This window comes from Lepisosteus platostomus, chromosome 23, assembly GCF_059453375.1.
Source record: "Lepisosteus platostomus isolate fLepPlt1 chromosome 23, fLepPlt1.hap1, whole genome shotgun sequence".
In the NCBI taxonomy this organism is placed as follows: Eukaryota; Metazoa; Chordata; class Actinopteri; order Semionotiformes; family Lepisosteidae; genus Lepisosteus; species Lepisosteus platostomus.
The window spans coordinates 6,043,459-6,187,020 of NC_142633.1; the positions used below are offsets into that span (position 1 = coordinate 6,043,459).

Here is a 143,562-nt window from a genome sequence, read left to right on the forward strand (position 1 = left end):
ATCCCCTACATCTCAGCAAACACCCTTCTGCTTTGAAGCTGGAAATTGTTACACTGCCAGTTGTTACACACTTTATCTAGAGTCTTAGACACTTTCATTATCACCTAGCTCAGCCTGTAACAATGTTTTTTTTAATCAGAGCATAAGTGTTTCATTCCTTCAGTCACCACAAGAGGGCAAACAAGAGTAGTTGAAATAATTATAGCAAATGTTACAGAACATTGAGTTTTGTAATACTCTGCTTGCTGGAGGTATCTAAATCCACACTGAACAAACGTCAGTATGTCCTGAATTCGGGCAGTCAGAACCCTGACCAGGTCTTGGCTAAGAGACCACATTACTCCTATCCTGGAGTCCTTGCACTGGCTTCCTATCAGGTCTCAAGTTGACTCCAAAATCCTCATGCTCACCTACAAGGCTCTGCATGGCTCGGCACCTCAGTACCTGTCTGAGCTACTATCATCCTACTCCCCACTTCGCAAACTTCATTCATCTAATTCTGGTCTCCTGTTTGTCCTCCAAGCCCATCTACATAGTTTGGGTGACAGCGCCTTCACTTGCTGTGTCCCAGAGCTCTGGAATGACATCTCTAAGGATATCAGTGACTCAAAACCTTCTTTAGAAGGGCTTTTGTTTAATTTGTTCTGTGTCTGTCCCTTGGCTTTCCTACTGTAATTCAAACTACTTATTGCAATTGCGCAATTCTGGTGTCTCCTCTCACTGTGTGCTTTTTTCTCTTTTATGCTTCTGCAGCTTTTAGAGTCACTTTTAGAGGCATTATATAAATAAAGTTGATAATTAAAATCACAGGCAGGAACACAAAAAGTAGAAGGAACAATACAGGAAACTTGTATGGAAACATGTGTCTACAATCTTACACATCGGTAAGGAAGTCTTGCTGTATGGCTACAGAATGAAAGGAGCTGGGAATGTGTTGCTCACTGGAATAGCACTTTATTTTAGGAGCATCCTGTAGACCACATGTTAGTTCTGTATGGGTGACACACTAATGAAAAGAATATAAAACTCCTGCATAAAGTCTGGCTAGGTACGTTGCCTATTGTCATTAATAATAACATCACTTTATTAACCCTTTACAATTTCTTGCATTAAGAATTTGTCTTTTCACATACCCCAGCTTGCTCTCCATGAGACACACAGACAGGGAGAGAGCATGGGGTCAGAGCACAGGGTCTGCCATTGTAGAGCACCCCTGGAGCAGTAGGGGTTAAGGGTCTTGCTCAGGGGCCCAACAGAGTAGGATTCCTCTGCCAGCTGCAAGATTTGAACCAGCAACCTTTCAGCCACAGGCACATATCCTTAGCCACAGAGCCACCACTTACTCTTCATATTTCACAAATAAGACCTGTATAATGCATTCATTAGTATTTTGCCGATCCACAATTTTCTCCTAATGTGTCCAGAGCTTTAACCACAAGTCCATACCTCTGACTGTAGTACTAATACAAAACTTACAGGAGACTCCCAGAGTGTTTCTCTCAGTTTTTGTCTGGAACATACCAAAGGCTTTAAATAGTCATTTCACCTGTGTATTGACAGAACCAGTGTCATGCCTTTGCTGCAAATTAGTGTGGGACTCTGTCTTGCTTGTCACCCAGATTAAAGTGAAGGAAAATTCAGCTCATGGTAGGATGACCTCTTTACCGACAGCAAAATGATATCATTCATTAGAAATGAAAATAAATGCCACCTTCTTTTTGAACAATACAGGTCTTTATTGAAGGACCCAGAACGTACAGTGCCATTAACAAAGATAGGGAGATGCTGTGTAGCTTATCGGAATAAGTACACATCATGCTGCCCTCCCACCCAACACACAGAACAGATAGACAGGCCTTTCTCATCATGAAGCACTACTCATTTTCAGCAACACAATCTGTATAACCAGGAAAAATTCACTTACAGCAAAGGTTAGCCCTTTTCTCTGAATGTGGTATGCTTGACACACAAACCTCAAATTGTCACAAACAGTAGGAGAGGAATCTTTATACTCCTTCTCAGATTTTGAGGTCAAAGCACTTTAATACACCTGATTCTGATATTAACCTTTAGGAAATGCAGGTGTTTACTTTCTGTTCATAAAGATTCCCCTGAAAACCTGTGGTTCTCAATGGTATGGAAACCTGTAAAATAGCTCAATGGCACATAATATAAATATAAAACAAAAATATTTGGTGATTTTTTTTAAAAAGGTCTATTAGCCCTTATTTAACCTCCCGTTTAATTTGGCTTTTAGACGAGTACAGCTCTAATTAAAAAACAAAATTCTTGACACAATGTTTCTTGATGGAGCTAAAACAATAAGTGTCAAGACTAGATCACAGAACCCAGGTGCAGGCAGGTTTAAGATATTTGCCATGCAAGAGAACAGGTATAAAACACTTGAAGAGCTTGTTTTCTTGACTTGTGGCGTAAAACTCAAAGTAAAAAAAAAAAGATTTTTAATGCCAATTGCTTTGGAAGTTCTCAAAAGCCTCAGGATGTGATATATTCAGACATGTGTCCCGATGCTGTTGAATAATACACAGGAAAATGTTTCAAAGATCCCCTTTCTTATTTTTTCCATTAGAGCAAGAAGACTTTAATTTGTAGATTTTGTATTCTTCAGCTGGCATTGTAGGGAATGAAACCAATGTAGTGTCTCTGTTTCTGGTTGTTCTAGTGGTAAATTTTCCTTTTAAAAGCCTGAGACCTTTAAGCTCATTTGAAAATTCTCCATGGCTGTTTTTTGCACCAAGGACATTTTGAGATTTATTTTTCGTATTTCTCCCAGAAGCAGCTCGAGAAGAAACATCACCCTTATCAGCCTTTAGCGCTCCCCTGTTCAGAGCTATAACTTCCTTTATGAGTAAAAGATTTGCATCAATGCTACTCAGAAATCTTCTAGTATACATTTCAGTATCTTTGCTCTCAGCATTGCAGAAGAAGTATTTAACTTCTACTCTTTTATTCACAACTTTAATCGACTTGCTTAAAAGTAAACGTCCTATTATACAGGCCAGTTTGTCTGGATCTTTTCCAGCAACCTGCCAGTGTGTGCATTTATTCTCTTTGTAATTGCCATGGGGAGAGATAACAATGGACAGCTCCTCTGCCTCTGAAATCCTACTTCTTAATTTTTCATCGTTTGCTTCATTTAATCCGCAGGCGTCAACACTGGGACAGTTATACTCAAAGAACCGCCCGTGATTCCTTCGATAATGCACGACAAAAATGCCTTCTGTGGGAAAGTAGATGAAATGAAACCGGAACAATAAGTTATAAAATGCGTTGTCCATGTCCAGAATGAGATACAGAGTCACGCTGGGCTCTTTTCCGTAGGCGTCCGTTCCGCGGTTGTGCATGTGTCCGATAGCGTGATTAATAAATTGCCGCCCGGCATTAAGGCTCAAAACCGGTTTTGGAAACCTGACTTTTACCCGCTGGTGGGGGTGCTCTTTTGTGCCGAGAATATTAATCAGCGTGTCCGCCAGGTCAGTCGCGCTGTGTTCTCCTACTTTAAAGACGCGCCGGCTATCTATCCGAGAGGAAGAATCAATGAAAATAGTCACGCGTTCAGCTTCCCGGATTTTCTGCTGGAACTCGTTCTCTAAGCTTGTGTCCTTGACCCAAAAATTGTTGTCGAAAGAAAAAAATTCCACATTTCCGGCCTCATACTGAACAACAACTTCGTCGGAATTTTTGCTGTTTTGGAACCGGTTTTCTAACATTGTCCTGTCATTCTGGTCTAAACCAACATAAAGCTTGACGTCTTTCACCCCCAAATGAACACCGATTGCCTGGCAAAGAGGCTCTCGTTCCCACTGTTGTTTAAAAATATTCCCAAGAGTTGCCTGTGTGCCTGGTTCAGGGAAAACAACCCTAATGGAGACACTAGCAGAATTATTCTGAAATAATCCACATGCGGCTTTTGGTAACTCTAAAAAGCTGTCACAGCAGGCAAAACCCAGTGTAGTACTTCGAGTCTCAAAGTCTCCAATTACATACAGAATTTTTCTTCCTGGTTTCAGAAGCTTACCCCAGATGTCCTGTACTTGGCTGCTGCTGAGATTGCTCTGTATTCTGTTGCTTGCGTACTCAAGTCCCGTCCATGTGCTGTTCTGAAACAGCATCAAGACAGTAGTTGAATTCTTGCTGAGCTCCTCGAAGACGTGGGTGTAGCTCTGCTGGAATTCCGTTGTGTCCTCCAGAACAACAAACACCCGGACAGGAGCAGGGGGCGCCTCTGCAGGGCTGTGGAGGACTTTCAACAGCAGCACCCCGATTAAGAGGGACCCAGGTGGCAAGACTGTCATGGCAAAGGGAATCCAGATTCACGCAGGGCACCTGAAATGTAATCAGATGACTGAGATGTGAAAGAACAGTTTGCTCTGGCTATGGTCCAGCGCCAGCAGTCCGCCAACTATTCTGAACTCTCACATCAGGGCGTATACAATAGGTGTATTACAAAATGTTTAGATGACTGGACAGGCTGATGCCTGCTTTGATCAATCTATCACAGTGTAACTACTGTACATGGTCTTTCTCAGTGAGAAACAATCCCCCACAGCTTTTAACATCATTGTCCAGCTGAAGCATCTTATGAAATGAGAATCTGGAGAGAGGGTGATCTGCCTGTTCCCCAGCTATGTGTCATGCAGATCTCAAAAGGAAGAGAACAATCCCACCCACCACCCCCCCTCCACTCACCTACACTTTGAGGTATCTATCACACTTTCCCAGCATTCCTTGCTCAACAGCCCTCCCTCCTCCCCATGAGCTGTCTTCCTCACTCATTCCACCTGCTGGGGTTTCCAGTGGCCTCATCTCCACAGCTGGGCTGTTACTCCCTCAGGTAGAGCCAGGTAGAGCCCAAACAAAGATACACTTAAGTCTTTCGGTGTGTAAATGGAGTCTCCCGAAATTTGTTTTTTCTCAAGCACACCAGAAAAGTCAACAAGTATGCACCTTAGTATGAGGCAGTTTTCTTCACATGCATTTCAGCTCTACCTGAGGGATGAAGGAGAATCACACTTAAGACAAGCGCGCGTCTGCGTTTCTCCAAGTGTGTAACTTACCTCCTGTCCTGGAGAGGAGTCTGAAGGCAATTTCTGTCACAGCAGTGTTTATGGATTATCTGACACAGATACAGAGAATGCAAATCTGCTCAGCTGTGATGTGTGAATGGAAACGTTCCACCAGCTATTCACATACGATAGAGGCTGCGTCATGTGCAAAGCAGTTGGCAAAAAATATACAGTAGGATAAACCTCAATTCACCCAACAACAGAAAGCTGGTAATTACTGGTAGGTGCTGATGGGACAACAGTCCATTGCAGGACGTCCACACAAAAGCACAATTTGGAGACACCAACTGACCTAGTCATCATGCAATTTAGTGTCAAGGGGGAGCCAGAGCCTCTCACAGCAAGTAACAGGTGCAAGGCAGGATACACCCTGGACAAGTGCCATCACCAGCCCATCACAGGGCAGACACAGACACAAACATGCACACTCTCACACCAGGGCCTGTTTTCCCAGTAGCCAATTAACATACACGCTTGTCTTTGGACTGTGGGAATAAAACAAACTCAATGCAGATACCAGGTCCAGAAGTGAACCCAGGTTCCCTGTGATGCAAGGCAGCAAGGCTAAATACTGCACCACTGTTTTTCAATTCAAATTCTTCAAAAATCCACATGTAGTTTAATTATTGGTTTTAGTGTCATCTATAAAGAATTACAGCTCTCATGGATCTTTCTGATCCTGTGCTTTGAGGTACTTTAGAACTACTGTGTTACATTGTACAGGCAATCACATTTTCTCAACATGACATGACTCGATTACCAGGGTCTAATTTGAGTCACTGTGCATCAGATTCTAGTTTTGGCAACTCCTGAAATAATACAGTATGAGGATTAGTATTAGGCCTGAAAGTAACAAGTAACACATGAAGTTCTAACACTCTTTAGCTATGAACTTACAGATTGGACCTTACGAGCTGTAACTCAGCCATGGACAAAGAATAGCATGAAATGTTTAGACACAGCAAACAGGGGTCAGAGCTGTTCAAACCACAGGGAGATTGTGCTCCAAATTAGTTCACTACAAAAGACAAAGAGCCTAAGAAAAGGGCAGTAAAACATAAATACTGTATGAAAATTTCTGATCTCCCCCTAAGGCTCTAAAGAGTGGGCTACTGAAACCTATAACCAACAAAAATGATAAGGAGGTTCCCCACACATGCAAATGTCCTGCTGAAACCACTCAGAAGTCAGCTTTACTTTAGTCGTTCTTTATCCCTGTTATCAGTGAGAGAAAATGCAAAGAGCCCCATTAAAATACCATGTTGCAGTACAATGACTCTTTCAGGAGTGCAGCACTGTTGCACTACACACAAATTGCTGCAGTATAACCCCGTTCCAATGTTTGAGTATCCATGAAAGTGAAAAATAATTCCAGATGGCCAGCAGTTATTTTTCTGAAGGTCGCCTCCCCTTGCATTGAAACACAACCCACTTGTTCTTTACCAACACGGCCACCATTGAAAGAGCTACAGTAGCTGGATGTCAGTGCACGCTGATTCTTCTTCATTAAATCTGACAGATGTGGATTTAATATCAAAAGTGTGGTGCTGATTTTCTGATCTGAGTGCAGTAGTCCAGTTCAATTTGTAAACGGGACTGCAGCGCTCAGATCCTGAAATGGATGTTTTCTCTGTCTCTTTTTGATGGGAAGTGTGACTTTAACAAGCAGAATGTTTTTTTTTTGTTGTTTCCAGATGGCTCTTAACATACGCTAAGTGGGAAGTTTGTCATATTCAACCACATTTGCTTGAGGAGACTCTGTATAGATGGATCATGGATTGCAAATATCGCCCTGTAGGACTGAACAGGATGTGGGAGAGGCCTTGGAGGATTAACATGGTGACAACATTTTTCATCGTAATGTATTGGGGGTTGTTCCATCTCTGTGCCAGACAGCAACACACCTATTAACACAGCAGATTAAAAAAAAAAGATTTTATCAATGGGTTGCACCGCTAAAATGTTTTATGCCATTATTCCTCAGTTTGGGTGTGCATGTGTCATTCATATCACAATGAATGATGGATTCAGAGAATGCAATAAGGTTTTCTACCACAATCTACTATGATACACATGACAACCCCTCACAATCCAGTGAAACATCAATAGAGTGTGTAGCAAGAGGCTGTGGCACAATAAAGAGAGACCCCTACAGTATGTTACTCTCATGTACACAAGGAAATCCTACTGTAAGAGTTGAAATTCTTGAATCCTAAAGCACAGAGCATATGGGAAATGGAGACCTTCCAGCATCTCAGTTCAAAAAAGGGTTAGACACCTCTTTCTCAGGGATGTCCTCATTATTGACATTGCATATCTACAGTACATTGGTTGGTGGTGGGCAAGTTATAAATGCAGTACTTCTCTTGTGATAAACCTTCTGATTAAGGTTTAGAAAAATCATCAAGTATTACTCGTTTTTACTATGATCATCACAGCAGGAACGCTTGCTTGTTTGTGATAATTCCCCTATTAACCCTGCATATTGTTAAAATGTTCAGAATGCATTCATTAACTGTTGGGGGGAGGTCAGGATAGCACTTTCTGTTTTGCTACCTTTATTTTAGCAAAAATCTGCAAGCAAAAGCAAAAAATAGGTATGAAAATGCATGTGCAGTTACTATATAATAACATAGTTACTATAACTTAGTTACTGTATAATATTATATCTAAAACTAGTAAACAAGGTGTTTGTAAAACGAGGAATGTGTGTACTCAGAAAGCATGCACAATTCCTATAAGCTCCTTCAACAAAATAATCCTCAGACGTGACTCCAAATCCTAACCGATTAACCTCGCGGTGCACACAGCCGCCCTCTCTTTGAAACCCTGATCTCCGCCCCTTGTGTGAAACACAGACCGATGATGTCAGACAGACGATCAGTGACCCTGAATAAAGGAGACTCCATCACATGGATTCGGTGTTGAATCAGAGACTGTCGCATGCGCACGATCGAATCAGAGATGACAGACTGTACAGCGAGCACTGGGCACTGACAGACAACATCGTACTGCCCAATTAGACACATCCAGCCATTCCACAAGGTTTTAAAGATTCTATTTGCTAAAGCGAACTGTTACACTCCCCCTGCCTGCTGTGGCTATGCCTGCCCTTGCTGTTCTCCAGAGGCACGTGTCTCTGTTTAGTTACCACACCTTCGCTCTGCCTTGATCGCCGTGGAAACAGTGACACAGGGCACCTGGCTTTAGTGAGAGCTTTGATTGTAGCAGGTGCTCTGAGGGTATTTAAATCCTCAGCAATCCAGCATTGATCAGACATTGATTGTGTTCAGCTCAATTCTGAGTCACTGGTCCACCTTCCCAGTGGAGCCCTTCCTGTTCCTGGTTTCCAGTTTGAAGATTTGTTAAAAGGCCCAAAAAGGAAAATTAACTCACAAGTTTCTAAAACTCTTGATCTATCAGCTTCAAGTTTGGATCTTACAGGCTGTGACACAACTATGGACAAAGAATGGCATGAAATCATAAGGCACAGCACTGTGATGACATCACGAGAGACCACACAGAGTTCAGAACTGTTCACTCCACAAGCTGTGCTCTACATTTTCAAGTTCAACAAGAGCAGGTTCAGGCTTCTGACTCCTAAAACAAATAAACAATGTTTAGGAGGTTCCATATACAGTACATGCAAATGTACTCAGAAGTCATGGTTACTTTAGCACTAAATCATCCTTTATCCCTGTTATCAGCGAGAGTAAATGCAAAGAGCTCCATTAAGATGACTGCTCTGCCGCACAAAAAGAGAATTGTTGTACTGCAAATTAATCGTTGCAACAGTTTCTTGATTATGACTCTGTTTCTAAATATTCCAATATTCAGAATACAGAAAACTGCATTTGAATTTCAGATAAATCCAGAAAAGTACCAGCACTTATTTTTCTGAAAATGTATTCTACTTGACTTAAAATACAAACCACTTGTTCTTCATCAACAGCACCACCAGGGAGTTACTGCAGTAGGATGACATTGTACTTTATTCCTTATTCTCAGTCTTCACTCATGCTGGGATGTAACTGAGATGTTTCGGGGATGTAGTCTGAGACTTCAAGTACGGACTCTTGCATATAAATCATTAGAAGGTGCTGTTACCTACAGTAATTCAGGTGGGTGGGTCACACCTGAAGAAGGCTCCACGGCCAAAACGTTGTGTTTTCTTTCTTCTCTTTTCAGCATGGTATAAACCTATTACTTGTTCCTTTGCTGTTACCTAATACTGAGCTGATCTACCAACCGATGTGGATCTGTTATCTGAAATATTATGATTATCAGAAGTGAGCTGGGGAAATATTGTCTTGGAGAGATGTTTGATCTTCACATCTCTGACACTTTCCCTGAAAAGGTCTGCTGGTCTTCTCCAATATAATATATGGTCTTCTGCATTAGATGCAGTAAATGTTCCTGGACATACAGTACATGATGTCCTATGGGTGAGAAGAAAGTTGTGCAGATCAGGTGGTCAGTGAAATGAAATGTTGGGGCTGTCAGAAAAGAGGATTGCAGTGGAAGGGTCATCTTATAAGATGGGGAAGCTGTCATTGATGGTCAAAGGAATGACACTTTGAGGCTCTGATGAGGGCGGTGTCAAAAATATCAGGTGGAACTGCTTTCTCAAGTCAAAGACTTGGGGGAGGTCAACGGAGCCCTTTGTTATACTATAGCAGACACCTGTTCATTTGTGGCAGGTGAACATGTGTTATTGTCAGGTCCTTTCTCTTTTCTTCTTTCCCACTGACTTTTCAAAAGCCACTGACTGAAAGCACAGGCTCTGGACCAAAGAGGGAGACAGCGTGTGTTTGATACAGTCATATAGTCTTCATATAGTCAGCAGATAAAATCACTTGTGAAGATGTAAAGAGCTTCCAGCTGAATGAATGCTATTATCAGTGATAGGTAATATGCTGGTGGATTAAGGGACATGAGACGTAGGGAAGGAAAGAGTGAAGGAATAACTACACTACTGTTCCAGCTGAAAAGTAAAGGCAGAAAGGTAGAAGTAAAAAAAACCAGAACAAACCTAATCACTTTTTCTAAAAGGACTAACAGAGTACAGGTCTTGACAATACAAAACTGAGACCGAACTGTAATCTGAAGGTTGTGAAGCACATGAACAACACGGTGCAGATCTGCCATCTACCTGTTGGGGTCGGCTGGGCTGTCTTTCAGCGCCATCTGCAGGTACCTGAAAGAGGCGCAGGTAATACTCGACTTCAATACTCTTCCTGCCTTTAGCTGTTTTTTGGTTTCCTGCTCTTCTTCCTGTCACGATCGTAAGCCCCTCCTCCTAAGGACACTCCAGCCCTTCCATGTTTACCTGATTTTCTGCACCTGCCTCCTGTTCCAGCCCCCTTCCTACAAATGCCAGATGCTTCTACCAATCTGGGCTCAGCTTTGAAAGATGGACGCCCGGCAGCCCACCTAACAGAGAGTTCAGGAGTGGCCCGACGGCATAGGCTTCGCAACGGCATCCTGACCATCTATGTCCAGGGCTGGGAGCGCCTGGCCCCGTTACCCCCTTTTTATTCCCCTGACCCTTCGCCGGATCCCGCTCCGGCTTTTAACTTGGTCTTGTCTCCATCATAGATGGACCACCCGGCTCTGGACAATTGCATTCCTATGGATTTCCTAATGGACCCCCTTTGGACTTGTTTGCCTTGGACCGCGCCCCCCCGAGCACCAGCACACCGTGGACACCCCCCCCGTGGACAGCCCCTATCCTATTCTTTTTTCCCCCCTGTGTTTGTCTTACTCCCCTCCAAATTCTGCTGTCTGCATAGGGTCCTGAAAAACGCTTCGTGACACTTCCTTCCCCTTAATCTACTCTTGAGTTCTTACCTCTGTGAATGAACCAGACAGGTTGTACATAAAGGCAGAGAGCTGGTTATCTTATTACATACAGAGGCAGGGTCTTTCTTTAACTTTTAAACTTTTAACAGAACTTTCTTTAACATCCCGTAAGGTCCCTCTGTTTGTGCTCGTCCCAGTTTCAAATTTGCCTCATCATCTTGGATTACGGTAACAATTTTTGTATTAGTAAATGTGTCCAAAAACTGTGCTACACGGCTCTAGTGACAAAGCCAAGGAGCTTATTGTACAGAGCACCGATGACAGCACAGCACGCTCTTTTTCAAAGACACGCACACCCTGGTTGACTTTTACAGGAAGTCGCAACCATCCATCCATCCATTTTCATATCTCTTCTTCCAGTTCAGGGCCACGGAGGATTCAGAATGTATCCCAGCAAGGAATGTGCCTCTGCCAGTCCATTGCAGTCCAGGGAAAACACAACCTATACAGGGATAGTACCCAATGTACAGAACTGAACCCAAGTCCCCAGAGCTGCAAAGCTGTAATACTAACCACTGTGCCACCATGCCTCCCAAAGTGCCATCATGAATTTATTAGACTCACATTTTTATCTTAATTGACTTACAGTAACTGTGGACCATTGGACATTTTCCTGAATCAAGAAGTGATTCCTGTGAAAGAAGTGGAAAGGATACCCGTCTGTGAACAATAATGTTCCTCTTCCCCCTCCCAGGTGCTCACCTGCAATTTATTTCCATGTTTCAGGATGATCCCCACTTCCGCAGGCTGAAGCTGGAACTGAAGTATGGAAAAGGAATATTACAAACACAGCAAAAATTGACCTTTTAATATGGGACAGAGTTAAGCTGAGAGCAAGAAATTGTCATTAACAGGACCCAGCTGGGAAAGCAGCAACAGCCAGATAATGAACACAGGTGTGACCTTGGTAATGCTGGGAACAGGACAAGGTGGGAACAGGTGAACTAATTCAGCGCACAGACCAGGGTGAAGAAAAGGGCACAGTTACAGAATATCCACTGTCTGCTTCACCACTCCCGTACAGCTGACGATGAATGAATTGAGTCTATTCTAACATTACCAACACATTAATAATGACAGAAAATCATCAACTATGCAGAGGAGTATATAGAATGCATGTGCACTATTCTCTATGAAGTATCCCAGAGAGCTTTACAGTACCTACAGGAGGGGACCCACTTCATCCATCACTGGAGTCCTGCTGTCACCTGGGTGACACCTGGCAGATTTTCTGCACCAGAATCCTCACTGCACAGCAGACGGTGAAAAATAAAAGGAGGTACAGTATCACATCGCCAGTTGAATGAAGCGAGGGGGCTATAGAGGCAAGACTGTCAAAGTCAGCCAGGTAAGCCAGAAAACAAACACCCTTTCTGTTATGAACAGTGCCACCAGATGTTTATGACCAAGTAACCAGGATCTCAGTTTCACATCTCATCCAAAGGATGATCCTGTCTGCAGCACCCCAGTCAGTAATCTGGGAATGGATATCTCGTAATTCAGTTCTGAGGTAAAAACGCCCCCCACTTGTCCAACAGCATGACTTACGGCAGCAACCTGAATTTCACTAGAAGCATTTATTTCATTTCTGGAACATTTGGATAACTTGTTTTTTTAAGAATATGTGGAAGCATATTTCATGACTTCTAAATTAACAGAAGCAGCCTAAGTGTCTAATTGGAAACACGAATCGAAAACAGAGCAACGATCTATGATTTTTATACCTTTAGAGGGATTCACGTGAAAAAAAAACACTTGTTCAGACATTGCCCGTCTGGGACAACGGGTGATTCTCAGAGAAGTGTTTTATTAAAATGCTAAATGCTAAGAGTAGGGGTGTTACCTCGGCGTCCTGGCCAAATTTCCCATTGGCCCTTACCAATCATGGCCTCCTAATAATCCCCACCTCTGAACTGGCTTCATTACTCTGTTCTGCTCCCCACTGAGAGCTGGTGTGTGGGGAGCGTTCTGGCGCACTATGGCTGCTATCACAACATCACTTTGAGTGGAGTGTCCAGAAACACTCTATACTGTATAAGTGTTAGCAATTATTATTATTATCATCTTGCATTCACGGTCCTTCCTTCTTTCATTCATTTCCACTGGAAGTTACACTGTATTGAGAGCTTGAACATTTCTTGGATACCTTATTACTGATATTGTACAAGCACGCATCACACTATTTCCCAGGATCTTTCCTTGAGATGTTAGATGTCACGGGAGCCGGTTTTGACTCCCGTGGAGTGCGTTATTAAAGACCCTATGCGGACTGTGTAATCCGTAAAAGACCATGGAGGAAGGTACAACGGGGTTAGGATGGGTGGACAAGACAGGGGCGGTGACTGTAGTGAGCAGGTGCTCGGGGGAAATGTGGTAGCAACCAAGTCCAAGGAAATCCAAAAGGGAAATCGGGGCGCAGTACATAATCCAAGAGCCGGGAGAGCCATCCAAGACAAACAGTTAAAAAGGGGAACCGGGTCGGAACCGGCACAGGAACAGGAGCTAAAAACATAACGAGACCAGATACTTTGACCCAGGCGATCAGGACGCCAGGGAAAAGGCCTGCCTTCGGAGAACCCAGAAAATACTCAAGTCAAGCTTTTTAACGTCCATCTTCCAATACTGAGCCTGGAACTGCAGAGACGCTAGGCTTTTAACCAAAAAGCAAACGAGACGCACCAGAAAATAATAGAAATTAATCATAACCGAAAAGGGGTAGGAGCGCTCTCTAGGGGAGGGATGTGGAACGTAAAACACTAGAGATTCTCCAGCGCACTTTACAAATAACTTCACTGTACAGTACCTGTCACCTCTATGCAGATATGTGATGTTTGGAATCCAAACTCTGCCCTCACTCTCGTAGCACACATGATGTATAAGACGTTGGCATAGCAGGCATGGAGGCAAACTGGATTACTGCCAGACTGTGACCCTCCAGCTGGTTTAAAAAAAGCATTTGTTCGACAAACAAATGATAGCAAGGCTGTGAACAGGCAGACTGCAGATAAACCTTTGACTTTAATAAGTCACTATAAATAAACATTCCTTTAAAACTGAAAAATATATATCACAAAGCTTATATCACAATAAGATTGTAATAAATTAGAGACGTTCTTTCACTAAGTCTATGCTTAATGGCCCCTGCAATGCCATGGCCTCACACACACCCCCCCAGCTCCTGTCAGAAGTTCACGCCCTCAGTAGCTGTAACGGCAACACACATACACACAGTTCTTGGAGGAGGAAAACCAGGAGAAAATCTTTCACATGGAGAGTGTGGAAGTCCGGGTTCAACTCTTTCCCCATGTTTCAGATGAGAAAAACACATGCCAAAACCTCTACCTTTGTGTTATGGTTTTAATAGCATATTATGATATATTGTATATAACACTCTTTCTTCAGAAGGATGCCCATGTGCTTTGCATATGGAAGGGGATAAAGTCACTCCCAGACCAGTCCATCAGGTGCAGGAGCAAGGCATCGTTTCGCCAGGTGAATAGAAAGAAAATTTTGGGTTATGGGCTTCAAAAATTCAGAGTGGGATTTAGCCAGGACACTAGGATTACACCTTATAAATCTTCTCATAGTACTTGTATTTTAGGTGTATAATACCTACAAAAGACAATAATGTATTATACAGATGTTTTCCATTCTGTAGGCAAGGGCTACAAAGTTAAAAAAAACTTGCAGTGTTTCAAGGACAGCCTAGAATTTACATACGGATCGCAGGGCAGATTTCTCCTTCAATTAGCATATAGAACAGCATCTAATCTCGTGATAACCAATGGGAGCTTTTACAAAAACAAGTTAAACAAAACGGACATGGTTATCGGCTTTTTCGCGATAAGAGTTGTGTATAAAAAGCAGAGAGTTGGGCTTTTTCATCTTTTTCTTCTGGGCTTCAGGTAAGTGAATCACTTCACCTTTCTGAAACCTTTTGCAGGAACTTTACGTGAAGAGTTACTGATGTTGTGGGCTTTTTAAAAAATTTAATCACTAGCATATTTGTGGAACATGCATGTAGTGTATACATGTATAGCGACACCCCCCATCCCCCATAACATTTACTGTAGTAATACAGAAATACAGTATGTCTATATATGGATATATATTACATAAACTTTATGCAAAGTTTAGTGAAGCAAAGTTGTTTAGCGCACCGCCATAGTTGTGTCTCAGTGAACTTGCCTGGTGATATGTGACAAACTGTACAAATGTGCAGATATAAGCAGAACTTCCCTGTACAAGTTTCTGAGTGAAAGGTTATGGTATGTATGCTGAACAAGCATCTTATAACTTAAGTCATGTCTCTTGTCTTATTGCCAACTATGTAAAAGATAGATGCAGCAATACTAAGCTATAGCAAAAAGTATGTTCGTTTAAAAAGAAGAACAACCTTTAATTTCTTCATATGTTATAGGGGATATCATTCCTTGTGAAAAATTAAAAAAAAAGTGTTTTGCTGATAAACTGAAGATAATAAGTGTTTCTTTGGGAGTACTGTATGTAATACTTAACCTGTGTGTTTATCTGTTTGAAAATGTCAATCAACGTTAGAGCCAGTTTCAATTTTTGTGAAAGCTGTTTGTCTGGATAGAAAAATAAACATTGTGATGTCTGTGACCACTTTCTGATGGAAAACATAAATTAACTTTGGGTCATACAGGCCAAATGACCTTCTCTCATCTGTAACCTTGTTTATGTTTTCATGAAAGTACATTATAATGTGGAAAATGAATTCACTGTCTTTCATTTGCTCTTCCAGTAACATTTTTATCCTTGTACCAGTCCCTCAGACAGGCTAAGTGCACCCCAGGTAATTTATCTTTTATTTTTTCACAGCACACACGGATGAATTTGAATAATACAGGATCTGCCATTCCTTTCCTACAGTACATAGGAAAGTACATAGTACTTACGTATTTGTTCAAGATTGACTCAGTCTAGACAACAGTAACTTGTTAAACAATTAATCTCAGTGGAATTTAGGAACATTGTGGTATTGATTGTGTAGCGGTTAAAATGATCTGCTCCCCATGCATGCAAGCAAGCTGTTGCAACAGAATATTGTCAATTTGCACTATAAAAACATCTTGTCATTTTTCCATAAATAGCCAAACAGCCCAAATAAAAACACAGCAGTAAAAACACTTCCCATGTTGTAAACAAATGTTGATCAGTGCTGACTATACAGACCACTGGTACCTGCCAGCATATAGACATGTAATAAAGATGACTTTCCTCCTGTGCAACATCTGTTTCTGTTTTTCAAACTCCAAGAGAAGCCCTGTTTAAAAGAAAAAAAAATCTTCAATTTCATACCTGTGTTGCCTCATGGTAGATTTGTAGATAGATAGATAAGACTATATTAATCCCGTAGGGACATTGATGTGTTACAGCAGTCCAGCCCAAGACAAGCAAAAACAGACATCAGAATAGTTATAAAAATAAAAGACAACAAAATAAATATAAAATACATAAATAATAAATACATAGGTGTGTGCAAAATGTGATGACCATAGTCACTGTAATGTAGTTTGGTTGAAAAAGATTTCTTCTATATCAAACAAACTAAAAGTTCAAATAAAGCACACTAATTTTAGACTTAGATTAGATTTAGTAATGACTTGTACATTCGTGTACAATATAGATGTATTCTCAAAAGTACTTCATTTGGATTTTGCATAGTATATTACAGATAATGAAACAACCATCTCTATATTGTTTCCACAATTATTAATGTGATATATTGTACTCTCCCAGCAGTCATATCACCCTGCAACTCACAGCTGGCAGCCCACTGAAGCTAAGCAGGTGTGAGCCTGGGCAGTACCTGAATGGGAAACCTCCTGGGAAAAACTAAGGTTGCTGCTGGAAGAGGTGTCAGTGGGGCCAGCAGGGGGCGTTAACCCTGCTGGCCCCATGTGAGTCCTAATGCCCCAGTATAGTGACGCGGACACTGTACTGTAAAGAGGCGCCGTCCTTCGGATGAGACATAAAACCGAGGTCCTGACTCTCTGTGGTCATTAAAAATCCCAGTGCGTTTCTCGAAAAGAGTAGGGGCATAACCCCGGCGTCCTGGCCAAATTTCCCCCTGGCCTTTACCAATCATGGCCTCCTAATAATCCCCATCTATGAATTGGCTTAATCGCTCTGCTCTCCTCACCACTGAGAGCTGATGTGTGGTGAGCGTTCTGGCACACTATGGCTGACGTCGCATCATCCAGGTGGGGCTGCACATTGGTGGTGGTGGAGGGGAGTCCCCATTACCTGTAAAGCGCTTTGAGTGGAGTGTCCAGAAAAGCGCTATATAAGTGTAAGCAATTATTATTATTATTGTTATAGTCTCCAGTTGTGATGACTACTTGTACCGCTGGACCCAGGCTTCTGAGGTCGAGAGAGTGGTACTGCCCCAGTGCAATGGCTTTCCAACATCTTCCAAACAGATGAGCTGCACAAAGTACAATCGTCATCATTGGACATGATGGACAACCATCATATTGTACTCAATCAGACTTCATTGTCAAGTCCTTCTCTTCAGGCTCTCCCTCATTACTGTAACTATTTTCTCTCTGTCTTGTACAGGAGTCTTTGTTCAGAGACAAGATGATGAAGTTAGTGGTGATCTGCCTTCTCTCCTTCCTGACACCTCTTCACAGCCAGGGTCACAACTCCAGTCCCTGTAAATCCACAACCAACAACCACGGTTACAACGACTTCAGAAACAAACATTTCCCCCAAGGCTTCCCGAGACAAACTGACAAAGAAGCATGGAAAGCTTTTTTGGAAAAAAGAGGTCTCTGTGGTAGAACGAAAATCCAGTCTTTCATTGATGCAAGCAGCGAATATGAGCTTAAAGAAATATGCAGGAGAGGAGGCAAGAGATACAGAGACAATCTGTGTATAAGCACTAGTGATTTCCGTCTTTTTGAAGTAGAAAGTATGAAAGACAACAATGGGAAATGTCTGGTTAAGGCTGTAAAGATTGACAACAAGCACATCATTCTTGCTTGTGACAAAATTGGGAATGAGTGTGTGCCTGTACATTATCAGGCTAATCCTAATGATGAGACTTCAGATAAATTCAATAATGTCTGTAGTTAAAGTTCAGCAAAATAGTATGTTTAAGTGTCTTTTAGTTGTTAACTGCAGGTAATGTTTTTAAGTGGAAAAGGTCTGAATTATGATGGGATAATTGTTGCTTTCTTCCATTACTAAAAAAAAATGATAGCTCATGTCCTAAAATATGTCAGTTTTATTCTCTTCTGTCTCACGTCATGTTCAGTAGATGGAAATGTTACCTTTTTCATTAGCTGCTTTAAGAACAATTAAAAAACTCTTTGCACAAGCTTTGACAAAGATGCAAAATAACCCATCCATCCATTTTTTACCTGCTTCTACCAGTTCTGGGTCTGGTTGAGATTGAGAGTGAGAGAGAGTTAGTGGCACCCTGAACTGTAGAGGGTTCAGCTACTGTGCTTCAACATCACCAGCCAGCCGACAGGCCTAATACCAGTTTAAGGTTGAAAGTTAGAAAGATAACAAAGATGTGCAAGAATTTCATTATGGACTGGATTTAGAAAACACAGGTGGATCCAGAGAGAATTTAACAGTTTTTAATATGCATTCCTAGATTAATTTAAATTTCCCAGAGTCTCTGTAGAATAGTAGATTTGTGGTGTTCATAGCTGGAAACTGGGCACTAGTGGTTAAGCCAGGTAAGGCACACCCAGAGACATGGAACGTGTATCTTCTGGTGAAGACTGGCTGGGGATGGGGATGGGAAATGAAGAGCTTAGACTTTATAAGGAAGAGAAAGGAGAACTAACAGCAGTGTACCTGTTCCTGCCCTCCTGACAATTTTATTGAAGATCAAAGAGCTGTTCTGCAGGAGATGTCAAGGAATTATTTGGACAGTGATACAAATACAGTACCTCTGAGTGATTAACTAGTTTTTGGACTGAGCAGACCTCTCTGAAAGGAGACCACTGGTACTGTACAGTACATCACAGAAGCCAGGGGTCCTGCAAAACAATAACAGTGCCAGACCACCTACACATGCACTTGTAATCTGGTCACATCCTGCCTCAGAGCTACAGTTACTGGCCTGGGAGTCTGCATTCACAACAACTGCAAAAGCAGCTAGATAACAGGAGAGTTTTACAAGTTCTACTATGAAAGTGTATAAACTAAGAAAAGGAATTAAAAGGCCTTTAAAGTACTACACCTAAACTACATAATGGTACATAAATATAAAAATCATCTTTTGTAGGAGACATCTGGAACCCTGAAGAAATAAAGTACAAAAGGATACTGGCAATTAGTTCACGGGGTCTCACAGGCTGATCAGATATTAAATAATTCAATACAATGCTGTCAGACAAATATAATTTGTCTATAATATAATAATAATTATAATAATAATAATAATAATAATAATAATAATAATAATAATTATTATTATTATTATTATTATTATTTACACCTTTAAAGGTGTCTTCTCAAAGAGTTTTACAGAATGTAAATAAATATTGTGAAGTAGTTCAGGTGGGTACCTACGCCAGCATGCAAAGACTGCAAAGGAACAAGTAAAGGTTTATTCCTTGCTGAAAATAGAAGAAAGAAAACACAACTGTGTTACACCTCACACCTGAAGAAGGCTCCACAGCTGAGACATTGTGTTTTCTTTCTTCTCTTTTCAGCTTGGAATACATCTTTACTTGTTCCTAAATAGTAAATACACCTTGAGAGGAGATAGTAGATGGGGGTACGGTAGTATAGCAGGAGCAAAGAGGTATACTGAATCACAAAACCAGTTAAGCAAAGGCCCTTCTAAAAAAGAAGGTTTTGAATCTAGATTTTAAAGAGCTTATGGAAGCTGACTCTCTGATATCCTTAGGGATAGAATTCCAGACCTTTGAGGCACAGCTGGAGAAGCCCTGTCACCCTTAGAGTAAAGAAGGGCTTGGGGGACAGATAGCAGACCAGAATTAGAAAAACGAAGTTTGCGAGGTGGGGAGTAGGATGATAGTAGCTCAGACAGGTACTGAGGTGCCGAGCCATGCAGAGCCTTGTAGGTGAGCATGAGGCTTTTAAAGTCGACATGAAACCGAAGAGGAAGCCAGTGCAAGGACTTCAGGACAGGAGTAATGCGATCACTTGCACTAGACCTGGTCAGGATTCTGGATGCTGAATTCTGGACATACTGGAGTTCAATGTTGATTTAGAAACCCAGTGAATAGAGTATTACAGTAGTCAATTTGGGAGAAGAAAACTGTGTTGACCAGCTTTTCAACAATGTTAGTGACAATATGGTACGTAGTCTGGTGACATTTATGTATTCCTGAATGATGTTTTGACAATATGTTGCACATTAAAGACCGATATCTTAAAATAAATTCACCACTGCAGCAGCAGTGCAGTCACCATCTAAAAACAGACAGTGCATACAGTCATACAGTAGTGCAAGAAGGCAGAGATGTCTGTGAATTTCTCGCAAACTCTGAGGTACAAGGAGAAATGGAGAATTGGATGTAATTATAGTACATTTTTGGTTCACAATAAATAAACAGGGTTTACCCAGGGTAAACAGGGTGTGTATGGTAATAGGGATGTTGTTATAGGTTTATTTGTTACCTGAAAAGCCTCAGGGACTTTAGGTTTGTGGATGTCAATGTGAGTTTTGAGTGTGCAGACTCTAGGCACCAGCATGGTAGTCACAAAGAGACTGGGAGAGAACCAGTGTAGCAGTGCATAACTGTAATTCTTTTTTAAAAAAAAGCTTTTTGACATTATATTTGCAGTATAGAGGAAGCTCTCCAGAAACATCAAAACAGTAATGAGTGAAGAGTATTTAAATATTCCGTTTTATCCCATTAAGATCCCAATTATAATGCACTTTACCTATTAGAAGGAACTATTTTAACTGCCTGTAAAGTGCTGTACAGCCCTCTCCATAGAACACTAGAATTTAGGGAGGCCAAACAGTGCCCAGAGTAAAGAGTAACTAGGATGCTGGGTTAACACCCCTCCTCTGACCAACAGCATACAGTATCTATCATGGCTGAACAGCCATCATAGGAATTTCACATCCCATCCAAAGGAAGGCACATCCTACATCATCTCCCCTGGTTACTACACTGGGACACTGATTTAGAAACAGTGCAGATAGAAGTGTATATCAGACCAAGCCATCCTCAGCTCCTGACATCTACTGAGTTCACGATAGAGGGCTGCAAGGCTAACATTTGACATACAACTAATGTATCTAGTAGAAAGCACATCTTTCTTCAATAAAGTACTGTTGTTTTAATCAAGGTCATGCACTGCCAAAGATGTTTTCATTCCATAAAAAGGAATGTGGTGGGACACTTAGATCATACTGTATCAGAAATCCCAGTGCACAACAGATACTGTGCCTTGTGAAACATTCACCCTTGCAATAATGTCCTGTTTGTGCAGACACATCACTTAATTTTGCAAACTGAACTTTTAGAGGTAAAAGAAGATAAGTGTAATCACAAAATGTGAATAAAGATCACAACCAAAATATGCTGTTTGCACATATATTCACTTTACTTGGTGTTAAAACCTTTGGAAGCAATTACAGCCGTAAGTGTTTTGGGGATAAGGCTCTACCTGCTTTGCACTCTACAGCCTGGGCCACATGTCTTGAATTCACTTTTCTTCTGGCGACAGTCAAGATGAATAATTGCCCAGGGTATGCAGTGTGGGATTTTAATTGAAGGCATCGCATCTGTAATTGTCACAATTTACCAATGTCCCTTTAATTAGTTTACGGTGTAATTCTGATACTTACATTAATCAGTTTGTACTATTTGTATATTAAAGCAGAGTGAATGTTTTTGTATTTATAAGAAATTCGTAAGAAACATACAGCCAAACATCCGTTTGACAGTAAAGTCTCATTATATACACATACAGAACACACACTGTGCATACACAAGTTCGATTCCTGTACTGTATTTCTGCAATCGTTCCTCAAAACTACTGGCATAGAGGATACGAGGTGTAGAATGAGGCCGCAAAACTGTACAGCTCATATTCGTAAAAACGGAGAATTTGTGTCGTGGCTCGTCGTGTTAAGCTAGCCAGCGCATTGAGGTCTATCGGTGTCCAGCCCTCGCTCCTGTGCATTTAATACTGCGCTCCTTTTAAAAGTCTCCTACTCCGACATCATTGGTCTGTGTTGAACACGACGCGCGGAGCTCAGGGTTTAAAAGAGCCGACAGGAGGAGGTGGATTGAGGTTGATTGGTTGGGCTTTAGAGGTGGAAGAGGAAAGGATTTCGGTTTCTTGTGAGTCTATATTTATTTGCTTATTTAAGGAGCACTTGGGTTACTACTTAACAAAAGGTGTGTGTGTGTGGGCGTGTGGGCGTGTGGTTTCTCCGGATTTTTCATAGTTGCGAAGAGTTTTGCTGATGAAAGTGGGACTTCTGCTGCCGAGCGGTAAAGTGCTATTCTGACCTCTCCAAACTCTTCAGAGCGCCTGCTTTCTTATATACAACAGCTTTAAAATGTAGTTAATTCTTCACAAATGAGTAACGGTATCCTTATGACGATTCGGAGCTCTGAGTGAGGGAAAATAAATAGTGCTAGGTGGCTTTTGCTACCCCGAAACCCAGTGAACGAATCTGAAGACTTAATAGGCAATGAATTTTAATCTTGACGGTTTCTGAGTGACGAAGTGTACTTGTTTTCCTTTTTCTATATTACCTATTTTCACTACGTGGTCGTCTTTAACTTGTTTCGTATGTGTTCCCCTTGTCATGTATAATGCAAAGTGAATAAACTTCTCGTTTTTCCTTTTAAAAAAAACTTGTATTGTACCTCTTCCTGGTTTGCTATCGCTAACATTCTACCTGGTGCGTGTGTAAATGGACATTAACCTGGAATACTGCATGTACTTTTGCCTACTGTATATTACGGAAAGAATAACGCGTTCTTGTAAAACGGGGGAGGTTTTTGGTTTTAGATATTCGTGCAAGGGGAAGGTAAACCTAAGTAACAATTTTGGGACTTCTGTTTTGCAGAAACGCCGGATTTCTCTTCAATAAGAAGCCTTTTAGAACACTAGCCATGTCGGATGAGGTTCCTAGCGCGTCAGCAGCAAAGAATACGTGTGAGTATGTTGATCTGTTTTGCACAGATACTGTATGTGTAAGACTATGGGTAGCTGTTGGGGGGGCTAAAATGTAATTTGGTGCACCAAGTATCCATATAGATGAGCTTGCAGATTCCTACATGGATGTCAACTATCTGGTAATTGATCCTAAAACGGGATTTGGTTTGTGGTAATGCTTTTTAAAGAGGGTGTGTCCAGTCCTGGTCCTGGAGGGCCAGCCTGCAGGGTTTCCTGGTTCTTTTCTTTTTTTAAAGAAGTAGCAGCATCCGAAAAGGTGGGACAAGTTAATGTTGACCAGCTGAGTTAGTGTGTGTAAATGCCAGCCCTCCAGAATCAGGATTTATAACCCTTAAAAGATAAATAATGCACAATATATTGGGTATGACCTAGACTTATTTACCATTTCATGTAGCCTTAAACACTATATGATTTGGTTCAACTCCAGAAATTCAGCTTTTATCTGATGACTGCATCATCTCTCTGAATAACTGAATAAAAAAAACTTCTAATGCATAAGGCAACTGTTCATATGCTTTCTTTTGCTGATACCGCTTATTTATACATGTTATTCTCTTGCAAGGTGATGAATGAGTTTTCTATGTGACATGTAAGACTGTGATGCATTCCAGCCCCAACTCAAACTTGATGGTTTTAATTTACTGCTATAATATGATAGTCATGCCTGAATGCTGAATTTCAGGAAGTGTGGACATGTGTGCTCTGGGAGAATCCTTAACTGCACTTCACAAATGAGCATTATTTCTATACATGCAGAAATTGTATTTCAGAAAATGGGTCCTGAATCTTGAATGAATGCTTGCAGTAAAAGGGATGACTTGTACTACTCTTCTGGGAGTAACCAAGAACCTTACTCTTGCTCCTCAAGCCCTCCAATGTTTCTCCAATAGAACCTGGAATTGGTCTCCACCAGTAGAGGCATGCAATCTCGATCAGATCCTGTGAGAGGTGTCCAGTCACCTTTGGTGTCCCAAGTTTCTCATTCCTCTAGACCGCACCACTGAACATAGTTGGTTTGATTCAAGGATATTTGTGTATTTTGTAGGATTTCCTTATCAACATATGGGCAAAATTGGACCTAGATATCCTTGATTATTGTCACATTCCCTTGCTGAGAACTTCTGTGATGTTAGTCATTGTAGTTTCCACTTTGTCATAGTGGATCACAACAGGAAATCTTACTTTCTACAATGCTTTACATATTGTGAAAAGCATGCACACTTTTTAGGCTTTGTGAGCGTGTCAATAGCAATGTTTTTTTTTTTTTACTTGAACCTATTGATGTATTTGTAGGCCCAGTGTTGTTTGGAATGGAGAGTTCAGGGTCCGCCCATATGGGACTGCCCCCAGTTGATTGCAATGAAGTGTTCCATCAACACGCTAAGCACATTGGGAACCTGCAAGGCTTCTCCCACATCCTGTTTAGTCCGACTGGGATAATGTATGCGGTCCGTGATGCAGACATCTATACAGGGTCTCCTCCAGTGAATCCTGACGAGGACTGGCTGACTAAGGCGAAGTGTGTTGGTAGAGGAAAATGGGATCAGTTTCACTCCCTCTTCTTCCATCCAGAAGGCAGCCTCTATGCTGTTTCAGATGATGGTGAACTGTACAAGGGCCCCCCTCCTGATAATGAGGAAGTGTCCTGGTTGTACAAGGTTGCCAAGATGATTGGAACTGTTGGATGGCTCTTCCCTTCCCTGTTCTTTGACCCTGAGGGTATCCTGTATGCTGTGACGTCGGAAGGGAAGCTGGTTAAAGGAAAACCTCCCACTGAAATGAATTATGACTGGCTCAATAATGCTGAAACTCTTGGAAGTGGAGGCTGGCCAAAACTTACCCATTTCATTGCCTTCTCTCATGATGGGAATCTGTGGTGCGTCTCCAAGGATGAAGGGAAGATGTACTCTGCCCCACCGCCAGTCCAGTCTTCTGCTGATGGCTGGCTTGAAAAAGCCCAGTATCTTGGCAGTGGTTATGATCGCTACGAGATGCTTGCCTTCACGCAAGATAAAACCATTAACAAAATCTTAAGCTTGGATTTTAACGTCGCCAGTGCAAAAATTATTTCGCAAGAGCCTCTGACCGTTGGGCAACATGACTGCGACAACACAGCAGGCACTGTTCCTTCAACTGCCACTTTCCAGTAAGTTGATCACTTTTATAGTCTTGCATTTAAAAACCTCAGTTTTGTTTCTGGTGCAAACTCCTCTCACCTCTTGGGGAAATGAGATTCTTGGTTTTGTATCCTCACCTGACCAATTGACTTGTAGGAACTGGTCAGGTGACTGGGGGTGGGGGGGGCAGATGAACTCCCAAAGATCTCTGGGAAATGTAGTCCAGGTCACAGCTATTGGTCTGATGCTGCCATTCTTGCTTGGCATCCCAACATTTAGAGATCTTAAGCAACTAAAGGTAATCTCTTAGGTTGAAATGCCATTGCAAGAAGATTAGCCTCCATGTTTTTTCACTACTATAGCAACCAGGAGACAGTTCTGGACTGAGCTGTTAGTGTGTTCTCAGTCCTTTCCTGTGCATCCACATGCTTTAAACTCAATGACGGAGACTTAATTTGATGTTGAAGGTGTTTTAATGTACAAATCTCCAAGACCTCTGATGGGGGTTCCAGTCACTTTCAAAAGTAACATTTCCACAGTTTGTTCACTTCAGCCCAAATGCTTCATATAACCAATAGATGTGGATGGGTTTTTAGTTCAGTTTAATATGCATTTGTTTAAAAAAATGTATTGTATGTCTTGATTTGATAGAACAGCAAAATAAATGATTTTATTTTCGATTGGTTAGGTTTTCAGAGCCCCTTATTCTGGAAAGCTCCTTTTCCCATGTGTACGAATTTACTGTGGCAGCTGAGGCATCAACAACCTTTAAGGCTGGAATCCCAGTGGTCGCAGAGAATGTAACTGCAGTCACTCTTGATGTTGGTACAACTTATACCTGGAACTTTAAAGAGACCGAAAGGAAACAGGTAATCGGAACTAGATATACCTAAGCAACAGAAATGCTTATTAAATCTCCAGTCAGTAAATTTGTGTGTGGCTACTTCTATACTCTTTCCAGGGTAGTTTCAGCTCATCTCTTCACATCCACAGCTAGACCATACAGAAGTCACTCTTACTGATAAGACTTCCCCCACGTCTTTCTAATTTTGTATCCAAAGGCAAATCAATACTACACTTGCATTGTTCTCTCTGAAGGTTGTAGACCCCTCTACCTTGAGCATCCTGGTGCCCCCTGGGAAGGCTGTGAGGTTCAAGGCTTTTGTTCAGAAGAGAACTCTGGATGTTCCTTATACAGCGAAGGTGACCACTGTCTTTGGATATGAAACCACTATTACTGGAAGATGGCTTGGAGCTTCAGTCTCCAGAGTGGGAATAAAGGAAGAAATCCTTGACCCCAAAAAGGAGCCATAGATCTGACGAAGACCTGTATGAAGTGCTTATTTCTCAATAAAGGATCAAATGACTGCAATATTGAAATTGATGGATTGCATTATTTTCATAACCTGATTCCCTGTTACTTCTAATGTACAAAAGTTTTCTGAATTTAGTGTGATCATACTGTATTCTCCAGATTCGTCTGTTTTTGTTTTCTTTTCCACCTCCCAAAAAATATGCTTGTTGGATTAATTGGGGTCTCTGAACTTCCTGACTCTGGGTTGCAGTAATATGTACCTGGAATACAATAAGCAGCAGTATTCTTTAAAGATGAACTGCAACAAGTCTGCAAAATACAACATGAGTAATCCCTCATCCAGAATAAACATGAGGGAAATGTTAAACTTAACTGTATCTCTCCTCTTTTGGAGAAATATGCTCAACCTCCTGTAGGTAAAGAATACTGGAATCTGGACGGAACAAAATCAAAGTTCATTTTTTTTATTTAAGTGGTATGCCAAGACTGTAGAAATTTGCACACACTTAACTCCTATTTTGTATTGCTGTACTTAATTTTTAGTCTGTTCCGATGTCAGTTTTTGCTTGTCTTGGGCTGGCCTGCTGAAATGCCTAAAAGTCTTATCTCTAATGTAAATCACCCTTTTTATATACAAGGGTGGAAGCTGGTGAGTAATTGCTTACTTATATAGCACTTTTCTGGACACTCCACTCAAAGCGCTTTACAGGTAATGGGGTCTCCCCTCCACCACCACCAATGTGCAGCATCCACCTGAATGATGCGACGGCAGCCATAGTGCGCCAGAACGCTCACCACACATCCGCTATCAGTGTGAAGGAGAGCAGAGTAATGAAGCCAATTTATAGTGACTTATTAAAGTCAAAGGTTTATCTGCAGTCTGCCTGTTCACAGCCTTACTATCATTTGTTTGTTGAACAAATGCTTTTTTTTAAAACCAGCTGGAGGGTCACAGTCTGGCAGTAATCCAGTTTGCCTCCATGCCTGCTATGCCAACGTCTTATACATCATGTGTGCTACGAGAGTGAGGGCAGAGTTTGGATTCCAAACATCACATATCTGCATAGAGGTGACAGGTACTGTACACTGAAATTATTTGTAAAGTGCGCTGGAGAATCTCTAGTGTTACGTTCCACATCCCTCCCCTAGAGAGCGCTCCTACCCCTTTCGATTATGATTAATTTCTATTATTTCCTGGTGCGTCTTGTTTGCTTTTTGGTTAAAAGCCTAGCGTCTCTGCAGTTCCGGGCTCAGTATTGGAAGATGGACGTTAAAAAGCTTGACTAGAGTATTTTCTGGGTTCTCTCGAAGGCAGGCCTTTTCCCCGGCGTCCTGATCGCCTGGGTCAAAGTATCTGGTCTCGTTATGTTTTTAGCTCCTGTTCCTGTGCCGGTTCCGACCCGGTTCCCCTTTTTAACCGTTTGTCTTGGATGGATCTCCTGGCTCTTGGATTATGTACTGCGCCCCGATTTCCCTTTTGGATTTCCTTGGACTTGGTTGGTACCGCATTTCCCCCGAGCACCTGCTCACTACAGTCACCGCCCCTGTCTTGTCCACCCATCCTAACCCCGTTGTACCTTCCTCCGTCGTCTTTTACGGATTATACCGTCCGCATAGGGTCTTTAATAACGCACTCCACGGGAATCAAAACCGGCTCCCGTGACATCTAGCATCTCAAGTAAAGATCCTGGGAAATAGTGTGATGCGTGCTTGTACAATATCAGTAATAAGGTATCCAAGAAATGTTCAAGCTCTCAATACAGTGTAACTTCCAGTGGAAATGAATGAAAGAAGGAAGGACTGTGAATGCAAGATAATAATAATTGCTAACACTTATACAGTATAGAGTGTTTCTGGACACTCCACTCAAAGTGATGTTGTGATGGCAGCCATAGTGTGCCAGAACACTCCCCACACACCAGCTCTCAGTGGGGAGCAGAACAGAGTAATAAAGTCAGTTCAGAGGTGGGGATTATTAGGAGGCCATGATTGGTAAGGGCCAATGGGAAATTTGGCCAGGATGCCAGGGTTACACCCCTACTCTTTTCAAGAAACACCCTGGGATTTTTAATGACCACAGAGAGTCAGGGCCTCGGTTTTACATCTCATCCGAAGGACAGCCCCTTTTTACAGTATAGTGTCCCTGTCACTATACTGGGCCATTAGGACCCACATGGACCACAGGGTGAGCGCCCCACTGCTGGCCCCACTAACACCTCTTCTAGCAGCAACCTTAGTTGTTCCCAGGAGGTCTCCCATCCTGGTACGGACCAGGCTCACACCTGCTTAGCTTCAGTGGGCTGCCAGTTGTGAGTTGCAGGGTGATATGGCTGCTGGATACTATCTAACCTTGCACATGATCCTCTAATGAGCCCCAGGAATCAGCTGGGACTGCTTTCTCAAGTCAAACACTTTTGCAGGTAAGTGTAGGGGGTTGAAGTAAGCTCTGTGCATTACTGTACCACACACCTGTTCATTTGCAGAGTTCACAAAAGCTACTGACTGAAAATGCAGGCTTTGCACACATGAGGGAGACAACATAGAAGGGTTTGATTTGGAAAGTTTGTATTCAAAAACTCTTCATACTGTATAGTCAAAAGATACACTCACTTGTGAAAATGTAAAGAGCTTCCAGCTGAATGAATGCTATTTTCAGTGGTAGGTAATATGTTGGTGGATTAAGGAACATGAGTTTTTGTTTCAGAAACCTGAGCAACATGTACTTGGAGAATTGCAAGATCTTGGAAGGGGGCCCCTCTAGATCATAGCTGATGCACACTATTACTATCAGCTCCCACCCCAATGTATTTTACTATTTAGAATTGGTTAGGTTTTCAGAGCCCCTTATTCTGGAAAGCTCCTTTTCCCATGAGCACAAATGTACTGTGGCAGCTGAGGCATCAACAACCTTTAAGGCTGGAATCCCAGTGATCGTGGAGAATGAAACTACAGTCACCCTTGATGTCAGTACAACTTATACCTGGAGCTTTACACAGACTGAAAGGAAACAGGTAGGTTATCAGTACTAGATATACCTCAGCACCAGAAATGCTTATTAAATCTCCAGTCAGTAAATTTGTGTGTGGGGGACAACTTCTATTCTTTTTCCACTCTATACTCTTTCCAGGAAAGTTCATCATCTCTTCACATCCGCAATAGACCATACAGAAGTCACTATCACTGATAAGACTTCCTCCACGTCTTTCTCATGTCGTTTCTAAAAACAAATTAAAGCCTCACTGCTGTGTTTTAAGATCTTATCTAAGTACATTATGACTGATTCTGATCATTTCGTTCTGCAATTAAAGCCTCAACATTTTTTTACCCCAATGATCGCCCTGTGTTGGTTGCTTCCTGAACCCGCGCTAGTTTAGCAGCTGCTTCTGACAAAATCCGTCTGTGTGATGTATCAGAATAACGGTGTCAAGGGGAAGACTAATCTGTACTTCAAACTTAGAAAAATGATCTATCTGTGGGTTATATATTAGGTTATATTACAAAAATTATCATTACATCACCACACGTAGTACACAGCGTCCCTTTGTCAGCAATTTAATTCGGGAGCTTTATTACACATTTTGTATTTTGTATATTTGGAACACAGAGTAAAGCTCTGTTTGACAATATATATCCTGTGCGCCATCTCCTGTTTCTTATTCAATATTGAAACCAAGTGACAGTCTGCTTGATTCAGGGTAGAGTGATCGTCTGTCTGACGTCATTGGTCTGTTTCCACGCAAGGGGCGGAGCTCAGGGTTTAAAAGAGCAGGCAGCTGTACAAGCTGCGTGGTTGGTTGTTTTGGGGTTGGAGAGGTGAGGTTGAGGTTTTAGTATTTTTAAGCTTTTTTTTTTTTGAACGAAAGAGCAGTTAAATGCTTTGTGTGCACCCGTCCCTGGCTTTATAAGCACAAGCTTTCTGCGGTTTAGCTATAGCTATGCATGTGTTTTCAAATGTTTTTCGCATTTCCGAAAATTTCACAAAAAGGATGGTGCGTCTTTCGTAGTCTAACGAAAAGCGCTATCCTGACCACTCAAGCAGTTCATCAATGCGTCTGCGTTTTTTAAAGCTTTTCCAGACTGTGGGGCAAATACAATGGCTACTGTATCCTAAGCAAGTGCACTTCCAATGATGAAAGTTTTTTACTCGGAGTTCTGAAGAGGGCTTTCGATTAACCTCGGCCAAATTGTTACCATCAGAACAGCGTGAGGGACTGGTCTAGTCGTCTTCCCTGCTTTTAACTCTTAAGATCTGTTCCTTTTTTCAGTTTTGCCATGTTGTGCCCTCCTACTGTTTTTCATGGTGTTCTGGTGAACTGTTAATGTGAAAGGAAAAGTTCCTGCTGATTTGTGTATTTAAAGTGATGTTTGATGTTGCTAATTGGCTTGGTGCTTCACCACTAATGTAAAAAATACATCTTCCAAGTTTTAGTATGGGGATCCATATGAGAAAAGGGATCACTCTTAAAATAACTATTTTGGCTATGGAACTGTTTTGCAGGTGCATAGAACCCTTACCTCCTCTTTGGCAAGAAACGACAACCTCAACCATGTCTGACCAAGTTAAGACTTCGGCAGCAGACAATATGAGTGAGTATGTCGAGCTATGGTGCTGTTTAGGTACCAGAAGCATCTTGATCTTCCAAATTGGGTTGCCACTTGGACAGCTGCTCAGTGGTCATCTTGAACCTGGGCTTGCTGTTGCAGTAATGCTTGAAAGCACACAGGTTTTGCCTTCTCTTCCTGTCCTGAAAGGTGCCTCATTTGTAAATAGAGGATAGTGTATCTACATTGCTCCTGACAAACAATGCCATATCATTAATGAGAGAGGGGGTCCATTACTCTTGTGGCTGGAGATGCTTTGGTGGTTTAAATGGGTGGCTTTCATGGCTCAAGGGTGTGAGTGTTTCCTGGATGTGTGTTTGGGTAACCTAGTGGTCTCCTTCAATTGTGCAGTAATCTATTGGTGCTGAACTGGATTGTGAGAGGGTGGGTTTTCCCCTCCATAGCAGGCTGCACTAGAAACCTTGATTGTATTATAATGCATGCAAAGCAGTAGAGGTTGTGAGAATCATCAGAGATCTAAATAGAAAATGTTGTGATGCATCCCATGGATCTCTTTCAATTATTGTATTCATAGGTGTGTTGCTGTTTGCTGTGGAGAGCTCAGGATTTGCCCAGATAGGATTACCCCCAGTTGACTACAATGAAAGCTTTTATCATCATGCGAAACCTGTTGGAAATCTGAAAGGCTTCTCTCACATCCTGTTTAGTCAGACTGGGATAATGTTTGCAGTCTGTAATGCAGACATCTATGCAGGGTCTCCTCCAGTGAATCCGAATGAAGACTGGCTGACTACAGCCAAAAAAGTTGGCAAAGGAGAATGGGATCAGTTTCACTCCCTCTTCTTCCATCCAGAAGGCAGCCTCTATGCTGTGACAAAAAGTGGGGAATTCTACAAGGGTCCCCCTCCTGAGAATGAGTACGTGTCCTGGAGGTACAGGGTTGCTACGAAGATAGGAACTGGAGGATGGCTTGTCCCTTCTCTGTTCTTTGACCCTGAGGGTATCCTGTATGCTGTGACATCAGAAGGGAAGCTGGTTAAAGGAAAACCTCCCACTCAAAAGGATTCCGACTGGCTCACTCATGCTGAAACTGTTGGAACTGGAGGCTGGGCAGAACTTGCCTATTTCATGGCCTTCTCTCCTGATGGCAATCTGTGGTGCGTCTCCAAGGATAAAGGGAAGATCTACTCTGCTCCACCGCCAAAGCTTGCCACCGACAACTGGCTTGAAAGAGCCCAGAATCTTGGCATTGACTACAATCGCTACCAGATACTCGCCTTCACGCAAGATAAAACCATTAGGAAAATCATAAGCTTGGATTTTGAAGTCAACGTTGCAAAGATCCTTTCCAATGTCCCTCTGACCGTTGGGCAGCATGACTGTGACAACACTGCAGGCACTGTTCCCTACACTGCCACTTTCCAGTAAGTTGATCATTCTTGATGCTTTTTATGGTGCAAGCTGGCCTTCCCACACAGGGAGACCCTAAAAGCCAGCATTTAGAGGTGTCTGAAACTGTATTCCAAGGTCTTGTAGAACAACCAAAGCTCTTCCCTCAAATTTGTGGAACTATGTTGGTCCCTGTAAAATGTGAAGATGTGAGGCAATTCCACTCGGCTCCAGCATCCAGGATTCAGTTCTGCCTCAGTCCAGTTCTGAGCTCTTGGCTTCTCAAAACCTTCCTGTACATCCACATACTTGACTAGATCGGATGTCTTTCAAATGAAGACCCCTCAGCTTCCTGCCTCTTCTTAAACTGTGCAGTTAACCAAAAAAAGGGAAAGTTTTTGAAAAGATCCTTTCAAAGGATTTCTTGGTCATGGTTTAATCCCTGCTCAAGAGCTGATGGCAGCAGTTACTTTAGGTTTTTGATTTAGAAACCAATTCTAAACCAATAGCCAGCACCCATATCGCCCTGCAACTCACAACTGGCAGCCCACTGAAGCTAAGCAGGTGTGAGCCTGGTCCGTACCAGGATGGGAGACCTCCTGGGAAAAACTAAGGTTGCTGCTGGAAGAGGTGTTAGTGGGGCCAGCAGTGGGGCGCTCACCCTGTGGTCCATGTGGGTCCCAATGGCCCAGTATAGTGACGGGGACACTATACTGTAAAAAGGGGCTGTCCTTCGGATGAGACGTAAAACCGAGGTCCTGACTCTCTGTGGTCATTAAAAATCCCAGGGCGTTTCTTGAAAAGAGTAGGGGTGTAACCCTGGTGTTCTGGCCAAATCTCCCATTGGCCCTTACCAATCATGGCCTCCTAATAATCCCCCTCTATGAACTGGCTTCATCACTCTGCTCTCCTCCCCACTAATAGCTGATGTGTGGTGAGCGTTCTGGCGCACTATGGCTGCCGTCGCATCATCTAGGTGGATGCTGCACATTGGTGCTGGTGTAGGGGAGTCCCCATTACCTGTAAAGCGCTTTGAGTGGATTGTCCAGAAAAGGGCTATATAAGTGTAAGCAATTATTATAATTCCAAGAACATGCCTTCACAGATGTACTGGTTCTGGGCAATGTTATCCGCTGATTTCCTTTGTGACTTCTGAAATATTGGCCATCAGGTGTGGAAAGGGCACCACAACCTACTATACAATATTTTTTGTTAACTTGACAGAATGGTAAATAATGCATTTCATGTTCAACTGGTTAGGTTTTCAGAGTCTCTTACTCTGGAAAGCTCCTTTTCCCATGAGCATGGATTTACTGTGGCAGTTGGGGCATCGACAACCTTCAAGGCTGGCATCCCAGTGATTGCGGAGAATGAAACTACAGTCACCCTGGATGTCGGTACAAGTCACACCTGGAGCTTTACAGAGACTGAAAGGAAAGAGGTGGGTTTTTAGTGCTGGATTAACCCAAATGGAAATGCCCATTAGCTCAACACACTCAATTAAGGCGAGATGGTTGCAGTGAGGTGTACAGAACATGTAGTTCTATATTCAGAATATAGACTTGCATTTTGCATCCCCTTCAAGCTATTCATCTAGCAGCATCCAAATAGATTGGGGGACTCTCGGGCAACTTCACTGAATACTTTAAACTCTTCTTAGTTTACACCTTCCTTTTCTTCACATGACATCTGAAATAGAAGAGATTGGAAACTAAGCAAAGTCATAAATTAGCTTGAATGCCCACTGTCCAACTTCAAAATGAACATCCAAGAGGCTTAAACAAGCCTATCTAAATGCAGCTTCTACCTTTTCTAGATCCCTATTGCCTTTCTGCTAGAATGCTAGTGACAAATAGATCCTCTGGTTTAAATCCAGTTCGTGCTTTTAACCTTACCCACAACACTTTCCTTTGTATGAAGGAGTGCTACATTGGCAACTTTACAGGCAATGGGGTTTGTCCCATTTTGACTCTGCTTGGAGATGGCCACTTACACATGGCTAGCATCTGCTGAGTAGTTGCGAAAGGCTGGTAGAATACAATCGACCCCTGGTCATTTCTCTTCTCTTTAAGCATTTAGGAACTGCAACCATTTGTTAAGGCTTTGCCTCTGTCAATATTAGTCTTCCTGAAGCACGTTCTGTGGTTTCTAAATATTCCCTCTTCTCTCTAAGGTATCTCCTCTGCTTTTTGTAGTACTGGAAAATGCCTTTTCCCTTGTGATTATCCTTTTCTGTGTGTTGATCGCTAACCTGGACAGGAAAACTACAGTATATCTATTGTACCACAGGTTTTGCAATTCCTACATGGGTCGGGGAAGGTGTCTGAAATAAAAAAAATGTTGACTCTGTAGTTTTGAGTCAAATCCTTTAAGAAAATCCATTTATAAACCGGGACTAGTTCCTGCTCATTTTCATAACTTGGTGGGAATCAGGAAATGTTTGGATTATTCTTCACAATACCCCGTTTTGTATCCAGGTAGTATTGTGAGCAGTTCTAATTGATCTTCATGCCTGAGTAACTTGCTCCAGACACTGCCTGGGAGTTTCCCAAACTCCCATGTACATGGATAATGGGGTCAGAGGGGAAGAGTAGCCCCATAGTCTCATCACATAAATCAAATTTTCCTTCCTTCACAATGAAAATGCTTTTTTTTTTTTTTCCCCCTCCCTGGCTTCTTTCTAATTGTACTTCCATAAGTGAACATGCCAAGTGTTGATTTGCTGTTTTCTCTGAAGGTTGTCGACACCTCTACCTTGAGCAGCACTGTGCCCCCTGGGAAGGCAGTGAGGTTCAAGGCTGTTGTCCAGAAGGGAACCCTGGATGTTCCTTACAAAGCGAAGGTGACCACTATCTTTGGATACGAGACGGTTGTTACTGGAAGATGGCTTGGAGCTTCAGTGTCCAGGGTGGAGATGAAGGAAGAAATCCTTGACCTCAAAAAGTAGCCATAGATCTGGCAAAGACCTGTATGAAGCATATTATTCAATAAATGGGCAAATACTAGCAGTTGTGAAGTTGTATTTGTTCTTCATAATTAGCTTTTGTGCTATCTAAGAATACAAATTTTGACAGTGACACAATTTGTGCTGATGTACAGAGCCAAAAGACATTGGATTTGAAATGACTATGAGGTTAAAATGCAGAATGTAAGCTTTCATTTGAAGGTATTTACATCCCTCTTGGGCGGGCCATATAGGAATTGCGGCCCTTTTATATATATATATATAGAAAGTAATTGGACAATTGGCTGCCCAGTTGTTTCTTGGCCATCTGTGTTGCATTATGAGTTCATGCCCAAGAGAGCTAACAAAGGGTCTAGAGTTGATTCTAGATATGGCATTGGCATCTGGAGTCTATTGCTATCCTCTCTAAACTCTCTGCACATGCACATGAGTTGGCTCACTGTAGAACTCATGATGCAACACGCAGATGGGCAAGATACAACTGGGCAGCCAATTGTCCAATTACTTTTGGTCCCATGAAATGGGCGGACTATGTATAAAAAGGAGCTGTGATTTCTATATGGTTCACCCAATATATATGTAAATACCCTCAAATTTAAAGCTGACATTGTGCACTTTAATCTCATTGTTTTATTTCAAATCCAATGTGCTAGAGTATGGAGCCAAAACAACAAAAATTGTCACTGTCCAAATACTTACTGTAGAAACCAAGAAATTCGAGCCTGAAGTGTTCGTTCATCCAGCCAAGTGTTTTTGTATGCATACAAGGAACTACAATAAGCACATAACAGTTATAGTACCTATCGTAGCTCAAAGTGGATATGGTCCTACAGAACTTACAGGATATATACACGTTTTCCCCCCCTCCTGTCTTTGATGTAACCGAAGGAAATAGAAACCTTTCTTTGTCATCAGGAGTTTAGTGTAAACATTTACAACTTGGGTAAACATTCACCATTTGGGGGTAAGTACAGGGGGAGGAAAAGCCTTTGTGATCAAGCAGGCGTGATGATTACAGTTCAGCATGTAAAAGCCATTAGCAGGCTCCATCAATCCCCCCTTGGAAAATAGGAACATAGCTTCCATTTTTCAACAAAAATGCGTAGTCTGCTAACTTTACTTCATACTTGTGTACTGTCCTAACATTTGTATTGATGGTGATGCAGTGATTGTACTCTTAATACATGTGATTATAACAATTATACACACAAACAACACTACTCCTAAAAACAAAAAATAAAAATAGTCTTTATGTTGTGGATTCCACCAGAGGTTGGACACATCGACAGAAGGAGGCATGAATCCAATGGTCCTTCCTCTGGACTTTCACAGTCTGTCATCAGCAGCATTTGGTACGGCCCCTCCCACTCAGTCTGAAGCGTCTGGGATGGTATCTTTTTAATCCACACCCAGCTCTCCCGTCTATAGGTCGTGGCCTCCAGGAATGGTCTTTCCCCAGGCCGCCTTCACTTGGTGGGTGGTGAGGCCATTGGCCTGTGTAAGCAAATGACAATACTGCAACACAGAATTAGTTAATTGTCTCAGATCGTTATGGTGGGCAACAAAAGTGTCAGTGAGATGCATTGGCCTCCCTGTGACTTCAAAAGGATTTAGTCTGTGGTCCGGTTGGTCCTAGCTCTCAAACTACACAGCTCCATCCAGGAGACCCCTCCCACATAATACTTGGTGAGTCTCTTCTTGAGGGTTCGATTAACCCTCTCCACTTTCCCTGAAGACTGAGGATGATGGGGGCACTGTAGTTCCCACCTCACTCCCGGTGAGGCGATCACAGCCTGACACCTTTCTAGTGAAGTGTGTCCCTTGATTAGAATCCAAGCGGCAGGGCAGTCCCCACCCATTGGGAAAACCAGCACACCATTTGACTCACACCCAGGTCTCCAATTTCAGGCAACAAAAGACATTAGGCAGTGAGGGCATGCAGGGGATTTGGTCTGCTGGCAGCGCCACACCTCATCATGCAGCTCCACATTTTTTTCCACCAACAGTGGTCTTAGACCTGCATTCCCAGGGCTGCTTGCCCGGTAGCCTTATCTGCATAGTCGTTCCCTTGAGTTACTGGAGATATTTCTTATTCTATAATTTACACTTTATCACAGCTACTTCATTCGGCAGCTGCAAAGTTTCTAACAGTTCAAAGATCAATCCAGTATTCTTAACTGGAGTCCCTGCTTTGGTGAGGAAATCTCTATTCCTCCACAGCCATCCAAAATCGTGGCACACCCCAAATACATATGCAGTATACAGTAGGTTTAAATTGTTACTGTTTTTCCTTTAGCATATTTACAATACAAGTTTCAATCATTGCTCTCAACTCGGCTTCCTTTGCTGAGGCAGTGGGGGGCGTCTTTCCAGCTGTTAACACATCAAATTATGTCGTAACAGCTCAGCCTGCTCTCCATTCTCCCCTCATGCACCAGAGAGGACCCATCAGTAAACAGTATTAAATCTTCACGGTCCCCCACCCTTTGGCTACAGCATCTAATGGTCCCAAATAGTATCTCACGGATGGTGCCTACCTCCATGTTCCTGTGTCAGCACAGCTGCCCAGAACCCACTTTCCACAGTTACATACAAAAGAGTGGTAAATCCATCTGAGGAAACCCCAGTCTCAGCACCTGTAAAATAACTTTTTTCAACTCATTAAAGGTGGCTTCTGCTCCGGAACCAAGGCAGTCTTGTCCTTGGGCTACACTCGGCCCTTAAGCAGATCTGTTTGTGCTCACTCTGAAAAAGAGTCCACCCAGGCTCTGTTAAAATGACACAATTCTAGACACACTTGGGCCTTATCATATCTAGCTTTATGTACTTTTTTAACTAGAAACACTAGAACCTGAAGCAGCTCAGACTTGTGGGTTTCCTCATCAGGGGAAGCAATCAGATCTTGTACTCAGTAAGTACAACTCACTGCCCCCTACTCCTGTGGCCTCCTGCCGTCTACCCACATACTCAATACCACACCGTTGAGCAGTACAATAAGACAGTTGTGCTCCTGTATCCCATAACAGAGAAACAGACATCCCATTAGTAGTACATTTTAGTTTTAACTCATTTTGCTCAATGGACTAGGACAGACTTAGGGAGGCTACAAGGGAACACTCTAGGTAAACAGATCTCTCAAAGGCCTGTTTATCTTCCCCAGACAAACTTCTTAGCGGGGAGATACATTTTTTTCCCTGTTCCTCCCTGTCAGATGAACCCCAGGACAAGTCCCTGCTTTTCTTCATCCTGCATGTGCTTTCTGCAGTTTCTCTTAAAATGACCTGTATTCTTTTACAATAATTGTGAACCAGAGATCTCCCCCGGTCTTATTTAGTTTCTGAGATTCATCCAATTTCTGTGGAATACACCCCATGTGAACTGCTCCCACCTTAGTGTAACATTTCTCTCCATCTGTCGGCAGAGTTTAACCAGTTCTGCAAATTTCACAGTGGTGTTATCCACCAGACATGTTTCTGAATCTACAGCATGTTAACAATGTCTGGTTTCAAGCCATTAAATAAATTTGCTTAATTACCAATGAGGAATTACCCCTTAAACTTAAATCTAAGCAATATAAAGCACAAATGCTCACTATTGCAGGTCTGTACTCTCCCCATATATTTCAACTTTGTTTCAATTAATTTTATACAAATAACATGTTTAGATAACTCATTTAGGTCCACCTGTACTGTGCTGGTATTTGTACTTATATGTTTTAGATGCTCTTATATTTTCTAGTCACTTAAGTTGCTTTTTCATTTCCTTTAGTCAAGTCTCTAGCCAGTCCGGCTGGCTAGACACACTCGCACCGTCAGTTACTATACCAAACTTCACAGTTACACACTGAGGTCTTTCACACACACACACACACACACACACACACACACACACACACACACACACACACACACACACACACACACACACACACACACACACTGTATATGAATATGCCGGCATACAAGTTAATAAGACACACATACACATTAAGAATATTTTTTTCGTATGACATCCTTAAGGTCTTAGATTAGGTTTTATACTTTGTGAACATTTTAGTTATAATTTAATTATAACGAGTTATAGTTTGTTTTGTCTTTACATGTATCTCTTTTAACAGCGTAACTTTTCATAAACACATCATCACTTATTCCAATATAAGTCTGTTTATCCTGACACCTCTGGTCAGGCACTTTCTGACAGTCCTGCTCAGACCAAACCATTTGATCATCCATATTTCTTTTTCAGCTTCTCCTCACACTGAGTACTTTTCACCCAGTATTCAAACACCTTTCCACAAGCTGCAACATCCCACACACCCTCTGGCAGACCTAACCTTTTCCTCAATTTGTCTTCAGTTTCCTTCAACCTTTTTTTCTTACTCACATAATCTGATAGCTGTACTATCATCTCATCACACCACTTTTTATCAATTCTGAAAACAACAATGAAACAATAAAACACGGAAGTGCACCTGGGCTTCCCAACAAATAACACGGACACTCGCCGGGAGAGAACCGGAACATACAGCACCAAACTGAAAATGCCTGCCAGGGACAGCATCGGGCCTTACAGCACCTAGATAGAGAGTGCCTGGCCGGGACAGAATCGGGCCTTACAGCACCTAGATAGAGAATGCCTGGCCGGGACAGAATCGGGCCTTACAGCACCTAGATAGAAAGTGCCTGCCCGGGACAGAATCGGGCCTTACAGCACCTAGATAGAAAGTGCCTGCCCGAGACAGAATCGGGTCTTACAGCACCTAGATAGAGAGTGCCTGCCTGGGACAGAATCGGGCCTTACAGCACCTAGATAGCCATTAGCAGGCTCCATCATTACGTCCTGCACTGTAAGTGTTTGGAGAGTAATCCAGTTGAATATGGTATGCTACAATGTTTTCTCCAGAGGTTTAAGGAAGATCTCTGAGAAACCAGACATGAGAAACAGTTCTTTAGAAGACTGCTGGATCTTCTCATCTGGTCAATCCAGGGTCTGGTCAGTTCCACTAGATCAGTTTTGTCCAGATCTTGAGTTATACAATGATTGCTCTTGCAGAGAAAGGTTATATGCCCTTCACTTTGCTGACACAAGGAGAGGACTGGAGCATGAGGAGGTCCTGAGCCAAACAACCTCATTTTAGCTGTAATGGCTGTAATTTCACTTTCTCAGCCCGTTCACACGATGCAGCTTCCAATCATTTTACAGTATTAATATTGTCCTCCAATGGGACCTGATAAATTCCTGTTTATTCCTGATAAATGTACCTTGCAAGTTGCAGGATCTAGTATCTGAATTAATAAGTTACTGCTGGAGATGGTAAAGCAATGCTAGACAAGGCAGGAGTCAGACATGTGCTGTACTGTGACAGGACAGTGTGAGCAAGTAGCAGAGTGTGTGTTCAACAGGGGAAAGCCGTGAAAACACTTTCCAGGATGTAATCCAAAAAACAGTTGTACAACTGTTTAATTCATTAACTTTAATTTTTTGTTTTTAATTTAGGATGTGTAAAAAGTGTTCCTTATTTCACCCCTCTACTATACAGTTGTCCTCTAGCTGGTTAGCAATGCTTTAAGTTGAATCATACCGTATATAAACAGTTTTCTTCAATTTTTTTTAAATTAAGACACTCTGAAGAAACCTACAGGCAAAGATGACACTGCAGTGAGAAGTTAAATCACAGTGGATCTTGCTTGGAATTTGTGCTTTTATACCATCTAGCCTTACCCCACCCTTTCAGTGCTGCTGCTTGGGGAATCCTGGCATCCACCCTGAAATATAACCATGCAACTGTTTATCAGAAGGGACACCATGTAAAGTGGATTCTAGATTCAGTTGGTGGTGCTTTTGGAAAAGATGCATCTATTTAACATCCTCCATTTATTGCTTTTAACACAAACCTATAGTAATTTACATGTAACAGGTTTATTCCATGCTGAATAAAAGAAAGAAAACGCTTTGGTCATGGAGCCTTCAAGTGAGCCACACCCGTGTTGCTCACACCTGAAGAAGGTTCCCAGCATGGAATAAACTTATTACTTGTTCCTTTGCAGCCTACACATGCTGACGCAGCTACCCACCTGAACTATAGTTTACTGCTGGAGATGGTGAAGCAGTGCTAGATAAGGCAGGAGACAAACGTGCTGTACTGTGAAAAGGGACAGTGTGATCAGGGAGCACAGTGGGTGTGTGAAAAAGGGAAAAGCAGCCAAAATGCTGTTCAGGCTGCAATTCAACCATGGACAAAACCGGTCATGAGAAAACAGAGGAGAGAGCTGCTCCCTCCACAGCAAGCAGAACACTGGATTGTTTAAGCTTTTACTCTTTAGACACAGGACAATAATTGTCGATAAACCCAGACAGTTCCAATTCTGAAGATCAAATCCTCTTTACTTCAGTGTTGCTACATAGCACTGCACAACTCCATGACTAAAGAAGCCTTGTAACAGCAACTCATTGGGTCTCATTTGAGGCCAGTATAAATATTGTAGAGGTTCAAACGGCAAGCTGCAACATGCACATTGGCTGAGAGTGAAATCACAGCCAGGACAGCTAAGATGAGGATGTTTGGCTCAGGACATCCTCATGCTCCTCTCTTCATGTCAGAAGAATGAAAGGTTTGTATGCCATTCTCTGCAAGAGCAGTTGTACAGTTGAAGATCTAGGTTAAGTGGAATGGAAGCAGACTCTGGAGAAGTAGGGACTTTATGCAGTAGATGTACACATAAAATGGCTCAAGGAACAGCAAGGTAAAGTGAAACTGCAGACATACCTTGCATAATGCAGGACTACACCCACAACACAAAATAACCAGTCAGAACACCCTGAAATATTGGCTTGCACAGAAGCCCATTAGAAGTGTTTCCCCACCAAGTTATGAAAATGATAGGAACATATTCATTCCAAGTCCCTGAAAAACAAAAATACTGAATTCCACAACTGCCAGTATTTGCCCATTGTAGCATACCATATTCAACTGGATTACTCTCCAAGCACTTACGGCATTTGTATTGTTAAACGCACAACCCCAGATAATGAAACGCATACAACCTCACAACTGCTAGTATTTGCCCATTTATTGAATAATATGCTTCATACAAATCTATGGCTACTTTTTGAGGTCAAGGATTTCTTCCTTTATCCCCACTCTGGACACTGAAGCTCCAATCCATTTTGTCACAGTCATGTTGCCCGACAGTCAGAGGGACATTGGAAAGAATCTTGGCAATGTTGACTTCAAAATCCAAGCTGAAGATTTAGCTAACGCTTTTCTTGCATGAAGGCAAGTATCTGGTACATATTGTACCCAATGCCAAGGTTCTGGGCTCTATCAAGCCAGTTGTCAGCGGCAAACTTTGGTGGAGGAGCAGAGTAGATCTTCCCTTTATCCTTGGAGACACACCACAGATTGCCATTGGGAGAGAAGGCCATGAAATGGGTAAGTTCTGCCCAGCCTCCATCTCCAACAGTTTCAGCACTACTGAGCCAGTCTTGATTCATGTGACTTGGAGGTTTTCCTTTAACCAGCTTCCCTTCTGATGTCACAGCATACAGGATACCCTCAGGGTCAAAGAACAGAGAAGGGAAAAGCCATCCTCCAGTTCCTATCTTCGTAGCAACCCCGTACCTCCAGGACACACACTCATTCTCAGGAGGGGGACCCTTGTAGAATTCCCCACTTTTTGCCACAGCATAGAGGCTGCCTTCTGGATGGAAGAAGAGGGAGTGAAACTGATCCCATTCTCCTTTGCCAACTTTCTTGGCTCTAGTCGTCAGCCAGTCTTCATTCGGATTCACTGGAGGAGACCCTGCATAGATGTCTGCATTATGGATGGCAAACATTGTCCCAGTTGGACTGAACAGGATGTGAGAGAAGCCTTTCAGATTTCCAACACGTTTCGCATTGTCATAATAACTTTCATTGTAGTCAACTGGGGGTCGTCCCATCTGGGCAGATCCTGAGCTCTCCACACCAAACAGCAACACACCTATGAACACAAATATTAAAAGAGATCCATGGGATGCATCACAACATTTTCTATTTAGGTCTCTGATGATTATTCTCACAACCTCTACGGCTTTGCATGCATTATAATACAAATCAAGGTTTCTAGTGCAGCCTGCTATGGAGGGGAAAGCCATCCTCTCACAATCCAGTCCAACACCAATAGGTTACTGCACAATAAAAGGAGACCACTAGGTTACTCATACACACACCCAGGAAACACTCACACTCTTGAGCCATGAAAACCACCCATTCACACCACCAAAGCACCTCAGGTCACAAAAGCTCTCTTATTAATGAGATGCATTGCTTAGTCATGAGCAATGTAGATTAAACTGCTTCTAGTTACAAATGAAGCACCTTTCAGGACAGGAAGAGAAGGCAAACCCTGTGTGCTTTCTTGGGAAGCATCACTGCATCACTTGAACGTCATCCATGGTTGGTACCCTCCCCATGCCCCTGATCCAGTGCACCAAAGAAGGAAACCCCAGAGGCATTGCATTTATTCAAGAATCCAATTCATCTTCCAGCTCTTCTCCCTCCAACTATACAGAGGCTGTTGTGACAGGAGTGGCCTTGCAGCTGAACTCTGAACAGTTCATTTGTGACTGCGTATTTAGAACTATTAACTATAATGAAGTTCAACTGTAGACCTTCACTTCTCATTTCTTAAGCCTTAATAGACAAGGGATAGTTATTTCTGGACCAATTACAAACAGGGCCAGTCCTTCCCACTATCACTCTGAAGGTAGCTAGATTTCCACCCCATTGAGGAAGGGCAAGTTAACCCAAACACTGAGCAGCACAGACAGGCATCATGAGCTCTCAGGATCAGGAGTACAGTGGTACCAATGATACAAGTAACCACCGACTTCCTTCTTCAAGTGCTACAAGATTGAGCAACAGTGGTGTGCCAGCGTGAACCAACTAGTGAAACATCTGGGGGAAAGAGAGGAGAAAGTGAACAAGTGGTGCTCATGGTCCTTTTCTAGGGGCAGCACATGAAATGGTTAATAAGCATGTCAAGTCTAGTGACAGCTAAGATAGTAATTAACCCTCAATGGCTAAAGCTTACTTCAAACAAGGGTTACAGGATTCAGATCATAAGTGCTGCCATTACCATATGTTCTCTAACCCAGCTCTTAAGGGGTTAAATCAGGAACCAGCTGGCTTACAAGCTTCTCCCACTTGTTCAGGTGCTGCTCCTTTCAAGAGACCTTGATGGGACACCCCTGCTTTCAAGCATTACTGCAACAGCAAGTCCAGGTTCAAGATCACCACTGAGCAGCTGTCAAGGTGGCAACCCAATCTGGAAGATCAAGAGGGTTCTGGTACCCAAACAGCACCACAGCTCCATATACTCACTCATATTGTCTGCTGCTGAAGTCTTAACCTGGTCAGACAGTTGAGGTTAAGATGTTTCTTGCTGAAGAGGAGGTACTGTAAGTGTTCTATGCACCTGCAAAACAGTTCCACAGCCAAAGTAGTTATTTTAAGAGTAACCCCTTTTCTCATAGGGATGGCCATATTAAAACCTGGTACTTAACCACAATATTAAAAAAAAAAACATACATCTTCCAAGCCAATTATCTTTGAATCAAACAATTTAAAAAACAGCAGCAACTCTTCCTACAGCAAGTATAGCTCACAGAACATTATGAGAAACATCAGGAGGCATAATGTCACAAAACTAAAAAAAGGAACAGATCTTGAAACAGTGAAGACAAGTACACCAGTCCCTCACGCTGTTGACCTTCACTTTTCGATTGCCCGAGGTTAAGAAAGCCCTCTTCAGAACTCCGAGTAAAAACCATCATTGAAAGTGCACTTGCTTAGGATATATTAGCTATTCTATTTGACCCTACAGTATGAGAAAGTTTTTAAAACACAGACGCACTGATGAACTGCTTGAGAGGTCAGGATAGCACTTTCCGTTAGACTACGAAAGAGGCACCATCCTTTTTTCGAATTCTTTTGAAACGTTAAAAAACAGGTGAAAACACATGCATAGCCATAGCTAAACCCCAGAAAGCTTGTGCTTATAAAGCCAGGGACGGGTGCACACAAAAACATGAAACAGCTCTTTCGTTCCAAAAAAAAAAACTTAAAAATACTTTTAAAAAAACCTCACCTCTCCAACCCGAAAACAACCAACCACGCAGCTTGTACAGCTGCCCCCTCTTTTAAACCCTGAGCTCCGCCCCTTGCGTGAAAACAGACCAATGACGTCAGAAAGACGATCACTCTACCCTGAATCAAGAAGACTGTCACGGGGTTTCAATATTGAATCAGAAACAGCAGATTTCGCACAGTAGTGCAGTACAACAACGAGAAAATACCCGCCGTTTGAAATGCTCCGTTTACGAATGTGAGCTGTATATAAATATATACGTGTGGATAAGTCTTGCGTGGACTGTGTACTGAGAGTCTCATTCCACATCACAGGTCTCGACTAAGCCGGTGAGCCAGCGACTGACACAGGATTGCAGAATCAGGTCAATAGCGCCCTTGAGTTTGTGATTCTGTACTGCATATATTCTCAAAGAGAGCTTTCCTACAGGTATGTGTTCCAAATTTACAAAATACTAAATGTTTAATAGAAGTCCCGAATTATATTGCTAACAAATTAAAGGAACGCTGTGTAATACGTGTGTTGATGTAATGATCATTTTTTTAATATTTCCCAATAAATATATAACCCAAAGATAGATCATTTTTCTAAGTTTGAAGTACAGATTAGTCTTCCTCTTGACACCGTTATTCTGATACATCACACAGACGGATTTTGTCAGAAGCAGCTGTTAAACTAGCGCGGGTTCAGGAAGAAACCAACACAGGGCGATCACTGGGGTAAAAAAAGTGTTTTAGGCTTTTTTTTTGCTTTTCGAAACGACATTAGAAAGACGATGGGGGAAGTATTTTCAGTAAGAGTGACTTCTGTATGGTCTATTGTGGATGTGAAGAGATGATTAACTTTCCTGGAAAGAGTATAGAGTGGAAAAAGAATAGAAGTTGTCCCCCACACACAAATTTACTGACTGGAGATTTAATAAGCATTTCTGGTGCTGAGGTATATCTAGTACTGATAACCTACCTGCTTCCTTTCAGTCTGTGTAAAGCTCCAGGTATAAGTTGTACTGTCATCAAGGGTGACTGTAGTTTCATTCTCCACGATCACTGGGATTCCAGCCTTAAAGGTTGTTGATGCCTCAGCTGCCACAGTAAATTCATGCTCATAGGAAAAGGAGCTTTCCAGAATAAGGGGCTCCAGAATAAATGTGGTTTATTACACATTTTGTATTTTGTATATTTGGAACAAACACAGATTAAAGCTCTGTTTGACAATATATGCAGTACAAAATCACAAGCTCAAGGGCACTATTGACCTGATTCTGCAATCCTGTGTCATAGTCGCTGGCTCACCGGCTTTGTGGAGACCTGTGATGTGGAATGAGACTCTCAGTACACAGTCCGCGCACTGACTTGTCTACACGTATATATTTATATACAGCTCACATTCATAAATGGAGCATTTCAAACGGCGGGTATTTTCTCGTTGTTGTACTGCACTACAGTGCGATGTTGGTTGTCCTTATCCTGTGCGAAATCTCCTGTTTCTGATTCAATATTGAAACCCCGTGACAGTCTTCTTGATTCAGGGTAGAGTGATCGTCTTTCTGACGTCATTGGCCTGCGTTACTCACACGGGGCGGAGCTCAGGGTTTAAAAGAGGGGGCAGCTGTACAAGCTGTGTGGTTGGTTGTTTTGGGGTTGGAGGTTGAAGGGCGGCAGATACAGGTCCACCGTGAGTACTGTATGTTTAAGGAGCGGTTTAGTATTTTTTTTTAGGTTTGTTGAACGAAAGAGCTGTGTATTGTTTTTGTGTGCACCCGTCCCTGGATTTATAAGCATAAGCTTTCCGAGTTTTAGCTATAGCCATGCCTGTGTTTTCACTGCTGCAGATTTTTTTTTTTAAAGTGATGTTTGACTCAAAGATATTTGACTTGGTGCTTCACCACTAATGTAAAAAAATACATCTTCCAAGTTTTAATATGGGCATCCCTATGAGAAAAGCGATCACTCTTAAAATAACTACTTTGGCTGTGGAACTGTTTTGCAGGTGCATAGAACACTTACCTCCTCTTCAGCAAGAAACATCTTAACCTCAGCCATGTCTGACCAGGTTAAGACTTCAGCAGCAGACAATATGAGTAAGTATATGGAGCTGTGGTGCTGTTTAGGTACCAGAAGCATCTTGGTCTTCCAGATTGGGTTGCCACTTTGACCAGTGGTCATCTTGAACCTGGACTTGGTGTTGCAGTAATGCTTGAAAGCAGGGGTGTCCCATCAAGGTCTCTTGAAAGGAGCAACACCTGAACAAGTGGGAGAAACTTGTAAGGCAGCTGGTTCCTGATTTAACCCCTTAAGAGCTGGGTTAGAGAACATGTGGTAGTGCCAGCCCTTGTGATCTGAATCCTGTAGCCCTTGTTTGAAGTAAGCTTTATCCATTGAGGGTTAATTACTATCTTAGCTGTCACTAGACTTGACATGCTTAACCAATTCATGTACTGCCCCTAGAAAATGGAGCATGAGCACCACTTGTTCACTTTCTACTCTTTCCCCCTAATGTTGCACTAGTTGGTTCACACTGGCACACCACTATTGCTCAATCTTGTAGCACTTGAAGAAGGAAGTCAGTGGTCACTTGTACCATCAGCACCACTGTACTCCTGATCCTGAGAGCTCATGACACCTGTCTGTGCTGCTCCAAGTTTGGGTTAACTTGCCCTTCCTCAATGGGGTGGAAATCTCACTACCTTCAGAGTGAATGTGGGGGACTGGCCCTGTTTGTAATTGATGGTCCAGAAATAACTATTCCTTGTCTAACAAATTATGGTTAATAGTTTAAAATACACAGGTCAATGCAGTGGAGTTCAGCTGCAAGACCACTCCTGTCGCAACAGCCTCTGTATAGTTGGAGGGAACCTCCCACTCACAAGGATTCCGACTGGCTCACTCATGCTGAAACTGTTGGAACTGGAGGCTGGGCAGAACTTGCCTATTTCATGGCCTTCTCTCCCGATGGCAATCTGTGGTGTCTCCAAGGATAAAGGGAAGATCTACTCTGCTCCACTGCAAAAGCTTGCCCCCGACAACTGGCTTGAAAGAGCCCAGAACCTTGGCATTGACTACAATCGCTACCTGATAGTTGCCTTCACGCAAGAAAACCATTAGCAAAATCTTAAGCTTGGATTTTGAAGTCAACATTGCCAAGATCCTTTCCAATGTCCCTCTGACTGTCGGGCAACATGACTGTGACAACACTGCAGGCACTGTTCCCTACACTGCCACTTTCCAGTAAGTTGATCATTCTTGATGCTTTTTATAGTGCAAGCTGGCCTTCCCACACAGGGAGACCCTAAAAGCCGGCATTTAGAGGTGTCTGAAACTGTATTCCAAGGTCTTATAGAACAACTGAACTTTCCTCAAATTTGTGGAACTATGCTGGTCCCTGTAAATGTGTGGAGATGTGAGGCAATTTCACTTTGCTCCAGCATCCAGGATTCAGTTCTGCCTCAGTCTTATTCTGAGCTCTTGATGTTCTCAAGACCTTCCTGTACATCCGCATACTTCCTGCCTTTTTTTTTTAAAGGGTCCTTTTCTTGGTCGCAGTTAGAATCCTGCTCAAGAGCTGACTGCGACAGCTTATCTTCAGGTTCTCGATTTAGAAACCAATTCCAAGAACATGCCTGCACAGACCTGCTGTTTCTGGGCAATGTTCTCTTCATTCCCTTTCAGAAGTCCAAAATATTGGGCAACAGGTGTGGAAAGAGCTCTTGAGGCCAAATTTGGATCACTCTGTAGTCCATAAGCTAATGTGCAATATTTCTTCTTTACAACATGACAGAATGGTAAATAATGCATTTCATGTTCAACTGGTTAGGTTTTCTGAGACTCTTACCTTGGAAAGCTCCTTTTCCCATGAGCATGGATTTACTGTGGCAGTTGGGGCATCGACAACCTTCAAGGCTGGAATCCCAGTGATTGCGGAGAATGAAACTACAGTCACCCTGGATGTCAGTACAAGTCACACCTGGAGCTTTACAGAGACGGAAAGGAAACGGGTAGGTTTTCAGTCCTGGATATTCCTAAATGGAAATGGCCATTAGCTCAACACACTCAATTAAGGTGAGATAGTTGCAGTGAGTTGTACACAACATGCAAGTCTATATTCTCTGAATGAGCTACATATTGCATTCCCCTCAAGCTATTCATCTAGCAGCATCCAAATAACTGTATGTGCTACTCTTGACATGTTAACTGGGAATTAACCAATTACATGTAAACAGTGGAGTGAAATCGGTCAGTTACTTTTGTTTCTGTGGTTTTTAAATATTCCCTCTTCTCTCTAAAGCATCTCTGTAGCTTGTTGTAGTATTTGGGGGGGGGGGGGATTCTTTTCCCTTGTGATCTCTTATCTTGGGATATTGTACCACAGATTTTGGAATTCCTGCATGGTGGAGGGGAAGGTGTCTGAAATACTTTAAAACTGACTCTGTAATTTGAGTTTTTATATCACTTTATAGACCAGGACTAGTTCCTGCTCATTTACATAACATGGTGGGATTCAAGAATGGTTGGATTGTTCTTCACAATACCCTGTTTTGTATTCAGGTAGTATTGTGTGCAGTACTTCTAATTGGAACTAGAACTTCATGCCTGGGTAGCTTGCTCCAGACACTGCTTGGTAACTTTTTAAAGCTCCCATGTACACAGATAATGGGGTCTGAGGGGAAGAATAGCCCCATAGTCTCATATTCTTCTCTCGCAATTAAAATGCTTCTTGCTAATTTCACTTCCAAAAGTGAACATGCCAAGTGTTGACTTGCTGTTTTCTCTGAAGGTTGTCGACACCTCTACCTTGAGCAGCACGGTGCCCCCTGGGAAGGCAGTGAGGTTCAAGGCTGTTGTCCAGAAGGGAACCCTGGATGTTCCTTACAAAGCGAAGGTGACCACTATCTTTGGATACGAGACGGTTATTACTGGAAGATGGCTTGGAGCTTCGGTGTCCAGAGTGGGGATAAAGGAAGAAATCCTTGACCTCAAAAAGTAGCCATAGATCTGGCAAAGACCTGTATGAAGCATATTATTCAATAAATGGGCAAATACTAGCAGTTGTGAAGTTGTACAGTGCCTTGCGAAAGTATTCGGCCCCCTTGAACTTTTCAACCTTTTGCCACATTTCAGGCTTCAAACATAAAGATATAAATTTTTTATTTTATGTGAAGAATCACCAACAAGTGGGACACAATTGTGAAGTGGAACGAAATCTATTGGATTTTTGAAACTTTTTTAACTAATAAAAAAATGAAAAGTGGGGCGTGCAAAATTATTTGGCCCCTTTACTTTCAGTGCAGCAAACTCACTCCAGAAGTTCAGCGAGGATCTCTGAATGATCCAATGTTGTCCTAAATGACTGATGGTGATAAATAGAATCCACCTGTGTGTAATCAAGTCTCTGTATAAATGCACCTGCTCTGTGATAGTCTCAAGGTTCTGTTGAAAGCGCAGAGAGCATCATGAAGACCAAGGAACACACCAGGCAGGTCCGTAATACTGTTGTGGAGAAGTTTAAAGCCGGATTTGGATACAAAAAGATTTTCCAAGCTTCAAACATCCCAAGGAGCACTGTGCAAGCGATCATCTTGAAATGGAAGGAGTATCAGACCACTGCAAATCTACCAAGACCTGGCTGTCCCTCTAAACTTTCAGCTCAGACAAGGAGAAGACTGATCAGAGATGCAGCCAAGAGGCCCATGATCACTCTGGATGAACTGCAGAGAACTACAGCTGAGGTGGGAGAGTCTGTCCATAGGACAACAATCAGTCTTACACTGCACAAATCTGGCCTTTATGGAAGAGTGGCAAGAAGAAAGCCATTTCTCAAAGATATCCATAAAAAGTCTCGTCTAAAGTTTGCCACAAGCCACCTGGGAGACACCCCAAACATGTGGAAGAAGGTGCTCTGGTCAGATGAAACCAAAATCGAACTTTTTGGCCACAATGCAAAACGATATGTTTGGCGTAAAAGCAACACAGCTCATCACCCTCAACACACCATCCCCACTGTCAAACATGGTGGTGGCAGCATCATGGTTTGGGCCTGCTTTTCTTCAGCAGGGACAGGGAAGATGGTTAAAATTGAGGGGAAGATGGATGCAGCCAAATACAGGACCATTCTGGATGGAAACCTGTTGGAGTCTGCAAAAGATCTGAAACTGGGACGGAGATTTATCTTCCAACAAGACAATGATCCCAAACATACAGCAAAATCTACAAAGGAATGGTTCACAAATAAACGTATCCAGGTGTTTGAATGGCCAAGTCAAAGTCCAGACCTGAATCCAATCGAGAATCTGTGGAAAGAGCTGAAAACTGCTGTTCACAAACGCTCTCCATCCAACCTCACTGAGCTCGAGCTGTTTTGCAAGGAAGAATGGGCAAGAATTTCAGTCTCTCGATGTGCAAAACTGATAGAGGCATACCCCAAGCGACTTGCAGCTGTAATCGCAGCAAAAGGTGGCTCTACAAAGTATTAACGCAAGGGGGCCGAATAATTTTGCACGCCCCACTTTTCATTTTTTTATCAGTTAAAAAAGTTTCAAAAATCCAATAGATTTCGTTCCACTTCACAATTGTGTCCCACTTGTTGGTGATTCTTCACATAAAATAAAAAATTTATATCTTTGTTTGAAGCCTGAAATGTGGCAAAAGGTTGAAAAGTTCAAGGGGGCCGAATACTTTCGCAAGGCACTGTATGTGTTTCATTATCTGGGGTTGTGTGTTCTAACCAATACAAATGCCATAAGTGCTTGGAGAGTAATCCAGTTGAATATGGTATGCTATGATTTTCTGGGACAATGAGGAAAATACTGGCAGTTGTGGAATTCATTAGTTTTGTTTTCATTCAGGGACTCGAACTAATCCATTCCTATCATTTTTGTAACTTGGTGGGAAACACTTCTAATAGGCTTACAGTATGTACAAGCTAATATTTCAGGATGTTCTGATGGGTTATTTTGTGTTGTGTACATTATGCCAAGTGTTTGCAGTTTCACTATACCTTGCTGTTCCTTGAGCCATTTTATGTGTACATTTACTGCATAAAGTCCCTACTTCTCCAGAGTCTGCTTCCATTCCACTTAACCTAGATCTTCAACTGTACAATTGCTCTTGCAGAGAATGGCATACAAACCTTTCATTCTTCTGACACGAAGAGAGGACTGGAGCATGAGGATGTCCTGAGCCAAACATCCTCATCTTAGCTGTCCTGGCTGTGATTTCACTCTCGGCCAAAGTGCATGTTGCAGCTTGCCGTTTGAACCTCTACAATATTTATACTGGCCTCAAATGAGACCCAATGAGTTGTGCAGTGCTATGCAACACTGAAGTCAATAGGAGTTGATCATCAGAATTGGAACTGTCTGGGTTTGTCTAGAATTATCCCCTTAAGTCTAAAGAGTCAAAATGGACAATCCAGTGTTCGGTTTGCTGTGAAGGGAGCAGCTCTCTCATATGTTTTGTCCATGGTTGAGTTACAGCTTGAACAGTGTTATGGTTGCTTTCCCCTTTTATTACACATTGTGCTCCCTGAGCGCACGGCCCTGTGTCACAGTACAGCACATGTCTGACTCCTGCCTTATCTAGCACTGCTTTACCATCTCCAGCAGTAAAATATTATAGGCCCATGTTAAAAGCAATGAATGGAGGATGTTAAAGATGCATCTTTTACAAAAGCACCACCAAATGAATCTAGAATCAGCTTTGCATGAAGTGTCCCTTGTAATAAACAGTTGAATAGTAATTTTTCAGGTCAGATACCAGGATTCCCCAAGTAGCAGCACTGAAAGGGTGTGGTGAGGCTAGATGGTATAAAGATAAATTCCCAGAAAGAACCATTTAAATTTAACTTCTCACTGCAGTCACCTACAGATGATTAAAACTCATTTACAGTGGAAGGAATCCCCCCCGTTCACCACTATAGGGCCAAGACAGCCCTCTTATTGTTCTCTCTCCCTAATTATCATATGAGACTATCGGCACCACTGGAGTTTCTAATTAAGAACCTTATATTGCATATTACAGAATATTATTCTGTTATATTACATAATGAGTAATTACAAATGTTATTACAAAATATTACATTCTCACAATTTAATAAAAGGAATTTATCAGGTCACATTGGAGGAAAACATTAATACTGTAAAATGATGGGAAGCTGCATCGTGTGAACTGGCTGAGAAAGTGAAATCACAGCCAGAACAGCTAAAATGAGGTTGTTTGGCTCAGGACCTCCTCATGCTCCAGTCCTCTCCTTGTGTCAGCAAAGTGAAGGGCATACATGTATAACCTTTCTCTGCAAGAGCAATCATTGTATAACTCAAGATCTGGACAAAACTGATCTAGTGGAATGGAACCAGACCCTGGATTGACCAGATGAGAAGATCCAGCAATCTTCTAAAGAAGTTTCTCATGTCTGGTTTCTCAGAGATCTTCCTTAAACCTCTGGAGAAAACATTGTAGCATACCATATTCAACTGGATTACTCTCCAAGCATTTACAGTGCAGTCCATAAGTATTTGGACAGTGACAATTTTTGTTGTCTTGGCTCTGTACACCGGCACATTGGATTTGAAATGAAACGATGATGATGAGGTTAAAGTGCACAATGTCAGCTTTAATTTGAGGGTATTTACATACATATTGGGTGAACCATATAGGAATCACAGCTCTTTTTATACACAGCCCCCCCTTCCATTTCATGGGACCAAAAATAATTGGCCATATTCACATAATCTTACAATTTGGCATGGTTGCAAATCCTGTGTCACTGTCAAAATTTGTATTCTTAGATAGCACAAAAGCTAATTATGAAGAACAAATACAACTTCACAACTGCTAGTATTTGCCCATTTATTGAATAATATGCTTCATACAGGTCTTTGCCAGATCTATGGCTACTTTTTGAGGTCAAGGATTTCTTCCTTTATCTCCACCCTGGACACTGAAGCTCCAAGCCATCTTCCAGTAACAACCGTCTCGTATCCAAAAATAGTGGTCACCTTCGCTTTGTAAGGAACATCCAGGGTTCCCTTCTGGACAACAGCCTTGAACCTCACTGCCTTCCCAGGGGGTACTGTGCTGCTCAAAGTAGAGGTGTCAACAACCTTCAGAGAAAACAGCAAATCAACACCTGGCATGTTCACTTATGGAAGTACAATTAGAAAGAAGCCAGGGAGGGGAAAAAAAAAAGCATTTTCATTGTGAAGGAAGAAAATTTGATTTATACGAGACCATGGGGCTACTCTTCCCCTCTGCCCCTATTACCGGTGTATATGGGAGTTTGGGAAATTACCAAGCAGTGTCTGGAGTAAGCTACCCAGGCATGAAGTTTTAGCTCCAATTAGAACTGCTCACAATACTACCCGAATACAAAACCGGGTATTTTGAAGAATAATCCAAATATTCTTGATTCCCACCAAGTTATTGAAAATGAACAGGAACTAATCCCTGCCTATAAAGGGATTTTCTTTAAGGATTTGACTCAAATTACAGTCAACATTTTAAAAGTATTTCAGACACCTTCCCCGACCCATGTAGGAATTGCAAAACCTGTGGTACAATAGATATACTGTAGTTTTCCTGGCCAGGTTAGCGATCAACACACAGAAAAGGATATCACAAGGGAAAAGGCATTTTCCAGTACTACAAAAAGCAGAGGAGATACCTTAGAGAGAAGAGGGAATATTTAGAAACCACAGAACGTGCTTCAGGAAGACTAATATTGACAGAGGCAAAGCCTTAACAAATGGTTGCAGTTCCTAAATGCTTAAAGAGAAGAGAAATGACCAGGGGTCGATTGTATTCTACCAGCCTTTTGTAACTCCTCAGCAGATGCTAGCCATGGCTGCTTACACTTCTCCAAGCAGAGTCAAAATGGGACAAAACCCATTGCCTGGAAAGTTGCCAATGTAGTGCTCGTTCATACAAAGGAAACTGAAGTGGTGATGGACCAATACATTCAGTTGTGGGTAAGGTTAAAAGCACAAATTGGATTTAAACCAGAGGATCTATTTGTCACTAGCATTCTAGCAGAAAGGCAATAGGGATTTAGAAAAGGTAGAAGCTGCATTTAGATAGGCTTGTTTAAGCCTCTTGGATGTTCATTTTGAAGTTGGACAGTGGGCATTCAAGCTAATTTATGACTTTGCTTAGTTTCCAATCTCTTCTATTTCAGTTGTCATGTCAAGAAAAGGAAGGTGTAGCTTGAAGGGGATGCAAAATGCAAGTCTATATCCTCTGAATATAGAACTACATGTTCTGTACACCTCACTGCAACCATCTCGCCTTAATTGAGCACGTTGAGCTAATGGGCATTTCCATTTAGGTTAATCCAGCACTAAAAACCCACCTCTTTCCTTTCAGTCTCTGTAAAGCTCCAGGTGTGACTTGTACTGACATCCAGGGTGACTGTAGTTTCATTCTCCGCAATCACTGGGATTCCAGCCTTGAAGGTTGTCGATGCCCCAACTGCCACAGTAAATCCATGCTCATGGGAAAAGGAGCTTTCCAAGGTAAGGGACTCTGAAAACCTAACCAGTTGAACATGAAATGCATTATTTACCATTCTGTCAAGTTGTCAACAAGAACTATTATATATTAGTTTATGGACTACAGAGTGGTCCAGAAATGTGAGCTCTTTCCACACCTGATGGCCACTATTTAAGAAGTCAGAAAGGGAATGAACAGATAACATTGCCCAGAACGAGCACGTCTGTGCAGGCGTGTTCTTGGAATTGGTTTCTAAATCAAGAACCTAAGAAAACTGCTGCTGTCAGCTCTTGAGCAGGGATTAAACCGTGACCAAGAAATCCTTTGAAAGGATCTTTTCAAAGGGTTTCCCCATTTTTTGGTCAACTGCACAGTTTAAGAGGCAGGAAGTTGAGGGGTCTTCATTTGAAAGCCATCACATCTAGACAAGTATGTGGATGTACAGGAAGGTTTTGAGAAGCCAAGAGCTCAGAACTGGACTGAGGCAGAACCGAATCCTGGATGCTGGAGCAGAGTGCAATTGCCTCACATCTCCACACATTTACAGCGACCAATCCAATATGAGGGAAGTTCAGTTGTTCTATAAGACCTTGGTATACAGTTTCATACACCTAAATGCTGGCTTTTAGGGTCTCCCTGTGTGGGAAGGCCAGCTTGCACTATAGAAAGCATCAAGAATGATCAACTTACTGGAAAGTGGCAGTGTAGGGAACAGTGCCTGCAGTGTTGTCACAGTCATGCTGCCCGACGGTCAGAGGGACATTGGAAAGGATCTTGGCAATGTTGACTTCAAAATCCAAGCTTAAGATTTTGCTAATGGTTTTATCTTGCGTGAAGGCGAGTATCTGGTAGCGATTGTAGTCAATGCCAAGATTCTGGGCTCTTTCAAGCCAGTTGTCGGTGGCAAGCTTTGGCGGTGGAGCAGAGTAGATCTTCCCTTTATCCTTGGAGACACACCACAGATTGCCATCAGGAGAGAAGGCCATGAAATAGGCAAGTTCTGCCCAGCCTCCAGTTCCAACAGTTTAAGCATGAGTGAGCCAGTCGGAATCCTTTTGAGTGGGAGGTTTTCCTTTAACCAGCTTCCCTTCTGATGTCACAGCATACAGGATACCCTCAGGGTCAAAGAGCAGAGAAGGGACAAGCCATCCTCCAGTTCCTATCTTCGTAGCAACCCTGTACCTCCAGGACACGTACTCATTCTCAGGAGGGGGACCCTTGTAGAATTCCCCACTTTTTGTCACAGCATAGAGGCTGCCTTCTGGATGGAAGAAGAGGGAGTGAAACTGATCCCATTCTCCTTTGCCAACTTTTTTGGCTGTAGTCAGCCAGTCTTCATTCGGATTCACTGGAGGAGACCCTGCATAGATGTCTGCATTACGGACTGCAAACATTATCCCAGTGGGACTGAACAGGATGTGAGAGAAGCCTTTCAGATTTCCAACAGGTTTCGCATGATGATAAAAGCTTTCATTGTAGTCAACTGGGGGTAATCCCATCTGGGCAAATCCTGAGCTCTCCACACCAAGCAGCAACACACCTATGAACACAAATATTGAAAGTGATCCATGGGATGCATCACAACATTTTCTATTTAGATCTCGGATGATTCTCAACCTCTACGGCTTTGCATGCATTATAATACAATCAAGGTTTCTAGTGCAGCCTGCTATGGAGGGGAAAGCCATCCTCTCACAATCCAGTCCACCACCAATAGGTTACTGCACAATAAAAGGAGACCACTAGGTTACCCATACACACAACCAGGAAAAACATACTCTTGAGCCATGAAAGCCACCCATTTGCACCACCAAAGCACCTCAGGTCACAAAAGGAATGGACCCCTCTCTCATTAATGAGATGCACTTCTTAGTCATGAGCAATGTAGACAGTATCCTCTAGTTACAAATGAGGCACCTCTCAGGACAGGAGGAGAAGCCAAGCCCCGTGTGCTTTCTTGGGAAGCATCACTGCATCAAAAAACCTCGAGCTAAAGACTCTGGGCATGGGGCTGCCTCTTGAGGAGTGGCATCAATGGTTGGTGCCCTCCCCATGCCCCTGATCCAGTGCACCAAAGAAGGAAACCCCAGAGGCATTGCATTTATTCAATAATCCAATTAATCTTCCAGGATTCAGATCCAAGGACTGGCACTACCACATGTTCTCTAACCCAGCTCTTAAGGGGTTAAAATCAGGAACCAGCTGGCTTACAAGTTTCTCCCACTTGTTCAGGTGTTGCTCCTTTCAAGAGACCTTGATGGGACACCCCTGCTTTCAAGCATTACTGCAACACCAAGTCCAGGTTCAAGATGACCACTGGTCAAAGTGGCAACCCAATCTGGAAGACCAAGATGCTTCTGGTACCTAAACAGCATCACAGCTCCATATACTCACTCATATTGTCTGCTGCTGAAGTCTTAACCTGGTCAGACATGGCTGAGGTTAAGATGTTTCTTGCTGAAGAGGAGGTAAGTGTTCTATGCACCTGCAAAACAGTTCCACAGCCAAAGTAGTTATTTTAAGAGTGATCCCTTTTCTCATAGGGATGCCCATATTAAAATTTGGAAGATGTATTTTTTTACATTAGTGGTGAAGCACCAAGTTAAATATCTTTGAGTCAAACATCAGTTCTAAAAAAAAATCTGCAGCAGTGAAAACACAGGCATAGCTATAGCTAAAACTCGGAAAGCTTATGCTTATAAATCCAGGGACGGGTGCACACAAAAACAATACACAGCTCTTTCGTTCAACAAACCTAAAAAAAATACTAAACCGCTCCTTAAACATACAGTACTCACGGTGGACCTGTATCCGCCGCCCTTCAAACTCCAACCCCAAAACAATCAACCACACAGCTTGTACACCTGCCCCCTCTTTTAAACCCTGAGCTCCGCCCCGTGTGAGTAACGCAGGCCAATGACGTCAGACAGACGAGCACTCTACCCTGAATCAAGCAGACTGTCACGGGGTTTCAATATTGAATCAGAAACAGGAGATTTCGCACAGGATAAGGACAACCAACATCGCACTGTAGTGCAGTACAACATCGAGAAAATACCCGCCGTTTGAAATGCTCCGTTTACGAATGTGAGCTGTATATAAATATATACGTGTGGATAAGTCTTACGCGGACTGTGTACTGAGAGTCTCATTCCACATCACAGGTCTACACAAAGCCGGTGAGCCAGCGACTATGACACAGGATTGCAGAATCAGGTTAATAGCGCCCTTGAGCTTGTGATTCTGTATTGCATATATTGTCAAACAGAGCTTTACTCTGTGTTTGTTCCAAAAATACAAAATACTAAATGTGTAATAAAACTCCCGAATTAAATTGCTGACAAAGGAACGCTGTGTAATACGTGTGGTGATGTAATGATCATTTTTGTAATATAACCTAATATATAACCCACAGATAGATCATTTTTCTAAGTTTGAAATACAAATTAGTCTTCCCCTTGACACCGTTATTCTGATACATCACACATCACACGGATTTTGTCAGAAGCGGCTGTGAAAACAAGCGCGGGTTCAGGAAGCAGCAAACACAGGGCGATCACTTGGTTAAAAGAAGCGTGGAGGCTTTATTGTGGTTGTCGAAACGACATTAGAAAGACATGGGGGGAAATATTATTAGTAAGAGTGACTTCTGTATGGTCTCTATTGTGGATATAACGCTTCGGGGTTCAGGTGGGCGACCGCTGGGGGCTCGAACCCAGGACTCCAGCGTCACTCAACAGGGACCCAGCCCGGTGAGCTAAACAGACATCTCGCCACAGCCCATTGGTGGCTGTGGTCCTGCTATTACAGGGAAGGGCGGTGACGTCACCGCTCTGGTAAGCTGGCTCTTACACAGTGCCTGTCGGCCGTAAGCGTTACATTATGAACTATCCTGGAAAGAGTATAGAGTAGAAAAAGAAAAGAAGTAGCCCCCCCCCGCCACACACACAAACACATTTACTGACTGGAGATTTAATAAGCATTTCTGGTGCGGAGACTCTCAGTACACAGTCCATGCACAGACTGATCCACACGTATACACAGCATTTCAAACGGCGGGTATTTTCTCGTCGTTGTACTGCACTACAGTGCGATTTTGGCTGTCCTTATCCTGTGCGCCATCTCCTGTTTCTGATTCAATATTGAAACCCCGTGACAGTCTGTCTGACGTCATTGTTTTGTTTTCCACGCAAGGGGCGGAGCTCGGGGTTTAAAAGAGGGGGCAGCTGTACAAGCTGCGTGGGTGGTTGTGTTGGGTTTGGGGAGTTGAAGCTGAAGGGCGGCGGGAAGAGGTCCAGCGTGAGTACTGCATGGTTTTTAGGGAGCGTTTTAGTATTTTTTTTTTAGTTTTTTTGAACGAAAGAGCTGTGTACTGTTTTTGTGTGCATCCGTCCCTTGGATTTATAAGCATTAGCTTTCCGAGTTTTAGCTATAACTAAGCATGTATTTTCACACCCGCTTTTCGCAAATAGGATGAGGTGTCTTTCGTAGCCTTACGAAAAGTGCTATCCTGGTGTCTCGAGCACTTGATTTAGTGCGTCTGCGTTTTTCAAACTTTGGGGCAAATACAATGCCTACTATATCCTAAGCAAGTGCACTTCCAATGATTGAAGTTTTTTTTACTCGGAGTTGTGAAGAGGGCTTTCAGTTGTCCGAGGTTAAAAAAAACTGTAAAGGTCTAAGTAACGTGACTTGTCACCTTTAGAAGAGTGTGAGGGACTGGTGTACTTGTCTTCCCTGCTCTTCACTGTTTTAAGATGTATTCATTTTTATTTTTGTGACATTATGCCTCCTAACGTTTTTCACATTGTTCTGGTGAGCTATGCTTGCTAAAGGAAGAGTTGCTGCCATTTTTTAAAATTGTTTGATTCAAAGATAATTAACTTGGAAGATGTATGTTTTTTTTTATATTGTGGTCAAGTACCAAGTTTTAATATGGGCATCCCTATGAGAAAAGGGATCACTCTTAAAATAACTACTTTGGCTGTGGAACTGTTTTGCAGGTGCATAGAACACTTACAGTACCTCCTCTTCAGCAAGAAACATCTTAACCTCAACTGTCTGACCAGGTTAAGACTTCAGCAGCAGACAATATGAGTGAGTATATGGAGCTGTGGTGCTGTTTGGGTACCAGAAACATCTTGATCTTCCAGATTGGGTTGCCACCTTGACAGCTGCTCAGTGGTGATCTTGAACCTGGACTTGCTGTTGCAGTAATGCTTGAAAGCAGGGGTGTCCCATCAAGGTCTCTTGAAAGGAGCAGCACCTGAACAAGTGGGGGAAGCTTGTAAGCCAGCTGGTTCCTGATTTGACCCCCTTAAGAGCTGGGTTAGAGAACATGTGGTAATGCTGGCCCTTGTTTGAAGTAAGCTTTAGCCATTGAAGGTTAATAACTACCATCTTGGCTATCACTAGACATGCTTATTAACCATTTCATGTGCTGCCCCTAGAAAAGGAGCATGAGCACCACTTGTTCACTTTCTCCTCTCTTTCCCCCAGATGTTTCACTAGTTGGTTCATGCTGGCACACCACTGTTGCTCAGTCTTGTAGAACTTGAAGAACGAAGTCAGTGGTTACTTGTATCATTGGCACCACTGTACTCCTGATCCTGAGAGCTCATGACGCCTGTCTGTGCTGCTCGGTGTTTGGGTTAACTTGCCCTTCCTCAATGGGGTGGAAATCTAGCTACCTTCAGAGTGATAGTGGGAGGGATTGGCCTGTTTGTAATTGTTGGTTCAGAAAAAAAAACTATTCCTTGTCTTAGAATTAAGAATTGAGGGATGAAGGTCTACAGTTGAATTTCATTATGGTTAATGGTTCTAAATACACAGGTCAGAAATGCAGTGGAGTTCAGCTGCAAGACCACTCCTGTCACAACAGCCTCTGTATAGTTGGAGGGAATAGAGCTGGAAGATTGAGTTCTTGAATAAATGCAATGCCTCTGGGGTTTCCTTCTTTGGTGCACTGGATCAGGGGCATGGGGAGGGCACCAACCATTGATGCCACTCCTCAAGAGGCAGCCCCATGCCCAGAGTCTTTAGCTCAAGGTTTTTTGATGCAGTGATGCTTCCCAAGTAAGCACACGGGGCTTGGCTTCTCCTCCTGTCCTGAGAGGTGCCTCATTTGTAACTAGAGGATACTGTCTACATTGCTCCTGACTAACCAATGCCATCTCATTAGTGAGAGAGGGGTCCATTCCTTTTGTGACCTGAGGTGCTTTGGTGGTGCAAATGGGGTGGCTTTCATGGCTCAAGAGTATGTTTTTCCTGGTTGTGTGTATGGGTAACATAGTGGTCTCCTTCTATTGTGCAGTAACCTATTTGTGTTGGACTGGATTGTGAGAGGATGGCTTTCCCCTCCATAGTAGGCTGCACTAGAAACCTTGATTGTATTATAATGCATGCAAAGCAGTAGAGGTTGTGAGAATATTCATCAGAGATCTAAATAGAAAATGTTGTGATGCATCCCATGGTTCTCTTTCAATATTTGTGTTCATAGGTGTGTTGCTGTTTGGTGTGGAGAGCTCAGGATTTGCTCAGATGGGATTACCCCCAGTTCACTACAATGAAAGCTTTTATCATCATGCGAAACGTGTTGGAAATCTGAAAGGCTTCTCTCACATCCTGTTCAGTCTGACTGGGATAATGTTTGCAGTCCGTAATGCAGACATCTATGCAGGGTCTCCTCCAGTGAATCCGGATGAAGACTGGCTGACTACAGCCAAGAGAGTTGGCAAAGGAGAATGGGATCAGTTTCACTCCCTCTTCTTCCATCCAGAAGGCAGCCTCTATGCTGTGACAAAAAGTGGGGAATTCTACAAGGGTCCCCCTCCTGAGAATGAGTACGTGTCCTGGAGGTACAGAGTTGCTACTAAGATAGGAACTGGAGGATGGCTTTTCCCTTCTCTGTTCTTTGACCCTGAGGGTATCCTGTATGCTGTGACATCTGAAGGGAAGCTGGTTAAAGGAAAACCTCCAAGTCACATGAATCAAGACTGGCTCAGTAATGCTGAAACTGTTGGAAATGGAGGCTGGACAGAACTTGCCTATTTCATGGCCTTCTCTCCTGATGGCAATCTGTGGTGTGTCTCCAAAGATAAAGGGAAGATCTACTCTGCTCCTCCACCAAAGTTTGCCACAGACGACTGGCTTGAAAGAGCCCAGAATCTTGGCATTGACTACAATCGCTACCGGATACTTGCTTTCACGCAAGATAAAACCATTAGCAAAATCTTAAGCTTGGATTTTGAAGTCAACATTGCAAAGATCCTTTCCGATGTCCTTCTGACCGTCGGGGAACATGACTGTGACAACACTGCAGGCACTGTTCCCTACACTGCCACTTTCCAGTAAGTTGATCTTTCCTGATGCTTTTTATGGTGCAAGCTGGCCTTCCCACACAGGGAGACCCTAAAAGCCAGCATTTAGGTGTATGAAACTATTCCAAGGTCTTGTAGAACAACCAAAGCTCTTCCCTCAAATTTGTGGAACTATGTTGGTCCCTGTAAAATGTGTGGAGATGTGAGGCAATTGCACTCTGCTTCAGCATCCAGGATTCAGTTCTGAGCTCTTGATGTTCTCAAGAGCTTCCTATACATCCACATACTTGACTAGGTTTGACATCTTTCAAGTCAACACCTTAACTGCCTGCCTCCTCTAAAATTGTCCATTTGAACAAAAGGTCCTTTCGAAGGATTTCTTGGTCACAGTTTGATTCCTGCTTATCTTGGTTCTCAATTTAGAAACCAATTCCAATAACACGCCTGCACAGACGTGCTTGTTCTGGGCAATGTTATCTGTTCATTCCCTTTCTGACTTCTTAAATAGTGGCCATCAGGTGTGGAAAGAGCTCAAATTTCTGGATCACTCTGTAGTCCAACTAATATACAGTATAATAGTTCTTGTTGACAACTTGTCAGAATGGTAAATTAATGCATTTCATGTTCAACTGGTTAGGCTTTCAGAGTCTCTTACCCTGGAAAGCTCCTTTTCCCGAGAGCATGGATTTACTGTGGCAGATGGGGCATCGACAACCTTCAAGGCTGGAATCCCAGTGATTGCGGAGAATGAAACTACAGTCACCCTGGATGTCAGTACAAGTCACACCTGGAGCTTTACAGAGACGGAAATGAAACGGGTAGGTTTTCAGTGCTGGATATTCCTAAATGGAAATGCCCATTAGCTCAACGTGCTCAATTAAGGCAAGATGGTTGCAGTGAGGGGTACAGAACATACAAGTCGGTTTTCTGAATACTGAGCTATACTGTATATTGCATTCCCTTCAAGCTATTCATCTCCCAAGTTAATTGAAGTCACCCAAGAGTCTAGCAGCATCCACTCAGTACAGTAGGTTCTGAATACTTAACACTCTTTAGTTTACACCTTCCTTTTCTTGACATGATAACTGAAATGTCAAAGGTTTGGGGAATTAAGCAAAATCGTAAATTAGCTTGAATGCCCTCTGTCCAACTTCAAAATTACTATCCAAGAGGCTTAAGCAAGCCCCTTTTAAATGCAGCTTCTACCTTTTCTAAATCCATATTGCTTCTCCTAGGATTCTAGTCCCAAATGGATCCTCTGGATTAGTTATTTTTGTACATCTATCCACAATAGAACTTACTGGTCCATCACTACTTCAGTTTGCTCTGTATGAAGGGGCACTACATTTAGACTTTGCTGGGAAACATGAGTAAAGGACCAGAGCATCTGCAGAGGGGTTAAAGGTTGGTAGAATGCCATCAGCCCCTGGTCACTTCTCTTCCCTTTAAGCATCTAGGAACTGTAGCCATTTGTTAATACTTTGCCCCTATCAGTATTGGTCTTCCTGAAGCATGTAAACAGCTGAATGAAATATTCAGTTACTTGGTTTCTAAATATTCCCTCTTCTCTCAAAGGCATCTCCTTGGCTTTTAGTAGTACTGAAAAAAGCCTTTTCCCTTGTGATCTTTTTGTGTGGATCTCTAATCTTGGGAGACTACCACAGGTTTTGGAGTTCCTACATAGGGTGGGGGGGTGTATGTCTGAAATACTTTAAAACTGTTGACTCTGTAATTTTAGTCAAATCCTTTAAAGAAAATCAGTTTTATATTTGTGTAGCATTGTTTAGTTCCTCTAATTGGAGCTAGAACTGCAAGCCTGGGTAGCTTCCTCCAGCCACTGCTTGGTGATTTCCAAAACTCCTGTGTTCACAGATAAGAGACGGAGGGGAAGAGTAGCCCCATAGTCTCATCGCATAAATCAAATATGCCCCCCCCCCACAGCTTCTTGCTAATTGTACTTCCTCAAAAGTGAACATGCCAAGTGTTGATTTGCTGCCTTGCCTCCAAAGGTTGTTGACGGCTCTACCTTGAGCAGCACGGTGCCCCCTGGGAAGGCAGTGAGGTTCAAGGCTGTTGTCCAGAAGGGAACCCTGGATGTTCCTTATAAAGCGAAGGTGACCACTGTCTTTGGATATGAAACCACTATTACTGGAAGATGGATTGGAGCTTCAGTGTCCAGAGTAGGAATAAAGGAAGAAATCCTTGACCTCAAAAAGTAGCCATAGATCTGGAAAAGACCTGTATGAATATATTTTTTTCAATAAATAGGGAAAATACTAGCAGTTGGGAAGTTGTATGCGTCTCATTATCTGCTTCCTTGTGTTCTAACCAATACAAATGGTTAGAGAGTAATCCAGTTAAATATGGTATGCTATGAGTTTCTGGGACAATGGGCAAATACTGGCAGTTGTGGAATTCACTATTTGAGGTTTTTCAGGGACTCTATAGGTACGGACTAGTTCATTTTCATAACTTGGTGGGGAAACACTTCTAATGGGCTTCTGTGCAAGCCAATATTTCAAGGTGTGTTGTGGGTGTAGTCCTGCATTATGCAAGGTATGTCTGCAGTTTCACTTTACCTTGCTGTTCCTTGAGCCATTTTATGTGTACATTTACTACATAAAGTCCCTACTTCTCCAGAGTCTGCTTCCATTCCACTTAACCTAGATCTTCAACTGTACAATTGCTCTTGCAGAGAATGGCATACAAACCGTTCATTCTTCTGACACGAAGAGAGGCCTGGAGCATGAGGATGTCCTGAGCCAAACATCCTCATCTTAGCTGTCCTGGCTGTGATTTCACTCTCGGCCAATGTGCATGTTGCAGCTTGCCGTTTGAACCTCTACAATATTTATACTGGCCTCAAATGAGACCCAATGAGTTGCTGTTACTAGGTTTCTTTATTCATGGAGTTGTGCAGTGCTATGTAGCAACACTGAAGTCAAGAGGATTTGATCTTCAGAATTGGAACTGTCTGGGTTTATCAACAATTATTGTCCTGTGTCTAAAGAGTAAAAGCTTAAACAATCCAGTGTTCTGCTTGCTGTGGAGGGAGCAGCTCTCTCCTCTGTTTTCTCATGACCGGTTTTGTCCATGGTTGAATTGCAGCCTGAACAGCATTTTGGCTGCTTTTCCCTTTTTCACACACCCACTGTGCTCCCTGATCACACTGTCCCTTTTCACAGTACAGCACGTTTGTCTCCTGCCTTATCTAGCACTGCTTCACCATCTCCAGCAGTAAACTATAGTTCAGGTGGGTAGCTGCGTCAGCATGTGTAGGCTGCAAAGGAACAAGTAATAGGTTTATTCCATGCTGGGAAAAGAAAACAACGTTTCAGCTGGGAACCTTCTTCAGGTGTGAGCAACACGGGTGTGGCTCACTGGAAGAATGCTCCATGACCAAAACGTTTTCTTTCTTTTATTCAGCATGGAATAAACTTGTTACTTGTAAAATATTATAGGTTTGTGTTAAAAGCAATAAATGGAGAATGTTAAATAGATGTTAATAAATAACTTATTAATTCAGATACTAGATCCTGCAACTTGCAAGGTAAAAAAGTATGAAAATTAGTACCATTAGCATAAAATAAGAAAGTGATGCATGAGGTTCTAAGACTATCTATTGGCTTGACAATAGGACCTCACAGGCTGTAGCTCAACCATGGACAAAGCATGACAGCATGAGAGAACACACAGAGGTCAGAGCTGCTCCCTCCACAGCAAACAGAACACTGGATTGTCTAAGTTTTGAAACTTTAGAGACGGGGCAATAATTCTAGATAAACCCAGACAAACAGCCCCAGTTCTGAAGATTAACTCCCCTTGACTTTAACAAGATTGCTACATAGTACTGCACATCTGCTGACAGATGTGGGGACAATGTTGCACATCCTTTACAGCCTTCCAGCACTCAAATCCTGAAACTGAGGGTTCTCCTGGTCATTTCTGGCAGAAATCATAGCTTTAGGAAGCAAAACGTTTAATAACGTTTTAATAATAACCTCATTTCTGTTCTTCAGTCACAGAGTTGTAAAGAAATGTAATAACAGGAATTTGTCAGGTCCCATTGGACAATATTTATACTGTAAATTTATGGGAAGCTGCATCATGTGAATTGGCTGAGAAAGTGCAATCACAGCCAGAACAGCTAAAATGAGGTTATTTGGCTCAGGACCTCCTCATGCTTAAGTCCTCTCCTTGTTTCAGCAGTGAATGGCATTTAACCTTTCTCTGCAAGAGCAATCATTGTATAACTCAAGATCTGGACAAAACTGATCTAGTGGAACTGACCAGACCCTGGATTGACCAGATGAGAAGATCCAGCAGTCTTCTAAAGAACTGTTTCTCATGTCTGGTTTCTCAGAGCTCTTCCTTAAACCTCTGGAGAAAACATTGTAGCATACCATATTCAACTGGATTACTCTCCAAACACTTACAGTGCAGGACGTAATGATGGAGCCTGCTAATGGCTCTTACATGCTGAACTGTAATCATCACGCCTGCTTGATCACAAAGGCTTTTCCTCCCCCTGTACTTACCCCCAAATGGTGAATGTTTACCTAAATGGTAAATCTTTACACCAAACTCCTGATGACAAAGGAAGGTTTCTATTTCCTTCAGTTACATCAAAGACAGGAGGGGGGGGAACGTGTATATATAAGTTCTGTAGGACCATATCCACTTTGAGCTACGATAGGTGCTATAACTGTTATGGTGCTTATTGTGGTTCCTTGTATGCATACAATAAAACTTGGCTGGGCGAACGAACACTTCAGACTCGAATTTCTTGGTTTCTACAATTTGGCACTGTGAGCAGGGTACTCCAATGACACGAGACTTTCCCACCCAGCACCCGAGACGGTATTCTGTGCACAAAATCAGAGGTAAGGACTCCTCTTTCCAAAAGTCCCGACTCTCTTGTACTGTGGTGGGGAGGCTCCCTTGTCCAGCGAGTACAGCCTAAGTATAAGTTTGCCGAGAAAGCAGAAATTCCCTGGCCCGAGGGAGGCACCGGTGCAGTTGTGGGTAAGTGCTGTAAGGCCTGATTCTGTCCCAGGCAGGCACTCTCTATCTAGGTGCTGTAAGGCCCGATTCTGTCCCGGGCAGGCACTCTCTATCTAGGTGCTGTAAGGCCCGATTCTGTCCCGGGCATGCATTTTCTGTTTGGTGCTGTAAGGCCCGATTCTGTCCCAGGCAGGCACTCTCTATCTAGGTGCTGTAAGGCCCGATTCTGTCCCGGGCAGGCACTCTCTATCTAGGTGCTGTAAGGCCCGATTCTGTCCCAGGCATGCATTTTCTGTTTGGTGCTGTAAGGCCCGATTCTGTCCCGGGCAGGCATTTTCTGTTTTGTTTACCCAAATGGTAAATGTTTACACTAAACTCCTGATGATAAAGAAAGGTTTCTATTTCCTTCGGTTACATCAAAGACAGGAGTGGGGGGGGGACTTGTGTGTATATATATATAAGTTCTGTAGGACCATATCCACTTTGAGCTACGATAGGTACTATAACCGTTATGTGCTTATTGTGGTTCCTTGTATGCATACAATAAAGCTTGGCTGGACAAAAACACTTCAGGCTCGAATTTCTTGGTTTCTACAGTAAGTATTTGGACAGTGACAATTTTTGTTGTTTTGGCTCCATACTCTAGCACAATGGTTCTCAAACTGTGGTACGCGTACCTGCAGTGGTACATGGCGTGCCGCCAGGTGGTACGCCAAATGACCCTGGAACTGTGTTGTGTGCGCTGAAAAAATCGGGACGGGTTTTCATATTTTGTATTTTTATACGTGTCGAATACGCAGCCTACGCACTACGCACTACGATACAGTGCGCGCTAATACTTCAGTGGACACAAGAGATACTCTGTAATTCTATACCACTCTATAGGAATGTGTGCTACGGACACAAGTGACCAATTGTATTTAAAAAAATCTTACTGTATCTCCAGCAAATAGGGAGAAAGGAGAATGTGCGTGATTTTGGAACAATGCCAACGTTGTAAACACAGGAATGCATAGAAATGCATGCTACGAACGCTGGTAATCTTGTGAGCACAGGAAAGCGTGAAAAATATTTAAGAACTCTAAGTTAATTTGCGCATGAAATAAATACTTAAAATAAACACTGAAATAAAAACGGAAACGTGGAAAAATGCAAGCTTGTGGATTGCTAAAGCAGGTAAGCCCCACACTATTATGTGTGGAGAAAAAGATGCTGAACAACTCGACCTGCTGCCCCCCCCCCCAAAAGACAGTCATTCATAGAATTATTGAAATTAAGGATTATATCAAAAGTACGCTGACAGAGCGCGTTAAGATGAACAGATGTTTTTCCACTGCAATTAGATGAGTCTGTAGTCAATTTGGCCAATTTGCTCGTTTACGTTAGATACGAGTTTGAGGGTACGTCCCGTGTGGACTTTCTGTTCTGTAAGCCGCTACCAACAGGAACTACAGGAGAGCACGTATTTCAGCTTCTGAATGAATTTATCGAAGAGAATGGCACCAACTGGATAAAATGTCGGAGTTTGTACAGACGGTGCTAGAGCAATGACAAGCCGACACAGCTGTGTAGTTGCACGAATTAGAGAAGTTGCTCCAGAAATTAATGGTTTCATTGCAACATCCACCGCGAGACCTTTGCTGTCAAGAAAATGCCTGACAATTTAAAATCTGTTAAGACTGTTGTGAATTGTATCAAGGCTCGAAAAATTAATTCACATCTGCTTTGCTCAACTAAACAGGCTCACCCCTCTCATTGAAATGGTGCTTTTTTAGTTTTATTTGTTGTTTTTCTGTAAAACACTTTGAGAAGCCACATTTTAATATATCAAACAAAGTTTATTATATGTATGTGTGAGTGTGTGTGTGCGCACATGCGCTCATGTCAGTCATTGAGAATTTCTGGGGTTCCTATGAGAAGATGACTTGTAGGTGGTACTTGGATGCTTTGGTTGGAGTAGGGGTGGTACTTGGTCCAAAAAGTTTGAGAACCACTGCTCTAGCACATTGGACTTGAAATAAAACAGATTAAAGTGCACAATGTCAGCTTTAAATTTGAGGGTATTTACATATATATTGGGTGAACCATATAGGAATCACAGCTCCTTTTTATACATAGTCCTCACATTTCATGGGACCAAAAGTAATTGGACAATTGGCTGCCCAATTGTTTCTTGGCCATCTGCGTGTTGCATCATGAGTTCTACAGTGAGCCAACTCATGTGCATGTGCAGAGAGCCAACAAAAGGTCTCGAGTCTATTTTAGATGTGGCATTTGCATCGGGAGTTTGTTGCTGTCCTCTCTAAACATGAGGACCAAAGAAGTGTAAATGCCATTAAAGCAGGCTGTGATTCCTACATGGTTCACCCAATAGGGATGTGAATACCCTCCAACTAAAGCTTACATTCTCCACTTTAACCTCATAGTCATTGTTTCAAATCCAATGTGCTGGTGTACAGAGCCAAACCAAAAATTGTCACTGTCCAAATACATATGGACAGCACTGTATATGGTATTTATATTCTTAGATGGCACAAAAGCAGATTAAAATTTCACAACTGCTAGTATTTGCCTCTTTATTGAAGAATACGCTTCATACAGGTCTTTGCCAGATCTATGGCTACTTTTTGAGGTCAAGGATTTCTTCCTTTATCCCCACTCTGGACACTGAAGCTCCAAGCCATCTTCCAGTAATAACCGTCTCGTATCCAAAGATGGTGGTCACCTTCGCTTTGTAAGGAACATCCAGTGTTCCCTTCTGGACAACAGCCTTGAACCTCACTGCCTTCCCAGGGGGCACAGTGCTGCTCAAGGTAGAGCTCTCAACAACCTTCAGGAGACAAAACAGCAAATCAACACCTGGCATGTTCACTTTTGGAAGTACAATTAGAAAGAAGCCGGGGGGGGGGGGGGATAGATTTAATTGTAAGGGAAGAATATTTGATTTCTACAACTACAGGGCTATTCTTCCCCTCTGCCCCTATTATCCATGTACATGGGAGTTTGGGAAGTTACCAAGCGGTTTCTGGAGCAAGCTACCCAGGCATGAAGTTTGAGCTGCAATTAGAACTGCAGGCAGAACGGGGTATTGTGAATAATAATCCAACCATTCTTGATTCCCACCAGCTTATGTACATGAGCAGGAACTAGGCCCTGCTTATAAAGGGATTTTCTTTAAGGATTTGACTCAAATTACAGAGTCAACATTTTTAAGAGTATTTCAGACACCTTCCCCGCCCCAAGTAGGAAGTGCAAAACCTGTGGTACAATAGATATACTGGATAGATTCCTGGCCAGGTTAGCGATCACCACAGAAAAGGCATTTTCCAGTAATACAAAAAGCAGAGGAGATACCTTAGAGAGAAGAGGGAATATATAGAAAACACAGAACCAAAGTAACTGAATATTTCACTCCGCTGTTAACATGCTTCAGGAAGACCAATAGGGACAGAGGCAAAGTCTTAAGAAATGGTTACAGTTCCTCTTTAAGCATCTTGAAGAGAAATTACCAGGGGCCGATTGTATTCTACCAGCCTTTTGTAACTACTCAGAAGATGCTCTTGGATGTTCATTTTGAAGTTGGATAGTGGGCACTCAAGCAAAACCATAAATTAGCTTAATTCTCAATCTCTTCTATCTCAGTTGTCAAGTGAAGAAAAGGAAGGTGTAAACTCAAGTGTTAAGTATTCAGTGAAGTTGCCCAAGAGTCCCCCAATCTATTTGGATGCTGCTAGATGAATAGCTTGAAGGGGATGCAAAATCCAAGTCTATATTCTGAATATAGAACTACATGTTCCGTACACCTCACTGCAACCATCTCACCTTAATTGAGCATGTTGAGCTAATGGGCATTTCCATTTAGGAATATCCAGCACTGAAAACCTACCTGTTTCCTTTCCGTCTCTGTAAAGCTCCAGGTGTGACTTGTACTGACATCCAGGGTGACTGTAGTTTCATTCGCCGCAATCACTGGGATTCCAGCCTTGAAGGTTGTCGATGCCCCAACTGCCACAGTAAATCCATGCTCATGGGAAAAGGAGCTTTCCAAGGTAAGAGACTCTGAAAACCTAACCAGTTGAACATGAAATGCATTATTTACCATTCTGTCAAGCTGTAAACAAGAAATATTGTATAGTAGGTTGTGGACTACAGAGTGATCCAGAAATTTGAGAGTTTAGGCTCAAGAGCCCTTTCCACACCTGATAGCTAATATTTCAGAAGCCACAAAGGAAATGAGTAGATAATATTGCCCAGAACCAGCACATCTGTGCAGGTGTGTTCTTGGAATTGGTTTCTAAATCAATTACCTAAAAGATAAACTGTTGTCGTCAGCTCTTGATCAGGAGTCAAACCGTGATCGAGAAATCCTTCGAAAGGATCTTAGCAAAACCTCTCCCATTTTTCATTCAACTGCAATTTTAGAAGATGCAGGAAGTTAAGGTCTTCATTTGAAAGGCGTCAAATGAAGTCAAGTACGTGGATGTACAGGAAGGTTTTCAGAACGCCAAGAGCTCAGAACTGGACTGAGGCAGAACTGAATCCTGGATGCTGGAGCAGAGTGCAATTGCCTCACATCTCCACACATTTTACAGGGACCAACATAGTTCCACAAATTTGAGGGAAAAGCTTTGGTTGTTGTACAAAACCTTGGAATACAGTTTCAGACACCTCTAAATGCCGGCTTTTAGGGTCTCCCTGTGTGGGAAGGCCAGCTTGCACTATAGAAAGCATCAAGAATGATCAACTTACTGGAAAGTGGCAGTGTAGGGAACAGTGCCTGCAGTGTTGTCACAGTCATGTTGCCCGACGGTCAGAGGGACATTGGAAAGGATCTTTGCAACGTTGACTTCAAAATCCAAGCTTATGATTTTCCTAATGGTTTTATCTTGCGTGAAGGCGAGTATCTGGTAGCGATTGTAGTCAATGCCAAGATTCTGGGCTCTTTCAAGCCAGTTGTCGGTGGCAAGCTTTGGCGGTGGAGCAGAGTAGATCTTCCCTTTATCCTTGGAGACACACCACAGATTGCCATCAGGAGAGAAGGCCATGAAATAGGCAAGTTCTGCCCAGCCTCCAGTTCCAACAGTTTCAGCATGAGTGAGCCAGTCGGAATCCTTTTGAGTGGGAGGTTTTCCTTTAACCAGCTTCCCTTCTGATGTCACAGCATACAGGATACCCTCAGGGTCAAAGAACAGAAAAGGGAAAAGCCATCCTCCAGTTCCTATCTTCGTAGCAACCCTGTACCTCCAGGACACGTACTCATTCTCAGGAGGGGGACCCTTGTAGAATTCCCCACTTTTTGTCACAGCATAGAGGCTGCCTTCTGGATGGAAGAAGAGGGAGTGAAACTGATCCCATTCTCCTTTGCCAACTTTCTTGGCTGTAGTCAGCCAGTCTTCATCCGGATTCACTGGAGGAGACCCTGCATAGACGTCTGCATTACGGACTGCAAACATTACCCCAGTCGGAGTGAACAGGATGTGAGAGAAGTCTTTCAGGTTTCCAAGAGGTTTCGCATGATAAAAAAAGCTTTCATTGTAGTCAACTGGGGGTAATCCTATCTGGGCAAATCCTGAGCTCTCAACACCAAACAGCAACACACCTATGAACACAAATATGGAAAGAGATCCATCACAACATTTACAGTAGGTCTCAGCTGATTCTCACAGCCTCAACTGCTTTTCATGCACAATACAATCAAGGTTTCTAGTGCAGCCTACTATGGAGGGGAAAACCCATCCTTTCACAATCCAGCCCAACACCAATAGGTTATTGCACAATTGAAGGAGACCACTAGGTTACCCAAACACACATCCAGGAAATACTCACACCCTTGAGCCATGAAAGCCACCCATTTGCACCACCAAAGCACCTCAGGCCAAAAAAAGGAATGGACCCCCTCTCTCATTAATGAGATGGCATTGTTTGTCAGGAGCAATGTATATACACTATCCTCTACTTACAAATGAGGCACCTTTCAGGACAGGAAGAGAAGGCAAAACCTGTGTGCTTTCAAGCATTACTGCAACAGCAAGCCCAGGTTCAAGATGACCACTGAGCAGCTGTCCAAGTGGCAACCCAGTTTGGAAGATCAAGATGCTTCTGGTACCTAAACAGCACCATAGCTCCACATACTCACTCATATTGTCTGCTGCTGAAGTCTTAGCTTGGTCAGACATGGTTGAGGTTGTCGTTTCTTGCCAAAGAGGAGGTAAGGGTTCTATGCACCTGCAAAACAGTTCCACAGCCAAAGTAGTTATTTTAAGAGTGATCCCTTTCTCATAGGGATGTCCATATTAAAATTGTCACTTTAACAATATAAAAATACATCTTCCCAGCCAATTATCTTTGAGTCAATGAAAAAATCAGCAGCAACTATTCCTTGAGCAAGAATAGCAGAACACCGTGAAAAACAGTAGGGGGCATAATTGTGACAAATTTAAAAAAAATGATCAGATCTTAAAACAGCAAAGAGCAGGGAACTACACTAGTCCCTCACGCTGTTCTGAAGGTGACAATTCACGTTACTCTGACCTTCACACTTTTCTTAACCTCGGGCAACTGAAAGCCCTCTCCAGAACTGAGAAAAAAAAACATCATTGGGAGTGTACTTCCTTAGGATATAGTAGCCATTCTATTTGCCCCTACAGTATTAAAGTAATAAAAACACAGACGCACTAATGAACTGCTTGAGAGGTCAGGATAGCACTTTCCGTTAGACTACGAAAGATTCCCTTTTTGGGAATTTTTCGGAAACGCGAAAAACGCGTGAAAACACATGCTTAGCTATAGCTAAAACTCGGAAAGCTTATGCTTATAAATCCAGGGACGGGTGCACATCAAAACAATACGCAACTCTTTCGTTCAACAAAGCTAAAAATAAATATTAAAACGCTTCTTAAAACAACATACAGGACTCACGGTGGACCTGTATCCGGCACCTTTCAACCTCAACTCCCCAACCCTAAAACAACCAACCACACAGCTTGTACAGCTGCCCCCTCTTTTAAACCCTGAGCTCCGCCCCGTGTGTGTAAAACAGACCAATGACGCCAGACAGACGATCATTATACCCTAAATAAAGCAAAGTGTCACGGGTTTTCAATATTGAATCAGATGCAAGAGATGGCGTACTGTAGTGCAGTACAACAACGAGAAAATACCCGCAGTTTGAAATGCTCCGTTTACGAATGTGAGCTGTATATAAATATATACGTGTGGGTAAGTCTTGCGTGGACTGTGTACCGAGAGTCTCATTCCACATCACAAGTCTACACAAAGCCGGTGAGCCAGCGACTATGACACAGGATTGCAGAATCAGGTCAATAGCGCCCTTGAGCTTGTGATTCTGTACTGCATATATTGTCAAACAGAGCTTTAATCTGTGTTTGTTCCAAATATACAAAAATACAAAATGTTTAATAGAACCCCGAATTACATTGCAAACAAATTAAAGGGACGCTGTGTAATACGTGTGTTGATGTAATGATCAGTTTTTAATATAACCCAATAAATATATAACCCACAGATACAGATAATTTTTCTAAATTCGAAGTACAGATTAATCTTCCCCTTGACACCGTTATTCTGATACATCACATTTTGTCGGAAGCAGCTGTTAAACTAGCGCGGGTTCAGGAAGCAGCAAACGCAGGTCGATCACTTGGGTAAAAAAAGTGTTGAGGCTTTAATTGCAGAACAAAATGATCAGAATCAGTTATACTTTAGGTAGATAAGATCTTAAAACACAGCAGTGAGGTGAAGGTAGAGTGCAAGCAAGTGTACCGAAACAGTACACAGTGAATTAATTCCTAATTTACAGGTCCTATCACTAAAGGGTGTGTACAGTTATAAAACCCATTTTCCGAGATTTTCATTTGCAATGACTTTTCAGAATGTTTGCCTTTCACTTGGGGTTGTGTGTTACAGTATATAAATGAACGTGAAATACATTCTGATTGAATGTGTCTTGTTTGCAATTTCGCAAAATGTTTAAGTTGGAAACGGTGTTTAGACTTTCTATAAGCATATAGAGTTTCTATAAACTGAGCAGTACAACAGCGAGCAATTACCTGCAGTTTGAAATGATCTGTACAGTATGTGTTGTGTATGTCCATGTAAAATGACTTCATTATCAAATATGCCTTTGCCTGCATGTGTTTTGCCAACTTTCTAATTTAAAAAAACACTAAAGGTAGTGGCTTGTGTCCTATCTCTTACAATATGTTGGATTAACACAACAAATCATTACTAAACAAAAAGACTCAAGGGAAGTTAATATACTAATTGTGCAAGCTGTTTTACAGACGTGTCCGAATTACGTTTTTAAGTAATTAAAGGGACACTGTGCAATTTGTGGGGTGGTATAATGAACATTGTTTCTTGCATACCCTAGTGAAATACAAAACTGCAAGCTGGTTTATGCACTCTGGGTCATTAATTTTGTAATGAAATACTATGGCAAAGCAAAGAGTCAAGGAAGCATCAAAATTGATATGATTTGGAAGGTGAAAATGTACTGAACTAACTTCAAGCCATCTCATTTTATAGGAACAATTTTTTAAACTTGAATCTGAATACAAAATGTATGTTACACAGCCATCTTGGTCTACATTATAATAAGTGTAAAGTGACTTATTAGATACAATGCTTGTATGCATAACAATCTCAGGAGGGGGACCCTTGTAAAATTCACCACTTTCTACCACATCTAAGAGGCTGCTTCCTGGATGGAAGAAGAGGGATACATTCAATATTGAAAGATCAATGGGTTGCATCACAGAAAAGCTTTCTATTATAGGTAGTAGGTTACCCATATATACAACCAGGAAACATTCATACCCTTGAACCATGAAAGCCACCCATTTGCAGCACTGAAATAAAGCAGGGAGGAATTTAAGCAACACAGTTCACAAAGGACTGAGAGGGAGTTGCCCTCTCTCTCATGAGATAGTATATCTAGATTATAGTGCACAACCAAGCAATGTGGTTAAAAATGAAGCACTTCTGAGTAAGCATGAAGTATTGCCTTCTCTTTCATAGAGAGAAAGCATATCACTATATCAGGCTTAGAGGAGTGGCATGCATAGTTTGTGCCCTCTCCATGCCCCTGATCCAATGTACCAAAGAAGGAAACCCCAGAGGCATTTGTTCAATAAAACAGTAGATCTTCCTGTAGAGGACAGGATCTAAGTTCTTCAGTGGTTTCTAATAATGTGGAAACCATAAATTCATCGAAGGAACAGAGGAAAAAGAAAAACTGGCAGCTACAGAGAGAAGAGGAAAGTAGGAGCAGAGAGAAGAGAAGAGAATGAGAAGACAGAGAGGAAGACAGAAGACTAAAGCTCCTTGTTCTAATCAGATTTTATGACCAGATTCAAGTTCAGTATTTGAACTTTGTTAAGAGAACTTGCCATTCTACTGCTTTTAGGAAACTCAGATTTCCTATATAGAGAATCCCTGGGTTACAAACACAATCTACTGGTTAGTGAATGGATTTTATAGAAAAGGGAGGTTCCCATTCATTTCATAGCATTCTGATTTCTAAGAGATTGTGATGGCCATCATCCCTCCTCTAGAGGGCGCTCCTACGTTTTCCAATGTGTTGCCAGTTGTATTTGTCCCAGCTGTATCTTATCCTGTTTTCTCTACTGAAGCCTGGCGTCTCCATAGTTTTGGGCTCAGCTTTGGAAGACGGATGCCCGGAAGCCCGCCTACCACCGGGCACAGGAGTGGCCCGAGAGCACAGGCTTCACCACGGTGTCCTGACCTTCTGAGCTTGGGGCTCGGAGCGCCTTGTCCTGTCAATGTTTTAACTATCTGTATTCCTCGTTCCCTGTTCCCTGTGTCTGTCTTGGATGGATATCCCGGCACCTGGACCTTAGACTGCGCCCTGATTTCCCCTACTTGACTTCCTTTCGGACTCGTGCGCCTGCACTCCCCCCCTGCACCAGATCACTGCCGTCACCACCCCCTGTGTTTCCACCCACCCTGATCCTGCTGTGTCCTACCTGATGTCCTACTCCAGTCACTTCCGGATTATACTGTCTCGCATAGAGTCTTTAACTACATTTCACGGTATTTCACGATAGAACCGGCTCCCGTGACAGAGATTTAACTATTAGGTCGAGTAATGAAAGTTAAGATAACTTTGCCCACTTGGCTCAGGGTTAACCTCCTGACATAGGACGAGGAGGCTAGAGTCCTTCTGGGAGGCCATGCAGAGAGAACACTGACCAAGGGGTAGCTGCAGAGGTGGAGATGGGGTGGAAGAGGGATGCGAAAGACAAATGTAAGGGACAGAGGGAGATAATGTACAGTATCTATGATGGTTGAGTGAGAAAGTAACGTCCTGATTAATTACAAATTACAGACAGCTGAGCTTTCATCATAAACTCCTTTAAAAAAGTTGAATTCACGTTTAAGCCTTCAAGAACCAGGGCTTGGTTTATTAAATGCCAATCTTTAGAAAGAGGTAACCCAGAAAACTAACTGCACTCAGGCTCTGCAGGACCGGAATTGGACACTGGTAGTCAACAAGACAAAAGAGAGACAAGCAGAAAACATACACCCTTCAAATATTTTATTGACGCACTTATCATTTTAAATTATTTAGTATTACAAAAATACTAATTATGTTCCAGGCACCAAAATGATTATTGAAATGAAATTTAATATCATAATTTAATGAAATTATTTCATAATCATTTTTTAATGATTACAAAAATTAAGCAAAAAACCCAAGTACCGTATAATGAAGATGATTAAATGCAATAGCTCTGAACAATCCAACACAAATGGCTTGGCATACAATTAGTTCTAATTATCATATCAAATTGTAGTTTAAAAGAGAAATGTATTCAAATAAATTCCTTGATCGGAGAGAAATTAAGCAAATTAGTATACTTATGCTGTTGAAGGAAATACCCATTTTACTAGATAACAGCAAAAGCTAAATAGCTTTGAATGTTAAATTACTGGCATTTGCCTATAAAAAATGCTCTGTAAGGTAAAGTATCTGCATGCATGTAACTACTAAACTGTTTTAGTTAACAATAGGCTCTTCCTTTATTGCCACTTTCGAAACTGAAGCTCCAGTCCATGTCCCAGTGATAGTGGTCTGGTGTCCGAAGACAGTGAGCACCTTCGCTGTGTAAGGAACATCAATGATCCCCTTCTGGACTACAGCCTTGAATCTCACAGCCTCCCCAGGGGGCACTGTAGCATTCAGGCTGGATGTATTAACAATCTGCAATGAAAGAAGCAAAAGCCATTGGCTGGGGTCTCTGCTTTCAGAAAACAGTGGACAAATACAGCATTCAAAACCAGTAAGCTAAAGCAGTTCACTGGTTATGGCAATAAAAAAAAACAAAGGAAGAGGTAAAGGTTTATTCCATGCTGAAAGGGAAAGAAAGAGACAGTCTTTCATCTGTGGAGCCTTTTTCAGATGTGCTTGAACTTAATAAACAAACAAGGCAATTTAAGGAGTGTAGTTAAGTTGTAGTTAAAATGTGCATAACAGCAGTGTTCTAGTATCAAAGTCACCATGTTAGTCAAGTGCCCTGTTTTCTTCTTCCATTCCACATATACAAAACAGTGATGTCTTGCTCAATTTCTTTGAGTAACAGCCCAGAGGGCTTAAAGGCACCATTCATCTTCAATAGCTTAATCCAGTACTGGGAACATACTGTACCTCTTTCCTTTCTGTCTCTGTAAAACTCCAGTTGTGAGTAGTACTGGCATTAATAGAGACTGTGGTTTCATTCGCAGCCAACAATGGGATTCCAGCTTTAAAGGTTGTTGATGCGCCAACTTCCACAGTAAATCCATGAGAATGGGTGAAAGAGCTTTCCAGGGTAACAGTTTCAGAAAACCTGAAAAAAAAATCACTTTCTATTTTACAACTTCTTGTTTCAAAGCTGCAGACTGTATCAACCTGGCTGCACCACACTGGGAGAAGGAGGACTTGTGCAAGTACTTGCCTGGCATACCAGCCGGGTGAATTTCATGTACTTCAGAGATAGTGAAGATGGCAAGAGAGGGTTTTCTCATGTTGTTACTGCTTGCTCAAATTGTGGCTGACTAAAGGCTACCCAAACCTGCTGACACTCTCCAGGTGTGGAACCTCCCAGACACAGACAGCTGATGGTGCATCTGCAATTTCCCTCACGGGATCAATAAAGTATCTATCTATCTAAGTAAAGCCATTGACCATGAGAAGAACATGCAAAATCCTCACGAAGGAGGACTAGGGTAGAGTCAAACTCAGGATTCAACAGTTTCAAAGTAGTTTCTTTGCAAGTTTTTGTCTGTTCTTTTGCAATGTTAGTAGTATTTGTAGCTTCTGCTGGTGTTCCTTCATCTTTCCTGTCACACATTCTAATTCTCCTCAAGCCCGAAAATGCCCACATGACATCATCATTAAATTCAGCATATATAGAGTGGACAGGAAGGTAAGTTGGTAGTTTTTTAAATGTATTGCAGTACATTGATGATGATGATGATGATGATAATAATTAAGTAACAAGGACTCCCCTCCACTACCACCAATGAGTAGCTCTGCCAGAGTGCACCAATACACTCATCACACAGCAGCTCTCAATGGGGAGGAGAATAGAGAGATGAAGCCAGTTCATAGATGGAGATTACTGGGAGACCATGATTGTTAAATGCCAATCTGAAATTTGTCCAGGACACCAGGGTAATACCCCTACACTTTTTGAGAATCACCCTGTTATTTTTAATGACCACAGAGATTCAGGGCATCGGTTTTATGTCTCATCTGTCTCACATTATAGTGTCCCCGTCACTATACTGGGGCATTAGGACCCACACAGCCTGCAGGGTGGGCACCCCACACTGGTCCCACTAACACCTCTTCCAGCAGCAACCTTACTGTAGCTTTCTCCGGAGGTCTCCCATACAGGTACTGCCAGGCTCACACCTGCTGGGCTGCCAGTTGTGTTGCAGTGTGGTGATTCTTCTTACCTACTTCTATAACATTTTTTAAATTGAGAGTCAAGTGATTTCCTGACAGGTTATAGTTGAACATATATGTAGAAATGCAACTAAAACTAGAATTTTCATTTCATAATATCTCAAAATAAATTTTCAGACATCATTAAATTCAAATTTTGTTACCCTTAAACATCTTTGTGTTAAGTTTGCCAAAGGATTACCAGCAGTCCTAAAATTTAAGTTTTAGATCTATTGGCAGTGTATTTTGTGTATATTTTTTGTAAGCATTGTGTATTTTGTGATATACAGAAAAATGAAAATACAACTTAGAATGCAGCACTTACTGGAAAGTTGCAGTGTAAGGAACAGAGCCGGTAGAGTTGTCACAGTCATGTTGCCCAACTGTCAGAGGCTCTTTTGAAAGAATCTTTGCATCTTTAACAGAAAAATCCAAACTTAAAATTTGACTTATGGTTTTATCTTGCGTGAGGGCGAGGATTGGGAATTGATTGTAGCCAGATCCAAGATTCTGTGCTCTTCCAATCCAGTTATCACTGGCAATCCTGGGTGGTGGGGCAGTGTAGATCTTCCCTCCATTCTTGGAGACACACCACAGATTGCCATCAGGAGAGAAGGCCATGAAATGGGTAAGTTCTGTCCAGCCTCCAGTTCCAATAATCTCACTGTTTTTATTCCAGATGTAGTTCATATCATTCGGAGGGCTTCCTTTAAGCAGATTCCCTTCTGTGGTCACAGTGTACAGGATACCCGCAGGGTCAAAGAACAGAGAAGGGAAGCACCATCCTCCAGTTCCTATCTTCGTAGCAACCCTGTACATCCAGGACACGTACTCATTCTCAGGAGGGGGACCCCTGTACAGTTCACCACTCTTCATGACAACATAGAGTGTGCCGTTTGGATGGAAGAAGAGGGAATGAACTTGATCCCACCCAGACCTTCCTATACACCGAGCTTTCTGCTTCAGCCAGTTCTCATCTGGATTCGCTGGAGGAGACCCAGAATACAGCTGTGCATCACGGACTGCAAACATTGTTCCTTGAGGGCTGAAGGCGACGTGAGAGATGCCTTGCAGATTTCCCACATATTTCGAATACTCACTGAAGTTGTCATTGTAATTATTTGGGGGCAGTCCAATCTTGATACGCCCTGATCTTTCCATGGCAAACAGCACCATACCTTTCCAAAAAAAAACAACTTTTATAATCAAATAGTGAACAAAATAACCAATTTCACCAACTTCAAATATCCTAATCTTTAAAAGACTATTATATAATAGTAATACATTGAATATAAAATCTAACTAATGAAAACAGAGCAATAAGAAAAAAGGACAGAGTGTAATGGTTTATTAGGATTTGGTGTCCTCCTAAAGTGGGAAAATAATTAATCAAAACATTCAGTGAGAAACTTGAAATTGTTTTACATACAGTATTTATTATTCTAAGTGAACTGTTTAGAATCTAAATATTATCTGGCTGTAGAGCTCTTTCATGTGTTTTCTTTTACATGACATGTTAAAGAATTCTGGAACTTTGAAACTTTCAATCTTGACATTATAGAGTAATTCGTGTAGATCAGATTCAAGATTAATTTCTGAGTCATTGATATCGGAGTCTCAGCCTTTGAGCTCACTGTCATGGGAGTTGATGGTGCCCTGAGTGGCCATTTTATCCCTTCAGACAGCTCCTGTAGATTTGCAAATACAGTTTATCTGTGAAACAATGTCAGTTCTCTACATACTCACACATATTGTCTGCTGCTCCTGAAGTCTTAACCTGGTCAGACATGGTCTCTTTCTGAAGATGAGGTCAACTTTCTGTCTGTCTGCAAAACAGAATTCCATACACAAAATAACATTATTTTTCACATAACTTACAAGAAGGTACTTACTACTTAGAAGTTTCCTAATATTCTAATAATGCATGTTACATCTACAGTACCACAAATATACAGTATGCCAAACTACCAACTGCATTCTGTGTTAATTTTCCCCTTGAGACTTTTATTCTGATACATCAAGCGGGTTGTGTCAGAGGCAATTAATAATGAATTTCTTAATTTGTAATTGTTATGCTAGTGTGGATTGAAGCTATATTTGTAGGAAGAAATGAGCAAAATTAATCATATATAGATAAGTTCTTAAGACAGCAGTGAGGTGAAGACAAGTACACTGTGAGAAACTATACATAAACAATACACAGTTCACTCCTTCCTAATTTACAACTGCTATAGTATTACCAAGGGGTGTATCCACTTATAAAAAATCTTTTCTAGATTTTCAATTAAAATTACTTTTCTGTTTGAGCATTTACATTGCATTTGGAGGTTGTAACTTACAATATGTAAATTAACATTAAATACATTTTAATTAAATGTGTCTTGATTTCAGGCTATTAGGTCACAAAATGTCTTAGTTTGGAAACATTGTGTAACTGTAAAATTCCTATTAGCACTGTATGTGTTGTGTACTGTATGTCCATATAATGTGACTTGATTATCAAACATGGCTTTGCCTGTATGTTTTTTCCAGATATCTATTTTAATAACCACAAAAGACAATGTTCAGAATCCAACATTTTTTAGATTTTCACATAATCTGTTGCAGGACTACATTACTCTCTGGAATTGCCAGGTGGCACAGTGAATCTATCTTAATGTGGCTTTTGCACAAATCCTATTTTAATCATAACAAGTAAATGTTTATTAACCCATTAGTGCTTTCCTGCACTAATCATACTGTACAGTAACACTAACTGACATTTTTCATTTTTTAATTAAATGCAGTAACAGAATTATTCGTAATGAAATATAAACTAATATTATTAGAGAACGGACAATTTATTGTTAGAATTGTACATAGTGGCTTTATATACTATTTGAAACAATAAGAAAATATATCTTATTTAAAACAAAAAAGGTTTTAAGTGATTTGAACGACTTTCAAAGAATGACTTACAGTACAGTATGTCACTCTAATTGGATGAGCTAAATTAAAAGCTACTAGTGTTACTTTTTCCATATTCTACAAAAGGTTCAATGAAGCTACAAGCTTTTCATTATCCATTACAGCAATAACGACACCAAGTGTTCATAGAAAACATTTTAACTTTATATTATTTTATAATGATAATAAACATTAGGTAGTTCAAACGAGCATGCCAGAACGTTTCCAAAATAACCATAGCAAGTGACTAAGTTAAAGACTCTGATGCAGAAAACATTTATGAAAAAGATGGAATACTGCTTAAAGTTTTATAAAGAAAATTAATAATTAAATATACAGTATATTATCCGCCCATCCATTTTCTAACTGTCACAGAATCTGGGGTATAGCTGTGGAGAGAGACCGGCAAGAAGGGAGGACCCTATGTGTAGCGGCAGGAACAGAGCAAATAAGGGGGTTTGCTCCGGGCTCAAGGTATCGGGCGAAGTCGGAATGAGACATAAGACCTCAGGTAGTGGACTTGGGGCGACCTTGTGATGCAAGCCTCTCTACAACCAATCCCAATACCGAGCGAGGAGGAAAGGGAGACCCGGAAATATATAGCCGCAGACAACAAGACAAACCAGAAGAACAAGTAAAGCACAGAGAAACAAGGAACAGGACAGATACATGTACAGTTATGTGATTATTATTTAGTCAAGCAAGATGCAGTAGGACCATACATAGGATTGGTAACAGTAATGTACAATGCTTGCCCTTGGGAATATTATGGTGTACAGCAGTATCAGACATTTACTAAAGTAAATGTACTGTGGGATAGTAATGATTCCCAGAAACATTGCCATGGTATTTTCTTGATATTCTTATGATATAGTATAGTAAAACATTCTGAAGGCAAATCACAACACTTACGGTGGTTATACAATTGTAAATTGGAGAAAATACTGTAAAACACTGTAATGATGACCTGTAACACATCAGCTATGAAATGAAACTTACCTTGGTTACACTCTGAAGAAAACAGCTTTTGAATCACACTTGGTCCAGCAGGTACTGTATGAGTATCAAGGTAATGATTTCTTCAGTGCTTCCTCTCTGGCTGTAAATGCCTGTCCTCAGCTTCATATTTATACATACAGTATAAAACTAAAAACACCTTAAAACGTTTTGGATTGGATATTATCCTTCAACACTCCCCTTTCACATGCAGATATCAGTTTTTTCTTGAAAACACATCAAAGACACATTTGCAGACAGAACAAGTTCTGTAAGTACAGTATATCGAAACTGTTTGCATTTTTTAATATTCCTGCTTTTATGTAACTGAAATTCATTTGTTTCCCCAAAATTTGATTTCCAAATTAAAACAGAAGTATTTCTTGAACTGCAGCAAAGATTGCGAAATGACTTATGTGACTGCAGTTTCAGTCCAGTGTCTTCATAAAAGACACAGTGTGGCGAAACAACATGTTCAAAATGTTTTTAATATGTAACATAAGAAATTGAATAAAAACTAAACCAAATCATACCCAACATGAATGACAAATGTATTATCTTAAGACAAATGCAAACAGTAAATTCCTCCCTTAATTTAAACATATCCATTAATACTATTTGTCAATGAGTTCACAAGGAAACATATGTATGATACAGAGTCTAATTTAATAGAACTATTTCTTTTGTCACAATCAGGAACTATAATTCAAAATGGTAGGGTCCCTTTGTAATTAAAGGGTTAAGTGTATAATCCATACATCTGTTTTCTAACTTTTTGTACAATACTATTTATATAATATTCAATTTAGAAGATTAATTTATATAATAATCAGTTTATTTGTTTTGAACATTTCCCTTCATTTGAGTACAGCAGGATTTTTGTGATGACATACAGTACTTGGTTTCCCAATGAGGCTGTTGGTGCTTGGTACAGAGGACATATGGGGGAAGGGCCAGTATATCAATTATGAAGATCTTTTCTCCAGAATATTTTTGAATGGCAATCCCAATGGGGCTGATAATAGTAAATGGGAAAAGGAAGTGAATCAAAGAGGCATGCCATGACCTTGTCAACTTCAACACTAGGTACAGCGTCTATGGTCTTGCTGTTGGAGGTCACAGATTGCAAATATTACAGCTGAAAGGCCATAAAGTAAACAGTGAGTTGATCTGGAGCCAGGGAGATGGAGTAATTCAGAGGCTAGTTTGGGAATCTCAATCAGAGTGGAGAGATAAACCAACTGACATTTGGATGGACGAGACTCAGAATGAGTAGGAAAAGGGTACACAGCACGAGTTGGCTTCACCGCAGAAGCTACAGATATGAAGGAAGTGGAAAGCAGAAGATGAAATGATTTGAAAATGACCATGAAGATCTCTAGAGTGGCTTGGTTTGAAGAAGACTAGGTGCTTGGGTATAATGGAGGGATATCACGTGGGTGTAACTGTAGGGTTTGTGCGGTGGTGGTTAAACACTCTGCCTGTACGGACGGGAACTGCATGGAGACAGATATTCCTGTAAAGGTTTATTGCTGAACAATAACATTTACACCTGCCGCGTTCTCGTTCTTTCTCTTCTTGATAGTCCCTCTTTTCCCATCACGCTCTCCCCGGAAGCAATCAGAAAAAAACAGAAAGTCACATTAACGGAAACTTATCCACAAACTGCAACAGAGAGCTCCACACAACTCAAAAACATTTCAAACTGCTCAACCAAATAAAACAACAATTGCAGGACGTAAGCTTACAAGAGGGGAGATAAAAGCATCAGAGACAGTGTGAGTATCTTCTCAAAGTGCGTTACAAGAAAAGCAAAAGAAAGCAAAAAGAAATCTAGAAGATAATAATTCAGGTGGGTAGCTGCGTCAGCATGTGTAGGCTGCAAAGGAACAAGTAATAGGTTTATTCTTCAATAAGCTTAGTTCGTGGTTGTGTTATTCATCCAGGTGGATGCTGCACATTGGTGGTGGTGGAGGGAAGTCACCATTACCTGTAAAGTGCTTTGAGTGGAGTGTCCAGAAAAGCGCTATATAAGTGTAAGCAATTATTATTATTATTATTATTATTATTATTATTATTATAATTATTATTATTATTATTATAATTATTATTATTATTCCTAGTGAAATGGAGTTTATAGCAGATGTTTGAGACAGTTGTCAAAAACCAAGTTCAATAAGAATCATCTGTCAGTAATTCATAATAAATTCTTGACGTCATTTAATCATAATATACAGTATGTTATACATAAACTCCCATTTACTGTAACAAATCTTTCTTTTTAAAGTCTTCAGTCTGGGCATCAAGTTTTTGAATTAATTTTAAAGTTTAAAAAAAAGATGTGTCTAAGTCATAGATTTTCTAAATTTGCAATATGGGACACAACAAGAATGGTCTGATTGCATTTGTTAGGCACTGTATTTTTTTAGGTAAGCAATCTTTTTTAAACAAGGTACTCAGAAGAAAACCTGAATTATCTGAGTAACTAAGATTGAGTACTGTAACTTTTTCCAGGGGGCTGGATTGGTCTTTAAAAGGTAAATTACTACATAAAACAGATCAGGTGGCAGCAAAAATGAGTAACTTACACACTCCTTCGTGGATCATGGAGTATGGATCAACCAATGAATGTGATGCAGTATACTAGATTATCAGTCTATTTTTCCTCATGATAAAGACATTTGGATTTTCCCAGGTAGTATACACTTCCCTGTGTACCCCTAGAGGTTGGGAAATAGATGTTCTACACATGTGATGCTGCTGTACTTAAATTCATTCTGGACAAGGTATGAAGAAGAATTTCAGATTGATTTTTTAATATCTTATAAATAAATCAATATGAAATATTTAACAATAAAAAAAACAAATATGAAGGTTTCTGAGGCTCCAAGTGACAGATATCTTGGTTGCTAAACAATGGCACTTGGAATGTTCCGGACAGAAACAGAGGTCATGGAGGAGTAAGGGGGGGCTTGGGGAGGGAGCCTGTTTTTTTAGTTTATTTTCACTGAAGAACACCATTTCAAGTCACATAAACCTCACTGAATTTCTTTTACATAAACCAATTTTTTATATTTTACTATGCAGAACAACGTATCATTTGCGAAAAGCCTTCTAGTCTTAACTAAATGAATAACACTGCACACACCCCTGTGCGCGTCTCCTTGTAAAGACCTGTAATTCCCTGTATTGCTGACAACACTCTTTACACAACATACAGGGAGAGGGTTGTCTCCCAGCACTGTGATAAAGCTGAGCAACTGTATTCTGCTGTCTCCAGTGTCTCTACTGACCTAAACTACTAATGCCCTCAATTACAATCATAATTCCTTTCATTAATATAGTGTAAGAGAATGGAGAAAGTATCGTCCTGATCCGTGGGATTCACGTTGCGGGTTTGGTATTCTGTAAGAACGATGTGATTTACGAACCCTGTGCGGGTCTACAGGCGAGGTAGCTGAGGTATCCAAGGCAGGCGAGGAGGGAGAGTGGTCAGTTATTCCAGGCAGGGTCAAGACCAGGTAGGAGGCAAGAGGAGAGACAAACAAATCCGATAGGGGCGAAGCAAGAGTGATTAATCCAAAATCAACACCAAAGAGGCGACGTTGAGGGAGTCCAGACCAGGTAGAAAAAGGTACTGAGGAGGAAAGGGCGAGGTGAGCTTAAGAGGTGGAAGAGATCCTACTACCAAGCAATGTAACTTATTGAACTGATTGTTGAAATAGTGAAGGAAGGGGTGTGTAAGGGAAATTGGATAATGAGGGCTTGATTGAGACCAGCTGCAGCAGTAACATATAGTGTTTTTCATTCTAGAAGAACTCAAAGTGCTTTGAAGGGTAAGTGCTTAAGTCGGAACCTTTTTTAAGTAAGCCCGTTTGGACCAAACCAGACAGGAATTTAGCTAGGGCACAGGCAACACCCCCCTCTCATACTTTTTGGAAAGATATAAAGTATAATTCCATTTTTTTTTTAAATTAAGGCGACATGGAGCTTGTTACATAAAGTGATGCCACTGCCACAGCAGAGTTCAATTTCGCAGGCTGTGGCTTCTCAAGTGAAGAACCGCTAGAGTAGAGTATTGGATCCTGAGCAGAGTTAGATCGGTGAGAAAATTTCCAGATGGCGAGAAACACAAAGCCAGAAGTGTAGTCCAGACATCGTGGTCGAAAAGAGAGCAGAAACCCAAAAGCCCAGGTAGCCGATACAGTAGATGAGAGCAATAAGCCAGAAGTGAAGTCCTTAAACCGCATTCAAAAAGGAACGAGTTCTGAAAACCAGGAAAGCCTAATCCAAGACAAAACATAAGGAATGAGTAGAGCTCAACAGGAATTTAAACCCAATACTGAGCGCTGGGGTTACTGCAGACAGCCCTAAAGCTTGCTGGGGTTTGGAGGTGTGGTGGTGGACAGGTAAGGTGAGTGGTTATCTGATTGGATGTGGTCTATACCTTTTTAAAGGGACTGTCGGTTGGTTGCATGAAGTCCTAGATCAGGCCTATCAGGTCCTTAACTGAATCCCAGCTGAGGGCTACACGAGCCCCTCCTTCCATAATCCCCTCAGCAAAGGTGGTCTCAGGCACCAACTGTTCTCCACGGCTCTCTGTCTCGGCAGTCGATCCCTTCTACTGTTTGCATTTCTCTATAGAGCTCTTTCTTGTAGTTCATTCTTGCTGTGTCCCATGTTGCAAAATTAGAACATTTATGACTTAGACACATCTTTTTTAAAGTTAAAAATTAATTCAAAAACTTGATTCCCAGACTGAAGACTTTAAAAGGAAAGATTTGTTACAGTAAATTGGAGTTTATGTATAGCATACTGTATAATATGATGAAATCTGCTGAGCCTTTGTGCTGTTCTTTAGTGGCATTCCGGCTTTGAAAATCATCTACTTTGGATTCAGCCTATGGGCCGAGTTTCACCTGCTGTCCCCTGCTTGCTGCACACACTTTGCTCCCTGATTCCTGCCTGCTCTTGGTCTATTTTTGAAAATGGGCTATGGCTTACACTACCTGAAGCAGCAGAACATTACACATACTTAGTCTCCTACACAGCTTGGTCTTCCTCATCTTGTCTGCAGTGGAACCACGAGCCTTCCTTAGACAGGAAATTGATGGTTTACAGGCTGATCTGTTGGTGTGGAACTGTGTGATGGAGAGAGTTGGTAGTGGATGTTTGATTGCTAAGCTAATAAGTAGACACACACTCCAACACTTCTTTCATTTATTCCACCAGGTCATCCTGAGAGGTGTCTTTTCCTTTAAGCAAACATTCAGTTTCTGATTAACCCACAGAAGTTGTAAGTGCTATTTTACGATGGTGTCAGATTAGGAGTTTCGCTCACCTTGTGTTCTGAAAAGCTGCTTTGAAACTTTGTGTTGGAAGATAGCCACCAGCGCTCAAGCTTGACAGCTGTTGTCTCTCAAAGACAAGTACAGTACTTCCTGTAGAGAAGCACTGCTCCCCTGTGGTCCTGCCTCGGGGCCATCACATAGGAGCGGCAATCTTAAAGGCCATCGGTTTCTCAGAACTGTGCTGCTGACTGATCTTCTCTGTTTTATGCAGCTTATTTTAAGCACATCCCAGGCCCTCAGGCAAAGTTGCTCAATCTGAAGTGTGATGATATGTAAATTTCTTTTACATGAACCAATTTTTTTATATTTTACTATGCAGAAAAACGTATAATTTGCGAAAAACCTTCCAGTCTTAAATAAATGAATAACACTGCACACACCCCTGTGTGCATGTCCTTGTAAAGAACTGTAATTCCTTGTTTTGCTGACAACTCTCTTTACACAACATACAGGGAGAGGGTGGTCTCCCAGCACTGTGATAAAGCTGATCAACTCTTTTCTGCTGTCTCCAGTGTCTCTACTGACCTAAACTGCTAATGCCCTCAATTACAATCATAATTCCTTACATTTATATAGTGTAAGAGAATGGAAAAAGGATCGTCCTGATCCGCGGGATTCATGTAGCAGGTTTGGTATTCTGTAAGAACGATGTAATTTACGAACCCTGTGCGGGTCTCCAGGCGAGGTAGCTGAAATATCCAAGGCAGGCGGGAGGGAGAGTGGTCAGTTATTCCAGGCAGGGTCAAGACCAGGTAGGAGGCAAGAGGAGAGGCAAACAAATCTGATAGGGGTGAGGCAAAAGCGAGAAATCCAAAATTATAACCAAAGAGGCGATATTGAGGGAGTCCAGACCAGGTAGGAAAAGGTACTGAGGAGGAAAGGGCGAGGTGAGCTCAGGAGGTAGAAGAGATCCTAATACCAAGCAATGTAACTGGGTGAACTGATTGTTGAAATAGTGAAGGAAGGGGTGTGTAAGAGAAATTGGATAATGAGTCCAGCTGCAGCCATAACATATAGTGCTTTTCATTCTGGAAGAACTCAAAGCGCTTTAAAGGGTAAGCGTTTAAGTTGGAACCTTTTTTAAGTAATCCCATTTGGACCAAACCAGAGTGGAGTTTAGCTAGGGCACAGGCAACACCCCCCTCTCATACTTTTTGGAAAGATATCAAGTATAATTCCATTTTTGGGGGGGAAAATTAAGGCAACATTGACCTCATTACATAACGTGATGCCCCTACTGTATCTAGCTATAAGATTATGAAGACATAAATATTTCTCAATAAAACAGTTTGTGTTTTCCAGATATAAACATACAGGTAAAAACAAATTTAATATATTTGTAAAATAAAATTAAATGAATGCCATAAAGAATTTTGTTTTTCATACAAGGTGCTCAGGAGAAAAAAAACAGACATACTGTATCATCACACTTCAGATTGTTCCTTACAAAGCAAAGGTGATCACCATCTTTGGATATGAGACGGTTGTTACTGGAAGATGGCTTGGAGCTTCAGTGTCCAGAGTGGGAATAAAGGAAGAAATCCTTGACCTCAAAAAGTAGCCATAGATCTGGCAAAGACCTGTATGAAGCATATTATTCAATTAATGGGCAAATACTAGCAGTTGTGAAGTTGTATTTGTTCATCATTATCTGCTTTTGTGCGATCTAAGAATACAAATACAATATACAGTGCTGTCCGTAAATATTTGGACAGTGACACAATTGTTGTTTTGGCTCTGTACACCAGCACATTGGATTTGAAATGACTGAGGTTAAAGTGCAGAATGTAAGCTTTAATTGGAGGGTATTTACATCCCTATTGGGTGAACCATATAGGAATCACAGCCCTTTTAGACATAGTCCTCCCATTTTAGGGGACCAGAAGTAATTGGACAATTGGCTGCCTAGTTGTTTCTTGGCCATCTGTGTGTTGCATTATGAGTTCATGCACAAGAGAGCTAACAAAAGTTCTAGAGTTGATTCTAGATGTGGCATTTGCATCTGGAGTCTGTTGCTGTCCTCTCTAAACACGAGGACCGAAGAAGTGTTTTTGCCATTAAAGTGGGCCATCAGGAGGCTGAAAAATCAGACATAGCCAAAACATTAGGTGTGTCAATTAACTGTTTGGCACATTTATAGAAGCAAGAATGCACTCATAATCTTAGCAATAGCAAGTGACCTGGAAGACCACAGTAGTGGATGAGTGAAGAATACTTTCAATTGTGAAGAAAAGCCCCTTTTCGACTGTTGAACAGGTTGGCAACACTCCAGGATGAAGGTATACTGTAGGTGTGTTTAAGACTACCATAAAGAAAAGAATACACCAGCATAATGGCAGAGAGTTCACTACATGATGCAAACCGCTGGTAGGAAAGGCCAGGTTATGGTTTGCTTAAAAAGCACATAAAAAGCCTCTAGTGTTCTGGGACAAAGCTTTATGGACAGATGAGACAAAGATTAACCTGTACCAGAGTGATGGAAAGAAAAAAGTGGGGAGAAAAAATGGAACTGCTCATGATAAAACATACCACCTCATCTGTGGAACATGGTGGAGGTAGTTTCATAGTTTGGGCATATTTGGATGCCAGTGGATCTGGCTCACTTGTCTTTATTAATGTGACTGCAGATGGCAGCAGCAGGATGAATACTGAAGTGTACAGAAGCAGCTAATCTGCTCAGATCCAATCAAATGTTTCAAAACTCATTGCAGCAGGACAATCTCTCTCATCCTAGCGTTAATCCCGCATCAGCAGGGTCCGCTTGTCGGCACACCCGTCTCCATTTGGTGGTTTGAACCAAATCTTTGAACTGACGTTGCCAGTAAATGCCACCCAGAATACTCCAACTGGCGTGTCGCTCCGCCTGCCGTCAGTGGGGGGGAGGAGAACAAAGTAATGTAGCCAATTCATAGAGGAGGATTATTAGGAGGCATGGAAAATCTGGCCAGGACACTGGGGTTACACCCCTTCTCTTTTCAAGAAACACCCTGGGATTTTTAATGGCCACAGAGAGTCAGGACCTCGGTTTTACATCTCACCAGAAAGACGGCGCTTGTTTACAGCATAGTGTCCCTGTCACTATACTGGGGCATTAGGACCCACATGGCCTCACTAACACCTCTACCAGCAGAAACCTTAGTTTTTCCCAGGAGGTCTCCCATCCAGGTATTGACCAGAATCACACCTGCTTAGCTTCAGTAGGCTGCCAGTTGTGAGTTGCAGGGTGACATGGCTGCTGGCTCTCATTACAGCAGGACAACGACCCCAAGCATACTGCTAAAGCATACATGGAGTTGTTCAGGCCAAAAAGTGGAATGTTATTGACTGGCTAAGTCAATCATCCAACCTGAATCCCATTGAGCATGCATGTCACTTACTGGAGACAAGACTGAAAGGAAAAAGCCCCCAAACAATCAGGAATGAAAATGGCGGAATTACAGGCCTGGCAGAGCATCACAAGGAAAGATACCAAACGTCTGGTGATCTGTATGAGTCACAGATTTCAGGCAGTCATCAATTTCCAATTACTTTTGGTCCATGAAATGGGGGGAAATGTGTATAAAAAGAGCTGTGATTCCTATATAGTTCACCCAATACATATGTAAATACCCTCATGCACTCATAATCGTAAAAAATTTAAGCTGACATTCTGCACTTTAAACTCGTTGCCATTGTTTCATTGTTTCATTTTAAATCCAATGTGCTGGTGTACAGAGCCAAAACAACTAAAATTGTCACTGTCCAAATAATGTATTTACGGACTGCACTATAAGCGTTTGGAGAGTAATCCAGTTGAATATGGCATGCTGCAATGTTTTCGCCAGAGGTTTAAGGGAGATCTCTGAGAAGCCAGACATGAGAAACACTTCTTTAGAAGATTGCTGGTCAATCCAGGGCCTGGTTTCATTACACTAGATCAGTTTTGTCCAGATCTTGAGTTATACAATGATTGCTCTTGCAGAGGAAGGTTGTATGCCCTTCACTTTGCTGATACAAAGAGACGACCGAAGCATGAGGAAGTTCTTGGCCAAACATCCTCATTTTAGCTGTTCTGGCTGTGATTTCACTTTCTCAGCCAATTCACACGATGCAGCTTCCCATAAATTTACAGTATAAATATTGTCCTCCAATGGGACCTGATAAATTCCTGTTATTAAATTCCTTTACAACTCCATGAATCAAAAACAGAAATGGGGTTATTACATTGGATTTATTCCAAACTATACTACTGCATGGAGGGCCATGTTTCTGGAACCTCTTGAAACTTTTTACTCCTTAAAACCATGATTCCTGCTGGAAAGGACCTGGAGAAACATCAGTTTCAGAATTGGCTGTGTAAAAACTGAAACTGCTCTCTCAGAGCAGAGAATCCATATTTTAAAAAATCAGCACCCACATGCCTGAACAACTACCGTCCAATTGCACTCACCCCCATCATAATGAAGTGCTTTGAAAATCTGCTTATTCCACACATTAAAGCCAGCATTCCAAAAACACTTAATCCTCTCCAGTTTGCATATCGCACAAACCGCTCCACGGAGGATGCAATCTCTATAGCTTTACACACCACACTTACCCACCTGGATAAAAGGAACACCCATACAAGAATGCTGTTCATTGACTTTAGCTCAGGATTTAACACCATCATACCCATAAAACTTTCTACCAAACTCAGGACTCTAGGTTTAGATACTACCCTCTGTAGCAGGATCCTAGACTTCCTCACCAGAAGACCCCAGACTGTCAGGATTGGCAACCTCACCTCCAACACGCTCACCCTGAACACCGGTGCCCCTGAAGGCTACAGTATGTGCTCAGCCCACTGCTTTACTCCCTGTTCACCCACAACTACTGCCAAGTTCAGCACAAACAACATCATCAAGTATGCTGACGATACCACAGTCGTGGGCCTGATCACTGACAACCATGAGACTGCCTACAGGGAGGAGATAAGACATCTATGTGCCAGACCAACAACCTATGTCTCAAAATCAGCAAAGCCAAAGGGCTGATCTTACACTTCAGGAGATAAGGAAAAGTCCACTCCCCCATCTACATCAAAGGGTCTGCGGTGGAGATGGTGAATAACTTCAAATTCCTAGGTGTTCACATCTCTAGGGACCTCACATGGGCACTCAACACCTCCAGTCTCATCAAGAAGGCACAACAGCGGCTGTACTTCCTGAGAAGGCTGAAGAAAATACGCCTGCATCCACAGATCCTCACCAACTTCTACAGATGTACGGTGGAGAGCATACTGACCAGCTGCATCACAGTCTGGTATGGCAGCTGCACCGCATCTGGCAGAAGGATCCAGACGCTCCAGTCACACACAACTAGACTCCAAAATAGCTTCTTCCCCAGAGCCTTCAAACTGGTGACTCCCCCACTCCCTCCCATCATACTATGATCTCTCCTAACTTCTTCCTGTACCCACAATGACTGTACTCCAACACCACTACATACACGACAACTGAATGTAAGCCGAAATTGTACTTAAAACTGTACTAGATGTAATATTTATTAATCACCATATTATTTTTGTACTGTTCCACGAATTACTTTTGCACTGTATTTGTCCTGTTGTATTCCTTTCTCTGTTTGCTTATTTGCAGAGTTTGATTACACTTTCATTTAGTTACACTGTTATTGTGTTACAGTCTATTGTCCTGTCTTCTGTTCTATTTATATACTGCACCTGAGTGACTAATGAGAAACACTTTTCACTATACTATGCAGCCGCATAAGTATAATGTCAAACAAAGCTGAATTGAATTGAATTCCATGTTTTTTAACATTGTACCCCCATCTGTCAGCAGATGTGCAGTACTATGTAGCAACATAATTAAAGTCAAGGGGAGTTAATCTTCAAAACTGGGGCTGTTTGTTTGGGTTTATCTAGAATTATTCACCCGTCTCTAAAAATTCAAAACATAGACATAGTCAGTTTGGAGGGACCTCTGTGTTCTCTCATGTCATACTTTGCCTGTGGTTGAGTTACAGCCTGTGAGGTCCTATTGTCAAGCCAATAGATAGTCTTAGAACCTCATGCATCACTTTCTAATTTTAGGCTAATAGTACTAATTTTCATACTGTATTACAGTAATCCATGAGAGTTGGAATCCTTTGCAGATTACACTACAGTCAAAAGTTAAATTACAGTGGTTTTTGCTGGTAATTTTGCTTTTATACCAACCTCACCCCACCATAACAGGAGTCTAATAAGTTACAGCTGGAAATGGTAAACTAGACAAGGCAGGAGTCAGACATGTGCTGTACTGTGACACAGGACAGTGTGAGCAGGCAGCACAGTGTGTATTAAACAGGGGAAAGCAGCCAAAACAATTTCCAGGATGTAATCCAAAAAACAGTTGTAATTTTTTTTAGTTAATTAAATTTATCCTCAATCCTAAAATTAGGATGTATAAAAAAGGATGTTCATTATTTCACCCATGTACTGCACAGTGATCCTTTAATTGGTTAGTAATGCTTTAATTTGAATCATACTGTATATTAAACAGTTCATACAATTTTTTTTAATTAAGACACTCTGATTAAACCTACAGGCAAAGCTCCTTTTGACAGAATAGTCACAATTTGCACATAAAGAACACACACAAGTGCTTTCACAGGCCCAATGGTGGTATTCCCCTGATCCTGCAGTCCTGTGTGTCAAAGAAACTAGGGCGAGTGGAGAGAAGTTCAAGAAAAATTATAGGACATTTCTCTATAGGTTTTCAGAAATGTGAAAACTGATCTGAAGTTGCGTGAGAATGTAATATAAGGTTCTTAATTAGAAACTCTGGTGGTGCTGATAGTAATCCTGGTATCCGACCTGAAATATAACCATGGAACTGTTTATCACAAGGGACACTTTATGCAAAGCTGATTCATTTGGTGGTGCTTTTGGAATAGATGCATCTATTTAACACCCTCCATTTATTGCTTTTAACATGAGCCTATAATACTTTACTGCTGGAGATGGTAAAGCAGTGCTAGATAAGGCAGGAGTCAGACATGTGCTGTACTGTGGCACAGGACAGTGTGAGCAGGCAGCACAGTGTGTGTGTGAAACAGCGGAAAGCAGCCAAAACACTGTTCAGGCTGCAATTCAACCATGGACAAAAATATATCATGAGAAAACAGAGAAGAGTTACTCCCTCTGCCTAAGTTTGCCTAAGTTTTGATTCTTTAGACACGGGACAATAATTCTAGATAAACCCGGACAGTTACAATTCTGAAGATCAACTCCTCTTGACTTCAGTGTTGCTACATGGCACAGTTTGAAATGCTCAGTTTACGAATGTGAGCTGTATATAAATATATACGTGTGGACAAGTCAGTGCGCGGACTGTGTACTGAGAGTCTCATTCCACATCACAGGTCTCCACAAACCCGGTGAGCCAGTGATTATGAGACAGGATTGCAGTCCGTAGCGCCCTTGAGCTTGTGATTCTGTACTGCATATATTGTTAAATTGAGCTTTACTGTGTGTTTTTTCCAAATTTACAAAATACTAAATGTTTAATAGAAGTCCCGAATTACATTGCTAACAAATTAAAGGGGCGCTTTGTAATACGTGTGTATGTAATGATATTTTTTTAATATTACCCAATAAATATATAACCCACAGATAGATCATTTTTCTAAGTTTGAAGTACAGATGAATCTTCCCCTTGACACCGTTATTCTGATACATCACACAGACGGATTTTGTCAGAAGCAGCTGTTAAACTAGTGCGGGTTCAGGAAGCAGCAAACGCAGGGCGATCACTGGGGTAAAAAAGCGTTGAGGCTTTAAATGCAGAACAAAATGATCAGAATTAGTCATACGTACTGTAGGGAAGATCTTAAAACACAACAGTGAGGTGAAGGCAGTTAGAGTGCAAGCAAGTGTACCGAAACAGTACACAGTGAATTCCTTCCTAATTTACAAGTCCTGTTACTGTTAAAGGGGTGTGTACAGTTATAAAATCCATTTTCCGAGATTTTCATTTGCAACAACTTTTCAAAATGTTTGTCTTTCACTTGGGGTTGTGTGTAACAATATCGAAATGAACGTGAAATACATTCTGATTGAATGTGTCTTGTTTGCAATTTCGCAAAATGTTTTAAGTTGGAAACGGTGTTTAGACTTTCTATAAGCATATAGAGTTTCTATAAACTGGGCAGTACAACAGCGAGCAATTACCTGCAGTTTGAAATGATGTGTACCATATGTGTTGTTTATGTCCATGTAAAATGATGCATGTATTTTGCCAAATGTCTATTTTAAAAACCACTACAGGTAGTGGCTTGACTCCTTTTTCTAATGTTGGAATAACACAACAAAACTTAACTAAATAAAAAGAATGGGACATTGTGCAATTTGTGGGGTGGTATAATGAACATTGTTTCTTACATATCCTACTGAAATACGAAACTGCAAGCTGTTTTATGCACTCCGGGACATTAACTTTGTAATGAAATACTATGGCAAAGCAAAGAGTCAGGGAAGCATCAAAATTGATATGACATGGAAGGTGAAAATGTACTGAACTAACTTCAAGCCATCTCATTTTATAGGAACAATTTTTTAAACTTGAATCTGAATACAAAATGTATGTTACACAGCCATCTTGGTCTACATTATAATAAGTGTAAAGTGACTTATTAGATACAATGCTTGTATGCATAAAAATCTCAGGAGGGGGACCTTTGTAAAATTCACCACTTTTTACCACATCTTAGAGGCTGCCTCCTGGATGGAAGAAGAGGGAGTGAAACTGATCCTATTCTCCTTTGCCAACTTTGCCAACTCATTTTAGTCATCAGCCAGTCTTCATCCAGATTCACTGGAGGAGACCCTGCATAGGACTTGTTTAGCATGATAATAGAAGCTTTCGTTGTAGTCAACTGGGCCAGTCCTGAGCTCTCCACACCAAACAGCAAAACACCTATGAATACATTCAACAATGAAAGATCAATGGGTTGCATCACAGAAATGCTTTCTATTATTTAGATCACAGTTAAGGAAGTGATCAGACAACCTACAGTAAATGGCTATACATCCATTATAACAAGTTTTCTAGTGTGTGTAACGGACACGGACTGGAATCCGTGTCAGATCTTGTAGAAGACCCTATGCGATGCGGTAAGAGCTGGAGAAAACAGGAGGCGTGGTAAAAAGGCGTGGTAAAAAGGAACACACAGGGGTTTAATAGTGCACAAAATAATAGTGACAGTCCGTGAGACAGTGTACGGGGAAGACAAAACGGCATCCAAATCCAAACGGGTCCAAGGGCAGGTCAAAGCACAGTCCGAGAGTCCATCAACATCAACAAGGAATCCATCCTGGGACGCGACAAAGTTAAAATCCCCGGGAGGGGGGAGCACACGGACAAACGAAACATGGAGGTCCAAGGGTGACGGGGCGAGATCCTCCAGACCCCGGGCTCAGGAAACGGGAGGTGTCGGGGATGAGGCCTATGCCCTCAGGAGACGGACGTAGGGTTTCCTGGTGCTAGGCGAGCCTCGCGACATCTTACCCTAATGATGAGCCCCGAGGACTGGAGGAGCTGGTCTTTAAATAATAACACTAAAAGGGTACACCTGGAGAGCTAAATGACACGAACAATAATGAGAGCAGTGGAGCGCCCTCTAGGGAGGGATGTCGGGCGTGACAGTGTGGCCTGCTATGAAGAGGAAAATGACATCCTCTCACAATCCGGTCCATCACCAATAGATTGGTTAGCAAGAGGCTGTGGCAAAATAAAATTAGACCACAAGGTTACCCATATATACAACCAGGAAACATTCATACCCTTGAACCATGAAAGCCACCCATTGGCAGCACTGAAATAAAGCAGGGAGGAATTTAAGCAACACAGTTCACAAAGGACTGAGAGGGAGTTGCCCTCTCTCTCATGAGATAGTATATCTAGATTATAGTGCACAACCAAGCAATGTGGTTAAAAATGAAGCACTTCTGAGTAAGCATGAAGTTTTGCCTTCTCTTTCATGGAGAGAAAGCATATCACTGTATCAGGCTTAGAGGAGTGGCATGCATAGTTTGTGCCCTCTCCATGCCCCTGATCCAATGTACCAAAGAAGGAAACCCCAGAGGCATTTGTTCAATAAAATAGTAGATCTTCCTGTAGAGGACAGGGTCTAAGTTCTTCAGTGGTTTCTAATAATGTGGAAACCATAAATTCATCGTAGGAACAGAGGAAAAAGAAAAACTGGCAGATACAGAGAGAAGAGGAAAGTAGGAGCAGAGAGAAGAGAAGAGAATGAGAAGACAGAGAGGAAGACAGAAGACTAAAGCTCCCTGTTCTAATCAGATTTTACGACTAGATTCAAGTTCAGTATTTGAACTTTGTTAAGAGAATTTGCCATTCTACTGCTTTAAGGAAACTCGGTTTTCCTATATAGAGAATCCCTGGGTTACAAACACTATCTACTGGTTAGTGAATGGATTTTACAGAAAAGGGAGGTTCCCGTTCATTTCATAGCATCCTGGTTTCTAAGAGATTGTGATGGCCATCATCCCTCCTCTATAGGGCGCTCCTACCTTTTTCAATGTGTTGCCAGTTTTATTTGTCCCAGCTGTGTCTTATCCTGTTTTCCCTACTTAAGCCCGGCGTCTCCATAGTTCAGGGCTCAGCTTTGGAAGACGGATGCCTCGATGCCCGCCTACCACCGGGCATAGGAGTGGCTGAGAGCACAGGCTTCACCACGGTGTCCTGACCTTCTGAACCTGGGGCTCGGAGGGCCTTGTCCTGTCAATGTTTTAACTATCTGTATTCCTCGTTCCCTGTTCCCTGTGTCTGTCTTGGATGGATCTCCCGGCACCTGGACCTTGGATTGCGCCCTGATTTCCCCTACTTAACTTCCTTTCGGACTCGTGCGCCTGCACTCCCCCCTGCACCAGATCACTGCCGTTACCACCCCCTGTGTTTCCACCCGCCCTGATCCTGCTGTGTCCTACCTGATGTCCTACTCCTGTCACTTCTGGATTATACCATCTCGTATAGAGCCTTTAACTACGCATTTCATGGGAGAAACGGCTCCCATGACAGAGATTTAACTATTAAGTCGAGTAATGAAAGTTAAGATAACTTTGCCAACTTGGCTCAGGGTTAACCTCCTGACATAGAAGGAGGAGGCTAGAGTCCTTCTGGGAGGCCATGCAGAGAGAACACTGACCAAGGGCTAGCTGCAGAGGTGGAGATGGGGTGGAAGAGGGATGCGAAAGACAAATGTAAGGGACAGAGGGAGATAATGTACATTATGATGGTTGAGTGAGAAAGTGATGTCCTGATTAATTACAAATTACAGACAGCTGAGCTTTCATCATAAACTCCTTTAAAAAAGTTGAATTCACGTTTAAGCCTTCAAGAACCAGGGCTTGGTTTATTAAATGCCAATCTTTAGAAAGAGGTAACCCAGAAAACTAACTGCACTCAGGCTCTGCAGGACCAGAATTGGACACTGGTAGTCAACAAGACAAAAGAGGGACAAGCAGAAAACATACACCCTTCAAATATTTTATTGACGCACTTATCATTTTACATTATTTAGTATTACAAAAATACTAAATATGTTCCAGGCACCAAAATGATTATTGAAATGAAATTTAATATTATCATAATTTAATGAAATTATTTCATAATCATTTTTTAATTATTACAAAAATTAAGGAAAAAACCCAAGTACCGTATAGTGAAGATGATTAAATGCAATAGCTCTAAACAATCCAACACAAATGGCTTGGCATACAATTAGTTCTAATTATCATATCAAATTGTAGTTTAAAAGAGAAATTTATTCAAACAAATTCCTTGATCGAGAGAAATTAAGCAAATTAGTAAACTTATGCTGTTGAAGGAAATACCCCTTTTACTAGATAACAGCAAAAGCTAAATAGCTTTGAATGTTAAATTACTGGCATTTTCCTATATAAATGCTCTGTAAGGTAAAGTATCTGCATGCATGTAACTACTAAACTGTTTTAGTTAACAATAGGCTCTTCCTTTATTGCCACTTTCGAAACTGAAGCTCCGGTCCATGTCCCAGTGATAGTGGTCTGGTGTCCAAAGACAGTGAGCACCTTCGCTGTGTAAGGAACATCAATAATCCCCTTCTGGACTACAGCCTTGAATCTCACAGCCTCCCCAGGGGGCACTGTAGCATTCAGGCTGGATGTATTAACAATCTGCAATGAAAGAAGCAAAAGCCATTGGCTGGGGTCTCTGCTTTCAGAAAACAGTGGACAAATACAGCATTCAAAACCAGTAAGCTAAAGCAGTTCACTGGTTATGGCAATAAAAAAAACAAAGGAAGAGGTAAAGGTTTATTCCACACTGAAAGGGAAAGAAAAGAGACCGTGTTTCATCTGTAGAGCCTTTTTCAGATGTGCTTGAACTTAATAAAAAAACAAGGCAATTTAAGGAGTTAAGTTGTAGTTAAAATATGCATAACAACAGTGTTCTAGTATCACAGTCACCATGTTAGTCAAGTGCCCTGTTTTCTACTTCCATTCCTCATATACAAAACAGTGATGTCTTGCTCAATTTCTTTGAGTAACAGCCCAGGGGGCTTAAAGGCACCATTCATCTTCAATAGCTTAATCCAGTATTGGGAACATACTGTACCTGTTTCCTTTCTGTCTCTGTAAAACTCCAGTTGTGAGTAGTACTGGCATTAATAGAGACTGTGGTTTCATTTGCAGCCAACAATGGGATTCCAGCTTTAAAGGTTGTTGATGCTCCAACTTCCACAGTAAATCCATGAGAATGGGTGAAAGAGCTTTCCAGGGTAACAGTTTCAGAAAACCTGAAAAAAATCACATTTTATTTTACAACTTCTTGTTTCAAAGCTGCAGACTGTATCAACCTGGCTGCACCACACTGGGAGAAGGAGAAATTGTGTAAGTACTCGCCTGACATACCAGCCGGGTGAATGTCATGAACTTCAGAGATAGTGAAGATGGCAAGAGAGGGTTTTCTCATGTTGTTACTGCTTGCTCAAATTGTGGCTGACTAAAGGCTACCCAAACCTGCTGACACTCTCCAGGTGTGGAACCTCCCAGACACAGACAGCTGATGGTGCATCTGCAATTTCCCTCACGGGATCAATAAACTATCTATCTATCTAAGTAAAGCCATTGACCATGAGAAGAACATGCAAAATCCTCACGGAGGAGGACTGGGCTAGAGTCAAACTCAGGATTCAACAGTTTCGAAGTAGTTTCTTTGCAGGTTTTTGGCTGTTCTTTTGCAATGTTAGTAATATTTGTATCTTCTGCTGGTGTTCCTTCATCTTTCCTGTCACACATTCTAATTCTCCTCAAGCCCGAAAATGCCCACATGACATCATCATTAAATTCAGCATATATAGAGTGGACAGGAAGGTAAGTTGGTAGTTTTTCAAATGTATTGCAGTACATTGATGATGATGATGATGATGAAGATAATAATTACAAGTAACAAGGACTCCCCTCCACTACCATCAATGAGTAGCTCTGCCAGAGTGCACCAATACACTCATCACACAGCAGCTCTCAATGGGGAGGAGAACAGAGAGTTGAAGCCAATTCATAGATGGAGATTACTGGGAGACCATGATTGTTAAATTCCAATCTGAAATTTGTCCAGGACACCATGGTAACACCCCTACACTTTTTGAGAATCACCCTGTTATTTGTAATGACCACAGAGAGTCAGGGCATCGGTTTTATGTCTCATCCGTCTCACATTATAATGTCCCCGTCACTATACTGGGGCATTAGGACCCACCCAGACTGCAGGGTGGGCACCCCCCACTGGTCCCACTAACACCTCTTCCTGCAGCATTCTTAGCTCTCTCTGGAGGTCTCCCATACAGGCTCACACCTGCCAGTTGTGTTGCAGTGTGGTGATTCTTCTTAACCACTTCTATAACATTTTTAAAATTGTTTAAAGTCAAATTGAGAGTCAAGTGATTTACTGACAGGTTATAGTTGAACATATATGTAGAAATGAATCTAAAGGTAGATTTTTCATTTAATAATATCTCAAAATAAATTTTCAGACATCATTCAATTCAAATTTTGTTACCCTTAAACATCTTTGTGTTAAACTTGCCAAATGATTACCAGCAGTCCTACAATTTAAGTTTTAGATCTATTGGCAGTGTATTTTGTGTGTATTTTTTGTAAGTATTGTGTATTTTGTGATATACAGAAAAATGAAAATACAACTTAGAATGCAGCACTTACTGGAAAGTTGCAGTGTAAGGAACAGAGCCGGTAGAGTTGTCACAGTCATGTTGCCCAACTATCAGAGGCTCTTTTGAAAGAATCTTTGCATCTTTAACAGAAAAATCCAAACTTAAAATTTGACTTATGGTTTTATCTTGCGTGAGGGCGAGGATTGGGAATTGATTGTAGCCAGATCCAAGATTCTGTGCTCTTCCAATCCAGTTATCACTGGCAATCCTGGGTGGTGGGGCAGTGTAGATCTTCCCTCCATTCTTGGAGACACACCACAGATTGCCATCAGGAGAGAAGGCCATGAAATGGGTAAGTTCTGTCCAGCCTCCAGTTCCAATAATCTCACTGTTTTTATTCCAGATGTAGTTCATATCATTCGGAGGGCTTCCTTTAAGCAGATTCCCTTCTGTGGTCACAGTGTACAGGATACCCGCAGGGTCAAAGAACAGAGAAGGGAAGCACCATCCTCCAGTTCCTATCTTCGTAGCAACCCTGTACATCCAGGACACGTACTCATTCTCAGGAGGGGGACCCCTGTACAGTTCACCACTCTTCATGACAACATAGAGTGTGCCGTTTGGATGGAAGAAGAGGGAATGAACTTGATCCCACCCAGACCTTCCTATACACCGAGCTTTCTGCTTCAGCCAGTTCTCATCTGGATTCGCTGGAGGAGACCCAGAATACAGCTGTGCATTACAGACTGCAAACATTGTTCCTTGAGGGCTGAAGGCGACGTGAGAGATGCCTTGCAGATTTCCCACATATTTCGAATACTCACTGAAGTTGTCATTGTAATTATTTGGGGGCAGTCCAATCTTGATACGCCCTGATCTTTCCATGGCAAACAGCACCATACCTTTCCAAAAAAAAATAACTTTTATAATCAAATAGTGAACAAAATAACCAATTTCACTATCTTCAAATATCCTAAACTTTAAAAGACTATTATATAATAGTAATACATTGAATATAAAATCTAACTAATGAAAACAGAGCAATAAGAAAAAAGGACAGAGTGTAATGGTTTATTAGGATTTGGTGTCCTCCTAAAGTGGGAAAATAATTAATCAAACATTCAGTGAGAAACTTGAAATTGTTTTACATACAGTATTTATTATTCTAAGTGAACTGTTTAGAATCTAAATATTATCTGGCTGTAGAGCTCTTTCATGTGTTTTCTTTTACATGACATGTTAAAGAATTCTGGAACTTTGAAACCTTCAATCTTGACATTATAGAGTAATTCGTGTAGATCAGATTCAAAATTAATTTCTGAGTCATTGATATCGGAGTCTCAGCCTTTGAGCTCACTGTCATGGGAGTTGATGGTGCCCTGAGTGCCCATTTTATCCCTTCAGACAGCTCCTGTAGATTTGCAAATACAGTTTATCTGTGAAACAATGTCAGTTCTCTACATACTCACACATATTGTCTGCTGCTCCTGAAGTCTTAACCTGGTCAGACATGGTCTCTTTCTGAAGATGAGGTCAACTTTCTGTATGTCTGCAAAACAGAATTCCATACACAAAATAACATTATTTTTCACATAACTTACAAGTAGGTACTTACTACTTAGAAGTTTCCTAATATTCTAATAAGGCATGTTACATCTACAGTACCACAAATATACAGTATGCCAAACTACCAACTACATTCTGTGTTAATTTTTATTCTGATACATCAAGCGGGTTGTGTCAGAGGCAATTAATAATGAATTTCTTAATTTTTGTTTGTTATGCTAGTGTGGATTGAAGCTATATTTGTAGGAAGAAATGAGCAAAATTAATCATATATAGATAAGTTCTTAAGACAGCAGTGAGGTGAAGACAAGTACACTGTGAGAAACTATACATAAACAATACACAGTTCACTCCTTCCTAATTTACAACTGCTATAGTATTACCAAGGGGTGTATCCAGTTATAAAAAAATCTTTTCTAGATTTTCAATTATAATTACTTTTCTGTTTGAGCATTTACATTGCACTTGGAGGTTGTAACTTACAATATGTAAATGAACATTAAATACATTTTAATTAAATGTGTCTTGATTTCAAGCTATTAGGTCACAAAATGTCTTAGTTTGGAAACATTGTGTAACTGTATGTAAAATTCCTATTAGCACTGTATGTGTTGTGTACTGTATGTCCATATAATGTGACTTGATTATCAAACATGGCTTTGCCTGTATGTTTTTTCCAGATATCTATTTTAATAACCACAAAAGACAATGTTCAGAATCCAACATTTTTTAGATTTTCACATAATCTGTTGCAGGACTACATTACTCTCTGGAATTGCCAGGTGGCACAGTGAATCTATCTTAATGTGGCTTTTGCACAAATCCTATTTTAATCATAACAAGTAAATGTTTATTAACCCATTAGTGCTTTCCTGCACTAATCATACTGTACAGTAACACTAACTGACATTTTTCATTTTTTAATTAAATGCAGTAACAGAAATATTCGTAATGAAATATAAATTAATAGTAATTAGAGAACGGACAATTTATTGTTAGAATTGTACATAGTGGCTTTATATACTATTTGAAACAATAAGAAAATATATCTTATTTAAAACAAAAAAGAGGTTTTAAGTGATTTGAATGACTTTCAAAGAATGACTTACAGTACAGTATGTCACTCTAATTGGATGAGCTAAATTAAAAGCTACTAATGTTACTTTTTCCATTTTCTACAAAAGGTTCAATGAAGCTACAAGCTTTTCATTATCCATTACAGCAATAACGACACCAAGTGTTCATGGAAAACATTATAACTTTATATCATTTTATAATGATAATAAACATTAGGTAGTTCAAACGAGCATGCCAGAACGTTTCCAAAATAAGCATAGCAAATGGCTAAGTTAAAGACTCTGATGCAGAAAACGTTTATGAAAAAGATGGAATACTGCTTAAAGTTTTATAAAGCAATTAATAATTAAATATACAGTATATTATCCGCCCATCCATTTTCTAACTGTCACGGAATCTGGGGTATAGCTGTGGAGAGAGACCGGTGAGAAGGGAGGACCCTATGTGTAGCGGCAGGAACAGAGCAAATAAGGGGGTTTGCTCCGGGCTCAAGGTATCGGGCGAAGTCGGAACGAGACATAAGACCTCAGGTAGTGGACTTGGGGCGACCTTGTGATGCAAGCCTCTCTACAACCAATCCCAATACCGAGCGAGGAGGAAAGGGAGACCCGGAAATATATAGCCGCAGACAACAAGTCAAACCAGAAGAACAAGTAAAGCACAGAGAAACAAGGAACAGGACAGATACATGTACAGTTATGTGATTATTATTTAGTCAAGCAAGATGCAGTAGGACCATACATAGGATTGGTAACAGTAATGTACAATGCTTGCCCTTGGGAATATTATGGTGTACAGCAGTATCAGACATTTACTAAAGTAAATGTACTGTGGGATAGTAATGATTCCCAGAAACATTGCCATGGTATTTTCTTGATATTCTTATGATATAGTATAGTAAAACATTCTGAAGGCAAATCACAACACTTACGGTGGTTATACAATTGTAAATTGGAGAAAATACTGTAAAACACTGTAATGATGACCTGTAACACATCAGCTATGAAATGAAACTTACCTTGGTTACACTCTGAAGAAAACAGCTTTTGAATCACACTTGGTCCAGCAGGTACTGTATGAGTATCAAGGTAATGATTTCTTCAGTGCTTCCTCTCTGGCTGTAAATGCCTGTCCTCAGCTTCATATTTATACATACAGTATAAAACTAAAAACACCTTAAAACGTTTTGGATTGGATATTATCCTTCAACACTCCCCTTTCACATGCAGATATCAGTTTTTTCTTGAAAACACATCAAAGACACATTTGCAGACAGAACAAGTTCTGTAAGTACAGTATATCGAAACTGTTTGCATTTTTTAATATTCCTGCTTTTATGTAACTGAAATTCATTTGTTTCCCCAAAATTTGATTTCCAAATTAAAACAGAAGTATTTCTTGAACTGCAGCAAAGATTGCGAAATGACTTATGTGACTGCAGTTTCAGTCCAGTGTCTTCATAAAAGACACAGTGTGGCGAAACAACATGTTCAAAATGTTTTTAATATGTAACATAAGAAATTGAATAAAAACTAAACCAAATCATACCCAACATGAATGACAAATGTATTATCTTAAGACAAATGCAAACAGTAAATTCCTCCCTTAATTTAAACATATCCATTAATACTATTTGTCAATGAGTTCACAAGGAAACATATGTATGATACAGAGTCTAATTTAATAGAACTATTTCTTTTGTCACAATCAGGAACTATAATTCAAAATGGTAGGGTCCCTTTGTAATTAAAGGGTTAAGTGTATAATCCATACATCTGTTTTCTAACTTTTTGTACAATACTATTTATATAATATTCAATTTAGAAGATTAATTTATATAATAATCAGTTTATTTGTTTTGAACATTTCCCTTCATTTGAGTACAGCAGGATTTTTGTGATGACATACAGTACTTGGTTTCCCAATGAGGCTGTTGGTGCTTGGTACAGAGGACATATGGGGGAAGGGCCATTATATCAATTATCAAGATCTTTTCTCCAGAATATTTTTGAATGGCAATCCCAATGGGGCTGATAATAGTAAATGGGAAAAGGAAGTGAATCAAAGAGGCATGCCATGACCTTGTCAACTTCAACACTAGGTACAGCGTCTATGGTCTTGCTGTTGGAGGTCACAGATTGCAAATATTACAGCTGAAAGGCCATAAAGTAAACAGTGAGTTGATCTGGAGCCAGGGAGATGGAGTAATTCAGAGGCTAGTTTGGGAATCTCAATCAGAGTGGAGAGATAAACCAACTGACATTTGGATGGACGAGACTCAGAATGAGTAGGAAAAGGGTACACAGCACGTGTTGGCTTCACCGCAGAAGCTACAGATATGAAGGAAGTGGAAAGCAGAAGATGAAATGATTTGAAAATGACCATGAAGATCTCTAGAGTGGCTTGGTTTGAAGAAGACTAGGTGCTTGGGTATAATGGAGGTATATCACGTGGGTGTAACTGTAGGGTTTGTGCGGTGGTGGTTAAACACTCTGCCTGTACGGACGGGAACTGCATGGAGACAGATATTCCTGTAAAGGTTTATTGCTGAACAATAACATTTACACCTGCCGCGTTCTCGTTCTTTCTCTTCTTGATAGTCCCTCTTTTCCCATCACACTCTCCCCGAAAGCAATCAGAAAAAAACAGAAAGTCACATTAACGGAAACTTATCCACAAACTGCAACAGAGAGCTCCACACAACTCGAAAAAATTTCAAACTGCTCAACCAAATAAAACAACAATTGCAGGACGTAAGCTTACAAGAGGGGAGATAAAAGCATCAGAGACAGTCTGAGTATCTTCTCAAAGTGCGTTACAAGAAAAGCAAAAGAAAGCAAAAAGAAATCTAGAAGATAATAATTCAGGTGGGTAGCTGCGTCAGCATGTGTAGGCTGCAAAGGAACAAGTAATAGGTTTATTCTTCAATAAACTTAGTTTGTGGTTGTTTGTGTTATTCATCCAGGTGGATGCTGCACATTGGTGGTGGTGGAGGGGAGTCCCCATTTCCTGTAAAGTGCTTTGAGTGGAGTGTCCAGAAAAGCGCTATATAAGTGTAAGCAATTATTATTATTATTATTATTATTATTATTATTCCTAGTGAAATTGAGTTTATAGCAGATGTTTGAGACAGTTGTCAAAAACCAAGTTCAATAAGAATCATCTGTCAGTAATTCATAATAAATTCTTGACGTCATTTAATCATAATATACAGTATGCTATACATAAACTCCCATTTACTGTAACAAATCTTTCTTTTTAAAGTCTTCAGTCTGGGCATCAAGTTTTTGAATTAATTTTAAAGTTTAAAAAAAAGATGTGTCTAAGTCATAGATTTTCTAAATTTGCAATATGGGACACAACAAGAATGGTCTGATTGCATTTGTTAGGCACTGTATTTTTTTAGGTAAGCAATCTTTTTTAAACAAGGTACTCAGAAGAAAACCTGAATTATCTGAGTAACTAAGATTGAGTAACTTTGTCCAGGGGGCTGGATTGGTCTTTAAAAGGTAAATTACTACAAAAACAGATGAGATCAGGTGGCAGCAAAAATGAGTAACTTACACACTCCTTCGTGGATCATGGAGTATGGATCAACCAATGAATGTGATGCAGTATACTAGATTATCAGTCTATTTTTCCTCATGATAAAGACATTTGGATTTTCCCAGGTAGTATACACTTCCCTGTGTACCCCTAGAGGTTGGGAAATAGATGTTCTACACATGTGATGCTGCTGTACTTAAATTAATTCTGGACAAGGTATGAAGAAGAATTTCAGATTGATTTTTTAATATCTTATAAATAAATCAATATGAAATATTTAACAATAAAAAAAACAAATATGAAGGTTTCTGAGGCTCCAAGTGACAGATATCTTGGTTGCTAAACAATGGCACTTGGAATGTTCCGGACAGAAACAGAGGTCATGGAGGAGTAAGGGGGGGCTTAGGGAGGGAGCCTGTTTTTTTAGTTTATTTTCACTGAAGAACACCATTTCAAGTCACATACAGTAAACCTCACTGAATTTCTTTTACATAAACCAATTTATTATATTTTACTATGCAGAACAACGTATAATTTGCGAAAAGCCTTCTAGTCTTAACTAAATGAATAACACTGCACACACCCCTGTGCGCGTCTCCTTGTAAAGACCTGTAATTCCCTGTTTTGCTGACAACACTCTTTACACAACATACAGGGAGAGGGTTGTCTCCCAGCACTGTGATAAAGCTGAGCAACTGTATTCTGCTGTCTCCAGTGTCTCTACTGACCTAACTACTAATGCCCTCAATTACAATCATAATTCATTACATTAATATAGTGTAAGAGAATGGAGAAAGTATCGTCCTGATCCGTGGGATTCACGTTGCGGGTTTGGTATTCTGTAAGAACAATGTAATTTACGAACCCTGTGCGGGTCTCCAGGTGAGGTAGCTGAGGTATCCAAATCAGGGGAGGAGGGAGAGTGGTCAGTTATTCCAGGCAGGGTCAAGACCAGGAGGAGAGGCAAACAAATCCGATAGGGGCGAGGCAAGAGTGAGAAATCCAAAATCAAAACCAAAGAGGCGACGTTGAGGGAGTCCAGACCAGGTAGAAAAAGGTACTGAGGAGGAAAGGGTGAGGTGAGCTCAGGAGGTGGAAGAGATCCTACTACCAAGCAATGTAACTGGGTGAACTGATTGTTGAAATAGTGAAGGAAGGGGTGTGTAAGGGAAATTGGATAATGAGGGCTTGATTGAGACCAGCTGCAGCAGTAACATATAGTGTTTTTCATTCTAGAAGAACTCAAAGTGCTTTGAAGGGTAAGTGCTTAAGTCGGAACCTTTTTTAAGTAAGCCCGTTTGGACCAAACCAGACAGGAATTTAGCTAGGGCACAGGCAACACCCCCCTCTCATACTTTTTGGAAAGATATAAAGTATAATTCCATTTTTTTTTAAATTAAGGCGACATGGAGCTTGTTACATAAAGTGATGCCACTGCCACAGCAGAGTTCAATTTCGCGGGATGTGGCTTCTCAAGAGAAGAACCGCTAGAGTAGAGTATTGGATCCTGAGCAGAGTTAGATCGGTGAGAAAATTTCCAGATGGCGAGAAACACAAAGCCAGAAGTGTAGTGCAGACATCGTGGTCGAAAAGAGAGCAGAAACCCAAAAGCCCAGGTAGCCGATACAGTAGATGAGAGCAATAAGCCAGAAGTGAAGTCCTTAAACCGCATTCAAAAAGGAACGAGTTCTGAAAACCAGGAAAGCCTAATTCAAGACAAAACATTAGGAATGAGTAGAGCTCAACAGGAATTTAAACCCAATACTGAGCGCTGGGGTTACTGCAGACAGCCCTAAAGTATGCTGGGGTTTGGAGGTGTGGTGGTGGACAGGTAAGGTGAGTGGTTATCTGATTGGATGTGGTCTATACCTTCTTAAAGGGACTGCCGGTTGGTTGCATGAAGTCCTAGATCAGGCCTATCAGGTCCTTAACTGAATCCCAGCTGGGGCCTACACGAGCCCCTCCTTCCATAATCCCCTCAGCAAAGGTGGTCTCAGGCACCAACTGTTCTCCACGGCTCTCTGTCTCGGCAGTCGATCCCTTCTACTGTTTGCATTTCTCTATAGAGCTCTTTCTTGTAGTTCATTCTTGCTGTGTCCCATGTTGCAAAATTAGAAAATTTATGACTTAGACACATCTTTTTTAAAGTTAAAAATTAATTCAAAAACTTGATTCCCAGTCTGAAGACTTTAAAAGGAAAGATTTGTTAAAGTAAATTGGAGTTTATGTATAGCATACTGTATAATATGATGAAATCTGCTGAGCCTTTGTGCTGCTCTTTAGTGTCATTCCGGCTTTGAAAATCATCTACTTTGGATTCAGCCTATGGGCCGAGTTTCACCTGCTGTCCCCTGCTTGCTGCACACACTTTGCTCCCTGATTCCTGCCTGCTCTTGGTTTATTTTTGAAAATGGGCTATGGCTTACACTACCTGAAGCAGCAGAACATTACACATACTTAGTCTCCTACACAGCTTGGTCTTCCTCATCTTGTCAGCAGTGGAACCACCAGCCTTCCTTAGACAGGAAATTGATGGTTTACAGGCTGATCTGTTGGTGTGGACCTGTGTGATGGAGAGAGTTGGTAGTGGATGTTTGATTGCTAAGCTAATAAGTAGACACACACTCCAACACTACTTTGAATTATTCCACCAGGTCATCCTGAGAGGTGTCTTTTCCTTTAAGCAAACATTCAGTTTCTGATTAACCCACAGAAGTTGTAAGTGCTATTTTATGATGGTGTCAGATTAGGAGTTTTGCTCACCTTGTGTTCTGAAAAGCTGCTTTGAAACTTTGTGTTGGAAGACAGCCACCAGCGCTCAAGCTTGACAGCTGTTGTCTCTCAAAGACAAGTACAGTACTTCCTGTAGAGAAGCACTGCTCCCCTGTGGTCCTGCCTCGGGGCCATCACATAGGAGCGGCAATCTTAAAGGCCATCGGTTTCTCAGAACTGTGCTGCTGACTGATCTTCTCTGTCTTATGCAGCTTATTTTAAACACATCCCAGGCCCTCAGGCAAAGTTGCTCAATCTGAAGTGTGATGATATGTAAATTTCTTTTACATGAACCAATTTTTTTATATTTTACTATGCAGAAAAACGTATAATTTGCGAAAAACCTTCCAGTCTTAAATAAATGAATAACACTGCACACACCCCTGTGCGCATGTCCTTGTAAAGAACTGTAATTCCTTGTTTTGCTGACAACTCTCTTTACACAACATACAGATAGAGGGTGGTCTCCCAGCACTGTGATACATCTGATTAACTCTTTTCTGCTGTCTCCAGTGTCTCTACTGACCTAAACTACTAATGCCCTCAATTACAATCATAATTCCTTACATTTATATAGTGTAAGAAAATGGAAAAAGGATCGTCCTGATCCGCGGGATTCATGTAGCAGGTTGGGTATTCTGTAAGAGCGATGTAATTTACGAACCCTGTGCGGGTCTCCAGGCGAGGTAGCTGAAGTATCCAAGGCAGGCGAGGAGGGAGAGTGGTCAGTTATCCCAGGCAGGGTCAAGACCAGGTAGGAGGCAAGAGGAGAGGCAAACAAATCTGATAGGGGTGAGGCAAAAGTGAGAAATCCAAAATTAAAACCAAAGAGGCGACGTTGAGGGAGTCCAGAGCAGGTAGAAAAGGGTACTGAGGAGGAAAGGGCGAGGTGAGCTCAGGAGGTAGAAGAGATCCTAATACCAAGCAATGTAACTGGGTGAACTGATTGTTGAAATAGTGAAGGAAGGGGTGTGTAAGAGAAATTGGATAATGAGTCCAGCTGCAGCCATAACATATAGTGCTTTTCATTCTGGAAGAACTCAAAGCGCTTTAAAGGGTAAGCGCTTAAGTTGGAACCTTTTTTAAGTAATCCCGTTTGGACCAAACCAGAGTGGAGTTTAGCTAGGGCACAGGCAACACCCCCCTCTCATACTTTTTTGAAAGATATCAAGTATAATTCCATTTTTGGGGGGGAAAATTAAGGCAACATTGACCTTGTTACATAAAGTGATGCCCCTACTGTATCTAGCTATAAGATTATGAAGACATAAATATTTCTCAATTAAACAGTTTGCGTTTTCCAGATATAAACATACAGGTAAAAACAAATTTAATATATTTGTAAAATAAAATTAAATGAATGCCATAAAGAATTTTGTTTTTCATACAAGGTGCTCAGGAGAAAAAAAACAGACATACTGTATCATCACACTTCAGATTGTTCCTTACAAAGCAAAGGTGATCACCATCTTTGGATATGAGACGGTTGTTACTGGAAGATGGCTTGGAGCTTCAGTGTCCAGAGTGGGAATAAAGGAAGAAATCCTTGACCTCAAAAAGTAGCCATAGATCTGGCAAAGACCTGTATGAAGCATATTATTCAATTAATGGGCAAATACTAGCAGTTGTGAAGTTGTATTTGTTCGTCATTATCTGCTTTTGTGCGATCTAAGAATACAAATACCATATACAGTGCTGTCCGTAAATATTTGGACAGTGACACAATTGTTGTTTTGGCTCTGTACACCAGCACATTGGATTTGAAATGACTGAGGTTAAAGTGCAGAATGTAAGCTTTAATTGGATGTTTTACATCCCTATTGGGTGAACCATATAGGAATCACAGCCCTTTTAGACATAGTCCTCCCATTTTAGGGGACCAAAAGTAATTGGACAATTGGCTGCCCAGTTGTTTCTTGGCCATCTGTGTGTTGCATTATGAGTTCATGCACAAGAGAGCTAACAAAAGGTCTAGAGTTGATTCTAGATGTGGCATTTGCATCTGGAGTCTGTTGCTGTCCTCTCTAAACACGAGGACCGAAGAAGTGTTTTTGCCATTAAAGTGGGCCATCAGGAGGCTGAAAAATCAGACATAGCCAACACATTAGGTGGGTCAATTAACTGTTTGTTACATTTATAGAAGCAAAAATGCACTCATAATCTTAGCAATAGCAAGTGACCTGGAAGACCACAGTAGTGGATGAGTGAAGAATACTTTCAATTGTGAAGAAAAGCCCCTTTTTGACTGTTGGACAGGTTGGCAACACTCCAGGATGAAGGTATACTGTAGGTGTGTTTAAGACTACCATAAAGAAAAGAATACACCAGCATAATGGCAGAGGGTTCACTACATGATGCAAACCGCTGGTAGGATTGACCAGTTTATGGTTTGCTTAAATAACACATAAGAAGCCTTTAGTGTTCTGGGACAAAGCTTTATGGACAGATGAGACAAAGATTAACCTGTACCAGAGTGATGGAAAGAAAAAAGTGTGGGGAAAAAATGGAACTGCTCATGATCCAAAGCATACCACCTCATCTGTGGAACATGGTGAAGGTAGTTTCATAGCTTGGGCATATTTGGATGCTAGTGGAACTGGCTCACTTGTCTTTATTAATGTGACTGCAGATGGCAGCAGCAGGATGAATACTGAAGTGTTCAGAAGCAGCTAATCTGCTCAGATCCAATCAAATGTTTCAAAACTCATTGCAGCAGGACAATCTCTCTCATCCTAGCGTTAATCCCGCATCAGCAGGGTCCGCTTGTCGGCACGCCCGTCTCCATTTGGTGGTTTGAACCAAATCTTTGAACTGACGTTGCCATTAAATGCCACCCAGAATACTCCAACTGGCTTGTCGCTCTGCCTGCCGTCAGTGGGGGGGAGGAGAACAAAGTAATGTAGCCAATTCATAGAGGAGGATTATTAGGAGGCATGGAAAATCTGGCCAGGACACCGGGGTTACACCCCTTCTCTTTTCAAGAAACACCCTGGGATTTTTAATGACCACAGAGAGTCAGGACCTCAGTTTTACGTCTCATCAGAAACACGGCGCTTGTTTACAGTGTAGCGGTGAGGCTTATTAATAAGGCAGAATTAAGTGTTTCTGAGCTTTCCCAAATTAGGCCTCATTTCTCTGTTCATCTCTGTGGTGCAGCCACAGAGAAAGAATTCATGCAAGCTGATTTAAGATGTTTTCTTGTGATAAGAAACCAGCTCCCAAAGGGGGATGCACTTAGCTAAGCCTGGCTATCATGATCAATGGTCACCCATTGGCGCCTATCTGTCTAGGGAGTGCGAGTTGGACATCTGGATTGCATTCCTAAGTGTCAGGAGTAAGTGACTCATATCTCACCTTGATCAACCAATCAGGGACTGGTAGGGCCGAGTAACCCACGTGGGACTCTGATGCCCATGGAACTTTCAGCCAATCAATGAGCTGAAGTTCCTCCAGGTAAAAACAGGCAACACAGAGAGCCTGAGAGATTCAGATTCAGATTCAGATTCAACAAGATTCAGATTCAACAAGATTCAGAAGGGATTCTGGAGAGGATTCTGTGGACTGTTCTAAAGGGAATTCAAAGGAGAATTCCAGGGCAGGACGGCCCAGGAGCAGAAGGCTCCCAAGGGCAGGACATTCTCGCAGCGCGCCTCCTGACCATCCTGAGACTCAGCCCGGACAACCACGGAACGGCCAGTGTGTCCGAGTGCCAGAACTTTCCTTTGTTCTAAGAGTCTAGAGTGGAGGTTGCCAGAGAGTAACCAGCAGCAGGCCTCGTGAACAGGTCGGAACTGTGGACAGCTGAATCACTATTCAGAACTAGCTCTTCATTAGGAACGAACCGGTCCTCTTCCTGACTTGCTGGGACCCACAGTCATCTTTTCTCCTGTGCACAAACTTTGCTAGTTAAAGCCAACAGTGAGCATCAGCAGCGCACCGTCGCAAGCCGCACAGCACAGCCTGGCACCAAGCCAGAGAGCGCGGATTGGACAGCAACAGCCTGCAACTGTTTCTTTGTGCCCGCAGGAGATCTGAATCCCCAAAGATTGGATGAGTATTCAACTTCAATGCATTACAGCTCAAGAATTCAATTGTTATCCCAACCAGTTGATATCAATTTAATTCCTAAGAGTTATGTACTTGTTTGAGTATCTAATGTAGAAGTTGTAACCAAGTTCACTTTACGAAACGGTCTTAATGAATGATATACTGAACGTATGTCCTCTTGATGTGTAACACTTTGTAACTGATTGAATATATATCTTTTGTATTCTGATAACCCTCTCGATAAGATCTGTTAGGTTTATATGCATATTCTATGTATTAATAAATGTATCCTCGTGTATTAGTACCTGTGTGTGCGCGTTGTTTGAGTTATGTCGCATGGTTGGATTCTAAAGCCATCAAAAGAATCAACTTTGTGATTTACTGCTACAATTAATAATTGTCTCAGTAAATGCCCAAACCCTACAGAACTGGTGCCTTCAGAGAGCCACTATGATTACATATTTGGCGTCCCTGAACCGGCTATGAATCACTACATTTATTTGGCGTCCCTGGGTGGGCGTGGCAAGACTGAAATGAGTCAACCAAGCGAATAATTCATATAAAACGCCGCGGGTTTCATACACGACAATACAGTGTGCTGAAAGCCGAAAGGAAAAAAAGTTCCCCTTGCTCTTTAAGCAGTGCTTGATTGTTTTGTGATCTTTTGCGATCTACCGGGTTGATTGCATACTTGATCTTGTGGTTTTCTGTGGTAAAACTGTAATTTCGTACTTAAAAGTAATACTCTTTAAGTTTAACGATGGTTGCTAAAAGGTCTGAATTCGAGTCGCTATTAAGCACTCTCTCTAGCAGCGACAGGTCTGACAACGATCTCTTCCATATCTCCGTCAGCGGAGAAGCTAGAATAAATCTCCATTCTCTGAGAGAGCTAGCGAAGGACATAGAGAGATTTGACCCGGCAGTGTCAGAGAATAATATCGAGAGTTATATTCAGGACCTCAGGTATAACCTGCAGTACCTGCCAAACGCCACAGAACAGGAGAAAGTGTTTCTGGTCAGGAAAACTACCAGCAGAGCTGTACATGAGTGGATGGCTAGGCAGATGAAAGAAGTCTGTAATGACTTTGAGCAGCTATGTCAAGCACTTATCGAAGAATACAGTGCGTTTATTGACCCGACTGCTGCGATAGCCGCCGCTCTTAACATTAAGCACGAGAGAGCAGAGTCCCCTCGCGAATATTACGAGAGACTTAGACGAACTTATTTTGCAGGGCGAAATGATGAGGGTTGCGAAGAGAACACACATTTCAAGGGTTTATTCATTGCGAATCTCCACCCGTCAGTCAGAAAGATGATCTTAATGCATACAGATGCACAGACCATGAAAATGACTGATATTAAGAGATTCGTGCAGAAAGCCTGGGAGTATGATGTCCAAAGTCGCTCTGAGCAAAAAGTTGCTAAAGCGACTGCGTTCGCCGTCAGAGCCAGCAGGGTTAATTCCCCCCTGCTCGAAGGAGCACAGGCTCCTGAGCTGGCTAAGCCCCGTTCCAAAGCACTCACACAGGACCGCACCCAGCGTCCTAAGTGCCATGAGAACACCGGGGGAGGGAAAGGGCTAGAAAAGGCTGAACAAAAGAATTCAGTAGCCGCCCGCCTGGCCAGGCTTGAACAAGCTTTATTAGGACAGGGACAACCGCTCCCCAAGGCTGCCGGAAGCGTGAATGAGCTGATACTCTCCACTGGAGGAGGCGGAGACCCGCCCCCTCTCCCTCCCTCAGTCTATCTGATTGAGCGGAAGAGTTCCTGCCTGGATGAGGTCAGTCACTCCCAAGCTAGTGCTGACTCCACCCCTGAAGTCACAGAGCAGGCAGTAAAACGCAGAGGAAAAGCAAGAAGCTTTTACTTCAAGGCTGCCATGGGAAATGTCTTACCCAGTGAGACACTGATTGACACTGAGGTTGAAAGGTGTTTGAAGTCACACGGCAAGCTCAAACGGGTAGAAAAAGAAAAGGGCATGCGACTCAGAGAGGAACCTTTGGTGAATCACCAGAAAGGCAAGGTGTGGAAACAGGTCAAGGCTCCTAAGTCTTCTGTACAGAAGGAAAGGGGGGCCAAGAGGCAGACTGTGCTCACACAATGCCCGCCGAACACAGAAGCCCATGCGGAGATTCCTTCTGTTCCCTCTGGACAAGAAATAAAAATATTTTCTTGTTCCCCGAATATACAGGGAAGTCGTGTCCCGGCCGAGGTCTCAACAGCATCCCTGCCACAGGAGCGGTGCTCCAAGCAGCCGCCTGATCCACCAGGTAAAGCACACACCTTTTACATCCCTAAAGAGGAGCAGATCTCCCCACCTGGCGATGAAAAGGAGCTTTCCCTGTGCACCCTGGCACCCAAGAGGGGTCAGGACCACCACCCCGCAGTGGTGGAAAGGATCCAGATGGCAGGAGAGCAGGTTGGTGATGTAGCCCCCACCCTTAGCCCTGAGAGGTCCTCTATTAGTGAGGATCTGCTTGAGCAGCTGTCACAGGGCCACCGCCAGGTGCCCCTGGTGCAACATTCACAGGTTAGACAGGAGGTCCAGCTGGACGCTGAGACTACTGCGCTGTGGACACACCTGATCCCAGATGCTGATTCCCTCTGCTTTGACCCAGGGAACCTGCAGTCAGGTAACATTATTTCTCACGACTACCAGGTAGTGAGTGAGACTGACCTGATTGTTCCTGCCTCAACGGCAGGGTTTCCAACACACCCAGTCCCCCAGAAGGGACAGGGAATGAAAGCCGAGCCGGTTTTCTTACAGCCACCAGCTCAGTCTGTCAGTCTGAGTCTGACCAACAGTGGTTCAGCCAGACTGGAGCTGGATGGTCAAGTCACCCGCCTGCCAGTGCAGGACATCGCAAAGAGAGGTGTCAGAATCCCCGCCTGCACTGACATGGGCCTGGTGAGTGATAGTAAGTTCAAAGACAGTGAACTAGCTATCCCACTGCTGGGGCAGCTCCCTGAACCCTTAGCGAGGGAAGGGGGGAGCGAGCAGGTGTCCTACACCCACGCCCAGCGAACGATTGTAAACATGCCGATAGAGGGATTCCTCAATCGGGAAGTGTGCAGGGTGGACCTGAACAGTGAGAATAGGGTAACAATCCCAGATCACTCAGACACTCCAGATGACCACTCAGCCGAGGGTCAGGCATGCTCCACCGCTGCACCGCCCCCTGCAGGGTTCCTAGAGCACAGGCATGAACAAATCGAAAAAGCAGATGCCCTGGAAACGGAGGAGCAGCATCAGCAGCTGCGTCAGATCTCCCCAGATTTCCAGGATGTTGGTGCCCAAGATGCCACAGGGCATACTGAGAAAGACACCATGTACACGCTGCGCCAGCTTAGAAAGGCAACAGTCACTCAGAAGGAGATGACTGGGATCAGCCACCCGAAAAGACTTTTGGGAGGACTGATTGCTGCCGCCACTGTTGCACGTTTGCTTTTTCTGGTAGGTTTGTGTGCTACTGGCACTCTCACCCTGACTGCCCCAAGAAGGCAGGTGTCAGAGATGCCAGAGGGTAGTGACAGACTGTATCGACAGCAGCAAAAGTTGGAAAGCTTAGGGAAAACCCTACAGGCAATTTCCTATGCAACAGGGTTAAACCTTATTCCCCAACCAGTGGACATGATTGTTGGTGTTATACAGTGGGTATATGCTTGTGTGCAACAGGCCAGAATGTTGACACAAGACCTGTTAAGGGAGTTTAGTGCCACTGTAGCCAGTCTAACCACGGCACAAATCCCAACCCACTTGATTCCACTCTTCTCAGTAGAGGAGTATTTGACATTAACCCCATCGCTCATAGCTCACCCAGAAGGCAATCCAAGATTGAATTCGGTTCCAAATCTTGAGATGGGTATGGCTACCAAAGCTATCCATTGGCTGTGTCTAAACGATTCACCAATGAAGGGTGTAAAGCTACTAATGGGCAGAGGGAGGTTAATGAACCCCATGAAGAGCAGGTGGGAAGTAAATGGCTGGTAAGCACACCACATTTAACTGACACTATGACTTGTGACAGGCATGATACAGCTACCGCAATGCAGCTACCTAACCAATAGTTTTCCTGTAAGTTCCCGAGGAGGCCATAGTACAGCATGGTAACTTAACACTGTACGGTCTGGAACCAGACAATATAAGACCAAACTTGAGGTCATGGATGCCTTCAGGTGCCACACTAAGGAATTGGATAGAAATCCAAGAAACAGTAAGCCCTGAAGAGGTACAGGTAGTTAGTTTGCTTTAATGGAACAAACCTCCAAATCACCCTAGCAGATACCCAACACAGGTGTTGTGGTTTATCGGGGGGCTGGGAACAGGAACTGTTGTTATTGTAACACTACTGCCGGGAAGCTGGATCATGACTGACAGTGTACTCTGAATGATGTACTCTCACATCAAGATGTACTCTGGGTAGCATGAATGAGTCAAAGGTAGCATGTCAAAAGAAAGGAAGTGACTTCTCCCCAAATATCTACCACAGAGGTATCAGATATTGACAGTGAACTTCCTGATGTGTAATTCCTAGACTGAGATAATGTCTCCTACCGTGTTTATACATACTCCAGATGTTATTCATCCTGTTTGTATCCAATGCTGGTTCCGGTATGAATTCTCGAGGAGTAATGTAGACATTTAAGGTTAATGTTCTAATGGCAAGGGACATCACTTAACTCTGTTTTGTTTTGAAGGCAACAATGCCTCGGGACCTCGTGGCCTTCAAAAAGGGGGGATATGTAGCGGTGAGGCTTATTAATAAGGCAGAATTAAGTGTTTCTGAGCTTTCCCAAATTAGGCCTCATTTCTCTGTTCATCTCTGTGGTGCAGCCACAGAGAAAGAATTCATGCAAGCTGATTTAAGATGTTTTCTTGTGATAAGAAACCAGCTCCCAAAGGGGGATGCACTTAGCTAAGCCTGGCTATCATGATCAATGGTCACCCATTGGCGCCTATCTGTCTAGGGAGTGCGAGTTGGACATCTGGATTGCATTCCTAAGTGTCAGGAGTAAGTGACTCATATCTCACCTTGATCAACCAATCAGGGACTGGTAGGGCCGAGTAACCCACGTGGGACTCTGATGCCCATGGAACTTTCAGCCAATCAATGAGCTGAAGTTCCTCCAGGTAAAAACAGGCAACACAGAGAGCCTGAGAGATTCAGATTCAGATTCAGATTCAACAAGATTCAGATTCAACAAGATTCAGAAGGGATTCTGGAGAGGATTCTGTGGACTGTTCTAAAGGGAATTCAAAGGAGAATTCCAGGGCAGGACGGCCCAGGAGCAGAAGGCTCCCAAGGGCAGGACATTCTCGCAGCGCGCCTCCTGACCATCCTGAGACTCAGCCCGGACAACCACGGAACGGCCAGTGTGTCCGAGTGCCAGAACTTTCCTTTGTTCTAAGAGTCTAGAGTGGAGGTTGCCAGAGAGTAACCAGCAGCAGGCCTCGTGAACAGGTCGGAACTGTGGACAGCTGAATCACTATTCAGAACTAGCTCTTCATTAGGAACGAACCGGTCCTCTTCCTGACTTGCTGGGACCCACAGTCATCTTTTCTCCTGTGCACAAACTTTGCTAGTTAAAGCCAACAGTGAGCATCAGCAGCGCACCGTCGCAAGCCGCACAGCACAGCCTGGCACCAAGCCAGAGAGCGCGGATTGGACAGCAACAGCCTGCAACTGTTTCTTTGTGCCCGCAGGAGATCTGAATCCCCAAAGATTGGATGAGTATTCAACTTCAATGCATTACAGCTCAAGAATTCAATTGTTATCCCAACCAGTTGATATCAATTTAATTCCTAAGAGTTATGTACTTGTTTGAGTATCTAATGTAGAAGTTGTAACCAAGTTCACTTTACGAAACGGTCTTAATGAATGATATACTGAACGTATGTCCTCTTGATGTGTAACACTTTGTAACTGATTGAATATATATCTTTTGTATTCTGATAACCCTCTCGATAAGATCTGTTAGGTTTATATGCATATTCTATGTATTAATAAATGTATCCTCGTGTATTAGTACCTGTGTGTGTGCGTTGTTTGAGTTATGTCGCATGGTTGGATTCTAAAGCCATCAAAAGAATCAACTTTGTGATTTACTGCTACAATTAATAATTGTCTCAGTAAATGCCCAAACCCTACAGAACTGGTGCCTTCAGAGAGCCACTATGATTACATATTTGGCGTCCCTGAACCGGCTATGAATCACTACAACAGTATAGTGTCCCCGTCACTATACTGGGGCATTAGGACCCACATGGACCGCTGGCCTATGGCCTCACTAACACCTCTTCCAGCAGCAACCTTAGTTTTTCCCATGAGGTCTCCCATCCAGGTACTGACCAGGATCACACCTGCTTAGCTTCAGTGGGCTGCCAGTTGTGAGTTGCAGGGTGACATGGCTGCTGGCTCTCATTACAGCAGGACAACGACCCCAAGCATACTGCTAAAGCAACCATGGAGTTTTTCAGGCCAAAAAGTGGAATGTTATTGACTGGCCAAGTCAATCATCCAACCTGAATCCCATTGAGCATGCATGTCACTTACTGAAGACAAGACTGAAAGGAAAAAGCCCCCAAAACAATCAGGAAATGGGGGGAAATGTGTCTAAAAAGAGATATGAATCCTATATGGTTCACCCAATATGTAAATACCCTCCAATTTAAGCTGACATTCTGCACTTTAAACTTGTTGCCATTGTTTCATTTTAAATCCAATGTGCTGGTGTACAACTAAAATTGTCACTGTCCAAATAATGTATTTACGGGCTGCACTATAAGCGTTTGGAGAGTAATCCAGTTGAATATGGCATGTTGCAATGTTTTCGACAGAGGTTTAAGAGAGATCTCTGAGAAGCCAGACATGAGAAACACTTCTTTAGAAGATTGCTGGTCAATCCAGGGTCTGGTTTCATTACACTAGATCAGTTTTGTCCAGATCTTGAGTTATACAATGATTGCTCTTGCAGAGGAAGGTTGTATGCCCTTCACTTTGCTGATACAAAGAGATGACCGAAGCATGAGGAAGTTCTTGGCCAAACATCCTCATTTTAGCTGTTCTGGCTGTGATTTCACTTTCTCAGCCAATTCACAAGATGCAGCTTCCCATAAATTTACAGTATAAATATTGTCCTCCAATGGGACCTGATAAATTCCTGTTATTAAATTCCTTTAAAACTCCATGAATCAAAAACAGAAATGGGGTTATTACATTGGATTTATTCCAAACTATACTATTGCATGGAGAACCATGTTTCTGGAACCTCTTGAAACTTTTTACTTCTTAAAGCCATGATTCCTGCTGGAAAGGACCTGGAGAAACATCAGTTTCAGAATTGGCTGTGTAAAAACTGAAACTGCTCTCTCAGAGCAGAGAATCCATATTTTAAAAAATCAGCACCCACATGCCTGAACAACTACCGTCCTATTGCACTCACCCCCATCATAATGAAGTGCTTTGAAATTCTGCTTATTCCACACATTAAAGCCAGCATTCCAAAAACACTTAATCCTCTCCAGTTTGCATATCGCACAACCCGCTCCACGGAGGATGCAATCTCTATAGCTTTACACACCACACTAACCCACCTGGATAAAAGGAACACCCATACAAGAATGCTGTTCATTGACTTTAGCTCAGGATTTAACACCATCATACCCATAAAACTTTCTACCAAACTCAGGACTCTAGGTTTAGATACTACCCTCTGTAGCAGGATCCTAGGCTTCCTCACCAGCAGACCCCAGACTGTCAGGATTGGCAACCTCACCTCCAACACGCTCACCCTGAACACTGAAGGCTACAGTATGTGCTCAGCCCACTGCTTTACTCCCTGTTCACCCACAACTACTGCCAAGTTCAGAACAAACAACATCATCAAGTATGCTGACGATACCACAGTCGTGGGCCTGATCACTGACAACCATGAGACTGCCTACAGGGAGGAGATAAAACACCTATGTGCCAGACCAACAACCTATGTCTCAACATCAGCAAAGCCAAAGAGCTGATCTTTCACTTCAGGAGACAAGGAAAAGTCCACTCCCCCATCTATATCAAAGGGTCTGCGGTGGAGATGGTGAATAACTTCAAATTCCTAGGTGTTCACATCTCTAGGGACCTCACATGGGCACTCAACACCTCCAGTCTCATCAAGAAGGCACAACAGCGGCTGTACTTCCTGAGAAGGCTGAAGAAAATACACCTGCATCCACAGATCCTCACCAACTTCTACAGATGTACGGTGGAGAGCATACTGACCAGCTGCATCACAGTCTGGTATGGCAGCTGCACCGCATCTGGCAGAAGGATCCAGACGCTCCAGTCACACACAACTAGACTCCAAAATAGCTTCTTCCCCAGAGCCTTCAAACTGGTGACTCCCCCACTCCCTCCCATCATACTATGATCTCTCCTAACTTCTTCCTGTACCCACAATGACTGTACTCCAACACCACTACATACACGACAACTGAATGTAAGCCGAAATTGTACTTAAAACTGTACTAGATGTAATATTTATTAATCACCATATTATTTTTGTACTGTTCCACGAATGACTTTTGCACTGTATTTGTCCTGTTGTATTCCTTTCTCTGTTTGCTTATTTGCAGAGTTTGATTACACTTTCATTTAGTTACACTGTTATTGTGTTACAGTCTATTGTCCTGTCTTCTGTTCTATTTATATACTGCACCTGAGTGACTAATGAGAAACACTTTTCACTATACTATACACCCGCATAAGTATAATGTCAAATAAAGCTGAATTGAATTGAATTCCATGTTTTATAACATTGTACCCCCATCTGTCAGCAGATGTGCAGTACTATGTAGCAACATAATTAAAGTCAAGGGGAGTTAATCTTCAAAACTGGGGCTGTTTGTTTGGGTTTATCTAGAATTATTCACCCGTCTCTAAAAATTCAAAACATAGACATAGTCAGTTTGGAGGGACCTCTGTGTTCTCTCATGTCGTACTTTGCCTGTGGTTGAGTTACAGCCTGTGAGGTCCTATTGTCAAGCCAATAGATAGTCTTAGAACCTCATGCGTCACTTTCTAATTTTAAGCTAATGGTACTAATTTTCATACTGTATTACAGTAATCCATGAGAGTTGGAATCCTTTGCAGATTACGCTACAGTCAAAAGTTAAATTACAGTGGTTTTTGCTGGTAATTTTGCTTTTATACCAACCTCACCCCACCATAATAGGAGTCCAATAAGTTACTGCTGGAGATGGTAAACTAGACAAGGCAGGAGTCAGACATGTGCTGTACTGTGACACAGGACAGTGTGAGCAGGCAGCACAGTGTGTATTAAACAGGGGAAAGCAGCCAAAACAATTTCCAGGATGTAATCCAAAAAACAGTTGTAATTTTTTTTTATTCATTAAATTTATCCTCAATCCTAAAATTAAAAGATGTATAAAAAATGATGTTCATTATTTCACCCATGTACTGCACAGTGATCCTTTAATTGGTTAGTAATGCTTTAATTTGAATCATACTGTATATTAAACAGTTCATACAATTTTTTTTTAATTAAGACACTCTGATTAAACCTACAGGCAAAGCTCCTTTTGACAGAATAGTCACAATTTGCACATAAAGAACACACACAAGTGCTTTCACAGGCCCAATGGTGGTATTCCCCTGATCCTGCAGTCCTGTGTCAAAGTTACTGGTACATCAGACATTTTTAATTAGAGCATTTCAGACTTTGAATACTGTCTTTTCCCAGGCTGGAGGTTTGATACCTCAAGAGGAGGAAGAGAGCCTCTATGTATTCGCTCAAATTAGGGTTCTTCACTCCTGGAAACTAGGGCGAGTGGAGAGAGGTTCAAGAAAAATTATAGGACATTTCTCTAAAGGTTTTCAGAGATGTGAAAACTGCTCTGAAGTTGCGTGAGAATGTAATATAAGGTTCTTAATTAGAAACTCTGGTGGTGCTGATAGTAATCCTGGTATCCGACCTGAAATATAACCATGGAACTGTTTATCACAAGGGACACTTTATGCAAAGCTGATTCATTTGGTGGTGCTTTTGTAATAGATGCATCTATTTAACACCCTCCATTTATTGCTTTTAACATGAGCCTATAATACTTTACTGCTGGAGATGGTAAAGCAGTGCTAGATAAGGCAGGAGTCAGACATGTGCTGTACTGTGGCACAGGACAGTGTGAGCAGGCAGCACAGTGTGTGTGTGAAACAGCGGAAAGCAGCCAAAACACTGTTCAGGCTGCAATTCAACCATGGACAAAAATATATCATGAGAAAACAGAGAAGAGTTACTCCCTCTGCCTAAGTTTGCCTAAGTTTTGATTCTTTAGACACGGGACAATAATTCTAGATAAACCCGGACAGTTACAATTCTGAAGATCAACTCCTCTTGACTTCAGTGTTGCTACATGGCACAGTTTGAAATGCTCAGTTTACGAATGTGAGCTGTATATAAATATATACGTGTGGACAAGTCAGTGCGCGGACTGTGTACTGAGAGTCTCATTCCACATCACAGGTCTCCACAAACCTGGTGAGCCAGTGACTATGACACAGGATTGCGGTCCGTAGCGCCCTTGAGCTTGTGATTCTGTACTGCATATTGTATATTGTTAAAGAGAGCTTTACTGTTTTTCCAAATTTACAAAATACTAAATGTTTAATAGAAGTCCCAAATTACATTGCTAACAAATTAAAGGGGCGCTTTGTAATACGTGTGTATGTAATGATATTTTTTTAATATTACCCAATAAATATATAACCCACAGGTAGATCATTTTTCTAAGTTTGAAGTACAGATTAATCTTCCCCTTGACACCATTATTCTGATACATCACACAGACGGATTTTGTCAGAAGCAGCTGTTAAACTAGTGCGGGTTCAGGAAGCAGCAAACGCAGGGCGATCACTGGGGTAAAAAAGCGTTGAGGCTTTAATTGCAGAACAAAATGATCTGAATTAGTCATACGTACTGTAGGCAAGATCTTAAAACACAACGGTGAGGTGAAGGCAGTTAGAGTGCAAGCAAGTGTACCAAAACAGTACACAGTGAATTCCTTCCTAATTTACAAGTCCTGTTACTGTTAAAGGGGTGTGTACAGTTATTATCCATTTTCCGAGATTTTCATTTGCAACAACTTTTCAAAATGTTTGTCTTTCACTTGGGATTGTGTGTAACAATATATAAATGAATGGAAATACATTCTGATTGAATGTGTCTTGTTTGCAATTTCACAAAATGTTTTAAGTTGGAAACGGTGTTTAGACTTTCTATAAGCATATAGAGTTTCTATAAACTGGGCAGTACAACAGCGAGCAATTACCTGCAGTTTGAAATGATGTGTACCATATGTGTTGTGTATGTCCATGTAAAATGATGCATGTATTTTGCCAAATGTCCTTTTTCTAATGTTGGAATAACACAACAAAACTTAACTAAATAAAAAGAATGGGACATTGGGCAATTTGTGGGGTGGTATAATGAACATTGTTTCTTACATATCCTACTGAAATACAAAACTGCAAGCTGTTTTATGCACTCCGGGACTTTGTAATGAAATACTATGGCAAAGCAAAGAGTCAGGGAAGCATCAAAATTGATATGATTTGGAAGGTGAAAATGTACTGAACTAACTTCAAGCCATCTCATTTTACAGGAACAATTTTTTAAACTTGAATCTGAATACAAAATGTATGTTACACAGCCATCCTGGTCTACATTATTATAAGTGTAAAGTGACTTATTAGATACAATGCTTGTATGCATAAAAATCTCAGGAGGGGGACCTTTGTAAAATTCACCACTTTTTACCACATCTTAGAGGCTGCCTCCTGGATGGAAGAAGAGGGAGTGAAACTGATCCCATTCTCTTTTGCCAACTTTTTTCATTTTAGTCATCAGCCAGTCTTCATCCAGATTCACTGGAGGAGACCCTGCATAGGACTTGTTTAGCATGATAATAGAAGCTTTCGTTGTAGTCAACTGGGCCAGTCCTGAGCTCTCCACACCAAACAGCAAAACACCTATGAATACATTCAATATTGAAAGATCAATGGGTTGCATCACAGAAAAGCTTTCTATTATTTAGATCACAGTTAAGGAAGTGATCAGACAACCTACAGTAAATGGCTATACATCCATTATAACAAGTTTTCTAGTGTGGCCTGCTATGAAGTGGAAAATGACATCCTCTCACAATCCGGTCCATCACCAATAGATTGGTTAGCAAGAGGCTGTGGCACAATAAAATTAGACCACTAGGTTACCCATATATACAACCAGGAAACATTCATACCCTTGAACAATGAAAGCCACCCATTTGCAGCACTGAAATAAAGCATGGAGGAATTTAAGCAACTCAGTTCACAAAGGACTGAGAGGGAGTTGCCCTCTCTTTCATGAGATAGTATATCTAGATTATAGTGCCCTCTCCATGCCCCTGATCCAATGTACCAAAGAGGCATTTGTTCAATAAAACAGTAGATCTTCCTGTAGAGGACAGGGTCTAAGTTATTCAGTGGTTTCTAATAATGTGGAAACCATAAATTCATCGAAGGAACAGAGGAAAAAGAAAAACTGGCAGCTACAGAGAGAAGAGGAAAGTAGGAGCAGAGAGAAGAGAAGAGAATGAGAAGACAGAGAGGAAGACAGAAGACTAAAGCTCCCTGTTCTAATCAGATTTTACGACTAGATTCAAGTTCAGTATTTGAATTTTGTTAAGAGAACTTGCCATTCTACTGCTTTAAGGAAACTCGGTTTTCCTATATAGAGAATCCCTGGGTTACAAACACAATCTACTGGTTAGTGAATGGATTTTACAGAAAAGGGATGTTCCCGTTCATTTCCCGTTCATTTCATAGCATCCTGGTCTCTAAGAGATTGTGATGGCCGTCATCCCTCCTCTATAGGGCGCTCCTACCTTTTTCAATGTGTTGCCAGTTGTATTTGTCCCAGCTGTATCTTATCCTGTTTTCCCTACTGAAGCCCGGCGTCTCCATAGTTCTGGGCTCAGCTTTGGAAGACGGATGCCCGGAAGCCCGCCTACCACCGGGCACAGGAGTGGCCCGAGAGCACAGGCTTCACCATGGTGTCCTGACCTTCTGAGCCTGGGGCTCGGAGCGCCTTGTCCTGTCAATGTTTTAACTATCTGTATTCCTTGTTCCCTGTTCCCTGTGTCTGTCTTGGATGGATATCCCGGCACCTGGACCTTGGACTGTGCCCTGATTTCCCCTACTTGACTTCCTTTCGGACTCGTGCGCCTGCACTCCCCCCTGCACCAGATCACTGCCGTCACCACCCCCTGTGTTTCCACCCACCCTGATCCTGCTGTGTCCTACCTGATGTCCTACTCCAGTCACTTCCGGATTATACCGTCTCGCATAGAGTCTTTAACTAAATTTCACGGTATTTCCCGTGACAGAGATTTAACTATTAGGTCGAGTAATGAAAGTTAAGATAACTTTGCCCACTTGGCTCAGGGTTAACCTCCTGACATAGGAGGAGGAGGCTAGAGTCCTTCTGGGAGGCCATGCAGAGAGAACACTGACCAAGGGGTAGCTGCAGAGGTGGAGATGGGGTGGAAGAGGGATGCGAAAGACACATGTAAGGGACAGAGGGAGATAGTGTACAGTATCTATGATGTTTGAGTGAGAAAGTGATGTCCTGATTAATTACAAATTACAGACAGCTGAGCTTTCATCATAAACTCCTTTAAAAAAGTTGAATTCACGTTTAAGCCTTCAAGAACCAGGGCTTGGTTTATTAAATGCCAATCTTTAGAAAGAGGTAACCCAGAAAACTAACTGTACTTGGGCTCTGCAGGACCGGAATTGGACACTGGTAGTCAACAAGACAAAAGAGAGACAAGCAGAAAACATACACCCTTCAAATATTTTATTGACGCACTTATCATTTTAAATTATTTAGTGTTACAAAAATACTAAATATGTTCCAGGCACCAAAATGATTATTGAAATGAAATTTAATATTATCATAATTTAATGAAATTATTGCATAATCATTTTTTAATTATTACAAAAATTAAGGAAAAAACCCAAGTACCGTATAGTGAAGATGATTAAATGCAATAGCTCTGAACAATCCAACACAAATGGCTTGGCATACAATTAGTTCTAATTATCATATCAAATTGTAGTTTAAAAGAGAAATTTATTCAAACAAATTCCTTGATCAGAGAGAAATTCAGCAAATTAGTATACTTATGCTGTTGAAGGAAATACCCATTTTACTAGATAACAGCAAAAGCTAAATAGCTTTGAATGTTAAATTACTGGCATTTTCATATATATATACTCTGTAAGGTAAAGTATCTGCATGCATGTAACTACTAAACTGTTTTAGTTAACAATAGGCTCTTCCTTTATTGCCACTTTCGAAACTGAAGCTCCAGTCCATGTCCCAGTGATAGTGGTCTGGTGTCCGAAGACAGTGAGCACCTTCGCAGTGTAAGGAACATCAATGATCCCCTTCTGGACTACAGCCTTGAATCTCACAGCCTCCCCAGGGGGCACTGTAGCATTCAGGCTGGATGTATTAACAATCTGCAATGAAAGAAGCAAAAGCCATTGGCTGGGGTCTCTGCTTTCAGAAAACAGTGGACAAATACAGCATTCAAAACCAGTAAGCTAAAGCAGTTCACTGGTTATGGCAATAAAAAAAACAAAGGAAGAGGTAAAGGTTTATTCCATGCTGAAAGGGAAAGAAAAGAGACAGTGTTTCATCCGTAGAGCCTTTTTCAGATGTGCTTGAACTTAATAAAAAAACAAGGCAATTTAAGGAGTTAAGTTGTAGTTAAAATGTGCATAACAACAGTGTTCTAGTATCAAAGTCACCATGTTAGTCAAGTGCCCTGTTTTCTTCTTCCATTCCACATATACAAAACAGCGATGTCTTGCTCAATTTCTTTGAGTAACAGCCCAGGGGGCTTAAAGGCACCATTCATCTTCAATAGCTTAATCCAGTACTGGGAACATACTGTACCTCTTTCCTTTCTGTCTCTGTAAAACTCCAGTTGTGAGTAGTACTGGCATTAATAGAGACTGTGGTTTCATTCGCAGCCAACAATGGGATTCCAGCTTGAAAGGTTGTTGATGCTCCAACTGCCAGAGTAAATTCATGAGAATGGGTGAAAGAGCTTTCCAAGGAAATAGTTTCAGAAAACCTGAAAAAAAAATCACATTCTATTTTAGAACTTCTTGTTTCAAAACTGCAGACTGTATCAACCTGGCTGCACCACAATGGGAGAAGGAGGACTTGTGCAAGTACTTGCCTGACAAACCAGCCGGGTGAATTTCATGAACTTCAGAGATAGTGAAGATGGCAAGAGAGGGTTTTTTCATGTTGTTACTGCTTGCTCAAATTGTGGCTGACTAAAGCCTACCCAAACCTGCTGACACTCTCCAGGTGTGGAACCTCCCAGACACAGACAGCTGATGGTGCATCTGCAATTTCCCTCACGGGATCAATAAAGTATCTATCTATCTAAGTAAAGCCATTGACCATGAGAAGAACATGCAAAATCCTCACGGAGGAGGACTGGACTAGAGTCAAACTCAGGATTCAACAGTTTCGAAGTAGTTTCTTTGCAAGTTTTTGGCTGTTCTTTTGCAATGTTAGTAATTTTTGTATCTTCTGCTGGTGTTCCTTCATCTTTTCTGTCACATATTCTAATTCTCCTCAAGCCCGAAAATACCCTCATGACATCATCATTAAATTCAGCATATATAGAGTGGACAGGAAGGTAAGTTGGTAGTTTTTCAAATGTATTGCAGTACATTGATGATGATGATGACGATGAAGATAATAATTACAAGTAACAAGGACTCCCCTCCACTACCATCAATGAGTAGCTCTGCCAGAGTGCACCAATACACTCATCACACAGCAGCTCTCAATGGGGAGGAGAACAGAGAGTTGAAGCCAATTCATAGATGGAGATTACTGGGAGACCATGATTGTTAAATTCCAATCTGAAATTTGTCCAGGACACCATGGTAACACCCCTACACTTTTTGAGAATCACCCTGTTATTTTTAATGACCACAGAGAGTCAGGGCATCGGTTTTATGTCTCATCCGTCTCACATTAAAATGTCCCCGTCACTATACTGGGGCATTAGGACCCACCCAGACTGCAGGGTGGGCACCCCCCACTGGTCCCACTAACACCTCTTCCTGCAGCATTCTTAGCTTTCTCTGGAGGTCTCCCATACAGGCTCACACCTGCCAGTTGTGTTGCAGTGTGGTGATTCTTCTTAACCACTTCTATAACATTTTTAAAATTGTTTAAAGTCAAATTGAGAGTCAAGTGATTTACTGACAGGTTATAGTTGAACATATATGTAGAAATGAATCTAAAGGTAGATTTTTCATTTAATAATATCTCAAAATAAATTTTCAGACATCATTAAATTCAAATTTTGTTACCCTTAAACATCTTTGTGTTAAATTTGCCAAATGATTACCAGCAGTCCTACAATTTAAGTTTTAGATCTATTGGCAGTGTATTTTGTGTGTAATTTTTGTAAATATTGTGTATTTTGTGATATACAGAAAAATGAAAATACAACTTAGAATGCAGCACTTACTCGAAAGTTGCAGTGTAAGGAACAGAGCCGGTAGAGTTGTCACAGTCATGTTGCCCAACTATCAGAGGCTCTTTTGAAAGAATCTTTGCATCTTTAACAGAAAAATCCAAACTTAAAATTTGACTTATGGTTTTATCTTGCGTGAGGGCGAGGATTGGGAATTGATTGTAGCCAGATCCAAGATTCTGTGCTCTTCCAATCCAGTTATCACTGGCAATCCTGGGTGGTGGGGCAGTGTAGATCTTCCCTCCATTCTTGGAGACACACCACAGATTGCCATCAGGAGAGAAGGCCATGAAATGGGTAAGTTCTGTCCAGCCTCCAGTTCCAATAATCTCACTGTTTTTATTCCAGATGTAGTTCATATCATTCGGAGGGCTTCCTTTAAGCAGATTCCCTTCTGTGGTCACAGTGTACAGGATACCCGCAGGGTCAAAGAACAGAGAAGGGAAGCACCATCCTCCAGTTCCTATCTTCGTAGCAACCCTGTACATCCAGGACACGTACTCATTCTCAGGAGGGGGACCCCTGTACAGTTCACCACTCTTCATGACAACATAGAGTGTGCCGTTTGGATGGAAGAAGAGGGAATGAACTTGATCCCACCCAGACCTTCCTACACACCGAGCTTTCTGCTTCAGCCAGTTCTCATCTGGATTCGCTGGAGGAGACCCAGAATACAGCTGTGCATTACAGACTGCAAACATTGTTCCTTGAGGGCTGAAGGCGACGTGAGAGATGCCTTGCAGATTTCCCACATATTTCGAATATTCACTGAAGTTGTCATTGTAATTATTTGGGGGCAGTCCAATCTTGATACGCCCTGATCTTTCCATGGCAAACAGCACCATACCTTTCCAAAAAAAAATAACTTTTATAATCAAATAGTGAATAAAATAACCAATTTCACCAACTTCAAATATCCCAATCTTTAAAAGACCATTATATAATAGTAATACATTTAATATAAAATCTAACTAATGAAAACAAAGCAATAAGAAAAAAGGACAGATTGTAATGGTTTATTAGGATTTGGTGTCCTCCCAAAGTGGGAAAATAATTAATCAAAACATTCAGTGAGAAACTTGAAATTGTTTTACATACAGTATTTATTATTCTAAGTGAACTGTTTAGAATCTAAATATTATCTGGCTGTAGAGCTCTTTCAGGTGTTTTCTTTTACATGACATGTTAAAAAATTCTGGAGCTTTGAAACCTTCAATCTTGACATTATAGAGTAATTCGTGTAGATCAGATTCAAGATTAATTTCTGAGTCATTGATATCGCAGTCTCAGCCTTTGAGCTCACTGTCATGGGAGTTGATGGTGCCCTGAGTGCCCATTTTATCCCTTCAGACAGCTCCTGTAGATTTGCAAATACAGTTTATCTGTGAAACAATGTCAGTTCTCTACATACTCACACATATTGTCTGCTGCTCCTGAAGTCTTAACCTGGTCAGACATGGTCTCTTTCTGAAGATGAGGTCAACTTTCTGTCTGTCTGCAAAACAGAATTCCATACACAAAATAACATTATTTTCCACATAACTTACAAGTAGGTACTTACTACTTAGAAGTTTCCTAATATTCTAATAATGCATGTTACATCTACAGTACCACAAACATACAGTTTGCCAAACTACCAACTGCATACTGTGTTAATTTTCCCCTTGAGACTTTTATTCTGATACATCAAGCGGGTTGTGTCAGAGGCAATTAATAATTAATTTATTAATTTTTAATTGTTATGCTAGTGAGGATTGAAGTCATATTTGTAGGAAGAAATGAGCAAAATTAATCATATATAGATAAGTTCTTAAGACAGCAGTGAGGTGAAGACAAGTACACTGTGAGAAACTATACATAAACAATACACAGTTCACTCCTTCCTAATTTACAACTGCTATAGTATTACCAAGGGGTGTATCCACTTATAAAAAAATCTTTTCTAGATTTTCAATTATAATTACTTTTCTGTTTGAGCATTTACATTGCAGTTGGAGGTTGTAACTTACAATATGTAAATGAACATTAAATACATTTTAATTAAATGTGTCTTGATTTCAGGCTATTAGGTCACAAAATGTCTTAGTTTGGAAACATTGTGTAACTGTATGTAAAATTCCTATTAGCACTGTATGTGTTGTGAACTGTATGTCCATATAATGTGACTTGATTATCAAACATGGCTTTGCCTGTATGTTTTTTCCAGATATCTATTTTAATAACCACAAAAGACAATGTTCAGAATCCAACATTTTTTAGATTTTCACATAATCTGTTGCAGGACTACATTACTCTCTGGAATTGCCAGGTGGCACAGTGAATCTATCTTAATGTGGCTTTTGCACAAATCCTATTTTAATCATAACAAGTAAATGTTTATTAACCCATTAGTGCTTTCCTGCACTAATCATACTGTACAGTAACACTAACTGACATTTTTCATTTTTTAATTAAATGCAGTAACAGAATTATTCGTAATGAAATATATATTAATAGTAATTAGAGAACAGACAATTTATTGTTAGAATTGTACATAGTGGCTTTATATACTATTTGAAACAATAAGAAAATATATCTTATTTAAAACAAAAAAGAGGTTTTAAGTGATTTGAATGACTTTCAAAGAATGACTTACAGTACAGTATGTCACTCTAATTGGATGAGCTAAATTAAAAGCTACTAGTGTTACTTTTTCCATTTTCTACAAAAGGTTCAATGAAGCTATAAGCTTTTCATTATCCATTACAGCAATAACGACACCAAGTGTTCATGGAAAACATTATAACTTTATATCATTTTATAATGATAATAAACATTAGGTAGTTCAAACGAGCATGCCAGAATGTTTCCAAAATAACTATAGCAAGTGACTAAGTTAAAGACTCTGATGCAGAAAACGTTTATGAAAAAGATGGAATACTGCTTAAAGTTTTATAAAGCAAATTAATAATTAAATATACAGCATATTATCCGCCCATCCATTTTCTGTCACGGAATCTGGGGTATAGCTGTGGAGAGAGACCGGCAAGAAGGGAGGACCCTACGTGTAGCGGCAGGAACAGAGCAAATAAGGGGGTTTGCTCTGGGCTCAAGGTATCGGGCGAAGTCGGAACGAGACATAAGACCTCAGGTAGCGGATGTGGGGCGACGTGGTGAGGCGAGCCTCTCTACAACCAATCCCAATACCGAGCGAGAGGAAAGTGAGACCCGGAAATATATAACCCCAGACAACAAGACAAACCAGAAGAACAAGTAAAGCACAGAGGAACAAGGAACAGGACAGATACATGTACAGTTATGTGATTATTATTTAGTCAAGCAAGATGCAGTAGGACCATACATAGGATTGGTAACAGTAATGTACAACGCTTGCCCTTGGGAATATTATGGTGTACAGCAGTATCAGACATTTACTAAAGTAAATGTACTGTGGGATAGTAATGATTCCCAGAAACATTGCCATGGTATTTTCTTGATATTCTTATGATATAGTATAGTAAAACATTCTGAAGGCAAATCACAACACTTACGGTGGTTATACAATTGTAAATTGGAGAAAATACTGTAAAACACTGTAATGATGACCTGTAACACATCAGCTATGAAATGAAACTTACCTTGGTTACACTCTGAAGAAAGCAGCTTTTGAATCACACTTGGTCCAGCAGGTACTGTATGAGTATCAAGGTAACGATTTCTTCAGTGCTTCCTCTCTGACTGTAAATGCCTGTCCTCAGCTTCATATTTATACATACAGTATAAAACTAAAAACACCTTAAAACGTTTTGGATTGGATATTATCCTTCAACACTCCCCTTTCACATGCAGATATACGTTTTTTCTTGAAAACACATCAAAGACACATTTGCAGACAGAACAAGTTCTGTAAGTACAGTATATCGAAACTGTTTGCATTTTTTAATATTCCTGCTTTTATGTAACTGAAATTCATTTGTTTCCCCAAAATTTGATTTCCAAATTAAAACAGAAGTATTTCTTGAACTGCAGCAAAGATTGCGAAATGACTTATGTGACTGCAGTTTCAGTCCAGTGTCTTCATAAAAGACACAGTGTGGCGAAACAACATGTTCAAAATGTTTTTAATATGTAACATAAAAAATTGAATAAAAACTAAACCAAATCATACCCAACATGAATGACAAATGTATTATCTTAAGACAAATGCAAACAGTAAATTCCTCCCTTAATTTAAACATATCCATTAATACCATTTGTCAATGAGTTCACAAGGAAACATATGTATGATACAGAGTCTAATTTAATAGAACTATTTCTTTTGTCACAATCAGGAACTGTAATTCAAAATGGTAGGGTCCCTTTGTAATTAAAGGGTTAAGTGTATAATCCATACATCTATTTTCTAACTTTTTGTATAATACTATTTATATAATATTCAATTTAGAAGATTCATTTATATAATAATCAGTTTATTTGTTTTGAACATTTCCCTTCATTTGAGTACAGCAGGATTTTTGTGATGACATACAGTACTTGGTTTCCCAATGAGGCTGTTGGTGCTTGGTACAGAGGACATATGGGGGAAGGGGGCCAGTATATCAATTATCAAGATCTTTTCTCCAGAATATTTTTGAATGGCAATCCCAATGGGGCTGATAATAGTAAATGGGAAAAGGAAGTGAATCAAAGAGGCATGCCATGACCTTGTCAACTTCAACACTAGGTACAGCGTCTATGGTCTTGCTGTTGGAGGTCACAGATTGCAAATATTACAGCTGAAAGGCCATAAAGTAAACAGTGAGTTGATCTGGAGCCAGGGAGATGGAGTAATTCAGAGGCTAGTTTGGGAATCTCAATCAGAGTGGAGAGATAAACCAACTGACATTTGGATGGACGAGACTCAGAATGAGTAGGAAAAGGGTACACAGCACGAGTTGGCTTCACCGCAGAAGCTACAGCTATGAAGGAAGTGGAAAGCAGAAGATGAAATGATTTGAAAATGACCATGAAGATCTCTAGAGTGGCTTGGTTTGAAGAAGACTAGGTGCTTGGGTATAATGGAGGGATATCACGTGGGTGTAACTGTAGGCTTTGTGCGGTGGTGGTTAAACACTCTGCCTGTACGGACGGGAACTGCATGGAGACAGATATTCCTGTAAAGGTTTATTGCTGAACAATAACATTTACACCTGCCGCGTTCTCGTTCTTTCTCTTCTTGATAGTCCCTCTTTTCCCATCATGCTCTCCCCGGAAGCAATCAGAAAAAAACAGAAAGTCACAAAAAAACGGAAACTTATCCACAAACTGCAACAGAGAGCTCCACACAACTCAAAAACATTTCAAACTGCTCAACCAAATAAAACAACAATTGCAGGACGTAAGCTTACAAGAGGGGAGATAAAAGCATCAGAGACAGTCTGAGTATCTTCTCAACGTGCGTTACAAGAGAAGCAAAAGAAAGCAAAAAGAAATCTAGAAGATAATAATTCAGGTGGGTAGCTGCGTCAGCATGTGTAGGCTGCAAAGGAACAAGTAATAGGTTTATTCTTCAATAAGCTTAGTTCGTGGTTGTTTGTGTTATTCATCCAGGTGGATGCTGCACATTGGTGGTGGTGGAGGGAAGTCCCCATTACCTGTAAAGTGCTTTGAGTGGAGTGTCCAGAAAAGCGCTATATAAGTGTAAGCAATTATTATTATTATTATTATTATTATTATTATTATTATTATTATTATTATTATTATTCCTAGTGAATTTGAGTTTGTAGCAGATGTTTGAGACAGTTGTCAAAAACCAAGTTCAATAAGAATCATCTGTCAGTAATTCATAATAAATTCTTGACGTCATTTAATCATAATATACAGTATGATATACATAAACTCCCATTTACTGTAACAAATCTTTCTTTTTAAAGTCTTCAGTCTGGGCATCAAGTTTTTGAATTAATTTTAAAGTTTAAAAAAAAAGATTTGTCTAAGTCATAGATTTTCTAAATTTGCAATATGGGACACAACAAGAATGGTCTGATTGCTTTTGTTAGGCACTGTATTTTTTTAGGTAAGCAATCTTTTTTAAACAAGGTACTCAGAAGAAAACCTGATTTATCTGAGTAACTAAGATTGAGTAACTTTGTCCAGGGGGCTGGATTGGTCTTTAAAAGGTAAATTACTACATAAAACAGATGAGATCAGGTGGCAGCAAAAATGAGTAACTTACACACTCCTTCGTGGATCATGGAGTATGGATCAACCAATGAATGTGATGCAGTATACTAGATTATCAGTCTATTTTTCCTTTAATGATAAAGACATTTGGATTTTCCCAGGTAGTATACACTTCCCTGTGTACCCCTAGAGGTTGGGAAATAGATGTTCTACACATGTGATGCTGCTGTACTTAAATAAATTCTGGACAAGGTATGAAGAAGAATTTCAGATTGATTTTTTAATATCTTATAAATAAATCAATATGAAATATTTAACAATAAAAAAACAAATATGAAGGTTTCTGAGGCTCCAAGTGACAGATATCTTGGTTGCTAAACAATGGCACTTGGAATGTTCCGGACAGAAACAGAGGTCATGGAGGAGTAAGGGGGGGCTTGGGGAGGGAGCCTGTTTTTTTAGTTTATTTTCACTGAAGAACACCATTTCAAGTCACAAAAACCTCACTGAATTTCTTTTGCATAAACCAATTTTTTATATTTTACTATGCAGAACAACGTATAATTTGCGAAAAGCCTTCTAGTCTTAACTAAATGAATAACACTACACACACCCCTGTGCGCATGTCCTTGTAAAGACCTGTAATTCCTTGTTTTGCTGACAACACTCTTTACACAACATACAGGGAGAGGGTTGTCTCCCAGCACTGTGATAAAGCTGAGCAACTGTATTCTGCTGTCTCCAGTGTCTCTACTGATCTAAACTACTAATGCCCTCAATTACAATCATAATTCCTTTCATTAATATAGTGTAAGAGAATGGAGAAAGTATCGTCCTGATCCGTGGGATTCACGTTGCGGGTTCGGTATTCTGTAAGAATGATGTAATTTACGAACCCTGTGCGGGTCTACAGGCGAGGTAGCTGAGGTATCCAAGGCAGGCGAGGAGGGAGAGTGGTCGGTTATTCCAGGCAGGGTCAAGACCAGGTAGGAGGCAAGAGGAGAGACAAACAAATCCGATAGGGGAGAGGCAAGAGTGAGAAATCCAAAATCAAAACCAAAGAGGCGACGTTGAGGGAGTCCAGACCAGGTAGAAAAAGGTACTGAGGAGGAAAGGGTGAGGTGAGCTCAGGAGGTGGAAGAGATCCTACTACCAAGCAATGTAACTGGGTGAACTGATTGTTGAAAAAGTGAAGGAAGGGGTGTGTAAGGGAAATTGGATAATGAGGGCTTGATTGAGTCCAGCTGCAGCCGTATCATATAGTGCTTTTCATTCTAGAAGAACTCAAAGTGCTTTGAAGGGTAAGTGCTTAAGTCTGAACCTTTTTTAAGAAAGCCCGTTTGGACCAAACCAGACAGGAATTTAGCTAGGGCACAGGCAAAACCCCCCTCTCATACTTTTTGGAAAGATATAAAGTATAATTCCATTTTTTTTTAAATTAAGGCGACATGGAGCTTGTTACATAAAGTGATGCCACTGCCACAGCAAAGTTCAATTTCGCAGGATGTGGCTTCTCAAGAGAAGAAAAGCTAGAGTAGAGTATTGGATCCTGAGCAGAGTTAGATCGGTGAGAAAATTTCCAGATGGCGAGAAACACAAAGCCAGAAGTGTAGTGCAGACATCGTGGTCGAAAAGAGAGCAGAAACCCAAAAGCCCAGGTAGCCGATACAGTAGATGAGAGCAATAAGCCAGAAGTGAAGTCCTTAAACCGCATTCAAAAAGGAACAAGTTCTGAAAACCAGGAAAGCCTAATCCAAGACAAAACATAAGGAATGAGTAGAGCTCAACAGGAATGTAAACCCAATACTGAGCGCTGGGGTTACTGCAGACAGCCCTAAAGTATGCTGGGGTTTGGAGGTGTAGTGGTGGACAGGTAAGGTGAGTGGTTATCTGATTGGATGTGGTCTATACCTTCTTAAAGGGACTGCCGGTTGGTTGCATGAAGTCCTAGATCAGGCCTATCAGGTCCTTAACTGAATCCCAGCTGGAGCCTACACGAGCCCCTCCTTCCATAATCCCCTCAGCAAAGGTGGTCTCAGGCACCAACTGTTCTCCACGGCTCTCTGTCTCGGCAGTCGATCCCTTCTACTGTTTGCATTTCTCTATAGAGCTCTTTCTTGTAGTTCATTCTTGCTGTGTCCCATGTTGCAAAATTAGAAAATTTATGACTTAGACACATCTTTTTTAAAGTTAAAAATTAATTCAAAAACTTGATTCCCAGACTGAAGACTTTAAAAGGAAAGAACAGTTACAGTAAATTGGAGTTTATGTATAGCATACTGTATAATATGATGAAATCTGCTGAGCCTTTGTGCTGCTCTTTAGTGGCATTCCGGCTTTGAAAATCATCTACTTTGGATTCAGCCTATGGGCCGAGTTTCACCTGCTGTCCCCTGCTTGCTGCACACACTTTGCTCCCTGATTCCTGCCTGCTCTTGGTTTATTTTTGAAAATGGGCTATGGCTTACACTACCTGAAGCAGCAGAACATTACACATACTTAGTCTCCTACACAGCTTGGTCTTCCTCATCTTGTCAGCAGTGGAACCACCAGCCTTCCTTAGACAGGAGATCGATGGTTTAAAGGCTGATCTGTTGGTGTGGACCTGTGTGATGGAGAGAGTTGGTAGTGGATGTTTGATTGCTAAGCTAATAAGTAGACACACACTCCAACACTTCTTTCAATTATTCCACCAGGTCATCCTGAGAGGTGTCTTTTCCTTTAAGCAAACATTCAGTTTCTGATTAACCCACAGAAGTTGTAAGTGCTATTTTACGATGGTGTCAGATTAGGAGTTTCGCTCACTTTGTGTTCTGAAAAGCTGCTTTGAAACTTTGTGTTGGAAGATAGCCACCAGCGCTCAAGCTTGACAGCTGTTGTCTCTCAAAGACAAGTACAGTACTTCCTGTAGAGAAGCACTGCTCCCCTGTGGTCCTGCC

The 143,562-nt window shown here is 41.5% G+C and overlaps 7 protein-coding genes, 1 long non-coding RNA gene and 1 pseudogene across 14 annotated transcripts; 4 read left to right on the forward strand and 5 right to left on the reverse strand.

Moving 5' to 3' along the window:
- The first annotated feature begins 15,689 nt into the window (after window positions 1–15,689).
- LOC148641912 (uncharacterized) lies at window positions 15,690–18,029 on the forward strand. The gene is made up of 3 exons (XR_015929533.1): window positions 15,690–15,765; window positions 16,713–16,763; window positions 17,535–18,029. It is a non-coding gene; the product is annotated as an uncharacterized LOC148641912 (long non-coding RNA).
- Window positions 18,030–22,128: 4,099 nt separating this feature from the next.
- Window positions 22,129–26,603, forward strand: LOC148641913 (uncharacterized). 2 transcript variants are annotated; one of them, XM_088617434.1, is made up of 6 exons: window positions 22,219–22,267; window positions 22,375–22,420; window positions 23,005–23,093; window positions 24,408–25,260; window positions 25,920–26,100; window positions 26,330–26,603. In XM_088617434.1, the coding sequence occupies exons 3-6, from the start codon at window positions 23,051–23,053 to the stop codon at window positions 26,543–26,545; spliced, it is 1,293 nt and encodes a 430-aa protein (XP_088473560.1). In that variant the 5' UTR covers window positions 22,219–22,267; window positions 22,375–22,420; window positions 23,005–23,050; the 3' UTR covers window positions 26,546–26,603. The 2 variants fall into 2 exon arrangements, with proteins under 2 accessions (XP_088473558.1, XP_088473560.1); XM_088617432.1 differs by lacking the exon at window positions 22,375–22,420 and having other exon boundaries at window positions 22,129–22,267.
- Window positions 26,604–30,264: 3,661 nt separating this feature from the next.
- On the forward strand, window positions 30,265–35,503 carry LOC148641914 (uncharacterized). Its single transcript, XM_088617438.1, has 5 exons — window positions 30,265–30,359; window positions 31,045–31,133; window positions 31,684–32,533; window positions 33,759–33,939; window positions 35,236–35,503. Exons 2-5 carry the CDS (start codon window positions 31,094–31,096, stop codon window positions 35,443–35,445), a joined length of 1,281 nt encoding a protein of 426 aa, XP_088473564.1. The 5' UTR covers window positions 30,265–30,359; window positions 31,045–31,093; the 3' UTR covers window positions 35,446–35,503.
- A 7,012-nt stretch (window positions 35,504–42,515) lies between these two features.
- LOC148641915 (uncharacterized) lies at window positions 42,516–59,042 on the reverse strand (annotated as a pseudogene). The gene is made up of 4 exons (XR_015929672.1): window positions 58,939–59,042; window positions 45,594–45,633; window positions 44,828–44,921; window positions 42,516–43,445 (listed from the first exon to the last, which is right to left on the reverse strand). The product of XR_015929672.1 is annotated as an uncharacterized LOC148641915 (transcript).
- Window positions 45,752–65,675, forward strand: LOC148641916 (uncharacterized). Of its 5 annotated transcripts, none has more exons than XM_088617439.1 (5): window positions 45,752–47,267; window positions 47,583–47,673; window positions 62,574–63,423; window positions 64,031–64,211; window positions 65,403–65,675. In XM_088617439.1, the coding sequence occupies exons 2-5, from the start codon at window positions 47,634–47,636 to the stop codon at window positions 65,610–65,612; spliced, it is 1,281 nt and encodes a 426-aa protein (XP_088473565.1). In that variant the 5' UTR covers window positions 45,752–47,267; window positions 47,583–47,633; the 3' UTR covers window positions 65,613–65,675. The 5 variants fall into 5 exon arrangements, with proteins under 5 accessions (XP_088473565.1, XP_088473566.1, XP_088473568.1 ...); XM_088617440.1 differs by having other exon boundaries at window positions 45,752–47,122; XM_088617442.1 differs by having other exon boundaries at window positions 45,752–46,022.
- A 5,284-nt stretch (window positions 65,676–70,959) lies between these two features.
- On the reverse strand, window positions 70,960–75,365 carry LOC148641917 (uncharacterized). Its single transcript, XM_088617436.1, has 5 exons — window positions 75,307–75,365; window positions 74,534–74,622; window positions 73,147–73,996; window positions 72,284–72,464; window positions 70,960–71,227 (listed from the first exon to the last, which is right to left on the reverse strand). The coding sequence occupies exons 2-5, from the start codon at window positions 74,571–74,573 to the stop codon at window positions 71,018–71,020; spliced, it is 1,281 nt and encodes a 426-aa protein (XP_088473562.1). The 5' UTR covers window positions 74,574–74,622; window positions 75,307–75,365; the 3' UTR covers window positions 70,960–71,017.
- Window positions 75,366–79,137: 3,772 nt separating this feature from the next.
- On the reverse strand, window positions 79,138–85,411 carry LOC148641918 (uncharacterized). Its single transcript, XM_088617244.1, has 5 exons — window positions 85,316–85,411; window positions 83,117–83,196; window positions 81,696–82,548; window positions 80,087–80,267; window positions 79,138–79,642 (listed from the first exon to the last, which is right to left on the reverse strand). The coding sequence occupies exons 2-5, from the start codon at window positions 83,157–83,159 to the stop codon at window positions 79,439–79,441; spliced, it is 1,281 nt and encodes a 426-aa protein (XP_088473370.1). The 5' UTR covers window positions 83,160–83,196; window positions 85,316–85,411; the 3' UTR covers window positions 79,138–79,438.
- Window positions 85,412–102,177: 16,766 nt separating this feature from the next.
- LOC148641919 (uncharacterized) lies at window positions 102,178–108,580 on the reverse strand. Its single transcript, XM_088617437.1, has 5 exons — window positions 108,515–108,580; window positions 106,323–106,402; window positions 104,903–105,755; window positions 103,299–103,479; window positions 102,178–102,859 (listed from the first exon to the last, which is right to left on the reverse strand). Exons 2-5 carry the CDS (start codon window positions 106,363–106,365, stop codon window positions 102,656–102,658), a joined length of 1,281 nt encoding a protein of 426 aa, XP_088473563.1. The 5' UTR covers window positions 106,366–106,402; window positions 108,515–108,580; the 3' UTR covers window positions 102,178–102,655.
- Window positions 108,581–131,836: 23,256 nt separating this feature from the next.
- Window positions 131,837–138,208, reverse strand: LOC148641920 (uncharacterized). The gene is made up of 5 exons (XM_088617435.1): window positions 138,100–138,208; window positions 135,898–135,977; window positions 134,477–135,329; window positions 132,871–133,051; window positions 131,837–132,431 (listed from the first exon to the last, which is right to left on the reverse strand). Exons 2-5 carry the CDS (start codon window positions 135,938–135,940, stop codon window positions 132,228–132,230), a joined length of 1,281 nt encoding a protein of 426 aa, XP_088473561.1. The 5' UTR covers window positions 135,941–135,977; window positions 138,100–138,208; the 3' UTR covers window positions 131,837–132,227.
- Between the last annotated feature and the right edge of the window lie 5,354 nt (window positions 138,209–143,562).

Excerpts from the sequence above, each read along its gene's own strand:
- LOC148641918 (XM_088617244.1), bottom strand. The coding sequence starts at position 83,159 with ATGTCTGACCAGGTTAAGACTTCAGGAGCAGCAGACAATATGT. Across the intron at positions 82,549-83,116 it reads AGGAGCAGCAGACAATATGT|GTATGGTGCTGTTTGCCATG; the intron begins GTGAGTATGTAG and ends TTTTTTGGAAAG. Across the intron at positions 79,643-80,086 it reads CAGAGACAGAAAGGAAAGAG|ATTGTTAATACATCCAGCCT; the intron begins GTACAGTATGTT and ends CTTTCATTGCAG.
- LOC148641919 (XM_088617437.1), bottom strand. The coding sequence starts at position 106,365 with ATGTCTGACCAGGTTAAGACTTCAGGAGCAGCAGACAATATGT. Across the intron at positions 105,756-106,322 it reads AGGAGCAGCAGACAATATGT|GTATGGTGCTGTTTGCCATG; the intron begins GTGAGTATGTAG and ends TTTTTTGGAAAG. Across the intron at positions 103,480-104,902 it reads CCTTACACTGCAACTTTCCA|GTTTTCTGAAACTGTTACCC; the intron begins GTAAGTGCTGCA and ends GATTTTTTTCAG.
- LOC148641914 (XM_088617438.1), top strand. The coding sequence starts at position 31,094 with ATGTCTGACCAAGTTAAGACTTCGGCAGCAGACAATATGA. Across the intron at positions 31,134-31,683 it reads TTCGGCAGCAGACAATATGA|GTGTGTTGCTGTTTGCTGTG; the intron begins GTGAGTATGTCG and ends TTGTATTCATAG. Across the intron at positions 33,940-35,235 it reads CAGAGACTGAAAGGAAAGAG|GTTGTCGACACCTCTACCTT; the intron begins GTGGGTTTTTAG and ends TTTTCTCTGAAG.
- LOC148641916 (XM_088617439.1), top strand. The coding sequence starts at position 47,634 with ATGTCTGACCAGGTTAAGACTTCAGCAGCAGACAATATGA. Across the intron at positions 47,674-62,573 it reads TTCAGCAGCAGACAATATGA|GTGTGTTGCTGTTTGGTGTG; the intron begins GTAAGTATATGG and ends TTGTGTTCATAG. Across the intron at positions 63,424-64,030 it reads CCCTACACTGCCACTTTCCA|GCTTTCAGAGTCTCTTACCC; the intron begins GTAAGTTGATCT and ends TCAACTGGTTAG.
- LOC148641920 (XM_088617435.1), bottom strand. The coding sequence starts at position 135,940 with ATGTCTGACCAGGTTAAGACTTCAGGAGCAGCAGACAATATGT. Across the intron at positions 133,052-134,476 it reads CCTTACACTGCAACTTTCGA|GTTTTCTGAAACTATTTCCT; the intron begins GTAAGTGCTGCA and ends TTTTTTTTTCAG. Across the intron at positions 132,432-132,870 it reads CAGAGACAGAAAGGAAAGAG|ATTGTTAATACATCCAGCCT; the intron begins GTACAGTATGTT and ends CTTTCATTGCAG.
- LOC148641917 (XM_088617436.1), bottom strand. The coding sequence starts at position 74,573 with ATGTCTGACCAAGCTAAGACTTCAGCAGCAGACAATATGA. Across the intron at positions 73,997-74,533 it reads TTCAGCAGCAGACAATATGA|GTGTGTTGCTGTTTGGTGTT; the intron begins GTGAGTATGTGG and ends TTGTGTTCATAG. Across the intron at positions 72,465-73,146 it reads CCCTACACTGCCACTTTCCA|GTTTTCAGAGTCTCTTACCT; the intron begins GTAAGTTGATCA and ends TCAACTGGTTAG.
- LOC148641913 (XM_088617432.1), top strand. The coding sequence starts at position 23,051 with ATGTCGGATGAGGTTCCTAGCGCGTCAGCAGCAAAGAATACGT. Across the intron at positions 23,094-24,407 it reads GTCAGCAGCAAAGAATACGT|GCCCAGTGTTGTTTGGAATG; the intron begins GTGAGTATGTTG and ends ATGTATTTGTAG. Across the intron at positions 26,101-26,329 it reads AAGAGACCGAAAGGAAACAG|GTTGTAGACCCCTCTACCTT; the intron begins GTAATCGGAACT and ends TTCTCTCTGAAG.